The 141,609-nt window shown below is 34.4% G+C and overlaps 1 pseudogene; it reads right to left on the reverse strand.

Moving 5' to 3' along the window:
* Positions 1–44,378: 44,378 nt before the first annotated feature.
* LOC120199926 lies at positions 44,379–120,034 on the reverse strand (annotated as a pseudogene).
* Between the last annotated feature and the right edge of the window lie 21,575 nt (positions 120,035–141,609).

A 141,609-nucleotide genomic window follows, 5' to 3' on the forward strand; every position in this document is an offset into this window, starting at 1 on the left:
TAATATATATTAGTAAGGATAATATACTAGTCACCTTATAAGATCAGAAAGACTTGATTAAAAGTTGACATGTACACTTTTTTAAAAAAAGACTCTATTTTGAACTTAAAACCAATTAAACCATATCTCTAATACCATTAAATGTAACACCCCTAACCCGTACCCGACCTGGATACGAATATGAGGTGTCATAGTGAATTTTCAAAACATAGATTATTCATAAATAAGAACAATTTAAACTTTTATTCGTATTAACAATGTGAATCCCTTCAATTCAAACTAATTGATGAACTTCTATTCATACTTCCATACAACTTGAATAATTTACATAACTACAAAAATATCAGAGCATTTCAAATTAAATGTGTAGTATATGCTAACATTTTACAAACTTTCAAAATAAAACCTACATTCAATTTGTCCTGATCTGATCTTCACGGGAGTATGCTATCCTCAACACTTCAACCTTCAGATTTGTTCAAACCTATGCCTGAGGAAAACACATGCTAAGTCGATGACTTAGCGAGGCAAAAACTAAAGAGTACTAAACTTTATAGAAACATTTCATAAAGAGTTATAAATTATTTTCCATAAAAGAAGGTATACTATTGAGAACTCTAGGTAATTGAGTACATTGAGGTTGTGTACTAATGCTGTCACCACATCTCGTAATTTGCACTGAAGTGCCAGATAATTGTCCCGAAATACCACATAGAACCCTCGACTCTTGGCATGCCAACTATACCTCTAATCCTCATACATATACCTTGGGCTTTTAACCACATAATTATTTGTCATTCATTATTTGAAGTATCTCTTATTTACATATGCACTTTCACATTGGTCCTTTTCGAATATACATGTTCAAAGGTCACATTTCCATAATCATATACAAATAATCATAAAACATAGCTTACATAATATAATTTGAATAAAACATTGTAAAATATGACATTAAAGAATTTTGAAGGTTTTCGATCGAAAACACTGAGGTTGGCTTATCGCAAGCCTTGGAGCAAGCTCAAAATGAGAGATTTGTGGAGAAAAAGACACAATGGAATAAGAGAGCTGGTAATTCGTCAAGTCCATCGCATGCGAAGAAAAGTCTAGGCTCGAGTTTTCGACCTCAAACTAGATCAGAGTCAGTGGAATCCTCTGGTAGAGGATCAAATCTAGGAAGAGTCAGACATACACATTCAGTGGAGTCAGGAGTGGAAAAACCAAGTCATTGTCAGTGTAACACCCCTAACCTGTACCCGACCCGGTTACGAATATGAGGTGTCACATTGGCTTTTCAAAAAATAGATTATTCATAAATAAGAACAATTTAAATTTTTATTCGTACTAATAATATGAATCCCTTCAATTCAAAATAATTGATGAACTTCTATTCATACTGTTAACTTCCTAAAAAGGCCACTTTTAAAGCCTTTTTCACTTAAGTTATTGTTCGTTTAAAAGCTCATTTTAGTTATTTTAGGATCATGTAGTTGCATATAGTTGCATTTGTGGTGGTTGTGCTATTTTATTTCTTAATGATTCTATTTGAGGGAAAGGTGCAGTTTGTCTATGGTGTGCAGGGAATAGCAAGGAAAAGGATTCTTTGGGAAGTAATGCCGCGGCATCACACGTTGCTAAAGCATATTGAAATGCCTTGGCATTTCCAGTGCAGAAAAAGACAAAAAGATATTTCTGCATCAGGACAGCTGGCACTGGACATCTGTCTCTGCACGTGAAGGACTGCTGTAACCGCCTGCCAGAGCTGCCAATTGACCACTACCACTTGGAGGATAAGATTTATTCACAAAATGTGATTATAGGGGTATGAGGGGTATTTTGCACCCAACAAACTCATCATTACCCCTAGATATTTTATTTATTATATATGACACCTCATGGGAGAGAGAGGAGAGGACGAAGATCACACTCAAGCAGAGAAAAAATCACATTTTTATTTTCTTTTCCTTTCTTCTTCCTTGGGATATTCCTCCATTGATAAAGATCCAAGGAGTGGCAAGCTAGGCGCCGAAAGGAGCTAGCAAGCTAGGTGGTTCGTGGTGGCCGAGAGGAGACCTCCAGTGGCGCGTCGAAGGCTTCTTCTCATTTCCCTTTTTGCTGCTATTTTTATATTATTTTTTGGGTTGTTGGAACGAATTTTCATGACTTTGTGTTTGGATATTTCGAACCCCACCATGAACTAACTTATTTGGTGGTGGTTGGTTGAAGGGTTGTTTGAACTTATTTTCATAGTATATTAGTATATTTTGGTTCTTTATTTGCTTTGCTTATGAATGCTTCACCATCTAGGCTTGTAAGAGGCATGGAAATGTCCATCTCTTAGATGAAGGATAGGTATTCGGAAGAATCCTAAACTAAAAATACTTGTAAGTATTCGGAAGAAACGCAAGATAAGATCCTCATAAGCAATGGGTTATGGTATTTGCAAGGGGATTTGAACCGGCCTAGGAATTATAACTTAATCCCTTAGATCTCGGAGAGACTAGGATATGATTTCAATGACTAAAAAGGGTCTTTATCAATAGGGTAGGCTGTCCAACATCGTTGAGTGAGAGCAGATGCCTGGCCTCCTATTCTGTTAGGTTCTTTTGAACACCTTAGGAAAGCCCTTTCGAGTAAGTAAAGACAAGATAGCTTAAATATACTTGAGAAATAAGTTTAGCAACCTTAGACCAATCCTTACCATTCATTTCATTGGAAGCTTGTCACTTAAGGATTATTTTCTTCTTATTTTATTTATCTTTTTAGTTACTGTTTTACCATTTCTCATTGCCTTGACATTCACCATACTCAATATTAAACATTCATCATTGCCACTGCATTTCCATTTGCACCATCACACCATCAATCCGCATCCACCAACACATATCCATTGCCGTGACATTTGTATATATCAAGACTAACTATACTTAGATAATTTAGTGCGTTGCTTTGGTTAGGCTTTCGTAATTTCACCCAATCCCTGTGGAGGCGATACTCACTCATCATTATATTACTTGAGCGATTGTGTATACTTGCACATTATTTGCATATATTTTATAGTACTCACAACACGCGAACAAGTTTTTGGCGCCGTTGCCGGGGATTGGCAGCCTGAAGTTATTTAGTTTTGCTAGAGCATTTTATTTTATTTTGTTTTTCATTTTTATTTTTGTATAGTTTACTTGATATTTTTGGTTTATTTTTCAGGTTTATTTAGTGTATGCCTAGAAGAAATTCTGAAGAGCCTTTGGAACCAATAGAACCTGAGATTGAAAGACTCTTTAGAAGAGGAAGACGTGCTCAAGGAAATATGTATCAGATTGGAAACCAAGACATTGGTCAAGATGACGGAAATCAGAATGCCGCAGTATTAAACAATGCTGAACCTGCTATCAGGCCTCGTATTATTCGAGATCATTTAAATCCGATGCTGGATGATGTGAATCCTGGGATTGTGGCACCCGAAATTCAAGCTGCACATTTCGAGCTGAAACCAGTCATGTTCAACATGTTGAATTCCATTGGGCAGTTTGGGGGTATGCCAACTGAAGATGCCAGGCAGTACATTCGCAATTTTCTGGAAGTTTGTGATTTTTTCCGCCAAGAAGGAGTGCATGAGGATTTTCTGAAATTAAAGCTTTTTTCGTATTCATTGCGTGACCGAGCAAGGGCTTGGTTGAGTGGTGTACCAACCGGTTCGATGGAATCATGGGCCGATCTTTGCAAGAGTTTCTTATTGAGGTACAACCCACCGAATATGAATACGTAGCTAAGGAATGAAATATCATCTTTTCGCCAGGGCGACGACGAATCCATGTATGAGTGTTGGGATCGTTACAAGAGTTTGCTTCGAAAGTGTTCAAATCATGGTTTTCATGATTGGACTCAAGTAGTCATGTTCTATAATGGAGTCAATGCACCCACGAGGATGTTACTGGATGCCTCGGCAAATGGGACATTGCTGGATAAATCACCTACGGAGGCGTTTCTATCTTGGACAGATATCTAACAATGATTATCAATTTCCTTCCTCAAGACTTGGGAGTGGGAGGAGAGCACCTGGAGCATTCGAGTTAGAAGCCAAAGATTCGGTCTGTCCGCTCAACTCTCCGCTATTACTAATATGTTAAAGAACTTACAATGTTCCACTGATGTGAAGGAAGTGAAAACAACTAGTCTGGCAGTCTGTTATGCCAAGGCAATCATCACGAGAGCGAATGCCCAACCAACCATGAGTCCATCACTTTGTTGGTAATACAATCGAGGCAGTAACAATCCTTACTTAAACACTTATAATGCTGGATGGCGTCAGCATCCTAATTTTTCATGGGGAAATCAAGGAGCCCATAATGCTAATCAACCTACTAGGCAGCAGAATCACAATGAGCCTCAAAGTTACCAAAATTCTATGCCATGGCATAATACTAACAAAGGAGCTTCATCTTCAGCGAGCATAAGTTCCTTAGAATCTACAATTCAAGAATTCATATCTACTACGAAGACAATGCTGCAAGACCATTCTACTTCAATTAAGAATCAAGGAGCTTTACTTCATAGTCAAGGCGCCTTACTTCAAAGCTATAGCTCGTCTCTGAGAGCTTTGGAAGGTCAAGTTGGTCAGATTGCTACGGCATTACAAGAGCGTCAGCAAGGACGTTTGCCAAGTGATACTGAAGTCACTAAAGGGCCTGGAAAAGAGCACTACAATGTGTTAACTCTTAGGAGTGGAACATAAATCAATCGACAAGTCAAGGACAGTGGGCCACAACATGATGATTCTAATCCCACTACTGAAGCTGAATTACAAGATGATAGAGTTTCTGAGAAGGACAAGGAGGAGGATTCTGCCAAGGTACCAGATTCTGATGCCAAGGTAAAAGAAAATTCTATTCCTACAGCTAAGGAAGCTAGACCTCCCCCACCCTTCCCGCAAAGATTGAAGAAGCACAATGATGAAGTTCAGTTCAAGAAGTTCGTAGACATTCTTGATCAGCTTCATATCAATATACCTCTCTTGGAAGCTGTTGAACAGATGTCGTTGTATGCCAAATTTTTGAAGGACATCTGTACCAAGAAGAGGAAAGTAGAGACTGTTGCCACGGCAACAGAATTTTGTTCTTCATTGAGTAAGTTGCCACCAAAGAGAAATGATCCGGGCAGCTTCATTATTCCTTGTTCAATTGGAGCTAATTTCGTTGGAAAGGCTTTATGTGATCTTGGTTCAAGTGTCAACTTAATGCCGAAATCGATATTCTTGAAGCTTGGCATAGGAGATGCAAGACCCACCTCAGTTATTTTACAACTTGCCGACAAATCCCATGTTAAACCTGAAGGGAGAGTCGAGGATGTCATAGTAAGGGTGGACAAGTTTGTGTTTCCAGTCGACTTCTTAATTCTGGACTGCGAAGTTGATGCCAAGGCACCAATCATTCTGGGAAGACCTTTTCTAGCCACTGGACGTATCTTGATAGACTGTGAAAAAGGTGAACTCACCATGAGAGTGGCTGATCATACTGTCAATGTTTTTAGAACGCTCAAATATGTTGATGACAATGAAGAATGCCAAGGCATTTCTGAATTGAACTCAGTGATTGAAGAAGAGACTGAACATCTTTGCCAGAACAACTTCATTCAACTAGCAGGAAATGAATATTGGGGTGGATGATGAAAGCTTAGTGGAGTCCGACGACTTTCCAATTTTGGAGGAGCAATCTAGCTTAGTACAAGTTAGATCAGGTATGAATTTTTGAACCTCTGAATTTTGATGAATTCATTTCTCCTAAGCCTTCATTATTGCATGCACCCAATCTAGAGCTTAAGACTTTGCCAGGGCATCTTAAATATGTTTACTTAGGTAGCAATGAGACTTTACCGGTGATTATTTCCGCTAACCTTACTGCTAACCAAGAGCAAAGTTTGTTAAGTGTTTTGATGCAGCATAAGAAAGCAATTGGTTGGACTATGGCCGATTTGAAAGGCATTAGTCCCACGATCTGCATGCACAAGATTCTGCTAGAAGATTACCACGGCAATTCAATTGAACCACAAAGAAGACTCAACCCTATTATAAAGCAAGTGCTGATGAAAGAAATTCTGAAATGGCTTGATGCTGGAGTGATCTACCCTATCTCCAATAGCTCATGGGTGAGCCCTGTCCAATGTGTTCCGAAGAAAGGAGGCACGACGGTGGTTACGAATGAGGATAATGAGCTATTTACCCACTCGCACTGTGACCGGATGGAGGATATGCATGGACTATCGAAAACTCAACAAAGCTACGAAGAAGGACCACTTTCCTCTACCTTTCATCGACCAAATGTTGGATCGATTGGCCGGTAAAGCATTCTATTGCTTTTTGGATGGGTACTCGGGGTACAATCAAATTGCCATCGCACCAGAGGACCAGGAGAAGACTACATTTACTTGTCCCTATGGCACTTTTGCCTTTAGAAGGATGCCTTTTGGACTCTGTAATGCCCCGGCAACGTTTCAGCGCTGTATGCAAGCTATATTTTCAGATATGGTTGAGGATTTTCTGGAGATCTTCATGGACGATTTTTCTGTTTGTGGGGATGATTTTGAACGATGCCTCGACAATTTAGCAAAAGTTCTCAAGAGATGCGAGGAGGCTGAGTTGGTCTTAAACTGGGAAAAATGTCACTTCATGGTGACTGAAGGCATTGTATTAGGCCATAAAATTTCACACAAGGGTATTGAGGTAGACAAGGCAAAAATTGAAGTGATTGAAAAGTTGCCACCACCAACTTTAGTCAAGGGAATAAGAAGTTTTCTTGGACATGCTGGATTCTATAGAAGGTTTATCAAAGACTTCTCCAAGATTTCTAAGCCCTTGTGCACATTGCTTCAACAAAACCAACCCTTTGTGTTTGACGAATTATGCCTCGGCGCATTTACTGAGCTGAAACGACAACTGATCTCAGCACCCATTGTAGTCCCTCCCGACTGGACATCACCATTTGAGCTGATGTGTGATGCAAGCGACTATGCCGTAGGAGCTGTTTTGGGGCAACGCCGAGTTAAAATTTTTCATGTTATTTATTACTCTATCCACACTTTAAATGAAGCACAATTGAACTACACCACCACTGAGAAAGAATTACTTGCCGTGGTATTTGCTTTTGATAAATTTAGACCTTACCTAATAGGCACTAAAGTTATTGTTCACACTGATCATTCGGCTATAAAATACTTAGTGAACAAAAAGGATGCCAAGCCTAGACTTATTAGGTGGATCTTACTTTTGCAAGAATTTGACTTAGAGGTGGTAGATAGAAAAGGAACTGAAAATCAAGTTGCTGATCACTTATCTAGGCTAGAGAACAATTCTGAATGCCATGACACTGTAGATATCCAAGAGGAATTTCCTGATGAGAAAATTTTATATACCGCGGCAATCCCGTGGTACACTGACCTTGTTAATTTTCTTGTTAGTGGAATTGTGCCTTTTGATTTGAATAGTCAGGCTAAAAAGAAGTTCAAGCATGATGCAAGTCACTATTTTTGGGATGAGCCATATCTGTTCAAACATTGTGCCGATCAGCTCATTAGACGATGTGTACCTGAAGAGGAGCAAAGTGATATTTTGTACCATTGTCATTCGGCCCCAAGTGGAGGCCATTTTGGTGGAGCAAGGACTGCTGCTAAGGTCCTGCAATCAGGCTTTTACTGGCCAACTTTGTTTAGAGATGCCCAAGCATTTTACAAAGGATGTGATCGATGCCAACGGAATGGAAACATCTCCAGACGACATGAGATGCCGCTGCAAAATATTTTGGAGATGGAGCTGTTTGATGTATGGGGCATCGAATTCATGGGACCATTCCCATCTTTTGAAGGAAAATTATATATATTGCTTGCTGTGGATTATGTGTCCAAGTGGGTGGAAGCAATAGCAACATCAAGGAATGACTCCAAGACCGTACTGAAGTTTTTGCACAAGTATATTTTCACTCGATTTGGAGTACCTCGTGCTATCATCAGTGATTAAGGAACCCATTTTGATAACAAGTTGATTGCCAAGGCATTGCTGAGATATGGAGTTCGACACAAGATTGCCACGGTATATCACCCGCAGACAAATGGCCAAGCTGAGATATCTAATCGAGAGATCAAGCAGATTTTAGAGAAAGTGGTGAACCCAAAGCGAAAAGATTGGTCGCCAAAGTTGGATGAAGCACTTTGGGCGTACAGAACAACATTCAAAACTCCTTTGGGGATGTCACCCTTCAAGTTAGTGTATGGTAAAGCTTGTCATCTCCCGGTTGAGTTTGAACATAAAGCTTATTGGGCTATCAAGCGATTGAATTTCGATGCTCAACTAGCTGGGGAGCAGAGATTATTAGAACTTAATGAAATGGAAGAGTTTAGAGCACAAGCATATGAGAATGCTCGGATATACAAGGAGAAAACCAAGAAGTGGCATGATCAAAAACTGATGCCACGAAATTTTCATGTGGGGCAACAAGTCTTGCTTTACAACTCCAGACTTAAACTCTTTCCTGGGAAGCTAAAATCTCGATGGTCAGGGCCATTTGAGGTGCATTATGTCTATTCCCATGGAGCTGTTGACATCAAGAGAATAGACAATGGGAAAATCTTCAAGGTCAATGGCCAGCGTCTGAAAGCCTACAATGGAATTCCACCACCGCACAACAAGGACGTGTTACGGCTGCACGATACTGAAGCGTGCCCAGAGGAGAACCAAAAATTCGATGCCTCAACATTGAATTTGTGTCTGTGCATAAATAAAATTTAACATTCAAGTTTTTTCTTTAGTTTTATTTTATTTTATTTTGTAATTAATTTTTGATCTGATTTGTAGGGACCACACTACTGCAAACCGTACAAGGAGCGGTTACCAAAGGGAGGAAAGGACAAAGCATTAATTGGAGAGATATTCTTTTGATTTGTTTCTTTTTATTTAATTTAATTTCTGACATTTACTTTTCTCTTTCCACAGTTTTTGTCCCATCATCATCATTGCTTTTTGGCAGTTTTTCCTTCCCCATACACGCACAACCCCCACCCACTAATTTCTCTCTTAACCGTCCTATCACCCCTTTTCCTTCTTAAATTTTTAACTTTTTCTTTTATCTTTCATTATTAATTTTTCTCTTTCATTTTAACTTTTACCTTTTCTCTTTTCTTTCATTTATCTTCTTTCTTTGTTATTTCTCCATAGCCGAAATACATCCAAGTTTTTAAAGCTTTCAAAAGCTTCTTCCTTTTTCATTTTTCTTACTTCAAAAACACTGAAAATGGTGCGCTCAAGACCAGCTCCAACCGACACGACCGCTTGGCAACAGTTTGAGAACGATGAGGCTAAGGCTCGTTTCCAAAACTTCAAGAACCGAAAACTCTTTTTTGAGTTAGGATTTATTTTTACCGAGGAAACCGATGGTGGTTTTGGACCCGATGTTATGGACATCGTGACGCCGCTCAAATGGCAGAAGTTTGCCCGTCATCCTGGTTCGGTGAACGCCTCATTAGTTAAGGAGTTCTATGCAAACATTTCCAAGCCCAATCAACACTCCATCTTCGTTCGAGGTAAGCAAATCCGTTTTACATCCACTGCTATTAATCGTTATTTTCATTTGCAGGATGTTGTGGATAACCATGCCACGTTCGAAGAGGAAGCAGATAGCAACACATACGATGGGATCTTGGAGGACCTTTGTCTCGAAAACACTGAGTGGAATGGTCGCCAGACGAGTATATACTCGGTCAACCGGGAACATCTTCAGCCGCACGCAAAGCTATGGAATCACTTTCTCAAGCATAAACTAATGCCCACCTCCCACAACACTACGGTATCACTTTCACGCTTATTGCTTTTGCATTCTATAATGGTATCCCGTTCGATCGATGTGGGTCATATCATTGTTCAGCAAGTTCACGACTGTTTGGGTAAAAAGGCAAGTGCTTTGGTGTTTCCTAATTTAATTACCGCTTTATGTCATAAGAAAAAGGTTGAGGAAAATGCTTTTAATGAAATTTTACCTGGATTATCGGGCATCACTAGGGATAGACTTCCACTGTTGTTGGGAATTGAAAATCCCAAGTCTAACGACCCTGTTCATGAGCAATCTGCAGGTGCTACAGAATCGAATGCCAAGGCAAGGTTACTTGATCTCGAGGAAGCTGTGACGCAGACTCAAGCTCAACTGCATGCTTTACACGGTGACATCCGTAACTTCTTTGGATATGTGAAGCATAGAGATGCTGTGGTGGAATCATTCTTTCAAGAAATCATTCCCCACGGACAACGGAATTTTCCTGGATTCCCAGACGAAATTCTACCGGTATTCAATGCCGAGGCATCTCCAGAGCCTGAGCACGATGCACCTGATCCTTCTGCTGATGACCCTACTCCTGATACACACCGATTCAAGACTCCTGAATATCCGCCCACTATCCCTGTCGAAGAAACACCCAGCCCCGTCCCAGTACCCAATCCTTCTCCTGCACAACGTAGTGGTCGCCGCACCAAGACCACGGCTGGACGCATTGCGCACTATTACTCCAATTATTCCGAGTCCAGCCCACCACCTATCCGAAAGCGCACCCGACGAGGAGCTGCTAGCACCTCCAAAGCACCACCATTACGTAAACATTGAGGTACCTCTTTTGCATCCATTTTCATTTAGTTGCATTTCATTGCATAACATATAGTTTATAGATAGTTTAGTTCTCTTTAAAGCATTGAGGATAATGTTTCCCTTAAGTTTGGGGGAGGTATTGTTCTTGGTAGGTCATATGCATGATAGCATTAGCATATTATTATGCATGGCATCAGTAAATGGTAGGACAGTTAGATAAAATGTTTTGAGGATACCCGATGATGATAATTTTGTTAGGCTAGAATCTGAATGTAAATGACTGTTGAGAATGATAGAACTCACTCTAGGGCTTGATGCTTGGTAAAAACTATTGACACGATTTGTATGTTCTCTATACTTAGAAAATTTAGGAAATTTTTATGAAGGAACTTTAGTTAGCCTTGGCATTGAAATATAGTATGGTGTTTAAAAGAAAAATCAAAAACAAACTCCCTTAGAAATGAAACTGTGAATAAATATTTAAGCATAGCTGTAGAGGGACACTCCACTTTGCCGTGGCATTTCCTGGAACTTTCTTTAATAAATGGAAGCCTTGTGCATATGAGTGAATGAAAGAAGTCACAGGATGACTCTACTTAACTAGCTCGGGGATAGAAGGTATGCTCCCTTTCATCTAGAGTGTGGGAGAGTAGGTGTGATGAGCTGACTCCCTTCGTAACAGTTAAAAAAAATCAAAGAAAAGGGAGTAAAAATGTGCTTAATGATAAGTAAAAGCCTTGACAAAAACTAGGGGACTTGATTAGAAATTGTCTAAATTCTCTAAGTATAGATTGGATACAATCACGCACACACACTACCACAAAGGATTTTGACCTAGGGAAAAGTACTTGAATTCTTGAAAAGTCTAGCATGTTGAAGCCTATCGTTCTGAGGGTTGAAATTCAATTTTGTCCTACTATTTTACTATCGAACTTTTCCATGACATTATGCTTATGTAACTGCTATCCATTGCTTGAGGACAAGCAATAGCTTAAGTTTGGGGGTGTGTTAACTTCCTAAAAAGGCCACTTTTAAAGCCTTTTTCACTTAAGTTATTGTTTGTTTAAAAGCTCATTTTAGTCATTTTAGGATCATGTAGTTTCATATAGTTGCATTTGTGGTGGTTGTGCTATTTTATTTCTTAATGATGCTGTTTGAGGGAAAGGTGCAGTTTGTCTATGGTGTGCAGGGAATAGCAAGGAAAAGAATTCTTTGGGAAGTAATACCGCGGCATCACACGTTGCTAAAGCAGATTGAAATGCCTTGGCATTTCCGGCGCAGAAAAAGACAAAAATATATTTCTCCATCAGGACAACTGGCACTGGACAACTGTCTCTGCACGTGAAGGACTGCTGTAACCGCCTGCCAGAGCTGCCAATGGACCACTGCCACTTGGAGGATAAGATTCATGCACAAAATGTGATTCTAGGGGTATGAGGGGTATTTTGCACCTAACAAACTCATCATTACCCCTAGATATTTTATTTATTATATATGACACCTCATGGGAGAGAGAGGAGAGGACGAAGATCACACGCAAGCAGAGAAAAAATCACATTTTTATTTTCTTTTCCTTTCTTCTTCCTTGGGATATTCCTCTATTGATAAAGCTCCAAGGAGTGGCAAGCTAGGCGCCGAAAGGAGCTAGCAAGCTAGGTGGTTCATGGTGGCCGAGAGGAGACCTCAGGTGGCGCGTTGAAGGCTTCTTCTCACTTCCCTTTTTGCTGTTATTTTTATATTATTTTGTGGGTTGTTGGAACAAATTTTCATGACTTTGTGTTTGGATATTTCGAACCCCACCATGAACTAACTTATTTGGTGGTGGTTGGTTGAAGGGTTGTTTGAACTTTATTTTCAATAGTATATTTAAGTATATTTTGGTTCTTTATTTGCTTTGCTTATGAATGCTTCACCATCTAGGCTTGTAAGAGGCATGGAAATGTCCATCTCTTAGATGAAGGATATGTATTCGGAAGAATCCTAAACTAAAAATACTTGTTAGTATTCGGAAGAAACGCAAGATAAGATCCTCATAAGCAATGGGTTATGGTATTTTCAAGGGGCTTTGAACCGGCCTAGGAATATTATAACTTAATCCCTTAGATCTCGGAAGAGACTAGGATAGGATTTCAATGACTAAAAAGGGTGTCTTTATCAATAGGGTAGGCTGTCCAACATTGTTGAGTGAGAGCAGATGCCTTGGCATCCTATTCTGTTAGGTTCTTTTGAACACCTTAGGAAAGCTCTGTCGAGTAAGTAAACACAAGATAGCTTAAATATACTTGAGAAATAAGTTTAGTAACCTTAGACCAATCCTTACCATTCAATTCATTGGAAGCTTGTCACGTGAGGATTATTTTCTTCTTATTTTATTTATCTTTTTAGTTACTGTTTTTACCATTTCTCATTGCCTTGACGTTTCACCATACTCAATATTAAACATCCATCATTGCCACTGCATTTCCATTTGCTACACCATCACACCATCAATCCGCATCCACCAACATACACATATCCATTGCCGTGACATTTGTATATATCAAGACTAACTATACTTAGATAATTTAGTGCGTTGCTTTGGTTAGGCTTTCGTAATTTCACCCAATCCCTGTGGAGACGATACTCACTCATCATTATATTACTTGAGCGATTGTGTATACTTGCACATTATTTGCGTATATTTTATAGTACTCACAACACGCGAACAAGTTTTTGGCGCCGTTGCCGGGGATTGGCAGCCTGAAGTTATTTAGTTTTGCTAGAGCATTTTATTTTGTTTTGCATTTTTATTTTTGTATAGTTTACTTGATATTTTTGTTTTATTTTTCAGGTTTATTTAGTGTATGCCTAGAAGAAATTCTGAAGAGCCTTTGGAACCAATAGAACCTGAGATTGAAAGACTCTTTAGAAGAAGAAGACGTGCTCAAGGAAATATGTATCAGATTGGAAACCAAGGCATTGGTCAAGATGACGGAAATCAGAATGCCGCGGTATTAAACAATGCTGAACCTGCTATCAGGCCTCGTGTTATTCGAGATCATTTAAATCCGATGCTGGATGATCTGAATCCTGGGATTGTGGCACTCGAAATTCAAGCTGCACATTTCGAGCTGAAACCAGTCATGTTTAACATGTTGAATTCCATTGGGCAGTTTGGGGGTATGCCAACTGAAGATGCCAGGCATCACATTCGCAATTTTCTGGAAGTTTGTGATTCTTTCTGCCAAGAAGGAGTGCATGAGGATTTTCTGAAATTAAAGCTTTTTCCGTATTCATTGCGTGACCGAGCAAGGGCTTGGTTGAGTGGTGTACCAGCCTGTTCGATGGAATCATGGGCCGATCTTTGCAAGAGTTTCTTATTGAGGTACAACCCACCGAATATGAATATGCAGCTAAGGAATGAAATATCATCTTTGATTCTTCTTTCTTCTTCATTTTCTTCTTCAACGTGAAGAGCTCAAGCTAAGGTGAGTTTAATTTCTCTTGATTAATCCTTCAACTTCAAGCATGGTTTTAATTATGGAAGCTTTAAGAAAGATTATAGATGGAAAAAGAGGTGTAGAAACTCAAAGGATTGTAAGTTAATGGAGATTAAAGGTTAGAAACCATTGAATGAAATATTGGATTAGAGGTCATAATAAGAATTAGAAGTTGGATTTGACTTGTTATCAGCTAATTAAGAAGTATAAGGTGATAGAATTAAAGTTAGAACATGTTGGTATTTTAGTAAGATTCTTGAATATCATGTAAAAGATAGGATTTGGAGTTTAAGGAAGTGATTATGGAGTAGAAACGAGTTTAATTATGTGTATGAAAGTTAGGAATATTAATGGAAGTGAAGTATGAGGTATGGAGCTAGAAATGAAGGAATTTCCGAGTTCAAAAATGATTTCTAGGCTAGGGGGAATCGGTACCCATTCAAAGGGGTACCGATACCCTCTCAAATGAGAAGAATTCCAGAATTAGACCATACCTAATAGGCACTAAAGTTATTGTTCACACAGATCATTCGGCTATAAAATACTTAGTGAACAAAAATGATGCCAAGCTTAGACTTATTAGGTGGATCTTACTTTTGCAAGAATTTGACTTAGAGGTGGTAGATAGAAAACGAACTGAAAATCAAATTGCTGATCACTTATCTAGGCTAGAGAACAATTTTGAATGCCATGACACTGTAGATATTCAAGAGGAATTTCCTGTTGACAAAATTTTATATGCCACGACAATCCCGTGGTACGTTGACCTTGTTAATTTTCTTGTTAGTGGAATATTGCCTTTTGATTTAGATAGTCAGGCTAAAAAGAAGTTCAAGCATGATGCAAGGCACTATTTTTAGGATGAGCCATATTTGTTCAAGCATTGTGCCGATCAGCTCAATAGACGATGTGTACCTGAAGAATAATAACGTGACATTTTTTACTATTGTTATTCAGCCCCATGTGGAGGCCATTTTGGTAGAGCAAGGAATGCTGCTAAGGTCCTGCAATCAGGCTTTTACTGGCCAACTCTGTTTAAAGATGCTCAAGCATTTTACAAAGCTTGTGATCGATGTCAGCAGACTGGAAACATATCCAGATGTCATGAAATGCCACTGCAAAATATTCTGGAAATAGAGTTGTTTGATTTGTGGGACATCGATTTCATGTGACCATTCCCATCTTCTGGAGGAAATCTATATATCTTGCTTGTTGTGGATTATGTATCAAAGTGGGTGGAAGCAATAGCAACATCAAGGAATGACTTTAAAACCGTACTCAAATTTTTGCACAAGTATATTTTCACTCGGTTTGGAGTACCTCATGCTATTATTAGTGATGAAGGAATTCACTTTGATAACAAGTTGATTGCCAAGGCATTGAATAGATATAAAGTTCGACATAAGATTTCCACGGCATATCAGCCACAGACGAATGGCCAAGCAGAGATATCCAATAGAGATATCAAGCAAATTTTAGAGAAAGTAGTAAACCCAAGACATAAGGATTGGTCGCCAAAGTTTGATGAAGCACTTTGGGCTTATAGAACATCGCTCAAGACTCCCTTGGGGATGTCACCATTCAAGCTAGTGTATGGGAAAGCTTGTCATCACCCGGTTGAACTTGAACATAAAGCATATTGGGCCATCAAGCAATTGAATTTTGATGCTCAACTAGCTGGGGAGTAGAGATTACTGGAACATAATGAAATGGAAGAGTTTAGAGCACAAGCATATGAGAATGCTCGGATATACGAGGAGAAAACCAAGAAGTGGCATGACTAGAAACTGATGCCACAACATTTTCATGTGGGCCAACAAGTCTTGCTCTATAACTCCAGAATTTAACTTTTTTCTGGGAAGCTCAAATCTCGATGGTCAGGAGCATTTGAAGTGCATTATGTCTACCCCCATGTAGCGGTTGACATCAAGAATATAGATGTAACATCTGCAATACCGGGTCAGTGACTAAATTGTAAAGTTTTAGAATTTGGTGACTAAAGTAGAAGAATGAAATAGTTCAATGATTTATTTTGAAATATTTCCTAAAAGATGTTAGTAATTATAAGGTGAATTGAAGGGCAAGGAAAATATTTAAATATGATTATATATTTAACACATGGAAGGGAAGAGGAAACAAAGCGGTTTCCAGAATTCTCTTCATCTTTCTTCTTCCTTCACGCGTAAAAAACCAAGAGCCAAAGGTGAGTTTTCTGATTATTGAGTTTTTAGTTAAATTTAAGATTGAGTTTTGATTATTAGATGATAACTAAGCTTAAGGAAAGCTTACGTTATCTTAAAATCAAAGTATGATGGAGTTAAGAGGGATTAAAGATTTGAATTTCTTGGATGAAATCTTGGAATAGAGTCCTTAACTAGAATTGAAAGTTAAATTTGACTTGTCATCAATCTAATTAAGAGATATGAAGTAATAAAATTGGATTTGGAACATGTTAGAAATTGAGTATGATTCTTTAATTACATATGGAGAATAGGATTTTGATGTTAAAGAGGTGATTAATGAATAAAAATGAGTTTGAATATGAGTATGTAAGTTAAGAATAAGAAAGAGGAGGATGTATGAAGAAATTAAGCTGAAAAGAGTGAATTTTCGGGTATAAATTGGATTTCTGGGCTAGTGTGCATCGGTACACATTCATCATGCACTGATGCATCAAGGGTAAATTTCCAGAAATTGTTCAGTGTGTATCGATGCACAGGAAGTGCATCGATGCAACCCTTAAAATGGAAACATCGAATACAATTAATGCATCGATGCATAAGGAGTGCATCGATGCACATGTTAAGGGATGCATCGATACACTGTAGAATGCATCGATGTACTTCAAGGGGAAATTGAAATAGACATTTCTTTTGGTCTAAGAAATGATAGATTAGAGTGTATCAATTAAATACTGATATGTATCAATGTATGATTATGTAGATATCGAACATGAACAAGTTCAGAAAGATTATCAAGTTAAGATTCGATCGAAAGAGAGGAAATCATAAAAGTGGATTGGAACTTAGTGATGCCAAGGTGAGTGCATCTTATTAGATTGTGCATATTATTATATGGAAATTAGACTTGTGATAAGTAGGTTTCCAATATTTTATATGTTTGCATGAATAGAAGCATGATTAAGTTTGTATTATGTGTATATGCTTTGTTCATATTATATGTTAAGAGGTCTGAATTTATATGATATGGGTTATATGGAAACGAAATATGTAACTATATGTGAACCTTATGAGTTGTATGAATATGTGAAATAAGTTATAAGGTCACGAATCATGTATAATAGTAAATGTTGTATGTGATAACCATAGAAAGAAAATAAGTTAAGTGATCATGAACATGTAAATATATGTTTAGATGAAGATATAATAGCAAAACATAAATTACATGAGTCAAGTTTATGGAAACTATTATAATTTACTTATAGTATTAAATGAATAGTGAGATAAACCAACTAGTATTGATTTATATGACAATATGAAAATAGAATATCAATTAGGAGATCTGTACATAAATAATGATAATCATATGAGAGATAAGCTGTATGAGAAAGATTGATGTGCTTAAATGAGCTATGATATAGAAATTACATGGTAATGATCTATGAAGTCATAGGAAAAAAGTTATAAGAGTAATGTAAACTTGAATTAAGAGAATATAAGAAATTTGTATATAAATGAATTTATATAAGTGATATATGTTGGTATGCTAGAATATATGTTATAGGATCTATGTAAGCATAAGAGAGCAAAATATAAGCTAGGGGTTATGAATATAAATGATGATATGATTATGTACAATAAATTAGGAAATTATGATCTAGGTGTTTATATGTCTATAAAAGATATAAGAACAATATATAAGCTACGAAATAGGAATTGTGGGATTTTAATGCTATATAACATTATCTATGTGATTAAGTACAAATGTGATATCCATATATGACAATGATTTGTGAAATTGTATGAAAATGTGATATAATCTACGAGATAATAAATCATGTGAATTATATGGAAGTGATTTGTGTGTACATGTCTGATATGTCTTACATGATATATATGATTTCACAAGAAATGACATGAGCTATGTGATTACATGATTATAAGAGATCATACATGTCATACGATATAAGTGTTATGAATGTGTGAATATGAAATGACATAGATAATAATGCCCATGTTATGTGTCATGAGAGCTAGGGGTATAGTTGGTATGCCAAGAGTCGAGGGTCTACGCGGTCCTTCGGGACATATATATATTCCTTGGAACATGTGTGATGTCTTTTGAGACACATACTTGATCCTTTTTATATGTATATGATTCTTGAGGAATTTTCTACGTGGCCCTTAGGGACATTTTATATGGCACTTCGGTGCAATTCTATGCGGTACTTCGGTACAATTCTACGTGGCACTTATGTGCATTTATACGAGCTGTGGTGACAACATTTGTACATAACCTCTATAGACTCACATATCTATAGTTCTCATATGTGTACATGGGCTAATAAAGAAATAACAACAAACATTTTACATGTGACTTGTATTCTTTTGTGCTATGCATTGTATTATATGATTTATATGATGGTATGTGGATTGCATGATTAAATGAGTCAAATGTGGGTTAAAATACTAGGTATAAGAGGATATGTACGAAGTGAGATAAATAATAATGATCTTGATAATGAAATGAGGCTAATGATGGAAATGATGAGTATATGTGTGTATATATGTTCTTCCATGTAATGATATATTGCATATGTGTTATAGGGATTTGTTATATGAATAAGGGCTTGAGTTATAGCAGTAATAGTTCATGCATGATTACAAGTTATAGTTTACATTATATGTTTAATTGCCTCAATAAGTCATAGACTTAGCGTGTGATTGTTTCACACGTAGGTTACAGAAGCGAGAAGAGAAGCGAAGAAGAGCAAGACAGGTCAGCATTTCCCTTACAAAATTTCAGATCAGAAAATAGATGATTTAAATATGTTTGGTTAATTTGAATATATTTGGCATGTACTAAGTGATTGAGTTGAATATGCTCTGATCAATTTTGGTTATTTTGGTCAATTTATGTAGATAAATCGCTTTTATTTCAATGGAAGTTTTAAATTTTCTTTGAATTTTGTCCAGAGTCAAAGTTTGAAAAGTCAATGTGACACCTCAGATTCGTATCCGGGTCGGGTACAGGGTGGGGGTGTTACAATAGATGGGATGTTCTTCAAAGTTAATGGCCAGCGTCTGAAAGCCTATAATGGAGTTCCACCACCGCACAACAAGGTAGTTTTGCATCTACACGATGTTGAAGAGTGCCCATAGGAAAACCAAATTTCGATGCCACGGCATTGAAGTTGTTATTGTGCAGAAATAAAAATTTAAAATTTAATCTTTTCCTTATTTTAATTTTTTTTTCTTATTTTATTTTGTAAATAATTTTTGATTTGATTTTTAGGGACCACAGTGCTACAAACCGTGCAGGGAGCGGTTACCAAAGGGAGGAAAGGACAACACATTAAATGGGGAAGATATTCTTTTGATTTGTTTCTTTTTAATTTATTTAATTTCTAATTTTTTACTTTTCTCTCTCCACAGTTTTGTCCGATCATCATCATTACTTTTAACAGGTTATTTTTCCTTCACCATACACGCATTAACCCCCTATCCACTCATTTCTTTTAACCATCCTATCACCCATTTCCCTCTCAAATATTTTTTAACTTTTTATTCTCTCTTTCATTATTAACTTTTTCTCTTTTATTTTTAACTTTTTACTTTTTCTCTCTCATTTCTTTATTTTCTTCCTTCATTTTCCCCCATAGCCAAAAATCCTTCAAGCTTTTAACACCATCAAAGCTTCTTTCTTTTTCATTTTTCTTGCTTCACTACCACTGAAAATGGTGCGTACAAGACCGGCCATAACCGAGGCTTCCACTTTGCAACAGTTCGAAAATGATGAAGCCAAGGCACGATTTTAAAATTTCAAGAACCGAAAACACTTCTTTGAGTTATGTTTTATTTTTACCGATGAAGTCGATGGTGGCTTTGGACCGGACGTGATAGACATTGTTACTCCACTCAAATGGAAGAAGTTTGCAAGGTATCCGGGTTCGGTTAATGCCTCGTTGGTTAAGGAGTTTTACGCCAACATCTCCAAGACGAACCCACACTCCATTTTCGTGCGAGGTAAACAGATTCGATTTACACCCTCTGCGATTAATATGTATTTTCATTTGCAGGATGTGGAGGACCGATATGCCACGTTCGAAAATGATGTCGATAGCACCACCTATGATGGGATTTTGGAGGACTTGTGCTTCGCAAACACTGAGTGGAATGGTCGCCAAACCAATCGATATTCGGTCAACCGTGAGCGCCTTCAACCGTGTGCCAAGTTATGGAACCATGTCCTCAAACACAAGCTCATGCATACATCTCACAATACGACAGTATTACTTTCTCATTTAATGCTTTTACACTCGATCATGGTATCTCGTCCTATTGATGTTGGTCGAATCATTGTTCATCAAGTTCATGAGTGTTTGGGTAAAAAGACAAGTGCTTTAGTGTTCCCTAATTTAATTACTGCTTTATGTCGTAAGAAAAAGGTTGAAGAGAATACTTTTGATGAAATTTTACCTGGAATTTCGGGCATAACTAGGGCTAAATTACCACTGTTATTGGGGATTGAAAATCTAAAGTCTAAGGACCCTGCTCATGAGCAATCTACAGGTACAGAACAATCAAATGCTGAGGCAAGGTTGCTTGCTCTCGAGGAAGTTGTGATGCATATTCAGACTCACCTGCATGCTTTACATGGTGACATCCGTAATTTCTTTGGATATGTGAAGCATAGAGATGTTGTGGTGGAAATGATGTTTCAAGAAATTCTTCCCCAAGTTCAACATAATTTCTCTGGCTTTCCGGATGAAATTCTACCGTCATTCAATACCGAGGCATCTCCCGAGCCCAAGCAAGATACAACTGACCCTCCAATTGATGAACCGACTCCTGATCTACACCTTTCCGAGACCCCTGAATATCCACCTATTATCCCTGTTGAATAAACACCCAGTCTCATTCCTGCACCCAGTCTTGTTCCTGCACTTGATCCTTCTCCTACACCACGTAGTGGCCGACACACCAAAACTACGACTGGACGCATCAACATTGCGAGTCATGACTCCAGTTCTTCATAGTCCAGCCCAACACCACTACACAAGCGCACCAGACGAGGAGCTGCTAGTAGCTCCAAGGCAACACCACCACGCAAACCCTGAGGTACCTCACTTGCATTTATTTTCATTTATTTTTCATTTCATTGCATGTCATATAGTTTTTATTTCGTTTTGTTCTCTTTAAGCATTGAGGATAATCTTCCCTTAAGTTTTGGGGAGGTAGTGTTCTCGGTAGAGCATATGCATGATAGCATTAGCATAGTATTATGCCATGGCATCAGTAAATGGTAGGATAGTTAGATAGAATGTTTTGAGGATACCCGATGATGATGAATTTATTAGGCTAGAAATTGAATGTAAATGACTGTTGAGAATGATAAAACTCATTCTAGGGCTTGATGCTTTGTGAATTTTTTTTATAGATTTTATGTTCTTTATACTTAGAAAATTTAGAAAATTTTTATGAAGCAACCTATTGTACTTGAATGAAAAATGAAAAAAAACTCCCTTATATATGAAATTATGAATAAATGCTTAGGCATAACTGTAGATGGATATTCCTCTAAGTCGTGGCATTGCCTGGAACTCTCTTTAATAAATGGCAGCCTCTCGTATATGAGTGAATGAAAGTAGTCACGGGATGACTCTACTTAACTAGCTCGGGGTGGAAGGTATGCTCCCTTTCACCTAGAGTGTGGAAGAGTAGGCGTGATGGGTTGACTCCCTTCGTAGCAGCATCTCTAAAAAAAGTTCAGAAAAAAGGGAGTAAAAATGTGCTTAATGAATAAATAAATGCCTTAGCAAAAACTAGGGCACTTGAGAGTAGAAATTATCTAAATTTGCTAGGTATAGATTGGATGCAATCACGCACACACACTACCACAAAGAATCTTGACCTAGGGAAAAGTACTTGACTTCTAGATATGTCTAGCATGTTGAAGCCTATTGTTCTGAGGGTTGAAATTCAATTTTTTCCTACTATCTTATTGTTGAAAATTGCCATGACATTTTGCTTATGTAACTGCTATCCATTGCTTTAGGACAAGTAATAGCTTAAGTTTGGGGGTATGCCTAAAAATGCTACTTTTAAGGCATTTTCACTTAAGTTATTGTTTGTTTAAGAGATCATTTTAGTCATTTTAGGATCATGTAGTTGCATTTAGTTACATTTGTGGTGATATTACTATTTTATCTCTTAAAGGTGCTATTTGAGAGAAATGTGTAGTTGTTTGTGGTGTGCAGGGAATAACAGACAAAAGGATTCTTTAGGAAGTAATGCCGCGACATCACAAGTTGCTGAAGCAGATTGAAATGCCTTGGCATTTCTAGAGCAGAAAATGAAAAAATAGATACAACTGTACGAGGATAGCTGACTCTGCACGTGAAATGATGGTTGTAACCGCTTGCTAGAGGACCACTACCACCTGGAGGATAAGGTTCACACATATGGTGTGATTCTAGGGGTATGAGGGGTATTTTGCACCCAACAACCTCATCATTACCCCTAGATATTTTTATTATATATGGCACCTAACAAGGGAAAGAAGGAGACACAATAGAGGGAAGCATACGCAGAGCAGAAAAATCTCATTTTTATTTTCCTTTTCCCTTCTTCTTCCTTGGGTGTTCCTCCATTGATAAATCTCCAAGGAGTGGCGAGCTAGGTGTTCTAGAGGAGCTAGCGAGCCAAGGTGGTTCGTGGTGGCCGAGGAGACCTTCGGTGGCGCACGTTAAAGGCTTCTTCTCACTTCCCTTTGCTGTTATTTTTATATTATTTTTGGGTTGTTGGAACGAATATTTTATGGATTATTCTATGGATATTTCAAACCCCACCATGAACTAACTTATTTGGTGGTGGTTGTTTTAACTTTATTTTAATGGTAGATTTTTGTTTATCTTGGGTATTTGCTTGCTTTTCTTATGAATACTTCACCATCTAGGCTTGTAAGAAACATGAGAGTGTCTGTTTCTTAGATGAAGATTAAGTGTTCGAGAGAAACCTAAGCTAAAAATACTTGTTGTATTCGAGAGAAACACAAGACAAGATCTAGCATACACATTTTCATTACCGTGACATTGTATATATTAACACTAACTATACATAGATAGAATAGTGCTTTGCTTTGGTTAGACTTTTGTAATTTCACCCAATCCCTGTGGAGACGATACTCACTCATCACTTTATTACTTGAGCGATTGTGTATACTTGCACATTATTTGCGTATAATTTCATAGTACTCACAACACACAACAATGTCGAAGAGTCTCTAGAGCTTGTTTTAAGTGTGGAGAGGTAGGACATTTTATTCAGGACTACCCATTTATGATCAGAGAAAATGCTCAAACAGAAAGATCCACTGCTGCACCTATGAGAGGTAGAGGTCGAGGTCGAGGAAGAAATCAATCTGAGTCGACCGCTCAACCTGAAGTGCGCTCCACTACTCGAGTGTATAATATAAAGACCAGTGAAGATTGTGATGATCCTGAAATCATTGCAGGTACTTTTCAGATAGTTGGTAAACCTGTTATAGTTCTGATTGATCATGGATCGAATTATTCTTATGTTAGTAGTAAACTGGTGAAAGGCTTGAGAATTCAATTAGAACCTATTCGTAGCGAGGTGATTATGACTAATCCGTTAGGACATAGTGCTCGAGTGAGATAAATCTGTCGAGGGTGTCCTATATAGATTCAGGGAATTGAATTACCTACTAATCTAATGAAATTACCCTTTGACAAGTTCAGGTTATCCTAAGAATAGATTGGCTTTATCTTTACCTCGCTAATATGAATTCTCGACTTAAACGAGTTGTGTTGAGAAGTCTCGATGGATTGGAAATTAGTGTGGTCAGCGAGATAATCAATCCCTTAGCTAATGTTATATCGATGATGTTAGCTCATAAGTTAATGCTACAAGGATGTTTAGCTTATATCTCCAATGTGATCGATACTAGAGCTAAGGAAAGAAAGTTTGAAGATATTCTGATGGTCCGAGAGTTTCCAGAAGTACTTCCTGAAGAATTACCTAGACTACCTGCAGATAGAGAAGTTGAGTTTCAAATTGAAGTGATGGTAGGTACATCACCGATTTCAATGGATCTTATAGAATAACCCCTTTGTATTTATTATCGACAACTTAACAAGGTGACCATAAACAACAAGTATCATCTCCCAAGAATCGATGATTTATTTGATCAACTCCAAGGACTTGCGGTGTTTTCTGAAATTGATTTAAACTTCGGTTATCATCAGTTGAAGATACAAGAAAAAGATGTTCCAAAAACGGCGTTTAGAACTCGGTATGTCCATTAATAATTTGTAGTAATGCCATTTGGGTTAACTAACGCGCCTGCAGCTTTTATGGACCTTATGAATAGAGTTTTCCAACCGTACCTTGATCAGTTCGTGGTCATTTTTATTGATCACATTTTAGTGTATTCGAAGACAATGGAGGAACATGATACACATCTTCGTGTGATTCTTCAAACATTAAAAGACAAGAAGCTTTATGCTAAGTTCTCTAAGTATGAATTTTGACTAACTGATGTGGCATTCCTTGGACACGTAGTTTCTTCAGAAGGAATAAAGATAGATCCTCAGAAGTTAAAAGTTGATTTAGAATGGGAAATTCTGAAGAATGTGTTAGAAGTTCGGAGTTTCCTAGGTCTCGTAGGTTATTATCGAATGTTTGTCAAGAACTTTACGATGATATCTCTACCTTTGACCAAGTTATTAAGAAAATATGTATATTTTTATTGGACCCCTATTTTTCAAAAGAGTTTTGAAGCATTGAAGAAAGTTTTGACAGAAGCTCTGGTGTTAGTGCAGTCGAAATCGAACAAGGATTTTACGATTTTTAGTGACACTTTCCATAATTTTCTGGGATGTGTATTAATGCAAGATGAAAAGGTAGTCGCCTATGATTTAAGCCAACTTAAGCCCCATGAGAAGAACTATTTGACACATGATCTTGAATTGACAATGATGGTCTTTGCATGGAAAATTTGGCACCCTATTTATATGGTGAGCATTGTTACATTTTCACAGATCACAAAAGTTTAACGTATTTGTTGATGCAAAAGAAGCTTAATTTGAGACAAAGAAGATGGATTGAGTTACTTAAGGACTATAATGTGATTATAGATTATTATCCTGGGAAAGCCAATGTAGTAGCAGATGCTCTTAGTCGGAGGACTTTTTTCGCTTTGCGTAGGTTGGATGCCCAAATTGTATTAAAGGATAATGGTACGCTAGTGGCAAAGTTAAAGTTAAATCCGTTATAGTTAGAATGGATTCAGGAGTTGCAAAAGAATGATGATAAATGTTTAACTTGGTTTGAGCAAATTGAAAAAAGGTGGAATCAAGGACTTTGAAGTAAAGTCTAATGGGTGTTTATACTTTAAAAATAGAGTTTGTGTTCCTGATGTTAACGAGTTGAAAAGATATATACTTTATGAAGCTCATTGTAGTATATTAACTATGCACCCAAGAAGGAACAAGATGTGTCAATATTTGAAAGAGCGTTTTTTGTGGCCAGGCATGAAAAGAGATATTTCAGAGTTTGTGTCAAAGTGTCTTAATTGCCAACAAGTAAAAGCTGAGCATCAGGTGCCTTCAGGATTATTGTAACCGATTTCCATTCCTCAGTGGAAATAGGAAAGAGTTACGATGAATTTCGTAATAGGATTTCCATTGTCCCAAATAAAAAGGATTCAATTTGGGTAATTGTGGATTGACTCACAGAAACTGCACATTTCTTTCCTATATGAACATATTATTCAATGGAAAAGTATGTTGAATTATACATCAAAAAGATAGTTCGACTACATGGTGTACCAATTTCGATAGTTTCTGATAGAGATCCGAGATTTTGGAAGTCTTTGTAAGGAGCTTTGGGCATCCAATTGAATTTTAGCACTGCTTTTCATCCTCAAACCAATGGCCAATCAGAGAAGACAATTCAGATTGTGGAAGATATGTTGAGAGCATTCTTGATTTTCGTGCATCGTGGGAAAAATATTTGCCACTTGCAGAATTTGCATATAGTAATAGCTATTAATCAAGCATTAAAATGGTATCATATGTAGCATTGTATGGAATGAAGTGCCAAACACCTCTTAATTGGTATGAATTAAAGGATCGAGAAGTTCATGGTCCTGATTTGATTAGAGAAGTGGAAGATAAAGTTCAGGCTATTCAGTAGAATCTTAAACTGGCTTCAGACAGACAAACGTCTTACGGAGATTTGAAGAGGAAAAAAATTGAATTTCAAGTAAATGACAAAGTTTTCCTAAAAGTATCACCTTGGAAGAAAGTACTTCATTTTGGGCGTAAAGGAAAGCTCAGTCCTAGGTTCATTGGACCCTATGAATTTTTGAAAAGAGTTGGACCAGTGGCATATCAGTTAACTTTGCTACCAGTGATGGAAAAGGTCTACAATGTCTTCCATATGTCTATTCTTCAGAGATATCATTCAGATCCTGCACACATTATAACTCCAGACGAGATAGAAGTTAAATCTGACCTATCCACTAGTTAAAGTTCTCTGGAGAAATCATAAAGTGGAACAAGCTACTTGGGAACATGAATAAGATATGAGAAGGTAATATCCTCACCTTTTTGTGCAATGAAAATTCGAGGACGAATTTTCTTAAGTGGGGGAGATTTGTAACACCCCAAATATCGGGTCAATGACCAAAAAGGTAAGAAATTAAATTTATTGGTTAAATTTGATTAAGTTGAAAAGTTCAATGATTAATTTTAAAAATTATGTTTAGGGCTTATTGGCAAACATGGATGATTGAAAAGGAAAAGAGGTATTTTGGTTGAAATGAATTAAAAATTCATTTATAAAGAGATATTTAATATGTGGGTTTTGGGATAAGAAGAGATATCTGGAAGCTTAATATTTTTCTTGTTCTTTCTCTTCCCGTTAGCTCCATTTCAAAGGTGAGTTTATTTCAAGTTGTTTGTTTCTTGAATTTTTAAGTTGGTTCTCGTTCTTTGGGTTATATATAAGCTTAAGAGAAGTTTTAGGTGGATTAAAATTAATAGATAATTGAGTTAGTGATGGATTTGAAAAATGGGTTTTTGAGGGATATGTTGATAGGGATGTGTTTTTGGATTTCTATTGTTAAATTTGACTTGTCAATGGTATAAAGAAGGAGTTAGAAAGTTTAGAAATGATTAAGAGCATGATTGAAAATATGGTATGATTTTGAGATGCAAGTGTTCTAGGATTTTTGATGTTTAGGAGAAGTAAATGGAGAAAAGTTGGTTTTGATGAATGAAGTTGAGTTTAAAGGCTTAAAATGAGATAAAAGTAGGAGATTTAGGTAAGTTTTGGTTAAATTTTGAAATGAAAATGATAATTTATGGGCATGGGTATCGGTACTGGAAGAACAATACCGATACTACAAGGCAAAATTAGTTTGAGTTCGAGGATCAGTATCGATACTGATTGAAGGAGGTATCGATATTGAAGTGGGGGTATCGATACCATGGGTAGGGTATTGATACCATTATCAAATTAAAATTCCAGAATACCGAAATGGTATCGGTACCGAAGTGGGTATCAATACCATAGAGGGGAAGTATTGATACTGTAGTGGGAGTATCGATACTAATGAGATTGAAATGATAAACTAAGTGTTTATTTCATCTTAATTTATTATGATTGGTTATAATTGATTTGAAGTTCGATATTAATTTTCAATTGTTCCTGTGTAGAAGTTAAACAAAGTCAAATTCCAGACACTTCGAAGTTATACGTTTTTGACCAAAAGTGATAAGGATTCGCTTAGGACTTCAGTGAGGCAAAGGTGAGTGCAACTCATTCATTTTATAATAGATTCGAGGGCGACTTATGATAAGCCAACCTTAGAGTTTTTGATCGAAAACCTTTCAATTTCTTTTATGTTATATTTTTACAATTTTCATTCATGTTATATTATTTAAGCTATGTTTTGATGGTTATGTGTACATGATTATGCGAATGTGATATGTGAACACGCGTATACGAAATTACTCGATTTGAAAGTACTTATGTGATCATGATATACTTTGAATAATGGAATGACAAATAATTATGTGATTAAAAGGCCAAGGTATATGTAGGAGGATTAGAGGTATAGTTGTCACGCCAAGAGTCGAGGGTTCTATGTGGTCCTTCAGGAAAAAACTATGTGGTCCTTTCGGATAAAATTATGTGGTTATTCGGGACAAATATGTGGCACTTCGGTGCAAATTATGCGAGCTATGGTGACATCATTAGTGCACAACCTCTGTAACACCCCCAACCCGTATCCGACCCGGATACGAGTCCGAAGTGTCACATTGACTTTTCAAATATTTATTCGTATAAAATAGTGAGTAATTTAAAAACTTTGATAACATTTAACTTATTCAAAACGTTTACAAAATATATCAGAGTTCATACAATTTATATCTTTAGACTACATGCCAACTACACTCTATAAACAGTATATATATTTTCTGATCCGACATTTGGTAAGGAGAACTGACCTGTCTTGCTCCGCATTACTCTTTACTCTTCTCGAAACCTACGTGTGAAACAATCACACGCTAAGTCGAAGACTTAGTGAGGCATAACAACTTATAATGCACTTTATAACATATATCAATACATGCATATTCTGTTCTATCATGTTATACCAATACCATGCATTCTTTGTATCCTATAAACTCATATCAGATTAATTACAGTAAATACATACATACACATAATTCATCATTAACAGTTTATCATGTAGTCACATACTTTTATGGTTAACCTTTTCAATCAAACACTATACACACACAACATCATATCACAAATCAAATACATATATCACATACATTGTTCTCATATCACCAATATCCATACCTGTAAGCATATTACTTTAACATTCATGAATTTGTATTAATGAGTTTCTTGGCCCATGATATCATATTGAGAACCTAAGGTATCTGAGTATTGTGAGGTTGTGCACTATGCTGTCACCACAGCTCGTATAAATGCACCGAAGTGCCGCGTAGAATTGCACCGTAGTGCCATATAATGATGTCCATAAGGACCACATAGAATTCCTTAAGAATCATATACATATGCTAGGGATCATATATGTGTCTCACCAGACTTCACACATGTTCCAAAGAATATATATATATCCCGAAGGACCGCGTAGAATATTGTCCCGAAGGACCGCGTAGAATATTGTCCCGAAGGACCGCGTAGACCCTCTACTCTTGGCATGCCAACTATACCCCTAGCTCTCAAGACACATAACATGGGCATTTTCTTTTATACTTATCATTTCACATAAACTTGTAATTCACTTCCCATATCACGTATCACATAGCTTCGTTTCATATTATCACATAGTCACATAGTTCACTTACACGTAGATCATTTTCATATCATTCTCATGTCACATATATCATGTTTTCATATAATTTCTATCATTTCTCACCCAATCACATTTATTCATGTAAACATACTTATCATATCTTGTTCACATAAGATCATATATGCTACATAAAACACATAGAACACTTCCTCCTAGCTTATATCAATTTTCAGAGTTCTTTCATATTACCTGATGACATATATCATATAGATATATAATAACGGATATCATATTATCTACCTTATGCTCTATTTCTTTGTATTCCCATAGATTATAAATTATGCTGTATTTCTAAACATATATCATTTAATAGAATTTTTATTTAGGTACTAATTTAATCTCTTTACTTAATTCAATTTCATATATTCATTATAATCTTTTCATATAGCTCTATTATACTAATTCTCATAATAAATCACACCACTAAGTACTTGCCCAACTCATGTTTCCATTATGCATATACTGTTACCCATGTTTACCTAGTTCATATCAATTCTTATAAACTCACTTTCATCATATTTTCCTATTATTACATATTTTATCTCATAACCATGTATCCACATAGTCTTATATTTCATTATCATATTACATATACTTGTTCTCCTATGACCCTTAATAAACATATATTTCTATTTCCCTACATCTCTCGACTTATCTTCTATATTCCTATAATTTCATAACTTATTTTATATCATTTTCCCTTTTTATTCACATGAACCATCTATTTATTTAGTTCAATTTCTCATGACTTCCACAATACTCTTTAATAAAACTTTGTAGCTCTTCACTATAATACATAAACCATAGTTTCCTTTAATTTATCAATCTTCCCTATATTACTTATGTATCCTTATTTATGCCCTCGAATTCATACTATTCTCTTAGAGTCTCCTAATATTTCTCGTATAATTACTTATACCATATCATATAACTTATACTTTATTATCTTATTCTCTCATATTCATTTCATTTCTTATGACTCTATCATATAACTTATCTCATGTTCTTCCATTATTACATATTAAAGTCTTACATACATCATATAGCATATACAAAGCATATCATTATCTTTAGTCATGCATACATACAATCAATGTAATACAGATAATCACATATAATTATAACCACACATAATCATGTCCATGACTTCATGCATATTACTCTAGGAAATAGACTCATCGCAAGTCTTATTTCCATTAAACACTACATATCACTAGTATGCACTCACCTGGGCCTCGTTGTTTGAATCAATCCTAATCCTTAGTTTGTTCCGGAACAAGCTTTCATTCTATATCTACATAATAATACATTAATACTTATCAGTATACTGATTGATATATTCGAAACTATCACTCCTTAGTCTCAAAGAAAAGCTAATTTCATCTTTTAATGAAGGTATGCATCGATGCACTACACCATGCATCGATGCATAAATCCTATTCGATGTTTGTATTTAATGGAGATGCATCGATGCACTCCTTATGCATCGATGCATAAATCCCATTCGATGTTTTCTATTTAAATTCATGCATCGATGCACTGCATGTGCATCGATGCACCTTAAACAATTTCTGGTATTTATCATCGATGCATCGGTGCACAATGAATGTGCATCGATACACATTGCCCAGAACTGACATTTTAGCACGTAAATCATTAACTCTTCCCTTAATTCTTTTATTTTAAGCCCCTCTTATGACATTAAACTCAACTACTATAACTTGAACCAACTTATATCCATGTAAATCATCTTTAACCTCAAAATCCTATCTTCTTTATGAGATTCAAGAATCATACCAAATTTTCTATATGATATAAATCCAATTCTATCACTCCAAATCTCTTAATTTAACCATTGACAAGTCAAATTTAACTTCCAATCTAAGAAATGAACTTTATTCCAAGATTTCATTTATAAACTCTAAATCTTTAATCTCTCATAACTCCACCATCCTTTGCTTTTAAGATGATTTAAGCTTTCCTTAAGCTTAGTTATCATCTAATAATTAAAACCTAACCTTAAAATCAACAATTCAATTATAAACAAAGAAACTTACCTTTGGATCTTGGCTTCCACGTGAAGAAGAAGAAGAAAGGAGAAGAGAACTCTGGAGAACTCTCTCCCTTTCCACGTGCCTTTATCCTTACCAATCCCATTTTTTTATTCATTTCTTGGTCAATTGACCCTTTTGCCCTTTATTTCCTTTACTAATTACTAAATAAACTTCATCATATATATCCAATAATCATTGAACTATTTCATTCTTATACTTTAGTCACCAAATTCTGAAACTTTACAATTTGGTCACTAACCCGGTATTGCGGATGTTACAAATCTCCCCTCCTTTTAAGAAAATTCGTCCTCGAATTTTCACTGGACATTTTGATAGAAACATATCTTCTAAAGTTCTCATGTTGCTTCATTTAATTAATCTTTCTTGTCATCATCAGAAACTTACTTTTCAATCCTTTAACTTTTCAATTACCTTTTTCCTTTTTAACATCATAAATTCATCTCTAAATACTTTATAATAACCAAATTCATTTTCCATCATCATTTAACCAAGAATACGACCTTAAATCTTCTTAAATACGATTCAACCTACACTTTAAAGAATCTTTTTCACATCACCTTGCACACTTGTTTTATTTCTATATAAAAATTGTCATCTGTACTTCCATATTTATCGTATCTGATCCTTTAAATCAATCCCTTTCATTTCTTTATTCCTTATCCTTATACATAAATCATATATTTCCTTTCATATTCACATACTTTTGTCTTATCACTTATACTCATCTTTATGTACCAATCTTCATTGCATTCTCATTACTCTGATAACCCATTTCTTATACATAACTTCATTCTTTATCATTTCTTATACTTGTATTTTCCTTCCTAAAGGTTACATGCAAATACTTATCTCTGTTTCTACATCATAGTTATCTGCTCAGAATATACAACTATATTCAAATTCACATCCTAATCAATTAACTCCACTTTATCTTTCCTCTAATCTTATAACTTTAGTACCTTTACTCTGACAGCTAGATAATAACTTTTGTTCAATCTAGGACACAAGCCCTATTATACCAATCATATACATCCTTTCCAATCTCAATTATCTCAACATTCGCTTACTCAACTTATCAATTTCACATCTATTCTCATACATCCTGAAATTTCTTTTGCTCAAACTCAACATTCTGACTTCCTGTGTCCTATAATCTGATCATCGATATACACATTCTCAAACTCTTCTTATCCATCCTCAGCTTTACTTAAATATACAAATTCTTACTTCCTTTTCCTTTACTATACCACATTACTATGATCCAAATATGCAACTATATCCAGATCCATTGCTGATCTGGTTATCATATCCTGACAATATCTTATAATCTTATAATTCCAGTACATTTTTATCACATACTCTAGTTAGCCAATGCTAACTCTTTCCATCTTAACTGCAAACCCTTATCATAAACATACTCTTGTTTATGCGCAATACTATCACTTCGTTTCAAACTCATAAGCTCTGACTTTATACATCTTATACACTTGTCACTGATGCACTTATCCTTGAGTTCTTCTATACGTACTCATCAGATCCTTAGATCTTTTTAACATTCTTATGGTGACACATGTTCACCATATTCTATCTTATCCACATAATAACAAAACTACTATATATCGTGTTTCCGATTCCAAACGATGAAAACTTTCTATCATTATTCAGATATGATTTCAGCTTTCTGAAATCAACTTTTGATCTTACTAGGCATTTCCTGAGGTGTCCGCTCTTCTCCCTGCCTGGCCAGGGCAGGTGAATTGCTATCACAATCAGGAATATCGCATCTTATTTCACTTCGAAATTACTATAATCATACTTATATTAGAACGTAGCAATCTAATTCTATTAGCAAGACAACACACTCCTTACACTATCAGATCAGAAATGTTTCACCGTATGTTGGCATGTACACATTTTATGACACTTTAAACTTCGGTTTATGCCGAGAATCGACTAAACCATAGCTCTGATACCATTAAATGTAACACCCCAACCCGTATCCGACCTGGATACGAGTCTGAAGTGTCACATTGACTTTTCAAACATTTATTCGTATAAAATAGTGAGTAATTTAAAAACTTTGATAACATTTAACTTATTCAAAACGTTTACAAAATATATCAGAGTTCATACAATTTATATCTTTAGACTACATGTCAACTACACTCTATAAACATTACATATATTTTCTGATCCGACATTTGGTAAGGAGAATTGACCTGTCTTGCTCCGCATTACTCTTTACTCTTCTCGAAACTACGTGTGAAACAATCACACGCTAAGTCGAAGACTTAGTGAGGCATAACAACTTATAATTCACTTTATAACATATATCAATACATGCATATTCTGTTCTATCATGTTATACCAATACCATGCATTCTTTGTATCCTATAAACTCATATCAGATTAATTACAGTAAATACATACATACACATAATTCATCATTAACAGTTTATCATGTAGTCACATACTTTTATGGTTAACCTTTTCAATCAAACACTATACACACACAACATCATATCACAAATCATATACATATATCACATACATTGTTCTCATATCACCAATATCCATACCTGTAAGCATATTACTTTAACATTCATGAATTTGTATTAATGAGTTTCTTGGCCCATGATATCATATTGAGAACCTAAGGTATCTGAGTATTGTGAGGTTGTGCACTATGCTGTCACCACAGCTCGTATAAATGCACCGAAGTGCCGCGTAGAATTGCACCGTAGTGCCATATAATGATGTCCATAAGGACCACATAGAATTCCTTAAGAATCATATACATATGCTAGGGATCATATATGTGTCTCACCAGACTTCACATATGTTCCAAAGAATATATATATATCCCGAAGGACAGCATAGAATATTGTCCCGAAGGACCGCATAGAATATTCTCCCGAAGGACCGCGTAGACCCTCTACTCTTGGCATGCCAACTATACCCCTAGCTCTCAAGACACATAACATGGGCATTTTCTTTTATACTTATCATTTCACATAAACTTGTAATTCACTTCCCATATCACGTATCACATAGCTTCGTTTCATATTATCACATAGTCACATAGTTCACTTACACGTAGATCATTTTCATATCATTCTCATGTCACATATATCATGTTTTCATATAATTTCTATCATTTCTCACCCAATCATATTTATTCATGTAAACATACTTATCATATCTTGTTCACATAAGATCATATATGCTACATATAACACATAGAACACTTCCTCCAAGCTTATATCAATTTTCAGAGTTCTTTCATATTACCTGATGACATATATCATATAGATATATAATAACGGATATCATATTATCTACCTTATGCTCTATTTCTTTGTATTCCCATAGATTATAAATTATGCTGTATTTCTAAACATATATCATTTAATAGTATTTTTATTTAGGTACTAATTTAATCTCTTTGCTTAATTCAATTTCATATATTCATTATAATCTTTTCATATAGCTCTATTATACTAATTCTCATAATAAATCATACCACTAAGTACTTGTCCAACTCATGTTTCCATTATGCATATATTGTTACCCATGTTTACCTAGTTCATATAAATTCTTATAAACTCACTTTCATCATATTTTCCTATTATTACATATTTTATCTCATAACCATGTATCCACATAGTCTTATATTTCATTATCATATTACATATACTTGTTCTCCTATGACCCTTAATAAACATATATTTCTATTTCCCTACATCTCTCAACTTATCTTCTATATTCCTATAATTTCATAACTTATTTTATATCATTTTCCCTTTTTATTCACATGAACCATCTATTTATTTAGTTCAATTTCTCATGACTTCCACAATACTCTTTAATAAAACTTTGTAGCTCTTCACTATAATACATAAACCATAGTTTCCTTTAATTTATCAATCTTCCCTATATTACTTATGTATCCTTATTTATGCCCTTGAATTCATACTATTCTCTTAGAGTCTCATAATATTTCTCGTATAATTACTTATACCATATCATATAACTTATACTTTATTATCTTATTCTCTCATATTCATTTCATTTCTTATGACTCTATCATATAACTTAACTCATGTTCTTCCATTATTACATATTAAAGTCTTACATACATCATATAGCATATACAAAGCATATCATTATCTTTAGTCATGCATACATACAATCAATGTAATACAGATAATCACATATAATTATAACCACACATAATCATGTCCATGACTTCATGCATATTACTCTAGGAAATAGACTCATCGCAAGTCTTATTTCCATTAAACACTACATATCACTAGTATGCACTCACCTGGGCCTCGTTGTTTGAATCAATCCTAATCCTTAGTTTGTTTCGGAACAAGCTTTCATTCTATATCTACATAATAATACATTAATACTTATCAGTATACTGATTGATATATTCGAAACTATCACTCCTTAGTCTCAAAGAAAAGCCAATTTCATCTTTTAATGAAGGTATGCATCGATGCACTACACCATGCATCGATGCATAAATCCTATTCGATGTTTGTATTTAATGGAGATGCATCGATGCACTCCTTATGCATCGATGCATAAATCCCATTCGATGTTTTCTATTTAAATTCATGCATCGATGCACTGCATGTGCATCGATGCACCTTAAACAATTTCTGGTATTTATCATCGATGCATCGGTGCACAATGAATGTGCATCGATGCACATTGCCCAGAACTGACATTTTAGCACGTAAATCATTAACTCTTCCCTTAATTCTTCTATTTTAAGCCCCTCTTATGACATTAAACTCAACTACTATAACTTGAACCAACTTATATCCATGTAAATCATCTTTAACCTCAAAATCCTATCTTCTTTATGAGATTCAAGAATCATACCAAATTTTCTATATGATATAAAATCCAATTCTATCACTCTAAATCTCTTAATTTAACCATTGACAAGTCAAATTTAACTTCCAATCTAAGAAATGAACTTTATTCCAAGATTTCATTTGTAAACTCTAAATCTTTAATCTCTCCTAACTCCACCATCCTTTGCTTTTAAGATTATTTAAGCTTTCCTTAAGCTTAGTTATCATCTAATAATTAAAACCTAACCTTAAAATCAACAATTCAATTATAAACAAAGAAATTTACCTTTGGCTCTTGGCTTCCACGTGAAGAAGAAGAAGAAAGGAGAAGAGAACTCTGGAGAACTCTCTCCCTTTCCACGTGCCTTTATCCTTACCAATCCCATTTTTTTATTCATTTCTTGGTCAATTGACCCTTTTACCCTTTATTTCCTTTACTAATTACTAAATAACCTTCATCATATATATCCAATAATCATTGAACTATTTCATTCTTATACTTTAGTCACCAAATTCTGAAACTTTACAATTTGGTCACTAACCCGGTATTGCGGATGTTACAACCTCAATGTACTCAAATACTTAGAGTTCTCAGTAATATACATTGGGTCATTAAAAACAAAGTTATATGAATAAAATAATTAATAATAATTTTTGTTTAAAAAGTTTTTATGACTCGTATTTACCTCATTAAGTCAACGATTTAGCGTGTGATTATTTCACTCGTAGGTTTGAAGAAATCAGAGGATTGAGGTTAGGAGATGACATCATACTCCCGTAAAGATCAGTTCAGAACAATTTTAAATTTAGGTTTCTTGTAAACTGTAAAATGTTGGCATGTACTACAAGTTAAATTGAAACACTATGTTCTATTTTGTAAACTTATACTTTTGTATTTATGTAAATTATTAAATGTTTAATTAAATATTAATGTGAGTTTTATTATTTGTTTTAAATTAAGGGTTCCATCATTTTTAATACAAATAAAGTTGAAAATTTCCCTTTTTTTATATAAGTCAATGTTTTGTAAAGTCAATGTGACATCTCGGATTCGTGTCCGAGTCGGGTACGAGTTAGGTTGTTACAAGAGCATTTTATTTCATAATGAGACTTTGGAAAATACTTCCTCTACTATCTTAAATTCAATATCTTTCCTCTCAATATCCGAGTAGGATTTTTACTTGTCAAAAGCCATCATAATATTATCTTGTATGATCTTCACTTTGTCCTCAGTATCCTTAACTAAGTCAGGGCCAATTATTTGACGATCACAAAATTCAAATCAATTTAGAGGAGTTCAACACATCATACCATATAAAGTATCATACAAAACAATCTTGATACTCAAGTGATAGCTATTGTTGCATGTGAACTTAGCTAAAGGCAAGTATTTTTCCAATAAGCCCTCAAACTCTACTATATAAGCACAAAGCATGTCTTCTAAGTTTTGATAGTTCTCTCGGATTCTTCGTTAGTCTTAGGATGAAATAAGATGTGATGTGATCCCGGCTATGCGCCTTACATTATTTTCAGCAATCTCCTTGAGACCGTTTGATCGAGGAAAGTTGTTTACATTCGAGAAGCTTCTAGAACTTATTCGAGCTTAATCTGGGAATTCCAAGCCAAGTTTATATTTTCAAAAGCCTTTTTCAATCCAAAAGAAGAACCCCCACCATCATACTCAATGATGGAATGTGAAGAATGAACAACCAAGTTTAAGGGAGGATTTCATCCTTTTACTTTGGCATAAATTTGCATTAAAATATAAAAGTTTGCATAATATTCATTGCGTTTAATAAGTGTGTTGTTCATTTAAGCATGCATTGCATTTAAAGTATCTAGTTTATTTAGGGAAGTAGTTCAGTTATGCATATTTAGATCATTTAGTAAGCTACTTCATTCATGAATCTAGTTCATTGAATAATGTTAGGTCATTAATCAAACTAACTCTTAATTATCCCATGCATATTTACATGTTATGATTGAATAAAGTTTATCTTTGTGTTTAGGTGGAAGAGGGAACCTGAACAGTCTCAACAGATGCAAGAATATCAGTCATAATGTATTCTAATTATGGATGATATACAGACATTTTTTTTCCATAAACCAATTGGACATTATTCATCTATCTCTTATATTTCCAATGCCTTTTGAATCACCTCAATCCGATATCGGGAGCTTGAGATATGATTGAATTACCAAAGAAAGTGTAGGCTGGAATTTTCATTAAGGGAATTTCACGCATGGATGATTTGGATGAGTTTGGGCCAAGGAAGAGTCCTTTCATCTTCTACCAAGAGACAAACAATTGAAGGCTATCTTAGTGCTTCTATTCAAATTAATGCAAGGATTAATTCTTTTCATCTTTTCAAGGTTGTTCATATTGTTGGAGAGACAATGCATTCAATCCTTCATAATTCACTTAAGTCTTACTTATCATTCTTTGAAGGCTATTCATATGCTACTAAGGAATAAGCAACGAAGGCTGATTTTATTTCATTTAATCGCCAAATTAAGTGATAAAATCAACAAGGAATTTGAAGAGACAAGATGGTTTGGACATGTAGGATGTCCACATTTATCCTATGACTTCATTTATCCCTTTTCTTCAATTTACAAGCAAAGCAAGGCAGCCCAAGAGTCACCCCTCCTTTTTTGGAAGAATTTAAGGCTAGAATTATCTCAAATTAAAGCTTAATTCATCCATTTTCAATCTACATGGCCAACCATCAAAGGATAAGAAAAATGACAAGTCATTTAATTGAATTAAATTGCATTTAGGTGATTGTTTTATTTTAATTGTAAAAACTCTTCATATGGTTCCTATCAACGCTATAAATAGGCACCTCCATGGCATTTGTACTTAGAACTTTTTGCATAATAAACACTTTGAAAGGTTACTATCATTTTAGTTCTTGGATTAGAACTCTATTGGTTTCTTATTAGTCTTGAAGCCTTTCTCTATTTTATTTTTTATATTGTTGGTTCCTAGCTCACCTATAGCTAGTGGTTCACGTTCCACCCTCTATCACTTCGATTTCATCTTTGTATATTATTGGTTCCTAGCTCCATATAGCTAGCGGGTCACAATCCATACTTTTTTATTTCACCATTCATCTCACACGCCATAACATCTTTTACCTTCACCAAACTTACATTCTTTCCACACTATAAATTATTATCACCACTACACTTTCCCCACTTTCCTTCATTTCATTAAGCCACAACAACCATCACTCCTCCATCACCTTTCAAACCACTTTATCATAACCTACAACCTTTCATTTTCAATTTACTTATATCAATTTCTTTCTTGTAACATTGTTTGTGCATTTTCAGTCTTCGATCAAAGCACTGTGAAGTTCTTACTAGAATCACGATCGGGCAACTTCATATATGACTTGAAACACATAATCGAGTTCATATATCAAGATGTTAAAATTTAATCATGTCTCCAAAACATCATGTAAAGATTCCCAAAACCTCAAGATAAATCTCGAATCCTGATCTAAAATAATGGCGATCGACACATCATGAAGTCGTACTACTTCTCAAATATAGAATTTCACATACCTCTCCATAGAATAGTTTGTCTTAACCGGAATAAAATGAGGTGTCTTGATTAATCGATCCACCACTACCCACGCGATATCCTTTTTACTTTGAGTTAATAGAAGTTTTGTCGCAAAGTTCACCATGATTCTCTCCCACTTTAATTATGAAATAAAGATTAGTTGTAGTAATCTGAAAAGCACTTAATGCTTCACTTTCACTTGTTGACATGTCAAACATTTGACAATGAATTCTATCATTTCCCTTTTCATTCCCAACCACCAAAATCGGTTCTTTACATCTTGATAATTTTTATTATCTCCAAAATACATAACGAGTGGATTATGTCCGCGAATTGTGATTACTATATATGATCGCAAAAATATGTGAAAGTATACACAATCGAACAAGTAATACAGTGATGAGTGAGTATCGTATCCACAGGGATTGGAGGAAATCTATAAGCTGAATTACAACAATTTACTTTTTCACCTAAGTATATTTAGTGATGTTATTTACAAATGAGAATGATGTGGCAAGATGAAATGGATGTTGTGGAAATGGATTGATGGTAATATAGTAGTAAATGGAGATGTCGTGGCTAATTATATTGTGTTCGGTGCAAACAAATGAAAATGTAAAGGCAAAGCAAAATGCAACTGTTGGATTTGATTATAAAGACTTTAGACTCCTCTCACGATAAGCTATTATAGGAATGAATGATAGGAATCACTTAAGAAATTTAAGTCTACTTCTTATAATGGTCTTACTTCTATGCCTTATCTGCCCATGGACAGAGTTTACAAAGAGTGCCATATGCTATCTCTAGTTAAGGGACTTGATAGGTTGAAGAAGCTATGGAAAACCTATTGGCGTTAGCTAATGCAGGGATCCTATTTGTCTAGATAACAGGATATGTCACGACAATACCTTTTAGAAGAAACATTAACATCTAACCTCTCGATCACGCACTACTCCTTTTAGTCGACTGAAATCCTAGATTTATCTCTAAGGGTGGATTATGCCTAGTTACTATGTAGAGCTCCTTACTTGTGTGGTTCCTCCCTAGTTTCTCTCGAACACTAAGGATGTACTACTTACTCTCGAACACTATGTAATATGCTAAGGAATGGCTACTCTCATAGCTCCTACAACCTTAAGGCATTAAACATCATAAACAAAACATATAACAACATTTAAAAACAACCATTCATTAAAGTAAATCTTAAATATCCAAAATGAACTCCACCAAATAAGACTAGTTCATGGTGGGGTTCGAATGTTTCAAGCACAAAGAAATAAGTTAATTCATTCCTTACAACCCAAATGATAAAAATAAAAGCAAAGAGCAAAGGGAATGAGGAAAAGCCTTCGATGTGCACTGTCGGAGCTTCCCTCGGCCACCACGAACTATCCCAGCGAGCTACCTCCTCTCGGACGCCTAGTTCGCCACTCCCTCTACCTAGTCAATGGAGGAATGCAATGGCGAACAAGATAGGTGGAGAAAGGAGAGACCTTTTTCCTCCAAAATTTTATGGCTTAAGGTAGCGTTTGTAAAGTCTCCTTTTCATGGTGGATTCATCTCCTATTTATAGGGGATAATAAACCTAGGAATTTGTGTTGAAATTCCTAGGATACCCCAAACATGCTTCATTCACGTGAGGGTGAATAGAGGTGGCAGCGGTCCCCTCTAGGCAGCTAGCTGAGTACCGGACAAGATCAGGCTACAACAGGTCGTGGTCCAGTAGAATCAGCTGCAGTAGGTCATAGTCCAGTAGGGTCATCTGCAGCAGTGTGTGGTCCCCTCCAGGCAGATGTCTCCTCTTGGGTAGAGGTCACGTGAAGGTAGGGACAGTTGGCTTTGAAAAATATCTTCTTTCATTTTGTTTGCTCTCGAAATGCCAACCGAATCGGCATTTGCATTCTGCTCAGTAGTCTCATCATGTCATGACACTTTCCTTTTTCTTTTCCTTGCTCCCAAATCTTGTACATCACCAAACAAGCACCTTCCTCATAACGCAACACCGATTACAAAATAAAATACTGCGACAAACGTAATTCCACTACATGCAACTATATGCTCCTAAATGCATCTATATGATCCTACATGAGCTCTTAGACAATCAATAACTTAAGTGAAAATGTCCCAAATATGATCTTTTTACGGAGTTATCAGACTACAATGAACTTCTTGTAGAGTCTCCCGCTACAAGTCAATAATATTGAGAATACAAATTCTTCTACGATAATATAAGCACCCATCAAACTTTAATCCTGAAATCTTTACTCTTATTAAACTTGACTTTTCCTTCATATGTATTTTTCATGACTTAACTGAAGTTCTTTAATTCGACATAACAAGTAGGTTTGATTTGCAGCTCATTTATCAAATCACCATCATCACTCAAGGACAATTGCACATTCATATCTCTTAAAATATATAATGCCTTTTGACAAAAAGTGTCAACTGCTACATTAACTTTTTGGGGATGATAGTCAATCAAAAATATCATAGTCCTCCAAGAATTTGACTCATCTTCTTTGATGCAAATTATACTTCAAGTTCTTGTGATCTATGAAGATGTAACATCTCTCTCCATATAATTAACGACATCATATTTTAAGCGCAAACACAATCGTAGCTTGCTCAAGATCATGGATTGAATAATTCCTCTCATAAGTCTTTACTTGTCGAGATGTGTAAGTCACTACTTTGCCTTCTTGCATCAACACACAATTTAACTCATTAAGATATACATCACGAAACAAAGTGTAATCCATTTTGTATTCGATTTGAACTAATATCAGAGCCTCTAACAAAATATTCTTCAATTAATCGATACTTGTCTACATTTTTCAATCCAAATAAATGGAAAGTATTTCCTTAGCAACTTGGTGATTGACAGTGCAGTCATTGAAACTCATTTCACAAATTGATAGTAATAACTGATGAGTCCTAAAAAGCTTCGAACCACATATACATTCTTCATAGTCTTCCACTCCACGATTGTTTTGATATTTTTTGGGTTCATAAGAATTCCTTCGACTGAAGCCGCATAACCTAGAAGGAAATCTCACTTAACCATAAATAACACTTGAAAATTTGACCAAAAAACTCCTCACTAAGAATCTGCAACACAATTCATATGTGCTTGTTGTGATCCTCAACAGTCTTCGAGTACACAAAAATGTCATCAATAAAGACGATCACAAATTGATCAAGATACAATTGAAACACTCGATTCATGATATCCATGACTATCAGAGCATTAATCAATCCAAAAGGTACGACTACGAACTCAAAATAACCATAACACATTTTGAATATAGAGTCGTGAAGATGGGTGCAACAACTGACAATGGCACATAAAGTACGCGCGTAGGGTTTTCAACCAACGGATTCTAAGGCTCCTTCCGCAAAGACCTTTTGGGTTCCAATGGTGTGGGCGATGTTAACAAGAACTCAAGCTAAATTGGTAAATGGTAAGTACCATATCTTCTACATTTAAGATTTTTGAGGAAAAAACTGATAAAAAAATCACCATTAAATTTGGTTTTGGGCTCTATGCCATGTCAATTTTGAGAAATTGAAAAATTATGAGAAAATTATAACCTTAATTGCTTATTCACTCTAAACTATTTAAGGGAACTCTAAACTTCTACACTGGAAAAATCTCTAATAATTAGCTAAATTCCTAAAAAAAAGAAAAAAAGCTTAAAACATATATCAATATTAAATAACCCTCGGCTCGGAATAATATAGTTATGCTATAAAACTATTTTTTCAAAATTAAATTGCAGAACTATTTCTTTATAGACTCAATGCATCAGCTTACATGCGCATACACAAAAATGCATCCATAAGCTTTAAAACAGTCATTGCTGGCATAAGAAGAGAGAGTTAATTATGTTAGAGATCTTGATTCTCTGTTTCAGCATGCAATTCATACATTTGATGCGGAACATAATGTTCTTCCTCATTCTAGTTTCTCAATCTATTACTGCAAACCTCAATGTTATTGGGATTCAATAGTGAATCGTCAAAACAATTTGAGCAGTAATCAACCGTGGATATCCAAACTTCTCTTCGTTTTAAACACTACCATGCAGCTTAGAGTCGCAATGGAAAGACATGGCATGCAGTAATAGAGAAAAAGGATACTTATCGTCCTTTTAATCTTTGATGCTTCCCCAAAAGTTTAACATGTTGTCGGTGACATCAAGAGGGGAATCATCGGCACATATATTGTCCAAAGTATGAGTCAACCAAGCCAAAACTTCTACTGCAGCATCCCTCTCAGCAAATTGTTTATTTTTCATAGGCTTTCCCACAAACTGCATTCCTTTGAATTCCACTAGAGCTCTGTACTCATTTGTATTTAGATTGTAACATCCCGAAATCCGGGTCAGACATTAAAATGAGAATTTTTGAAATTTAGGGATCAATTTAGAAAAATTAAAAAGTTCAAGGATTTAAATAAGAATATTTTAGTATTGGATAAAAGGGTAAATATGAAAGGATTATAAGGGTATTATGGTCATTTAGCTTGGAGGATATTTTTATCTCCCTTATTTAGGGAGATAACACGTGGGGATGGGGAGAGTTATCTAGAAAGCTTATTTTGTTTTTCTTCCTTCTTCACGTTGGCTTCCATTTTTTAATGGTAAGTTTGATTTTAGCTGTTGATTTCTTGAATTTTTAAGTTGAATTTAAGTCTTTGGGGGTTATATAAGCTTAAAACATTAAGAAGAGAAAAATAGAATGAAAATTTGATTGGTTTAGAAATGAATTCTTGATATATAGAGGTTTTTGAAGTTTTATTGATTAATTTGAATTATCATCAACTTAATTAAGAGAGATAAAGTGTTAGAATTGGATTTAGAAAATTTTGCAAAGTTGGTGTGATTCTTGAATGCCATATAAAGGATAAGATTTTGAGTTTAAAAAAGAGATTATTGAGTATATATGAGTGTAAGTATGTGTATGAAAGTTAGGGATATAAAAGAAGGTGAAATATGAAGTGTTAAGCTGAAAATGAAGTGATTTTCATGCTCAAAATATAATTTATGGACTATGTGTATCGGTACACATTCAATGGGTACCGATGCACTCTCAAATGAAATATAAATATCGAATGCAATAAGTGCATCGATACATAAGGAGTGCATCGATACACCTCCTTAAGATGAAAACATCGAATGTAATTTATGTACCGATGCATAAGTAGTGAATCGATACACACGTTAAGGGAAGCATCGATACACTGTAGAGTGAACCGATACACTTCAATAGGAAATGGAATAAATATTCCTTTCAGTCTAAGAAATGATAGATTAAAGTATATCAATTGGATACTGATAAGTATCAATACATGATTGTGTAAACATCGATCGAAAGCAAAGTTTGGATAGGTCGGCAGAGTAAGATTCGCAAGAAAGAATAAGAGCTTGGTAGTGTTCATTGTGACCAGGTGAGTACATGATATTAAGTGTACGTTATATTAGGGAATTAAGACTTGCGATAAGTCAAATTATGATATTATGTGATTGAGTACTGAAGTATAAACATGTAGTGATATAGTGCTAGATATATTGTATATGAGTAAATGCATATGTCTAATTGTCGAATACATCTTTATATGTGAACTATGTAAATGCATGTAGGTGTGATAATAGGTTATGTGATAATAATAGATAAGATATATGATAAAATATATATGAAAGTGATGTAACTCATATGTGTTTCTATTAGAATGTACATGATATGTTATGTATATTAAATGATTGATGTGAATACATGTTAGTGTAATAAGCTAGATTAATTGTTATACTTGAATGAAGGGGTTGTATAAGAACCTGTATATGTATGAATATATGTTGAGATAAAAATCATGACTATGAGCTATGTGGAAAAGAATACAAGAAAAAGTGAAAAGCTATATGATAAGTGATAAGAAGATATGAAACTCCAAGTGAGTATTACACGATATATGTGATAAGAAGCCTTCAGTTTATATGTGTATATGATATGAATATGTGAAAATGTGAAAATATAATAATAAAGCCCATGTTATGTGTATGTGAGCTAGGGGTATAGTTGGCATGCCAAGAGTTGAGGGTTTTACGTGGTCATTTAGGACATGTGATATGTGTTATCAGTGGTCCTTCAGGACGTAGTGGTCCTTCAGAACATAAGTGGCCATTCGGGACATAGTGGTCCTTCGGGACATAGTGATCATACGAGACAAATTCTACGCTCCCCTAGTGGGAATTATACGAGCTGTGGTGACAGTATAGTGCACAACCTGTACGTACTCACATACCTTAAGTTCTCAGAAGTGTGCATGGGCTTTAAAAAGAATAAATATGTGATATAATGATATGTGTGTTTCTCATGAAATGGTATATATGATATATGACATGTATAAGTGATAAGTTAGGATCATATGATAATAATGATCACTAGTGTATATGTAATTGTGATATGAGGTGCAATGTGTTTGGGTATGATATGTTCATGTTAAATATATACTTTTTATATGATATGATAGTATTAATTGTTTATGCATTGACATGAGTAGAGTAATATTACATGGTTTTCATGTCTAAGTCTATGACTTAGACTGTAAGTGTCTTACACGTAGGTGTGGATAAGTCAGAAGATCAAGCTTCGGATCAGCAGAACATCATATCTCCGCTCAAAGTTCATATCAGAAATATTTGTAAAGTATGTTCTGTTATGTAAATTAGTATGTTGGCATGTAAATCAAGTTATTATGAATGTACGCTCTGATGTAGTTTGAGAATGTTTTAAACTTGTTTATGTTAAATATTAACTTTATAGAAAGGAAGTTTTAGATTTTTTTTATAGTTTTTATAAAAGTACATGCTTTGACTAGTCAATGTGACACCTCAGATTCGTATCCGGGTTAGATACGGGTTTGGGTTATTACATTTAATGGTAACAGAACTAAGGTTTAGCCGATTCTAGGCTTAAAATGAAGTCAAAAGTATTTTGAAAAGGTATACATGCCAACATAAAGTGAAAGTTTCTAATCTAATAGTCATGAGTATGTTGTCTTCTAATAAAGTTATATGGTTATGTAATATATGTTTGATCATGAGAGACCTCGTAGTGAAAGGAGAAGTAATAGACCTGAGGGTAGTAGTAATTCACCTGCCCTGGCCAGGCATGGTGAAGAGCGAACACCTCCAGGGGTACCAGTGAGAGATCAAGGGTTATTTTTTGGGACGTTAAACGCTGTTTTGTCGCATTTTCAACCCTCTGCGCCCTCAGCTCCTCGAATGAATATAACTAAGGAATTGAAAGGTTTAGGAGCACCTGAGTTTAAGGGTGAAGCTGAGGAAGATCGGGTTACTGCGGATCTTTGGTTGAATGATGTCAAGATTATGTCGGATGGACTCCACTGTTCTGACATGGAGATATTAGATGGAATAGTTTCGTTGTTACGGGGAAAAGCTAGAATATGGTGGACAAATGTCACTATGAGATTAAGAAGTGATCAAGTGATCTAGTTATTCTTCTTGGAAGAATTTAATCGTAAGTATATTGGTGACCAATATATTAGACAGATGAAGCAAGAATTTATGAATTTGAAGCAAAGGAATTATTCAGTATATGAATATGAATGTGAGTTTAATAAGTTAAGTCGTTTTGCTGCTGAGCTTATTTCGACTGAGAATGATGTGTGTGATTGGTTTGTGGAGAGTTTGCACCCTAAGCTAAGAGAGTTGTTGATAGCCTTGAATTTTTCATCGTTTCAAGAAGTGGTTAATCGAGCTAAAGCTCTAGAGAGAGCTCAGAATGAAAGATTTAAAGAACAAAAAGTTCAAAAGTCCAAAAGAATGGGTTATTCGTCAAGTTCCTCGCCATCAAAGAAAAATAGAGAATGGGATTCTCCAACTCAGGATATGTTGGAATCAGATGCTTCTATTGATAGATGATCAAATCTCAACCAAGTCAGGCAATGTTCATATTATGGAAAGAATCATACAAGAGTTTGTAAAGTGATCTTAGGAGCTTGTTTTAGATGTGGGGATGTTGAACATTTTATTCGAGATTGTCCACTTATGATTGAGGAGACGATAAAGAGAAAGATCTAATGTGGTATCTGAAAGAAATAGAGGTAGAGGTCATAGAAGAATCGATCGGAGTCATTCACTCAGCATGAGATGCAACCAACTGCACAAGTTTATAATATAATAATAGATGAGGATGTTGAGGATCCAAAGATTCTTGCATGTAAATCTCAATATTATGGTAAAGTAGTTGGTTTTAATAGAGTTGAGAATGATTGAAAGATTTGATTTGATTTGAAGCAATAAGTAATGAATTATTAAGAATTAATAGAAGATTGTAAGGGTATTATGGTAATTTAACTTGCAGGATATTTTTATCTCCCTTATTTAGGGAGATAACATGTGGGGATGGGGAGAGTTATCTGGAAAGCTTATTTCTTTTTCTTCCTTCTTCACGTTGGCTTCCATTTTTAAAGGTAAGTTTGATTTTAGCTGTTGATTTCTTGAATTTTTGAGTTGGATTTGAGTCTTTGGGGGTTATATAAGCTTAAGGAAAGCTTATATAAGCTTAAAACATTAAGAAGATAGAATTAGAAAGAAAATTTGATTAAGGGTTTAGAAATGAATTCTTGATATATAGTGGTTTTGAAGTTTTATTGATGAATTTGACTTGTCATCAACTTATTTAAGAGAGATAATGTGTTAGAATTGGATTTAGAACAAGTTGCAAAGTTGGTGTGATTCTTGAATGCCATATAAAGGATAGAATTTTGAGTTTAAAGAAGTGATTATTGAGTAGAAATGAGTGTAAGTATGTGTATAAAAGTTAGGAATATAAAAGGAGGTGAAATATGAAGTGTTGAGCTGAAAATGAAGTGATTTTCATGCTCAAAATGTAATTTTTGGACTGTGTGTATCGGTACACATTCAATGGGTACCGATGCACTCTCAAACGAAATATAAATAGCGAATGCAATAAGTGCATCGATACATAGGGAGTGCATTGATACACCCCCTTAAGATAAAACATCGAATGTAATTTATGTGTCGATGCATAGGTAGTGCATCGATATACACGTTAAGGGATGCATCGATACACTTAAATGAGAAATGAAATAAATCTTTCTTTCAGTCTAAGAAATGATAGATTAAAGTATATCAATTGGATACTGATAAGTATCAATACATGATTGTGTAGACATCGATCGAAAGCAAAGTTCGGATAGGTCGTCAGAGTAAGACTCGCAAGAAAGAATAAGAGCTTGGTAGTGTTCATTGTGACGAGGTAAGTACATGATATTAAGTGTACGTTATATTAGGGAATTAAGACTTGTGATGAGTCAAATTCTGATATTATGTGATATGAGTACTGAAGTATAAACATGTAGTGATATGGTGCTAGATGTATTGTATATGAGTAAATGCATATGTCTAATTGTCAAATGCATCTTTATATGTGAACAATGTAAATGCATATAGGTGTGATAATAGGCTATGTGATAATAATAGATAAAATATATGATAAAATATATGTGAAAGTGATGTGACTCATATGTGTTTCTATTAGAATGTACATGATATGTTATGTATATTAAATGATTGATGTGAATACATGTTAGCGTAATAAGCTAGATTAAATGTTATACTTGAATGAGTGGTTGTATAAGAACCTGTATATGTGTAAATATATGTTATGAGATAAGAATCATGACTATGAGCTATGTGGAAAAGAATACAAGAAAAAGTAAAAAGTTATGTGATATGTGATAAGAAGATATGAAACTCCAAGTGAGTATTACACGATATATGTGATAAAAAGCCTTGAGTTTATATATGTATATGATATGAATATGTGAAAATGTGATAATGTGATAATATAATAATAATGCCCATGTTATGTGCATGAGAGCTAGGGTTATAGTTGGCATGCCAAGAGTCGATGGTTCTACGTGGTCATTCGGGACATATGTGATATGTGTTATAAGTAGTCCTACGAGACAAGTTCTACACGCCCCTAGTGATAATTATACGAGTTGTGGTGACAACATAGTGCACAACCTCTATGTACTCACATACCTTAAGTTCTCAGAAGTGTGGATGGGCTTTAAAAACAATAAATATGTGATATGATGATATGTGTGTTTCTCATGAAATCATATATGTGATATATGACATGTATAAGTGATAAGTTAGGATCATATGATAATAATGATCACCAGTGTATATGTAATTGTGATATGAGGTGCAATGTGTTTGGGTAGGATATGTTCATGTTAAATATATGCTTTTTATATGATATGATAGTATTAATTGTTTATGCATTGACATGAGTAGAGTAATATTACATGGTTTTCATGTCTCACTAAGTCTATGACTCAGCGTGTAAGTGTCTTACACGTAGGTGTGGATAAGTCAGAAGATCAAGCTTCGGATCAACAGAACAGCATATCTCCGCTCAAAGTTCTGATCAGAAATATTTGTAAAGTATGTTCTGTTATGTAAATTAGTATGTTGGAATGTAAATCAAATTATTATGAATGTACGCTCTGATGGAGTTTGAGAATGTTTTAAACTTGTTTATGTAAAATATTAACTTTATAGAAATGAAGTTTTAGATTTTTTTATAGTTTTTATAAAAGTACATACTTTGACTAGTCAATGTGACACCTCGGATTCGTATCCCGATCGGATACGGGTTGGGGTTGTTACATAGATGCTTTGTCTTGTACTTTGGAGGTAAGTACCCAGCCCTCATCAACAAAGTTTGTAGCAAACTCTTTGGATTTGTTCCATCCTTTGTGAGTCTGCTGTTGTCGGCGGAATCCTTTGGTTTCCTGCTTGTGCGGCAAAAAACAAACCTCCCTTCACATAGATCTCTAGACACTAGTTCTTGAACAGAAAGTATAAAGTACTTCCCTTCCCAGTGAATATCAATGCTAGGATCTCGAAGCTGCATATAGCAAGGCAATTTATCATTTGAAACACGATAGATAAGCAGCAAAATACAAAAGCCAATACATAAAACCATGTTACTCAAACGTGTTTGTCAATTATGAGTGATTTCATTTTTTAAAAAGTTTTTTATATTTGGAGAATCCTTAAAGGGTCGTATCTCTATACCCATGTCCATATATATGTCCGTATATACGTCAAACATGAAAATAACAATTAACAAAACCGGACTCTACTAAGATGCTACAGTATAAATCACCTTAGCATTAACCTTTTTTTATAAGAAGAGGAGGCCTCGTTAAAAACCCCCTTCATGAGTAACGGAACACCTAGTGAAATTCCTTAATCAGCGGAAGGAGGAAAAGAGTGCCTAAAATATTATTGATTAAAAAGTATTACAAAGAGTAGACTACTTCCAAGAATAACCCCTTACAATTGAAAGCCCAAAAAACAAAGAGAAAGAACCACCCAAGCTAAAACTCCCTAATTTAGCCAATACCAGATTTAGCTAAACCGTCAGCCTCTATATTAGCTGTCCTAGCCACCCAAAGAATAAGACTCTCATGAACTCTTAACCTATCAACAATATCCTTAACAATAGTAACAAACAGAAGTGGACATTTATCTATATTCTTAACCCACTCCACAGACATCTTGCTATCACTTTCAATAATTAACCGTAGCTTTAACCTTGAACTAAATAAATTCCACTAATGCTAAATTTGAACTCATCCCGAAAGCCAGCAACTGGAATTAACATCTATTTACAATTCTTGTTTTTGGTACATTGATCATTAAACTCTCACACACAATGCGCGCATCTCAAACCCATAACGTGGGTTTTGGGTGAGTGCCCTTTTGGCCACTTGGCCTGACTTTGGGGCTCAACATGTATTTACAATTGTGACTACATGAAACCTTGAATTCAGTTCAGGAATGTGAAGAAAGAAATTAGAAGAAAAAAAATGTGGTTTTATGATTAAAAAACCAGCCGAATACAAGAATTCTTTTTTTGCCATTTTCAATAACTATTCAGATATTTTTCACAGAAGGGATAGATTTGCTATAATCAACAGAATAATGAATTAACAATTCAGTAGCGCCACAAAAAAAAGTACATAGAGATTTGACATGCAAATGGAAGCAGTACATATTATACTAGTAAAATAAATGTGGTAAAGACATCGAAGAGAAAGAATCAACTTTCCAAATATTTATTTTAAAATCTGTGCTGGAAAATCTAGTTTGTTAACAGATGTTGACACTTAAATTACAATACCAACTTTCAATGGACCAGCACCAATCAATTAATTATTTCGCTTATAAAATATGGCACTATGGATCATAAAAAGCAAACAACACCACCTCTATAAAGCGCACAATATGGGAAGTGCATCAATTCTTTTTGGCATGTAAAACCATATTTACATAATGCACAAAAAGATGCATTTTCACAGATTCTATTCATACTCCACTCTTAATTTCTCAGATAAATGGGTTAACCAGAAAAGCCACTTTAAAAGTACCCAAATACTGTTGATTGGTAAGACAAGACCACAATGCTGACACAAGACATCTTTTAATTTCTAAGAATGTAAAAGAATGCATCAGAAGTGTTGCAGATAAAAGTATTCTTTCACCTTCTTTTGAATAAGTCTATCAAGTTGTTCTTTGAGCTTCAAATAGCAGTCTGCCAAGCAAGAATCCATTAAGAAATCAATATATCCTTGCAACATTTTCAAATGCCCAGCCTGGGAAACATTTAAGATATTAGCTAGAAATTGTGAACAATTGTTTAGGTAGAAAAATTATATGTACTCTTCAAAATGAAATCACCTGTGCCGCATGGCTTAGAGCACCGCCAAAGAGCATCAGTATAGAATCAGATACACCAGTGGAGTCACGTATGAAAACTGTATTTGACCTTTATTTTTTCACCAAAAACTAGCCATGTGTAAGGAATCGTCTGGTATCATGAATTTACAGAATTCTGAAACAAAAATCAATATCAAATAATTGCAGTGGAACTTGGAATTTAAGTTCCAACAAGAGAGAGAGAAAGAGAGAGAGAAAGAGAGAAAGAGAGAGAGAGAGTAAATTAGAAAATCCTGTTATAATGATTTTAGGGTTTCATAGTCCAGGCACTTCCAAGTGAAGTTGAGGATCAATCAGAAATTACTAAGAGCATATGAAAGCATGAGAGGGAGAGAAGCAACTCTTTTGCTAAAAGTTCCTTCTGAAGATTATCATGCAAACTAAAGCCCTAAAGCACCGCCTTCTTTTTTGATAACTTGAAATAACATTAAACATGAAACTACAAGAGCATGTACTCCTGGGGTAAATAAACTGTACAACAATATCCAGCCCGAGATTCACCTTTTTATTGCATTATTACTAACCATAATTGAAGATTAGGGCCAACTGACCCATAAATTTGAATCCATGTGTGATGAACTATTTGTGATGAACTATGTTACTCGAACTTAAGGCAAGTATTGCATAGGGTATGCTCAAATTTAAGGTTTATTACATATTTAAAAGGTCGGGATTAAACTAAATTAATAATTCAAAATAATTTCTAAAACTAAGCAATATAAAGGCCTCACATGGATTTCCAAAAAAGCTATTACTTCGTGCCAAACTTCTAAAAGTTGGCCCTTGTTACTTATATTTTCTGCAAAAGCTTTTAATCTATCTGGGACAGTAAAGTCTAGATTTCTTGACTGCTTCGTGTTAGTGTACAGATTTATAAACCAGAAAAAGTGTTAAAAGAATGGAAAAAAACATAATTTTTTGTTTTAATTTGCAACTGGTGTCTCACTTGATGAAGTAAAAGGCTACCAAAAGTTATTATACAGGCAGCAAAATAATGAAATATATTTCTTAATCTGCTTCTGGTAAAGAAAAAGGCAATCCCAATACAAGACCTTCATTTGCCTTGATTCCAGAAAAAAATAGAAAATAAAAAATGCAGATATGGATTATTGAATTTTTGTGTTTCATAGAAAAGGATGGATTTCCAAAGAAGCATGGTATAAGCTTGATTTTCATATGGAAAAAACATATTGTCTTAGTAGTTTCTCTAATAAAACTTGGCCATCGTTCATTGTTTTAAAAGACATTGATGTCTCTCTGTGCTGCACATAAGGCACAAAATGGAAAATGTTATCTCATAATCAATAAGTATTGAAGCTGCATTTATAGATTGTAACGAAGTCTCACCACTACAGATGCTATTCCAGGAAAGAGTCCAGAGCATATGACAGCACGAACTAGAGACTGATTATGACTTAATTTATTGTTCAAAGCTGCATCTGCATCTACCAAGCCAGCTTCTCTTAGATTGAAACCAAACTGTTTACTAAGAGAATGAATAGCCTGAAGAGTTTGTGCAGACAGGAAGTTTCTCCAACAATACTCATATGCTGATCCTTCTCTTTCTGCATCCTTCCAGCCTTCATAAGCACGGACAAGAGCCATGTGATCACTGTAGTCTTTTGCAGAAAATCTGGACTTTGCTGTCCCAGCTAACTAAAAAATAAAATGGATCATGAGTTAAAGAAATCTAGACTTTGCTGTCCCAGATAGATTAAAAATGTTTAAGATGGCAGAACATGTCGATAATACGAGCAATGATCTATAAAAATCAACAGCCTAAATGCCAAATAATCAATTCAGCAATTGCTATCTCATAGAAAATAATAATAATAATAATAATATTATGAGAATTATTAGGAACAAGTTTATTATTATTAGGAGATTCTATTTATTAGTATTTTATATTCGCAGCAGACTTTTCTTAGTAAGTTGCTTGCTTAGTAAGTCATTTATTCAAACAAGGTATATAACTTCTATCTAAAGAGGCTGATTTGCATCAATAAAGTTTAAGTCAGAATTTTAAAAGAAAACTCTTCGAGATTTAAGATTCTCTTTAATGAGTCTAACGTCTAGAATTCCCTTCGACGAGTCCTGTTTTACAAGTTTCCCCCCCACAGTTTTTTTTTTGGAACCTTTGGACTCCTGATATTTACTTCTGTTATCATTCACCCTAAATAGTTAACATCCGTTAGGAAAAGAAACTGTCCAATCAGAGCATGCCACATGACACTTCTTACTAAAAAAGTGCATGACTTCAATAAAGAAAAGGTAAATATTTCAAGTCATTTAAGTTCTCTTTTGTTCAGTTTAATCTCTCAAAATGTTGATTTATCCAATTTAATTCTTTATGACATACAAATGAATTCATCACTAAAAGTCAGTCCTATCCTTCAATACTCCATCAAACTTAAGTGAGTGCAAATGTCATAAAATTTCTTCATAAGCAAACAATTTACTATTACCACTTCAATAAAATTACTCATATTTCATGCATTATTTAGTTTAATTTCTTTCATAAGCAAAAATGAAAATGACATGATAAATATTTCATGATTTATTAAGGAATTAAATCCTTACAATACTAACTTATATATACCCTTCTTTTTCTATCAATAATTTAACGAAAACATAAAAATTATGTCCTGCAAACTTGCATGCCATATACTATAATGGAAGAAGCAGAAGAAGAAGAAGCAATGGTTATCAAGGTGTCATTGTTGGAAATAAAACACTCACACAAACAACTTTTATTGAAACTCAAACAAATATTACAAGAGCACTCTCACTCAAAAACATGAACTACAACTCACTCTTATAAGACTTTGCTTCTTCACTCACTTAGAAGCTCTTAATTTTCTTGATGCTTAAAACTAAAATGGGGAGGGGTATTTATACTACCCAAGAACAATCCTACACCACACAAATAAACTAATTTAAACCATTAAAGTCTACAAATACCTAACTCTCACCTAACTAAATTAATGTAAGCAATGACATCATTACTTAAATGATGTAAGCAATGACATCTTTACTTAAATGATATAAGCAATGACATCAATTTAGTTTGGGTTTGGGTTTAGGCTCCCATAATGGATCAAGTTTTATCCAACACCCCCCTTAAACTTGATCTCGTGACCCCTAGTAGGTTCCGTAATCTTATGACGTCTTTATTTTTCAGTGGCTTGGTAAAAATATCGGCAACTTGATCTTGTGACTTCACGTATTCAACTTCCACATTGTTTCTTGCAACACACTCCCTTATATAGTGATAGCGAATGTCGATATGCTTGCTTCGATCATGGAATACTGGATTCTTTGATAAGGCAATGGCTGATTTGTTGTCGACACAAACCTTGGTAGGCTCTTCTTGTATCAAACCTATCTCCTTCAATAGATTTCTAAGCCAAATTGCATGACAAACACATGAGGTAGCAGCAACATATTCCGCTTCACAAGTGGACAATGTGACAATCGGTTGTTTCTTTGACATCCATGTGAACGCAATATCTCCCATGAAAAATGCGAATCCAGTAATGCTTCTTCGATTATCTATGTCTCCACCCCAATCACTGTCGCTATATCCAACAAGCTTGTAATAATTAGAAACTGAATAGAACAAGCCAAAGTCAATTGTACCTTTCAGATAGTGAAGAATTCTCTCTGCGGCTTTAAAATGGGTGGTTGTTGGAGATTCCATATAGCGACTAACCAATCCAATTGCATGAAGAATATCGGGTCTCGTGCAAGTTAGATAGCGTAGACTTCCTATCAAACTTTTGAAGAATGTTGGATCTACACTTTCGCCTTCTTCATGTTTGGTCATCTTGATCCCGTATTCTGCCGGTGTGCTTATTGGCTTACAGTTCTCCATCTTGAACTTCTTCAGTATCTCCTTTGCATAGCGTTCCTATGAAATGAAAATTCCATCCTTTTGTTGCTTAACTTCAATGCCAAGGTAGTACGCCATGAGCCCCATGTCTGTCATCTCGAATTCTTTCATCATCACATCCTTGAATTCATTAAACATGCTTGGGTTACTTCCAGTGAAGATCAAATCGTCCACGTAGAGGCACACGATCAAAATATCTCCATCTTTGATCTTGATATATAGAGCATGCTCGTAAGGACATTTGTTGAAGCCATTCTCTTGGAAGTACTTGTCGATTCGGCTATTCCATGCCCTTGGTGCTTGTTTTAGCCCGTAAAGAGCCTTCTTCAACACCAACACCTTGTCTTCGTCCCCTTTGACTTCATAGCCTGATGGTTGCTGAATGTAAACTTCCTCTTCAAGAACTCCATTTAGGAAGGCAGACTTTACATCCATCTGTTGTATCTTCCACTTATTTTGAGCTGCCAAAGAAATGATTAGTCTGATAGTCTCCAATCGAGCAACAGGAGCAAATACCTCATCATAGTCAATTCTAGCCTTTTGACTATAGCCTTTAGCAACTAGCCTCGCCTTGTGCCTTTCAATCTCTCCTTTGGCGTTTTGCTTTGTTTTGTACACCCATTTGACACCTATCGCCTTATGTCCCTTGGGAAGTAAGGTAAGTTCCCATGTGTCATTCTTCTCGATGGCCTTGATTTCTTCGTCCATCGCATCTCTCCATTTCTTTTCTTGTACCGCTTCTTGAAAGCTCACTGGTTCACAATCGGCAAACAGACAAAATAATGTAAGATTATCTTGTCGTTCAGTTACCTCATAGAGATCTCTAAGGCTTCTTGTGCGTTGCACAACTCTTTCACTTTGACTCCCACTTGACGATGATGAAGGTGATGAGTCTCCTTGAGTGGTTGATGTTGGTGAAGTGGGTGGAGTTACAAGCTCTTGTTGAGATTCATCTAGTTGCTCCCTCATTGTCTGCTCATCTTCTTCAAACTGAGGAAAGAAATTGAAGTCATCTGTATGAGAGTTAAAATCCCATTCTCTTTCTTCGTTGAAGACCACATCTCGACTAATCACAAACTTCTTATTGTCTGGATTGTACAACTTGTAGCCCTTCGAATTAGCATCATAGCCGATGAAGATAAAACTCTCGCTTTTATCATCAAGCTTCGTTCTTCTCTTGTCTGGTACGTGAACATGGGCTATACTTCCAAAGGTTCTCAAGTGGGAAATGCCAGGCTTTCTTCCACTCCATGCCTCTTGCGGTGTCTTTCCCCATACACTTCTTGTTGGAGATCGATTTGACAAGTAGACTGCACACGATACTGCTTCCGCCCAAAATTCTTTGGGTAGTTTCTTGCTTTTGAGCATGCTTCGTGCCATGTCGAGGATTGTTCTATTCTTTCTTTCTGCCACACCATTTTGCTGGGGGGATCAAGGAACTGTCATTGGTTGACGAATTCCATTTGCTTCACAAAACTCTTGAAACTCCTTGGAAGTAAATTCTCCACCTCGGTCGGATCTCATGGATTTGATCTTTCTACCGCTTTCTCTTTCCACTGCTGCTTTGAACTTCTTGAAGACTTCGAAAACTTCTGACTTCTGTTTCAAGAAATATACCCAGGTTTTTCTTGAAAAATCATCAATGAAGAAAAGAAAATAGTTACTATTACCGAGAGAGCTCGGCTTGATCGGTCCACACACATCGGTATGGATGAGCTCGAGTGGCTTCTTGGCTCTTATCTCTGACTCCTTTGGAAAGCTTTTCCTGAATTTTTTCCCAGCTAGACACCCTTCACAAAGCTGATCAGGATGGTTGATGCGAGGTAGTCCCTTCACCATCTCCTTCTTAGATAGAAGCTCTAGACCTCCAAAATTGAGATGCCCAAATCGAAGATGCCAAAGCCATGATGCATCTTTATAGCAAGCTTTCAGGCACTTTGCAACATCATTTTGTATGTTGATCAATAACATTCTATTCTTTGACATTGGCACTTTAGCAATGAAGTTATTCTTATCATCTTTTATAGAAAGATTATAATTATTCATATGAATATCATAACCTTTCTCTACCAGTTGCCCTAAACTTAAGATGTTACTTTTCATATTGGGCACATAGTAGACATTTGAAATAAATTAATGTCTCCCATCTTTCAAACGGATAAGAATGTTACCTCTCCCTTTCACTGCTATTGTGGAATCATCTCCAAACGAAACATTTCCGCTTACTGACTCGTCTAGCTCCACGAACATGTCTTTCCTTCCACACATGTGATTGCTTGCACCACTGTCAAGATACCAGGAATTTGCTTGGCCACCATCAGTTTCCTTTCGTTCTAGAAGAAGAGTTTCTTTTCCATCTGTCTTTTCCTCCACGTAGTTAGCCTTCTCCTCAATTTTGTTGTTGGGAGCTCTACATTCTGAAGTATAATGCCCAAACTTTTGACAATTATAACATCGAACTTGAGATTTGTCACACCTTGAGTTCGGATTGATTCTTCCATTGCCTCGTGTTGAGCTTTCTCCTTTCTCATAGTTGTTGTTGGAATTATTGCTGTTGTAATTTCAACCTCGTCCATGACCTCGACTTCCACCTCGTCCATGGCCTCTACCTATGCCTTGGCCACGTTGGTTTCTATCATTGCGTTGGCTTTCATGCATATCTTTGAGTTGTAGCTTGAGGAGTTGCTCAGTAAACTCATGCTTCTTCTTATGCTTCTCTTCATATGCTTGTAATGATCCTTGGAGTTGCTCGATCGTTATTTCTTCCAAGTCTTTAGTTTTTTCAATCGTCACGACGATGTGCTCAAATTTGGGATCCAACGAACGGAGTATCTTCTCTATTACCCTCACATCGTCTAACTTTTCACCACTTCTTTTTAATTGATTAGAAACAGCTACTACTCTTGAGAAATAATCAGAAATAGACTCAGATGCTTTCATGTTTAAGGATTCGAATTCACCTCTTAATGTTTGGAGACGAACCTTCTTCACTTGCTCGGATCCTTGCTAGAGCTTGCACTTGAAATATTTTCAAAACCTTCATCATCTAATGCTTGATAGATGAGGTAGAGAGCCTTCTTGTCTCTCTTTCTTGAATCCTTCAAAGTTGTCTTTTGATCTGGTGTAAGAGTAGCAAAAGCATCATCATCCGCAGGCTCGTTATAGCCTTTCTCTATGATATCCCACACATCTTGTGATCCAAGAAGTGCCTTCATTTTGATACTCTAATTATTGTAGTTGTTGTTGTTGAGTGTCGGAACTTGGAATGGTGCCATACCATTTGCCATATCTCTCAATATAATGAGATTTTGTAAAATCTAATTGCACGGATGAATCCGAAACGCTGAAAAAAAACATTTGGAGGGACTTGGACAACTCATTCAAGGGCTCCAACTCGGATGACTCTGCTCAACTCGGTGAGTCAACTCGATTTTCTGGCAGCAGTCTTCCGGCGGTGCATGGCGGTGCGTCAGAACTCAGATTGAGAAAATTCTGGCTGCGTCGGATTCCTCTCGTCGAGACCTTCGATCTTTCCAACTCGCTCTGATGCCACTTTGTTGGAAATAAAACACTCACACAAACAACTTTTATTGAAACTCAAACAAATATTACAAGAGCACTCTCACTCAAAAACATGAACTACAACTCACTCTTATAAGACTTTGCTTCTTCACTCACTTAGAAGCTCTTAATTTTCTTGATGCTTAAAACTAAAATGGGGAGGGGTATTTATACTACTCAAGAACAATCCTACACCAACACAAATAAACTAATTTAAACCATTAAAGTCTACAAATACCTAACTCTCACCTAACTAAATTAATGTAAGCAATGACATCATTACTTAAATGATGTAAGCAATGACATCTTTACTTAAATGATGTAAGCAATGACATTAATTTAGTTTGGGTTTGGGTTTAGGCTCCCATAATGGATCAAGTTTATGATCCAACAGTCATTTCTCTGCCCTCAATGTGATTTGCATGTAGAAAGAAAGAAAGGATAACATTTAAGAAAGGAGTGGAAATCATTAGCAGTTTTGATATACAATTTTCCTAGAAGCATATGATAGTATCGAAACAGTTCAGGTCTCTGTCTTACTTCTCAACACATAATCCATTGAAAGATAAGAAATCTAAAGAACGTGATTCGATATGCCAAACGGATTTTATTCGCTTACATCCTTCTTGTCTTGAGGCAACAGAAAAGGATCCTTGACACTAAGTCCAGACACTATCGTTAATACAGGATCAAAGCAACGGAAGATAGCACCCATGATCAGCATTTTCCCTAGCTGGATTATTACTCTCATGCCTTCTTCAATCAACAACCTTGTCCTACCAAATTCAAGTGTGGAAGATATCCATGTGTGATTAACTATTTGTGATGAACTATGTTACTCGAACTTAAGGCAAGTATTGCATAGGGTATGCTCATATTTAAGGTTTATTACATATTTAAAAGGTCGGGATTAAACTAAATTAATAATTCAAAATAATTTCTAAAACTAAGCAATATAAAGGCCTCACGTGGATTTCCAAAAAAAGCTATTACTTCGTGCCAAACTTCTAAAAGTTGGCCCTTGTTACTTATATTTTCTGCAAAAGCTTTTAATCTATCTGGGACAGTAAAGTCTAGATTTCTTGATTGCTTCGTGTAAGTGTACAGATTTATAAACCAGAAAAAGTGTTAAAAGAATGGAAAAAAACATAATTTTTTGTTTTAATTTGCAACTGGTGTCTCACTTGATGAAGTAAAAGGCTACCAAAAGTTATTATACAGGCAGCGAAAGAATGAAATATATTTCTTAATCTGCTTCTGGTAAAGAAAAAGGCAATCCCAGTACAAGACCTTCATTTGCCTTGATTCCAGAAAAAAAATAGAAAATAAAAAATGCAGATATGGATTATTGAATTTTTGTGTTTCATAGAAAAGGATGGATTTCCAAAGAAGCATGGTATAAGCTTGATTTTCATATGGAAAAAACATATTGTCTTAGTAGTTTCTCTAATAAAACTTGGCCATCGTCCATTGTTTTAAAAGACATTGATGTCTCTCTGTGCTGCACATAAGGCACAAAATGGAAAATGTTATCTCATAATCAATAAGTATTGAAGCTGCATTTATAGATTGTAACGAAGTCTCACCACTACAGATGCTATTCCAGGAAAGAGTCCAGAGCATATGACAGCACGAACTAGAGACTGATTATGACTTAATTTATTGTTCAAAGCTGCATCTGCATCTACCAAGCCAGCTTCTCTTAGAATGAAACCAAACTCTTTACTAAGAGAATGAATAGCCTGAAGAGTTTGTGCAAACAGGAAGTTTCTCCAACAATACTCATATGCTGATCCTTCTCTTTCTGCATCCTTCCAGCCTTCATAAGCACGGACAAGAGCCATGTGATCACTGTAGTCTTTTGCAGAAAATCTGGACTTTGTTGTCCCAGCTAACTAAAAAATAAAATGGATCATGAGTTAAAGAAATCTAGACTTTGCTGTCCCAGATAGATTAAAAATGTTTAAGATGGCAGAACATGTCGATAATACGAGCAATGATCTATAAAAATCAACAGCCTAAATGCCAAATGATCAAATCAGCAATTGCTATCTCATAGAAAATAATAATAATAATAATATTATGAGAATTATTAGGAACAAGTTTATTATTATTAGGAGATTCTATTTATTAGTATTTTATATTCGCAGCAGACTTTTCTTAGTAAGTTGCTTGCTTAGTAAGTCATTTATTCAAACAAGGTATATAACTTCTATCTAAAGAGGCTGATTTTCATCAATAAAGTTTAAGTCAGAATTTTAAAAGAAAACTCTTCGAGATTTAAGATTCTCTTTAATGAGTCTAACGTCTAGAATTCCCTTCGACGAGTCCTGTTTTACAAGTTGCCCCCCCACAGTTTTTTTTTTGGAACCTTTGGACTCCTGATGTTTACTTCTGTTATCATTCACCCTAAATAGTTAACATCCGTTAGGAAAAGAAACTGTCCAATCAGAACATGTCACATTACACTTCTTACTAAAAAAGTGCATGACTTCAATAAAGAAAAGGTAAATATTTCAAGTCATTTAAGTTCTCTTTTGTTCAGTTTAATCTCTCAAAATGTTGATTTATCCAATTTAATTCTTTATGACATACAAATGAATTCATCACTAAAAGTCAGTCCTATCCTTCAATACTCCATCAAACTTAAGTGAGTGCAAATGTCATAAAACTTCTTCATAAGCAAACAATTTACTATTACCACTTCAATAAAATTACTCATATTTCATGCATTATCAGTTTAATTTCTTTCATAAGCAAAAAAGAAAATGACATGATAAATATTTCATGATTTATTAAGGAATTAAATCCTTACAATACTAACTTATATATATCCTTCTCTTTTCTATCAATAATTTAACGAAAACATAAAAATTATGTCCTGCAAACTTGCATGCCATATACTATAATGGAAGAAGCAGAAGAACAAGCAATGGCTATCAAGGTGTCATTTCTCTGCCCTCAATGTGATTTGCATGTGGAGAGAAAGAAAGGATAACATTTAAGAAAGGAGTGGAAATCATTAGCAGTTTTGATATACAATTTTCCTAGAAGCATATGATAGTATCGAAACAGTTCAGGTCTATGTCTTACTTCTCAACACATAATCCTTTGAAAGATAAGAAATCTAAAGAACGTGATTCGATATGCCAAACGGATTTTTTTCGCTTACATCCTTCTTGTCTTGAGGCAACAAAAAAGGATCCTTGACACTAAGCCCAGACACTATCGTTAATACAGGATCAAAGCAACGGAAGATAGCACCCATGATCAGCATTTTCCCTAGCTGGATTATTACTCTCATGCTTTCTTCAATCAACAACCTTGTCCTACCAAATTCAAGTGTGGAAGATATACATAAAGTAAAACTAGTAAAAGCTTAAAATAGTACTTACAGCCAATAGTTTTGGCGCTTGCAATGCTGTCGACAAGAATCCACCAATACTTTCAACCTGCAAACATTTTATTAGCAAGCAGAGAGAATTCAAAGGAGTTCTCAAAAGTTCAGGAAGTTGATACTCAGAGAAAGCTGTTGGGACCGTCGGTGCACCCCATGGCGCAGTGGAAACAAAACTCGACGGTATCACCAGCGATCCAAGTACGAAAAACTGAAATCGGGAGGAAGAGATGCGAATACTTACAACGGGTTCCTTGAAAAATAGCAAGGACAACAGTGAATACTGGTGGTGTAGATCGGTTCGAATCGTAAGCCTCCACTAAATCATGTCTCGACCTGTACTCAGTTCACCTGATTGAGAGCAATAATTTTCTTCCCAAAACCATTTTGAGAGAAAAACGGCTGAAAGTTTTGTGTGTGTGTTCTAAAACGGCTGTTAGACCTAACACACCCTTTTATAGCCAAGTTACCCTAATCATATTAGGGTTTTATTATTTCAAATTAATTAAATCTATATGTAATTAATTAGAATTTAATAATCCTTTTATATCCAAGTTACCCTAATCATATTAGGGATTTTATTATTTCAAATTAATTAAATCTATATTTAATTAATTGAAATTAAATATTCAGGATTTTTAAAACATATATTTAATTAACTCTAGATATATATTTTAGTAACGTACAACAAATTGTACATCTTTGCTCATTTCAATCCTAGGGTGTGACCCTATAGGTTCTTGTAACGTTAACATTAATTATTAAAACAATTCTAATATTACATACAATGAGTGACATCTAGCAATATATCATTGTCACCTAAGTTACAAGAAAATATGATTCGACATATCATCTTGGTGATTAACTCTTTTATGTATTACATCCTTATGTCCTTTATATCTAGAATAGGCACAAGTCTTGGAATAGTCACACTTGTATAGCCCATATATTGTTTCTTGATATCTAGAGTAGACTTTAATTAACAAATAGTTTATGATATCTCATATCAACTTATTCGAGCATGGTCATGCGTTTCTAGTCTTACTCAATCAAGTGGTCTGTGATATATTTCCTATTATGTAGGAAGGACAAATCCTATCTTAATCATACACACCCACTACATATATTGAGATATAATCAATAACAGTCTTTATAGAGAAACTAGTTATGGAGCTTGTTTAGCTGCATCAAAACATACAACAATATATGTTGAGATAGTATTGATCTCAAGTCTGAGGATCATACATATAGTCATCACCATGAGCAGTGTTATGACTATCACATAATAATCCAAGACATATGCTCATGGTGGGTCAATCCAATACATTGTTCTCTAACAATATAATCATGTATCAATTTTGACATGTCTATGTCAATGACAACTCGTTGTCATCAATCAATAACATGTTAGTCTTAAGAGTATTATTATTGTCCACGCCCATAATAAAACTTGACTAGGGATCTTTTAATAATAACAATTATGTCATTATATGGACTTTATTATCTTCCAGTTTATGTTAAACACATATATATAACTGAAAATAATAGCGGCAATGTCTTTATTCAATAAAATCGGTAAATAAAAGTATTATTACAATCATCATATTATTGGTCTTTGGGCATACTCTAACAATCGCCCACTAGCACTAAGACCAATCACTCATATATCTAATACCGAGTGACTCAGTGTGATGATCATGCCTCTGCTGTGTAAGAGGCTTCGTCAAGGGATCAGAAATATTGTAATCCATGTGTACTCTGCATATGTCCACATCTCCTCAATCAATGATCTCTTGAATGAGATGAAAGCGCCTAAGAATATGTTTGGATCGTTGATGAGATCTGGGTTCCTTTCCTTGTGCAATGGCTCCATTATTGTCATAATGGAGTTCTACAACATCTGATATGTTGGGAACAACCCCTAATTCCGATATGAACTCCTTGATCCAAACAACCTCTTTTGTTGCTTCACTGGATGCAATGTATTCAGCCTCTGTTGTAGAATCAGCTACTGTGTCTTGCTTCAAACTTTTCCAGCTCACAACACATCCATTAAGATAAAACACAAAACCCGATTGCGATCGGGAGTCATCCTTGTCAGTTTTGAAGCTGGCATCAATATAACCTTTTTATACTAAGCTCTTCCTCCCCTCCATAGATAAGAAATTTATCCTTAGTTCTTCTTAAGTACTTAAGGATATTTTTAACCTCAACCCAGTGATTTTCACCAAGGTTTTCTTGATATCGACTAGTCATGCTTAGAGCATACGATACATCTGGTCGAGTACATATCATGACATACATTATAGAACCAATAGCCGAAGCATATGAAATCTTATTCATCCGTTATCTTTCTAGTGGAGTTGAAGGACACATTTCTTTAGAAAGAGAAATGTCATGTCTCATAGGCAAAAATCCTTTCTTGGATTCTTCCATACTGAACATTTTCAGCACTTTGTCTATATATGTACTTTGACTCAGACCTAGAAGTCGTCTTGATTTATCTCTATAGATCTTAACTCCTAATATATACACTGCCTCACTCAAATCTTTCATAGAAAAACAACTACTTAACCAAGTCTTAACAGACTGTAAAGTAGGTATATCATTTCCTATGATGAGTATGTCGTCTACATACAAGATTAGGAAAGAGACAATGCTCCAACTAGCCTTCTTATAAACACAAGGCTCATCTTCATTTTTGATAAAACCAAACTCTTTGATTGCATCATTAAAACGAAGATTCCAGATTCGAGAAGCTTGTTTTAGTCCATAAATAGACCTCTGTAGCTTACAAACATTTCTAGTATTTCCTGGAAAGACAAAACCTTATGGTTGTGTCATATACATATCCTCTTCAAGTTTTCCATTAAGTAAGGTGGTTTTGACGTCCATTTGCCAGATTTCATAATCATGGAATGCAGCTATTGCAAGCAAGATCCGGATGGACTTAAACATAGCTATAGGGGAGAATGTTTCGTCATAGTCTACACCATGAACTTGTCGAAAACCTTTAGCGACTAGTCGCCCCTTGTATGTTTGTACATTACCATCTATGTCGGTTTTCTTCTTGAAAACCCATTTACACCCTATAGGTTTGACCCCTTCAGGTGGTTCAACCAAAGTCCATACTTGGTTTATTGACATGTAGTCCATCTCAGATCTCATGGCTTCAAGCCATTTCTCATAGTCTGGGCTAGACACTGCCTCTTGATAAGTCTTGGGCTCATCTTGATCCATAAGAAGAACATCTCCATGTGTCATAATGAGAAATCCTAATCTTTCAGGTGGATGATGTTCTCTATTGGATCTACGCAGTGGTTGTGTTTCTAAATCTGTAGAATGCTCCTCAACAACTTGTGAAACATGCTCAACTTCAAGTTCATTTATCTGTTGCTCTTGAACTTCTCCAAGTTCAATATTTCTACCCTTCCCTTTCTTTGAGATAAATTCTCTTTCGAGAAAAACTCTTGTTCGAGCAACAAACACTTTATTCTTAATAGGGTTAAAGAAATAATATCCCTTAGTTTCTTTAGGATATCCAATAAATATACACTTATGAGATTTAGGTTCAAGCTTTGTAGACATCTGATGTTTTACATAAGCTTCACAACCCTAAATCTTAATAAAAGACATACTAGGATGTTTCCCAGTCCATATCTCGTATGGTGTCTTTTGAACCGATTTAGATGGAACACGATTTAGTGTGAAAGCGAATGTTTCAAGTGCATGTCCCTAAAAAAAGTTGAAAGATCACTATGACTCATCATCGATTGAACCATGTCTAACAGTGTTCGATTTCTTCTTTCAAAAAATCCATTCCACTGTGGTGTACCAGGTGGTGTAAGCTGTGAGAGAATCCCACATTCTTTTAGGAGTTCATCAGACTCTATGCTTAAGTATTCTCCACCTCGATCTGATCGAAGTGCCTTAATGCTCTTGCCTAGTTGATTTTGTACTTCATTTTTAAATTCCTTAAACTTTTCAAGGGCTTCAGATTTCTGGCGTAAAAGATAAATATACCCATACCGACTGAAGTCATCGGTAAAAGTAATGAAGTAATGGAATCCACCTCTGGCTTGTGTATTCATTGGTCCATATACATCACTATATATCAACCCCAATAAATCACTTGCTCGCTCGCCTTTACTATTAAAAGGAGCTTTAGTCATTTTTCCCAACAAGCAATATTCACATACATCATATTGTTCGAAAACAAATGAATCTAAGAATCCATCTTTATGGAGTTTTGATATGTGTTTCTCACTTATATGGCCTAAACGACAATGCAAAAAATAAGTTTGTTTCGAGTCATTTGTTTTTGATCTCTTAGTATTTATGTTATAAATGGTGTTTTCTTGATCCAAAATATAGAGACCATTAATCAATTGTGTCGAACTATAAAAAACACTATTGAGATAAAAAGAACAACAATTATTCTTAATATTAATCTCAAAACCAATCTTGTCCAAACAAGAAATAGAAATAATGTTCTTAGTTAAACTAGGCACATAATAACAATCCTTTAAATTTAAATCAAGTCCACTAGGCAATGATAAAACATATGTCCCTATAGATAATGCATCAACCCTTGCTCCATTTCCCACTTGTAGGTCCACGTCTTCATTAGCCAGATTCTTTCTCTTTTGCAGTCCTTGTATATAAGTACAAATATGAGAACCACAACCGGTATATAATACCCAAGAAGTAGATGTTGACAAATTAACATCATTAACATAAATACCTGAAACAAACGTTCTGTTTGCTTTTGCCTTCTTGACCTCTTCAAGGTAAACATGCAGTTTCTCTTCCAGTGTCTGATCTTATCGCAATGGAAACATTTTCCTTCTTTGCTAACTCCCCCTTTGGGTTTCAATGCATTTTCCATTTTGGTTTGGCCTTACCATTTCCCTTAGACTTTGCCACTACCTTTTTCTTACCATTTCCTTTGTCCTTGTGGACCATCAGAATAGGAATAGGTCCAACCTTTTTCATGTTACTTTCAGCAGTTTGTAACATGCCAAGTAACTGTGGCAAAGTCTTGTTAATTTCATTCATGTTGAAATTAAGGACAAATTGGCTAAAGCTATATGGCAACGATTGCAGGATAACATCGGTAGCCAATTCATCTTTGAGAGGAAATCCCAACTTTTCCAACGTTTGGATATAACCCATCATCTTGATGACATGAGCTCCTACAGGAGTTCCCTCTGTCCTTTTGCATTGAAATAGAGCTTTAGAGGTGTCATATCTCTCTTGACGTGCTTTCCCTTCATATATTTCTTTGAGATTTTGAATCATCTCATATGCAACCATGTCCTCATGTTGTTTCTGAAGCTCAGGAGTCATGGTGGCAAGCATTAGACATCCAACATCTAACATATCATCCATATGTTTCTTGAATTTGTCTTTGTTAGCTTTTGAAGCATTAGCTGTCGGTTCATCAGGAACATGTTCCTCAATGACATATTCCTTCATTTCCTATTTGAGAACAATTCTCAAATTACGAAACCAGTCAAGGAAGTTTATGCCATTAAGTTTATCCTTCTCAAGGAGTGACCGCAATGATAAAGTGTTGTTTGCCATTAAATCTACAACAATGGAAATATTAAAGTAAGTAAATTTGCCGAATTAAAATTTATAAATAAGACTTTATTTACAAATTAATCCCCTTATTTTATTCAAAATTAAAAACCCTCTTTGTTTTAATTTTGAAAAAATTCAATGAAAATATTTCTAGTGGGTGAGGATCCATAATACATCAATTTCCTAAATCAGCTTTGGCTTTTCTTTTAGGATAGTGATTATTTAGGTAAGTAACACTTGACTAGTTACACCTCATATAACTCCTCATTTTGGTGAACAACTTTTGTTCAAGTCATCTCATGACTTATCCAAATATTTAACTTCTAGGTTTCTAATCCTATTAGAATAACCTAGCTAAGTTATTATCAATATTTCAACCGATGAATATCACTTGCTTATTCTTCGTATTTAACCAAGATAGATTTATGTGCCAATGCTTTGGAAAAGCACACACAATATCGATCAAAGCCTTAACGAGGGTAAATATTGGACGGTTAAGTTAACTTAGATTATAAAGAGGGATTTGCATAATTATCTCATCATTGTTCGTTTTAATATTATGCCCTTATTGATCTCATCAATATTTATTCTTATTTTATCATTTGATGCATTGCATACATAACAAATATAGCAATAAATCTGATGAAATGGTTATAACCCAAAACAATGACTAAGGTGGCCTATCCCAAGCCAATGGGAGAACCAAGAACCCTAAAGCCTAAGACTGCTCTCTAGGCATCTTCTTGCCATTCTTCTGCTCCTTGTGAATCTTCATAGGTTTATAGTTTTAAAAGAAACTAGTTTTACATACGAGAGAGTAAGATGAGAAGAGAAATACAAAAGAGATATAGAAAGGGACGGTTCGCAGACCGTATTTCAAATTAAACCATTATAAAGTGAACAAGGGCTATAACCATGCATGTCAAACACCGTGCAAAACAAACATATCATATATATATATATACACGTTCTTATGCATTTGTTAAAAAAAATTAATATGGGCCGTCAATTTGTACCACGACGGCTGGTGGGATTTTTTGAAAAACATTACTTTTGTTTCCATGGAAAAACTTCACGAATTGATAACAATTATCAACAGAAATGTGCTTTTGGGATTTTCAATCCCGAAGGTTTTCTGCATAGGAACAACCATTATTCCACTTCCAAACATGATCTGCTATCGCACTCCCACAGATCATCCAGCAACAAATCGATTGAAAAACATATTAACAAATTAACATATTAATCTTTGCGATTATCGATTCGAACAATAATATCAACATATTTACCGAAATTGATAAAACTATAACATACATCTTATACATATCGCATCAACAAAAAAATTAACCCAAATTCAGATCGTACAAGTGGCTCTGATGCCACTGTTGGGACCGTCGACGTACCCCATGGCGCAGCGAAAATAAAACTCGACGGTCTCACAAGCGATCCAAGTACGAAAAACTGAAATCGGGAGGAAGTGATGTGAATACTTACAGCGGGTTCCTTGAAAAACAACAAAGATAACAGTGAATACTGGTGGTGTAGATCGGTTCGAATCGTAAGCTTCCACTAAATCACGTCTCGACCTCTACTCAGTTCACCCGATTGAGAGTAATAATTTTCTTCCCCAAAACTGTTTTGATAGAAAAACGGCTGAAGGTTTTGTGTGTGTGTTCTAAAACGACTGCTAGACCTAACACACCCTTTTATAGCCAAGTTACCCTAATCATATTAGGGTTTTATTATTTCAAATTAATTAAATCTATATTTAATTAATTGGAATTTAATAATCCTTTTATATCCAAGTTACCCTATTATAATTTTATTATTTCAAATTAATTAAATATATATTTAATTAACTGAAATTAAATATTCGGGATTTTTAAAACAAATATTTAATTAACTCTAGATATATATTTTAGTAACGTACAATAAATTGTGCATCTTTTCTAGTTTCAATCCTAGGGTGTGACCCTGTAGGTTCTTGTAACGTTAACAGTAATTATTAGAACAATTCTAATATTACATACAATGAGTGACATCTAGCAATATATCATTGTCATATAAGTTACAAGAAAATATGTTTCGACATATCATCTTGGTGATTAACTCTTTTATGTATTACATCCTTATGTCCTTTATATCTAGAATAGGCACAAGTCTTGGAATAGTCACACTTGTATAGCCCATCTATTGTTTCTTGATATCTAGAGTAGACTTTAATTAACGAATAGTTTATGATATCTCATATCAACTTATTCGAGCATGACCATGCATTTCTAGTCTTACTCAATCAAGTGGCCTGTGATATATTTCCTATTAAGTAGGAAGGACAAATCCTATCTTAATCATACACACCCACTACATATATTGAGATATATTCAAGAGCAACCAGTTACGGAGCTTGTTTAGCTGCATCAAAACATACAACAATATATGTTGAGATAGTATTGATCTCAAGTCTGAGGATCATACATATAGTCATCACCATGAGCAATGTTATGACTGTCACATAATAATCCAAGACATATGCTCATGGTGGGTCAATCCAATACATTATTCTCTAACAATATAATCATGTATCAATTTTGACATGTCTTTGTCAATGACAACTCGTTATCATCAATCAATAATATGTTAGTCTTAAGCGTATTATTATTGTCCATGCCCATAATAATACTTGACTAGGGATCTTTTAATAATAATAATTATGTCATTATATGGACTTTATTATCTCCCAGTTTATGTTAAACACATATATATAACTGAAAATAATAGCGGTAATGCCTTTATTCAATAATATCGGTAAATAAAAGTATTATTACAATCATCATATGATTGGTCTTTGGGCATACTCTAACAATCTCCCACTAGCACTAAGACCAACCACTCATATATCTAATACCGAGTGACTTAGTGTGACGATCATGCCTCTGCTGTGTAAGAGGCTTCGTCAAGGGATCAACAATGTTGTCATTCATGTGTACTCTACAAAAGCTTCATATACACATATGGGATACAGATGGTAGCATTCGCCTATCCGCACACGACCAGCTCTACCCCTTCTCTGCACCACCAAAATATCACTCAACCATCAGTCACAACAAGATAAATAGGCAAGCTAGACACAATTGTCTCTAAAATTGTCTAACGGTTGACCAAGTCCAAGAAAAACTAGACCATACTCTCAGGCAAGAAAAAACAAGCATATCTTGAAGAATGCATACGCACACATGTACAAATAGGAAATTGAAAAATTCAGATTGCTAACCTTCTGTAACAATTGACCCAACAACAGAGTCAAAATTCTATAATAAAGGTATACATGTACAGAGTATAAACATAAAAGGATAATCAAAATGATATAAACCTAGTTTAAAAGGATTCTTACTTGCCGTGTTGATGCTTGAGATATCCATGAAGGCAGCAAACATGGTGTATTATTCAGACCATCATATGTGGTCTCTTTTACTTTTCCATAATCTACCACAAAAACTATATCATTGATTGTAATGCTTGCCTCTGCCATATTTGCAGCAATAACGATTTTACGTATATTAGGGGGTGGTTTCTCGAATATTAGCTTCTGCAGAAAATAACAAAAGACAATGAAATAGAGTTGTGTAAGAGCATAGTTTTCATCTATTTTATATAGGTTAATAAACTTTATTTGATGGTAACTTTGCTTTCAGACAGCTCAGTAAAGTATGTTAAGTATCTGAGATAACAAATTCGAGTTTGTTATGTACTCAACCCCTCCAAAATTTTGCTAAAAGGAATTAAATTATTACATTGATTTATAGCACCCATGAATAATTTTACAGAACCCAGGTTTGGTGATTGGTAGCTACTTAGCTGCAAATTTAGTTCCCCAAAGACCCTGGATTAAAATTTAAGATCTCATGATTTTAAGTTAAGGAATGCATAGCTAATTAAATTTCTCCTTCCACGATGTGACTACTTGCTATGCTTTAGTGTCCAATTTTGTATTATACAAATCACCTCATTTAATTTTTCTTTGCAAAAACTAAATGTTCAACACCCATTAACTAAAAGTTACATTTTTTTATAAGAATAAGGCCTCAATAAAAAAACCCCTTCATAACCATCAAGCTTCGAAGAAATCAACAGCCATTGGAATGAGGAAAAAAGTGCCCAAAATTTTATTACTAACACAAGGAGTACATCCAAGAGAAGATCATTTTAAATACGAAAGTTCACCATTAAGACACCCAAAGCACTCACCCACCTCACCCAACAAAAACACCCCTCACTAACTGTAGGAATTATAAAAATGAGATGTCAATCCCTTAAGTTAAGAGATTCTATAATTATTCTTTGTTTTTCAATCCCTTATTTCATGGGATTACATCTCCTAGGATTAATATCTTTTCTAACTTAGAGTTTCCTAGTTTAGAGGCATAATTTGTATATAAATATGTAATATGTTCTATTGAATGAATAAATGAATAAAAATAACAGAGATTTACTATGTTTTCTACATGGTATCAGGTTAGAACGATCAATCCGATTTTCGCTTCTCTTTAAATCAATTCCTGTTCAACTCTATTTTTTTCATGGCTAATCCGAATCCCTCAGCATCTGAAATCACTTCCCAGACCAGCCCCTCTCAATCTGATTTTCAGAGCAGTAGAGGAAAAATAGCCTCTAGTGTAAACATTGTAAGAAACCAGGCCATATGATAGATCAATTTTGGAAGCTGCACGGAAAACCAACCGATTGGCAGCCCACATGGTCCAGGTTTCAAAAGGAGGCCCATATTATCTCTCAAGATGATTCCTTAAGCAGTTTTAGCAAAAAACAGATAGAGGAGCTGCAACAGATTTTGAGCAGTATGACAGCCAAGCCTACCAATATGACTTATACTACTACTAATGGAAATAATCCATATGTTTCCTCGGAACAATGGATAATAGACTCGGGTGCATCAGATCATATAACAGGAAATATTGATCTCTTGGAGGAATATAGTGAAAGCAGCTTACCAGCTTCTATCAAAATAGCAGATGGCTCTCTCAGTACAGTCAAAGGAGTGGTTTTGTTACATTAAACAAAAATCTACTACTTCATAATGTCCTCTATAATCCTAGACTTGCATGCAATTTGTTGTCAGTCAGCAAATTAATTACAGATTCTGGTTGTAATGTTGTGTTTGGTACTGGTGGTTGCATTTTTCAAGCACAGGGCTCGAAGAGGGTGATTGACAGTGCTAGGCTGGGCAAAGGATTGTACACCCTTGGAGGTAAAGCATTTCATAATCATGTCTTATCCAGTGCTCTTAGGAAACCAATTTTATCTTCTAATCTCAATTCCAATAAAATTATGTTATGGCACTCTAGATTAGGTCATCCTATTTTTTTCTATTTTTCCAAAATGTTACCGAACTTATTTATAAATAAAGATCCATCTTTGTTTTCCTGTGAAATTTGTCAAATAGCCAAACACACCATAAAACCATATATTGCGGCCAAATTTGAACCAACAACACCTTTTTCTATCATTCATAGTGATATTTGGGGCCCTTCTCCTATCAAAAGTATTTTTGGGTATAAGTGGTTTGTGTCTTTTATAGATGATTACTCTAGGACAATATGGGTATTCTTAATGAGAGAAAAGTCTGAGGTTGAGTTTCTCTTTAAAAGTTTTTATCAAAAAGTTGAAACCCAATTTGACACAAAAATCAAAATTCTAAGGAGTGACAATGGGAGTGAGTATTTGAATAAAACCCTTGGGTATTTCTTTAAGGAAAAAGGCATTGTTCACCTTACTTCTTGTGTCAACACACCTCAACAAAACGAGTTATCAGAAAGGAAAAATAGACATCTTCTAGATGTTACTAGGTCTCTTATGTTTGTTGCTAATACTCCTAAGTAACTTTGGGGGAAGCTCTTCTTACAGCCACTTACCTCAACAATAGAATGCCCAATAAGACTTTAGATTTCAAAATTCCTACTAAGGTTCTGTTTCATCATTATCCCCATTTCAAACATTTAAACAAGTCTTTCTCCTAGGTTTTTGGGTGTACAGCATTTGTTCATATCCATAACATAGGGAAATTAGATCCTAGGTCCATAACGTGTATGTTCTTGGGCTATTCTTTGAGTCAAAAGGGTTACAAGTGTTACTCACCTTCCACAAAAAAGATCTTTGTCTCCTTTGATGTTACAGTTTTTTGAAAACCAACCTTATTTTTCAGGAACAGAAATTCAGGGGGAGAGTTGCAAGGAATTTTAGCATGTTCAAACCGATATTTCTTTACAACCTATCCTTTCTTTACCTATTACTGTCTCTCCAAAGCTGGCTAGTACTATCCCAATTCCTAGTGAGGGTGATGGGAATAACCTAAATAACTCTGATGAATTACCTTCCTCTTTATCTCAGCACTCTAGTCCGTACAAAACACCTTCCACCACTACAAAAAATGCTCCTAACACTGAAACCATAACTCCCCAACTGAAACAACTTAGTGTTTACTCAAGAAAAAGGAAAGATGTTGCTTAAGAAATCACTCAGCCTAACATTTACCAAGAACCAGATTCGGATCCTGTTGCAACTAAAACAGAAGGTAATGATGGTTACCAAGAGGCTACTTGTAACACCCATAACCCGTATAATTATACCTATATAGATTATGAATGCCACCCGAATTCTCAAAAATCATTTCCTTTTCAAAAGCGATTTAAAAGTTATTTTCTTAAAATGGTAAATGATATTATAAAAATTTCATATCATATAAATCATGTTTCGTTGTAACCAATTTAATTCAAATGATTTTTTTATATATATAGTGAACAGTACCCATGAACAGTGAATAGTAATAGTGAACATAACCCGTGAACAGTGGGGGAATCGATTCCCTGTAGGGGGAATCATTACCCCAAAATCATTATGGAAATTTTATCAAACGTGGTTACTGTTCATTACTATTCACTGATTCAGTAAGCTACAGTACTTCCGAAAATACATATAAATTCAATAAAATTCCATTTTGTTTCCAAATTTGTTTAACAAAAACAAATAAAACATTTATAATTACATGCCACTAATAAAATTAACATTACAACTTAGGATGTCTTACTGATATTGAAATATACTTCTCGATCTTTGATGACGCTATAAATTCTTTATTCCATTACTGGCTTTTTACCTACGCGTGAAAATCATCACACGCTAAGTATATACTTAGTGAGACAATTAAAACAATAAACAGTGCAATACAATTCATGCATGAATTTAAATTTCAAATCAAATGCCATAAAACCATGCTAATAACATATCCAATATTTTACCATGATTAAAAATATCATAACTGAATATAAAAAATATTCTTTCCAATATACTTGCCATTCATTCCATAAACTCGTAAGCTTATTTGCATAACTTACCATTTATTAACCAATAAACCATAAACCATAGACAATAGCCCAATATACAACCCTAAGGACCCTGGGTACACGAGTCAAATATAAGCACCGTAGTGCTAATCCGTATGACACATAAGGTCGTGTCCACCATAATCCATATGACACATAAGGTCGTGTCCAAAATAATATGTATGATACATAAGGTCGTGTCCACCATCTGTACTAAGTATCCTTAAGTACAGTCCCGTATGCCACATAAGGTCGTACCCACCATATACACTAGGTATCCTTTAGTGTATCCCGTACGCAACCTGCTGCTGGACTCTATGGCATGTCAACTATACCCTGTCCCTCAATAACTAACTTGGGCATACAGTCTATTTTATTTGATCCATCCATGGCAAAGTATATTATCAAAATTTCACATTGGGTAGTTCATACCCGAAATAATATTCATGGTAAAATATCACAATTTTCATAATCAATGCATTATATTTTCAACCTTTGACATTTTTTAAAATATGTCAAATATATGGTAAATAACATAAATATCATGTCAACATAAACAAGGTCGACTTATCGCAAGTCTTCCTGATGATGTATAAAACATCCATGTATAATGTCATGCATGTATTGCACTCACCATGACACTTTATAATTTTCAAAATATATGAGCCTCACTATTGTCCACCATAAGCCCTTTTTATATTCGATTTGCTTCGATTACAATTCAATAACAATCTGTATAAATCACCATCATAACGATTTCATATGTTAGTATTGTACTAACATAAACACATTCCAAAATAACTCCAAAATATATTTGATACTCATTATCTATCAAAATACTCAACAACCCATCAATTTTCCATATTCAAATAACTCGTACTACCTTTAAAGAATCAATATTATGTATTAATATACACACTGGAATTCAATTTCCTTTATTTCTTCGAAAACTATACTCGAATACAAATCTAACCATATAAATAACTCCTTCGAATTCATTCTGTACAATTTATGGTGAATTTTCAAAGTTGTCCAACATAATCTGTTTTGCAGAATCTGCTGTCCAATTTTTCTGACCTCTCCTTGGTTAAAAATCCATATCTTTTTGTATATACCTTGAAATTGATCACCGTTTGTTTTAAATGAAACTAGATCAATATATGAACACAATACATAAAATAACCTCGAAATTATTTTTATATAATTTCTAGTGAATTTTTGAACCTACTGCCAGATTCAAAATCCAAACAGTTTTCTTTAACTTTATTCTTAGGTTCTTCATCAATTCTTACAACCAATTCTTTAAAATCACTTAACTCTTCAAAACCCATAAAACACAAAAATCAGCATCCCCTTCATAAACCCAAGATGAACTTGAACATGAACCCTATTAATATTCATGTCAAAACATAGAGAATTGAACGTAGAATATTTTTCCTAATCACACCTAAGTGTAATTCTCAACAAGGTTGCTTCAAAATTGAAAACAAGAATACCTACCTTGCAAGCTTGGAGATGTCGGTCTTGGATGAAGAGGAAGCTGAAATTCCTCTTCCATGATTGATATTTTATGATATAATAGTCTAACACATGCTTAATAATATATCATAATGGAATTTTTTATTCAACACCATAGGAAATTCTATTTTTTCCCTTAATGAATCTCCATAATCACCATAAAACCAAGCCATCTGATTCTTATCATATTACAAAGTCAAATATAAATTAATTTGACTTTGACCTACGAAAATGCCATGAAATCGTCAAAACTTGCGTTTTAGTCACTAAATTCCACTATTTCGATTAAAACTGAAAAATTGCACATTTCCAAACCAAATTTCTCTTATCCAAAATATAAAAATATAATATTTCCAACCATTTTATAACATCCCTCAAATTTTTGTAACATTCCAATTCAATCCGTATTTCCGATTCCTTATCGTACTTTAACACTTTCTAGTTTTTTCTTTACTAAAAATTCCAAATCCAAAAATATGATCTCTATAAAACCCCACTCTCAAGAGTAAACCATTTATTTATGGAATAAAATTCTTTTTAGGAAATTATCACTTAATTCCCTAAACTCTTTCCCAATTTTCTACTTTGACCATCAAACTTTCAAAAATTTTCATTTTGGTCATTGTCTAAATTTTTTTTGTATTACAATTCTCCCCTCCTTAAGAAAATTCGTCCTTGAATTTTAAAACTTTCTATAAAAACACTAACTCCTCTTTTTCCCTTGAAAATTCATAACTCCCTTTTGGTATTGCCAACTTCTTGAATTACGATTTTTCTTTTTTTACTTTGGGAATTTCTTGAAGATCATGAAATCATTAGATTTTGTACCTGATCAATTCAATTCTTCAACCTGTTATGAAAATATCTACACATTTTCATATCTTTCTCTCTTTCCCAATTAACATCCTTGACATTATGATTTTTCTAAATCACTTTGACTAAAGAAATCATCTTGTTATACAGTTCTTTGATTTCTCGAGCTAATATCCGAACTGGTTCTTCTTTATAAGTCAAATCTGGTCGGAACTTAATTTCCTCTGATGCAATGACATGTGAAAGTTCTATTCGATACTTTCTAAGCATCGACACATGAAAAACATTGTGTACTTTGTCCAACTCTGGATCTCAATTACCTCCATAATTAATCTTAACTGATAAGCCATCAGTCTAACTCTTTTTAATATCCCATAAAGTCCAATGAATCTTTGATTTAGTTTTCCTTTGCATTCTGGACGCAAAATCATTTTTCAAGATGATACCTTAAGAAAAACTTTATCACCTTCATAGAATTCAATCTCCTTTCACTTTCAGCCTTCATAAGACTTTTGCCGATCAAATTCCATGTTGAGATTTCTTGAATTATCTTTACTTTATCCTCAACATCTTTCATTAAATCTGAGCCAACAAGATTTCGATCTTTTAACTCGAACCAATTTAATGGTTTTCGACATCTTCTCCCATATAAAGCTTCATACGGATCCATCTTGTTACTCAATTGATAACTATTATTGTAGGAAAATTCTATTAAAAGTAAATACTTTTCTTTTCTCATGATTTCTTGAAATCAATCACACATGCATTCTGCATATCTTTTAATATCTGAATAGTACTTTCTGACTTACCATCCGTCTGTGGATAAAAGTTGTACTGAAATTCAATCAAGTGCCCAAAACTTTATGCAATTATTTCCAAAATCTTTAAGTAATACCTTGGATCTCTGTCCGATATAATGGATACTGATACCCTTGTATTTGAACAATCTCCTTGATATACAGCCTGTATATTTATCCAATGCATAGTTAATTTGCTCTGAAATGAAATGTGCCGATTTAGTTAACCGGACACTATCATCCAAGTGGAATCCTTTTTATTTGATGTCAAAGGTTGTCCAATAACAAAATCCATAGTGACTCTTTATTATTTCCACTCTGGAATATAAATCAATTGCAACAATTACGAAAACACTTTATGCTCATCTTTTATATGTTGACATGTCAAATATGTAGCAACAAACTCAGTAATGTTTCTTTTCATACCTGGCCACCAAAATGACTCTTTACATCCGAATACATTTTTTCCGACTTGTATGCATAGTCAGTGAACAATAATATACCTGAGAAAGAATATATTTCTTCAATTCATCATTATGAGGAATACAAATTCTTCCTTGATAAAATAGACACCCATCATAGTTTACTTCAAAGTCTTCAGTCTCATTTTTTTCCATAAGTGAAATTTTTTTAAGCATCTCTCATCATACAAATAATGACGCCAAATCTTTAGAGCAAAAACGACCGCTGCTAACTCAAGATCATGAGTAGGATAATTCCACTCATGCATTTTTCATTGTCTATAAACATAGGCTACCTCCTTACCTTTTTTCATAAGTACACAACCCAAACCATTATGAGATGTATCAATTTTCACCACAAGCTCTTTGTCCGATTCCGGTTGTATCAACACTGGTGCTTCCGTTAAAATATTCTTTAAAGCTTTTAAAACTCTCTTGACATTTCTCAGTCCAAGCAAATGAAACATCCTTTCTCAAGAGCTTGGTCAAAGGAGAAGCAACCATCGAAAAGTTTTCTTTATAAACCTTCGATAATAACCAACAAGTTCCAAAAATTTGGACCTTTGAACATTCTTTGGAGGTTTCTACTCCAATATTACTTAAACTTTATTTGGATCAACTCTTATGCCTTCTGCCGAGACAACATAACCAAGAAAAGCAATTTCTAATAGCCAAAACTCACACTTTGACATTTTGACATATAACTTTTTATCCTTAAGTATCTCGAGCACAATACAAGATAAGCATCATGCTCTATCTTTGTATTCGAGTATACCCGAATGTCATCAATACAGATCACCTCAAATTAATCCAAGTAAAAATTGAAATACTCGATTCATCAAGTCTATGAATATTGCCAGAGCATTTTTCAAACCAAACAGCATTACTACTAACTCGTAGTGTCTATACCATATTATGAAAACTATCTTTAGAACATCTTCCTCTTTAAAATTTTACTGTTGTTATCCCATTCGAATATCAATTTTAGAAACATTACTGCTCCTTTTAAGCTGACAAAACAAGTTATCAATCCTCAAAATAGGATATTTGTTCCTGATAGTTACTTTGTTTAACTATAGATAATTTATGCATATCCATTTTTTTATAAACAATAACGGTTTACCCTAAGGTAAAAATACTCGGTCTAATGCATCCTCAATCTATCAATTCTTGCAATTGGTTCTTATTCTCTTAACTCAATCGTAACTATTTAATATGAACTCATAGATACATGATTAATGCCTTGATAACCATTAATATTGAATTCCACCTCTCAATCTGGAGGTAACCCATAATAGTAAATCTAAAAAGAAACAATATGGAAATTCCCAAGTTATGGAAATATAATAATATCTTACTTCAGATACTTAAGTATCTATCACTTTAGCTAGAAAACTATACATCCTTTTTACATCATCTTAATCGTAACCATTGCTGATATCACATTAGTGATGATTTCACTTTTTCATCAATCATTAAAATTCTTAATTTCTCAGCATTTTTCTAAATTATTCGCTTCTTGCGACCATTTACCCAACCTTAATGCAGAGACAACCAACTTATGATCAAAATGATCTAAAACTCGTTAATTATAATCCCATCGGATTCATCAACAACATAAACTCCTGAATCTTTATCGAACATTTACTATTTTTCCGACTAACACTTGTATCATGACCGTGACCTATGGGTCTTCCCCATAAAAATACTTTTTATCCCATTGAATTGAATATCTCTACTTTGGAATTCCTTATTTCCTTCTTAAGGAAATCTGTATAACTTATCCAGATCCATAGAAATTATTCTTGAATAATTAAAACATTTTCCATCTCCAATGAAAGTCTAAATGTCAACTTCATTCAATAAGAAAACTTGATAAATTTGTAGCAATAACTTCATAATAGTTAATGCTAAAATCACACTACCAAGCAAATTTACTCTTTTTTCTTATCATTACAAATTTGACACTTTTCAAGTTCTTTCGAATCCATCTCAATCTAAACAATAATTCATTGTAACATGGAATGTTAGACAATCCATTTTCGCATATTTACCTTCACATAATAACTCTATCTACTTTTATGGACTTGATATCTATTCTCAATCCAACTCATAACCATTTAATTCACTAATAATTCAATTTTCTTTAAACTTTTAGCAAAAATCATATTTACCTCTTACTCAATTCCTCTTACTCAAATCAATAATGATTTAAACAATTTAATGCTTAGCTTAAATATTTCTCACTTATTTAAGCTTACCTAGAGAACATCAGAATCATCACCAGATTCAGAAATCCCCTCTGGATCCTTATCCGATTCAACTTTGCTTGTAAGTCGTTCAAACTTTTTAATTGATTCTTCCCATTTAGAAACTTCGTTGAAAGTTGGGCATTTCTTCCATAAACTGGAGGAAAATCCCTAACAACATCCACCCTTCAAAGGTGTTTTACATAATTCATGTCGGGTCCCTTTTTTATCGATTTCAATCTCGACATTCTTTTCAACAATTTCGACTTTATTACCTTTATCTTTAATTCCAACATCTGAACATAATCAGAATCATCATACTTTAGTATAGAGTAACTTTACTGCCTATAAACATCATCACAGTATATATACAACTATCAGTAACTTTTGACATCCTAGTGGCATGTATACATTTTTTTAACTCAAAATAACCTCGGTTTAGTCCTAGAATCGTCTAAACATGTAGCTCTGATGCCAATAAATGTAACACCCATAACCCGTATAATTATACCTATACAGATTATGAATGTCGGCCGAATTCTCGAAAATCATTTCCTTTTCAAAAGCGATTTAAAATTTATTTTCATAAAATGGTAAATGATATTATAAAAATTTCATATAATATAAATCATGTTTTATTGTAACCAATTTAATTCAAAAGATTGTTTTTATATATAGTGAACAGTACTCGTGAACATTGAACAGTAATAGTGAACAATACCTGTGAACAGTGGGGGAATCGGTTCCCTGTAGGAGGGAATCAGTACCTCAAAATTATTTTGTAAATTTTATCAAACGTGGTTACTGTTCATTACTATTCACTGCTACAGTAAGCTACAGTACTTCCGAAAATACATATAAATTCAATAAAATTCTCTATTTTTTCCAAATTTGTTTAACAAAACAAATAAAACATTTATAATTACATGCCACTAATAAAATTAACATTACAACTTCGGATGTCTTACTGATATTGAAATATATTTCTCGATCTTTGATGACGTTATAAACTCTTTATTCCATTATTGGCTTTTTACCTACGCGTGAAACTCATCACACGCTAAGTATATACTTAGTGAGGCAATTAAAACAATAAACAGTGCAATACAATTTATGCTTGAATTTCAAATTCAAATCAAATGCCATAAAACCATTCTAATAGCATATCCAATATTTTACCATGATCAAAATATCATAACTGAATATAAAAAATATTCTTTCCAATATACTTGCCATTCATTCCATAAACTCGTAAGCTTATTTGCATAACTTACCATTTATTAACCAATAAACCATAAACCATAGACAATAGCCCAATATACAACCCTGAGGACCCTAGGTACACGAGTCAAATATAAGCACCGTAGTGCTAATCCGTATGACACATAAGGTCGTGTCCACCATAATCTGTATGACACATAAGGTCGTGTCCACCATCTGTACTAAGTATCCTTAAGTATAGTCTCGTATGGCACATAAGGTCGTACCCACCATATACACTAGGTATCCTTTAGTGTATCTCGTATTATCAAAATTTCACATTGGGCAGTTCATACCCGAAATAATATTCATGGTAAAATATCACAATTTTCATAATCAATGCATTATATTTTCAACCTTTGACATTTTTTAAAATATGTCAAATATATGGTAAATGACATAAATATCATGTCAACATAAACAAGGTCGACTTATCGCAAGTCTTCCTGATGATGTATAAAACATCCATGTATAATGTAATGCATGTATTGCACTCACCTTGACACTTTATAATTTTCAAAATATATGAGCCTCACTATTGTCCACCATAAGCCCTTTTTATATTTGATTTGCTTCGATTACAATTCAATCACAATCTGTATAAATCACAATTCATAACGATTTCATATGTTAGTATTGTACTAACATAAACACATTCCAAAATAACTACAAAATATATTTGATACTCATTATCTATCAAAATACTCAACAGCCCATCAATTTTCCATATTCAAACAACTTGTACTACCTTTAAAGAATCAATATTCTGCATTAATATACGAACTGGAATTCAACTCCGTTTATTCCGTTGAAAACTAGACTCGAATATGAATTTATCCATATAAATAACTCCTTATAATTCATTGTGTACAATTTATAGTGAATTTTCAAAGTTGACCAACAAAATCTGTTTTGCAGAATCTGCTGTCCGATTTTTCTTACCTCTCCTTGGTTCAAAATCCATAACTTTTTGTATACACCTTGAAATTGATTCCCGTTTGTTTTAAACGAAACTAGATCAATATATGAATACAATACATAAAAATAACCTCGAAATTATTTTTATATAATTTCTGGTGAATTTTCGAACCTACTGCCAGATTCAAAATCCAAACTGTTTTCTTTAACTTCATTCTTAAGTTCTTCATCAATTCTTTCAACCAATTCTTTAAAATCACTTAACACTTCAAAACCCATAAAACAAAAAAATCAACATCCCTTCATCAACTCAAGATGAACTTGAACATGAACCCTATTAATATTCATGTCAAAACGTAGAATATTTTTCCTAATCACACCTAAGTGTAATTCTCAACAAGATTGCTTCAAAATTGAAAACAAGAATACCTACCTTGCAAGCTTGGAGATGTCGGTCTTGGATGAAGAAGAAGCTGAAATTCCTCTTCCATGATTGATATTTTATGATATAATAGTCTAACACATGCTTAATAATATATCATAATGGAATTTTTTTATTCAACACCATAGGAAATTCCATTTTTGCCCTTAATGAATCTCCATAATCACCATAACTCAAGCCATCTGATTCTTATCATATTACAAAGTCAAATATAAATTAATTTGACTTTGACCTACGAAAATGCCATGAAATTTCAAAAATTGTTTTTTAGTCACTAAATTCCACTGTTTCGATTAAATCTGAAAAATTACACATTTCCAAAATAAATTTCTCTGATCAAAAATATAAAAATAATATTTCCAACCATTTTATAATATCCCTCAAATTTTTGTAACATTCTAATTCGATCCGTATTTCCGATTCCTTATCGTACTTTAACCCTTTCTAGTTTTTTCTTTACTAAAAATTCCAAATCCAAAAATATGATCTCTATAAAACCCCACTCTCAAGAGTAAACCATCTATTTATGGAATAAAATTCTTTTTTAGGAAATTATCACTTAATTCCCTAAACTTTTTCCCAATTTTCTACTTTGACCATCAAACTTTCAAAATTTTCATTTTGGTCATTGTCTAAATTTTTGGGATATTACACTACTACTGTTGATCTTGATGACTTTCCTATTGCTATTAGGAAGGGGGAAAAGAAAATGCACTGCTCATCCCATAAATAAGTATGTTGCATATGGAAAATTACAGTCTAATTTCAGGGCCTTCACTGCCAGCATTAATAGTGTGAAAATCCCAAGAAATGTGACAGAAGCATTTCAATCTCCTGAGTGGAAAAAGGCTGTGGAAGAGGAGATAAAAGCGTTGCAAAAGAATAAGACATGGAGTTTAACAGATTTTCCAGAAGGGAAGAGAGTTGTTGGGTGCAGGTGGATATTCACAGTCAAATATCATTCGGATGGGAGCGTGGAAAGATACAAGGCAAGGCTGGTTGCTAAAGGTTTTTCTCAGTCCTATGGCATCGACTACCAGGAGACTTTTGCACCGGTTGCAAAATTGAATACCATCAGAATATTGTTATCAGTAGCTGTTAACATGGACTGAAAATTGCATCAGCTGGAAATAAAGAATTCTTTTCTAAATGGGAACCGTGAAGAAGAGGTATACATGGAGGTCCCCCCCGGATTAGAAGGAAAGGTCACTAAGAAAACTGTGTGCAAGCTTAATAAATCCTTATATGGCTTAAAACAGTCTCCCATGGCTTGGTTTGATCGATTTGCTAAGGTATGACACAGAATAATTTCAAACAAAGCCAAGCGGATCACACATTATTCAGAAAAATTACACCGAGTGGTAAGATAACCCTCCTAATTGTCTATGTAGATGATATGATTATAACTGACAGTGATATAGAAGAAATAGAAAAGCTAAAGATGAATCTTGCAAAGGAGTTTGAAACCAAGGATTTAGGGAGTATAAGGTATTTCTTGGGTATGGAAGTTGCAAGGTCCGAGGAAGGGCTGGTCATAAACCAACGTAAGTATGTTTTGGATCTTCTTGCAGAAATTGGGATGCTCGAATGCAAACCAGTTGAAACTCCAATGGAGCCAGGCTTGAAATTTTGCAAGGAAAGGACTGGAAATCCAGTAAACAAGGAAACCTACCAATGGTTAGTTGGGAAGTTGATCTATCTTTCATTGGCCAGGCTTGATATTGCATACTCAGTGGGCATTGTCAGCCAACATATGAGTGATCCTCGAGAAGAACATTTGGAAGCTGTTAACAGAATTATAAGGTTCTTGAAGTTTACCCCAGGAGCAGGACTTATATTTAGAAAAAATAAGACAGAATAGTGAAGGTTTATACGGATACAAGCTGGGGAGGTGAATTAACTGATAGAAGGTCAGTTAGTGGCTACTGTACCTACGTTTGGGGTAATTTGGTGACTTGGAGAAGTAAGAAACAAGTTGTTTTCTCTCGAAGTAGTGTCGAGTCAGAGTTTAGAGCGATAGCTCTCGGAATATGTGAAGGAATGTGGATTAAAAGACTGCTCACAGAACTGGACTTAGATGACAAGAATAATTTTGAGATTTTTAGTGATAGTCAATCAGCTATGAGTATAGCAAAAAACCCAGTGCATCATGGTAGAACGAAACACATTGAGATAAACAAACATTTTATTTACGAGAAGGTCAACAATGGAGTTGCAAAACTGCAGTACATTCTGACGAAGAAACAACTGGCATATATCTTCACCAAAGCCCTTCACGAGTGACTTTTAATGAACTGTCATTCAAACTGGGTATATATAACATATAAACACCAGTTTGAGGGGGAGTGTAGGAATTATAGAAATGAGCTGTCAATCCCTTAAGTTAAGAGATTATGTAATTATTCTTTGTTTTTCAATCCCTTATTTCAAGGGATTACATCTCCTAGGATTAGTATCTTTCCTAACTTAGAGTTTCCTAGTGTAGAGGCATAATTTGTATATAAATATGTAATATGTTCTACTAAATGAATAAATGAATAAAAATAACAGACTTACTTTGTTTTCTACACTAACTTATGCCCGACTTAGCTAAACTATCTGTTTCCCAGTTAGAACATCTCTGAACATGCCTAATAATCACATTGTACTCCACCACTCTCTTGGCAATTTCCTTTACCAAATGAACATAAACAACCGGACTAGCCTCCGGATTGTTAATCCACTTCAACGGAATAGAAGAATCACTTTCTAAAATAAGACTCCCCTTATCACTCCACTCTGAATCCAAAAACAAACTTAAACCAGCTTGAATTGCTTTAAGCTCGGCAAGGATCGGTGGGCCTGGTCCGGACGCTCCCGAGAAATACCCCAACTGCTTATTATTAGCATCCCTAAGCAGGCCACCAATACCACTGCACCTCCAATCGCAACTTACAGCCCCATCCACATTCACTTTAAAAGATCCCGGAGGAGGGGGACACCACTGTGACTTAGGGGAAACTTTCTTCATAGGAAAACGTTGTTACTGAGCTTGAATTTTATTTGAAATTCTTATGTTTTAATGTGAAATGTGAATGCAATTTTGTTTAGTGTGATAATGCCTTTATTTTTGTTTAGTATGATAAATTACATCCAAAACTTCAGGTAATTCACGAACAAAAATAAATCTACCTGTTCAGATGTTGCCATAGATCCATGGCATGTTAGAAGCAAAACCCTGTTAGGATCCCCCAAAAGGGGATTAGCTTTAAGTTGATCCCTCAAAGAACTGTTATCTTCCCAACCAGTCATAAATACTAGCACAGCACCTGGTCTTTCCTTTCGGCATATATGGCATAGAACTGCCTCAATAAGATTAAATCCTATGCAATCGGGCATCCAACATGCAAGAGAATCACGTGCTCTTGAACTATAATTCTCAAAGCTTGATTTGTTCAGAGCATCCTGCAGAAATACGAGAAAGAACAAAACATTCAAAGTTATAATCTGAATTTTGGTATTTAATTTTAGCTTTAGAGGTTTTCAATCAAAATAAGTTCTAGTGTTAAAAATATGTCAGGAGCACATAATAAATTAAGGGATTAATTATGTTGACTAGTATTTGGTAAAACTATTTTAGGAGTAATTATGTTGATTGTTGTCAATAAACATAATTTAGGAATAATTATTGCATTTTAATAATAATGATCATTATTAGGGACAGATGTCATGCTTAGCGATAGTTTCCTATTTTTAGGAGTTTATCAAATACAAATAGACTTTTTCAACCACCAAAATTTATTGAAAAGAATAAAGATTTTTCTCTCTAAAGTTCTTTCTCGTTATGTTATTAACAAAATACTTTCTCCAAAATTTCTCTTTTTCAGCATGGAATCAAAGAAGCAAGTTCTACAACTACTTGAAAAGGAAAAAAGGTTAACAAAACCTCCCACAAATCAGCCATGGCAAGCAGCAAAGAAAACTCTATTTCAGAGGTAACAACTTACCTGAGAACCTTAATAGTACAAAAAAAGTAATTATGAGTTTCTCTAAGGTGGCTGGCACAAGTTCAACTATATGGAAGGAAATGCCACCGTGTTTCAAAAGTGCTTAGTCAATGTCATAATAATGTAAAGGTACGTATTGTTGATGGGTCTCTCTCTAAGGTAGCTGACACAAGTTCAATTATTATCTCCAAGGATATAAACCTTGATTTGGTATTGTTTGTGCTCAAACTTGATTGCACTAAGCTATCTTAAGATTACTAGAAAACCCAAGTGTCACTAAATTCCCACCAAACAAGTGTGAATTTCAAGTCTCGCACTCGGAGACGACAATTGCATGTAGATTGTAGTCATGTAAATAGTTTATTTACTATTAATTAATGTATGTCAGTAATAGTCAGTAGTTAAGATGTCACCAAAGGAAGCAACTTGATGAATTTTTATACCTCCCAACAAGTCATCACTCTGGGATTGAAACTCAACCCTGCCAGCCCCGACAAAAGAAAAACGCAAATCAGATGGATAAAAAATGCAAATAAGATGGACAACATCCAGTTGTGCCTACTTCAAACTAAACTACCCCAGAGTTGTGGACCGAAGTTCCTCCTCTAACTTAGCCATCATACATTTTCTTAAATAAAGTATACGAGAGCCCGCTAAGGAATTGCAATATAGAGTTTACTTTGCACTAGAGCAGATCAGGAGCTAATAAAAAGCAGGATAATAGTTTTTTATGCATCAAGGAATTAAAGATTCTAGAACATCATCCCTTTTGACATTGAAATCAAGATGGCAGTTTCAAATAATCGCCAAGAGAGATTCAATTTTCACAAAAAATAAAGAAAATATCATTGTATTAATCAATGGGACAGATGCCAACAATCCTACGAATTTTGGATTGCTTAAAAGTTAAAATCAAACATCATATTATTAGCAGCAAATTATTTTGAATTATTCCAAACATTACAAGAGCAGTAATCTGGTTTTTCCTTTTCCGTGGAGCAAGTTGCTTCTGTATTTTCCACATTTTCTCTTGGCCATAATCATCAATTTGATTGAAAGAAGTTAACTTATATCCAGTAAGTTCCAACACATCTTCCAGGAAATGTGCCTGGACTGGATACGTAAAACCCTGAGTATATATATTAATGAAATTAGACATGCAGAAAGAAGAATCGGGGTAAAAGGATCTCATTAAATCCCATCAGAGTGCAATTAATCCAGCCCAATATATATATATATATATATATATAACAATTTGAAATCACATAAATAGACCCAAGAATGCCTAAACTCTTACTTCCCACTGAAAAAGAGCTGATATATATGATAAAGCAAAACTAATTATTATTCAGATACATGAAACCCCCAGCTCGCATATTCTGTGAGCATATTAACAGAGACACCACAAATCATACACAAAGATCAATTCAACTTCTAACTTACCGGAATGTGAATTTTAGGCGCCCCACTAAAATAATTGGAGAAAAGCTCAACATTCAATGTGGCAATCATTAAAATTAACCTCAAATCTCAACGGCGTGGAAGAAGATCCTTCAACACAATAAGTAGGAAATCTGGAACACAAAAATGTCAAAAAAAAAACATATAAATATCAAGAATCACATTAGACTGTTTTTCAAGAGCCTGAAGATATAAAATGGAGTTTCATAGGATGGCACCTTCATTCATTCCTCGCTCATGTATTTCATCAACAAAAACATGAGTTATACCATTCAAGTTCAGGTCACTTAGCAGCCGCCGGAGTAAAATGCCACTGGTACAGAAAATCAAATGGGTATTTTTCCCTTTCATACCCTCTAATCGAACTTTATAACCAACCTACCAAAAAATATCTACTGAAGTATGGAAGCAAAAATAAAGCAGCTTTCAAAATTAAAATTATTGCGAGCCAAGAATTTTATAATATTTTCCGAATGTACTTGCATATTGAAAAAGATTAGACTTACCGTTTCCCCAAGTGGCGCTCCTCTTTCTGCAGACACTCTTTCTGCAACTGCCATAGCAGATATTCTTCGAGGTTGTGTGCAAATTATGTTACAAAATACTCCACGACCAGTTTCTATTTCTGACTCCAATATGTATTGTGGAAGTTGAGTGGTCTTGCCACATCCAGTCTCCCCTGATATCACTATGACCTACAATTGTCGAAAACAATTAAAAATGGTAATAGAAGCACGGGCATAAATTAACTCCAAAGAAAATCGGAATGCACTAATATTTTAGTAAATTTGATGCAGGGTTGAATATTCATTTATACACCAAAGATGTTCTAAATTCATCAATAGTATGTTAAATATTAAAGATGTATCAAGCTATAACAAGTAACTAGAAATCTGTTAGTTGCAATGCTGATTAACACACAAGGAAAAGTACCTTGTGGGTAAGAGGATCACGTGTTAGTGAGAGAAGCTCCAACTTCTCTCTAACCCAAGCGAATTCAAAATTCAAATTTCACTAGCCAGGCCTTTTTGAAAATTTTTTATCCACCATCATCTAGCCGTTGTCCACCGCCACCTTCCGCCGTCAACAGTCTGCCAGTCGCTGTCCACCACCACATTCCGACCACCGTTTGCTGCCGTTTTCTTCAGAGAAGTTCGTATGTTCTCAGGGAGTTCGACTTCAACCTTCGTTCTTAAAGAATATCAAGAAATCGGACCAGATCTACCCTTGAAATCATTTTCCCCTCGGAGCCGATCCTATTTTCTCTGGCCGGCGGTGAACGTCCCCGACAGTCCCAGAAGAAGCGCCAGGTAATTCCGTCCAAAACCGAACTGGTGTTTTGCTGAACGGAGCTGCCGTTTGCCGTTGATATTTCGATTTCAACCACCGATTCACACTGCTTCCCGTCGACCGTGGTCGTCACAGTCTGGTCCTCCGCCAATTCTCTCTGCTTCCCGCCAATAGTGGTCGTCACAACCTCACCACCGGACTCAGCTTCTTCTAGCGACCTAACCCCCCATCCTAGGGTCGAGATTCGATTTCTTCTCACCATTATTTTCCAGTGAACTGGTTCAACGAGTTGTTACCCTATTCTTCAATCTTTCAATTTTTTCCATTAAATCCTTATTCCAGCTACCTAGTTCTCTTCATGGAACCCTTTCACCAGTCCAGTCTAGGCGAACTCGTGGGTTCGCTACAACAGACGCAGCAGGTTCAGCCACTACGAAACCCACTAGTACACCCGCTGGACACATCGATGTAACCTCTTGTTCCCACTCCGACAAGGAAAATCGTGAGAGGGAGAACGTAAAGGAGAGAACAAAGCTCCGGAAACAGAATAGGCGAGCTTTCACCAGACGTTTGCTGGCCGGAGTGAGGTAGTACGGTAATTTCCACCTCTCCTTGCGTTCTAATATGAACGATGTACTTGCCGCATTGACTTGTGAGGCAGGTTGGACAGTTGAGGCCGATGGCACTACCTATAGACACTCGCTTTCGCCCCAAAATCAGCAAAATTTAAGAGTATATTCAGCGAGGTCAGGTGAAAATCCTTTATCAACCGGGCGTCTGAAAAATTGTTGTCAAAGCTACTTCAAACTGTCAACCACATGTTAGGACTGATGACAATGGAATGTCTTCCTCTCAAGGTAGGAAATAAAGGTCGAGAAGAATTCTATAGTTCAGGCAACACCAGCTCTTCCTATCGTTGTTATTGATCATGATGGAACCAAGGAGAGCACCACGAAAGGTTACTGCTATGAAAAGTTTTCTAAAGTAATGAGAAGGAGAAGAAATGAGTTTCAAAATTGGTCGAAGGATGGACATCCAAGAATCGAAAATGGGATCATAAATGGTTGTTCCACGATTTTTATCGAAAACCTTCCAGAGATGATCCATTGGAAGAGACTTGGGTCTATTTTTGGCACTCATGGTCAAGTTATTGATGCCTTCATTCCTAAAAAATAAACTTGTTTTGGGTTTATTCGCTATGCAAAAATAGAAGAAGCTAGGATAGCGATATAAAAGATGAATGGTAATTATATTTATGGCAGTAAAGTCAGAGTCTCTTTGGCTAAATATAAACCCCGACAGTTGATCACAGTAAGTTTGGGAGGGAAGATATTTCGAGGAATAAACCTTTAGAAGTTGAGGGCATAGTGGACGAAGATAAACTACAAGTGTTGAGCAACTGTCTTGTGGGGTGGTGCAAGAAGTTTATAAAAATTGGTAATCTTGCTAACCAAATACAAGCCAAAGGATTAGCATGGTTCACGCTAATGAGAGCTGCTGGAAATGTAGTTCTCATGGTTTTTGAAGACACTGATGCTTTGAGAAGCATGAAGGAACATAAGTTAGAGACGCTTGCAGAATGGTTTTCCAGAGTGGAAACTTGGTCAGAGAGCCTAGTGGTGGAGTGCCGGCGTGTGTGGTTAGTTTGCGAAGGTATCCCTTTTCACGCTTGGAATTGAGATACTTTCAAAAACATTGCAACTAAGTGGGGCAAGTTAATAGCAATAGACAATAGTTGTGAATTTCCTTCGTCCTTTGATAGGGCTAAAATTCAATTACTCACAAAAGCTCAAGAGAGAATTGATGAGTTGTTGGAGTTGAAGGTCGGTGATAATTTATTCAATGTCTTGGTGCATGAAGTTGATCCTTACTTCAAACCTAATTCTTAGGTCCCTGAAGATTGTGATATTTCATTAGAACTTGCTCCTCCTATTGGATTGTGATTGTTCGGTAGTTGTATCTGGAGGTGTTTTTTAGTTTGGGGTTGTAATCGTTGGTTTTTATTTTGCTATGTTATCTTATATCTTGTGGTGTATTTTAGAAATAGGGTTATTGTCTTAGGGACTTTTTGTTTGAAGATGTAAGATTTCTAGGTGATATGGTTTATAATGGTGTATATTCCCGTATGAGGGATCGGTGTTACCACATGTACTTGGTCTACTATTTAATAAAATATAAGGCACTCTTTTCTTCCTTCCTATGTTCTTCAACATACTTCGAAGTATGTGAAAGAATACGAAGGGAGTTTTTAATGAGACCTCTAACTTCTATAAAAAAGAGAGGTACCTTGTGTGTAATTCATGATGTATTAGAATAAAAGAAAAAAAATGCTAAAAGAATTACAACCAATAACCAAGAAGAAAAAAATAATACATGCAACAGTCATTCCCAAATTGTTCTCTAACCAGCCAAATAGACACATACACCGATAAAGGTTCTTACCAGGATAAACTTCTCCCTTTGATTCTCATGATATTATATCCTACTATATTCAAGTTTCTTATTGTTTCAGAGACTCCTAATGAATTAAGTGGCTTCAATTTCTAGTACATATCAATTTGCTAATACAAATCAGAATCAATATTAATGAAGTACTAGGGTATGGCCTGCACCATGGCATAGTTGCTTACATTTTGATGCAACAAGGAAAAGTTTGGGATAAGCAAAATTTTGGAGTTGTGAAGGAATAAAAGTGGTCAATTCATTTCATACAGGCTCAACAGAAATACAAAGCCATAAACTATGAAATCCAAACAGCCCAAGAAAGCAAGTATCATTGCCAGATGTCAAGCACAAAACTAGCTGAAATATTTTTTAAAATATTAGTACAGAAAAGAGTATCTGCTATAATACTACTTGAAGATACTATTTTTTCTCTATTTTCTATTATTATTATTTATTATTATTTTATATATTATTATTATTATTATTATTTTATTTATTATTATTAAAATTATTATTACAAACAGGCCAAGTCCGGCCCAACCCAGTGACCCAAATACGGTGGCCCAGACCTAAAGGCCCAAATGTGTAACCCTAAACTCGTTTAGGGTTTGTATCTCAGCCCCAGCCGCCATCAGCTATTCACCGTTGGATCTGGCATGATCCAACGGTCCATACGCGTCCAGATGACACCAACAGCAAACCCTAGGGTTATGATACCCTAGGGCCACGAAGTCGGCCGCCTCTCTGACACCTCCATCAACCGCTGCCACGCTTCAACAGAAACATCCAGAGGAAGCAAGGAACGCCGTCCACATTTCAACCATGGGGAGAGTCACCACCTACAGTTTGGTGACTCACCGAACTCCACCCTTGGGACCAGTCCGAAGCAAGCTCCGTGGTGGCCTATAAAGCCACCACCAAACCTGCAAAGAAGGAGGAGGCAACCAACAGAGAGCAACAAAAAAAATGAAAACAAAAACAGAAAACAAAGAAAGAAGAAAGAAACTTACCCTTGGAGCCTTGACCATCGCCGGAAGCAATAAACATCACCGAAGAACAGAAAATACCGAAGGTATTTTCATAGATCAACTCCGATTAAAAGTCTTTTTTGGGAAACAAAGGTCGGAATCGACCTTGGGGAAATTAGGGCTATATTTTAGTGTAAAAAACAATTTCCCGGCCACCGTAGGCGGTGGCCGGCAGCGGGGTTAACGCCGGCGAACGGCTGCCGGCCGATGCCATTCTCTCTGTTTTAGAGAGAAGCGAGAGAGTTTTAAACTCTCTCAGAGAAGAGAGAGAGAGAGTGAAAGTGAGAAATGAGAGCTGGCCCTTCGGGCCAACCGGTTAGGGACTTAAATAGCCCTCCCCAAACGACGCCATTTTAGGGAGGGGTCTGTCTGTAATTAATTAAAAGTTAAACCCTTTCCGCAGCCATCCTAATTTATAATCCTTACATTTTAGTCACTAAATCAATTTATAATCCTTTTAATTCGGTTCTTTAATTTTAATTTTATTTATTTTAGTCCTTTATATTAAATAATATATTTAGAATAAATAATATATTTAGTCCTTTAATTTTAATAATTAATTTTTTAAACCCCGAACAATATATTTCAATTTATTTTAATTTGATATATGATTTTTATATAATTTTAGTTTAGTCACTAAATTAATAAATAAGAAGAATAGCATGTTTAGTCACTCAAATTTTAAATAATTATGAATTAGGTATTTAATTCTATTAAGTTACAATTTAGTCACTAATTTCAATTTTTATTTATTTTAAATATATAGTTTTAATTTTGTTTATTATATGTTAATTTTATATGTTTACTTTTAATTATTATTACCATTATTATTATTATTTAGCCATAAATATATATATATTTATAATATTTATTTTATTAAAATCTTATTACTATTAACTTATTTTAATCCTGTTTTAATATTTATTTATTTTTCAATATTAAGAAAGGACAGTCTTAAAACAACTAGATGTTTATTTTCTGATATTTTTAAATAAATAAATTTTATAAATTATATAATTAATTGTTTTAATTATTTATTTTTTAATATCGAAGAAAAGAGCTGTCTCAAGATACCTAGAAGTTCTTTTCTGATATTTCTAAATAAATATTTTATTTATAAATATATAAATTAATATTTTTTATAATTATAATTTTGAAATAATTATTTATAAATTAAATATATTTTGAATTTTTAAATTTCTAATAATAGAGACAATTTATAATTAAAAAGTACCAATTTTGGACGTTGTAGGGGTGCTAATCCTTCCCTAAATGTAACCGATCACGAATCCCTTTTTATTTCTAAAAGGAATGAATTTTTGGTTAAAACACAGATCAATTTATCTTTTAACTGATGTTTTCTTAAAAAACTCTTTTAAAAGATATTTTTTTAGGTATTCGACCTACCTGACCCAAAAGGCCGATGGTGACTCCCAAATTATTTTAAACCATTTATTCACATCACTTCTCCCTCCAAATAAATATTTCGTGCCCGGACGAAAACCGGTTACGACAGCTTGGCGACTCCGCTGGGGACCGTCAGGCTTTTAAAAAGAAATTATAAATTGTCTCTATTAATTATAAATTAAAAATTCATAAATTTAATTTATAATTCTTTCTTTTCAATTTTTTATATACTTATTATTTTTATAGTATTTATATTAATATTTCATTTTACTTGCAAGTATTTTATTTCATTATTTATTTTTCTGTCAGAGGTTTGAACATTTCTCCTCACACACAACACTTGCATTGCATAACATAAAGCTCTATAATTGAGTTTGTCCCTTTTAATTGGGAGTGAAAGCGACGTCTTCGTGAGAATTTATTCTCCATGTCAGACCTAGCAAGTAACTTTCGGGGTTTATATGCTCTATGTCTTCGTGAGAATTTATTCTCCGTGTCAGGCATAGAGAAGTGTATCCCCTCGAATTGAACTCGATCCAATTTAGTCTGTGATGGACTAGGATTGAGGGTTAACAGCCTAAGGGGGCACTAACAAGGACAATTCGGGTACCTTTATTCTTAGATTTGAAACCCTGCATATAATAAATCCTAGAAACTCTTCCGATCTGAAGCCATGCCAAAATTTTGTCCAAAATAGGTGTACACACAGGAGAAATGAATTTTAACTTTTCATTTTAATTTATTTATTTATTTTCTTACTAAATAAATTGCATGTGAATTTAAATTATTTAAAATATGAAGAAAGCATGTTTAAATAAGGATATTTAGGTAGACATTATTACTAAATTGTTTTTTTCTTTATTATGTAAACTAATTCATTTCTTTTTGTGTGTTCTTTATTTCTTCTGTTTGCATAGCATCATACAGGATAAAAGGCATTGATCCTCATGTTAATTGTCTCATTGGAAATCCTTCATCCATGGAAAAAAAGTGTTCAAATCAAATAGTTCTAAACTCAGAAGTAAGACAGTGGGCTGAAGACTTACAAAGATAAGGAGGAGACAGTCTGCAGAATGACTATGTATCTGACTTAGCCAGTTATGCTCCAGTTTCGCTAAAAAGAAATGATATGCAAGATTTGCGAGGCATTTGGGAGAGTTGGGACTCAAACAAAAAGTTGCAGTTTTATCAGACTTACGGAGACATCCCATATTTGCTCTATGTCGAAGTTGATGATGACTTACTTTGAGCCCTAATTCAATTCTAGAATCCAAGGTACAATTGCTTCACTCTCAATAAGGAGGACTTGGTTCCTACTATTGAAGAGTACACAACTTTGCTATATATAGAAGGGGATTTGGAGAATCGAATTTATTCAAGGTCAATTAAAACTCAACCTTTTCGAGTTAAATTAGCAAAGATTGCTGGAGTAAGAGAGGAATGGGTGGTATCCCGTACAAAACAAAAGGGCGAAAGCGAGGGCGAAAGCGAAGGCATTGCTTGGACCATCATTAAAGAACTTATTCAGAGTCATCCAGACACTAAAGTACGATTCGATCTCTTTGCTCTGGGTATGTATGGTATGGTCATCTTCCCAAAAGTATTGGGATATATTGAAGCTGCAGTAGTAGATTTGTTTGAGCAGCTACCAAAAAAGATTAATCATGCTTCTGCAATTCTAGCAGAGACTTTCAGATCGTTAAACGCTTGTAGAAAGCTAGGAGGTGGACGATTCTTAGGGTGTACCCAATTGTTATATGTCTGGATTCGTAGCTATTTTTGGAGGACAGAAAAGGTTTCATACCGGCGCTTTAATACAGATTACTCACCATTGAAAGAATTTCTGGAGCAAGAATGGCCGAAAGAAATTAAGAAAGATATGTGGATTAATGTCTTTCGAAATCTGCAAAGTAATGACATTGTTTGGCGAGCCCCGTGGCAAATCCAAAGGGAATTCTTTTACAAATGTGGTGATTACAACTGGATAATGCTGCTCGGATTCTGGGGAGGAATTGGATATGCACCACTTCTGGTCATAAGACAATATGAAGGTCGTCAATTTGTACCTGTCACTGCTGGATTACATTCATCTGAGTTTGCATTCCACAGCAAAAAATATAAAAGAAATATCATGGAAGCCTTTACAGCTTGGAAAACAACTTTTTGTATCTGAGCTAAAGCAGCAAAAGAAATGCTAACTCATGATTATGAGGAATGGAGATCTATCAGGAAAAATGAAAATATCCCTCTACCAGACCAAGCTGAGGATATCTCTATGGAAGATCGCATTAAGGTGGTTCCATCAGAGATTGAAATCCTGAGAGCTGAGTTTGAAGAAGAAAGAGAAGATTGGTCAAGAGAATTAGAGCAAATGAGACAAGATAAAGCTATGTTGGGTGTTGACATTGACTTTCATTCATCACAATGTGCAATGTTGAGAGAAAACAAAGAAAAAGTTGATGGTGAATTCAGAGCATTAAAGAAAAATTACCAGGAGTTATATAAATCTCGGAAAGCATCAGGACCGAGCCGATCAACAATACAGATGACCAGAGAATTAAACATCGAGAAAAGTCGAGTTGAAGATCTGAAAGGAAAGAATAGCCGTCTACTTAAAAGCCTTGAGAAAGGAAAGCAAAAATGGAAGATTTTGAGGTTGACAGAAGAGAGCGAATTATAAAACACAAAGCTGAACATCGCGAGATCATGAATGAAATGCAAAGAGAAAGGGATCGAGCCAAAGATTTAGAAGAGATGAAGAGTGACATTCTTGATAAATTTGAGTGTGAGAAAAATATCATGTTCAAGGGATTTGAATCTGAAATGAACCATCTGATTGCCGAACTTGAAGTCAGGGGCCAAAGGATTGAAGAGTTCAATGTTGAAAAAGAAAAATGGGAGCTGGAAAGAAAGAATTTCAACACCAAACTTGAGGTAGAGCAAGAACTGGCCAGCAATTGGATGAAAAGAGGCAGAAACAATAATGTTCAAATCCAGAAGCGTAATCAAAGAATGTAAGAAGCATGAACAAAACTTGAAGAATATCTGGATCAGTCTAGAAATAAAAACTCAGAGTTTAATGCTTACATTTTGCAACTTGAAGAGTCATTATTTCAAGAAAAGGTTCGTCTAGGACCTAGTGATCTCAAAGAAAGTAATGAGGAAAGTGCTTCACTGCGAAGACGCATTAGAGATCTTGAAAAAACTCTGCACAATTGTCAAGTCAGAATCACTGAGTTAGAGCAAACTCTCGAAGGAACTAATGAACAATGGTAAAAATCAACTGATTTCTATGTAGAAAGAAGTGAAGAAAGAAGTAATATGGTATTCGAGGCCATGGTACAAATGAGCGAAGTTGCTAGATATGTTGGGGAACTAGCTGTTGAAGCAAAAATAATTGAGCATCACGTTGATCCAGTTTCTAAATTCGGAAAGAAGGTGTCATGGCTAATGAAAGAAATTATAGAGCTTAATAGGAAAGCTACGCCTTATCTGTAGTTATGAACTATTATAAAGAAACTTTTGTATGCCGATGAAAGTTGTTCTATGACAGTTAACTTTTTGGGATCAATACCTTTTGCATACATGCATTCTGCATACATTCATTATTCATTGCATTATTTTCTTTATGTATAATTTTTATTATTAAGATAATATTCATTAATTAAAATTTGAAAAAATAATATCAAAAGATTTTTCAATCGCAGTTATTCTGGCCAAAAGAGAAATACAACATCACTACGGTACTAGACAAGCTACTAAGAGAATTATGGAGGATAAAATACAACGTATTGAGGAACAACATAATAAAGAACAAGCAGAAATGAGAATGAAGCTAGAGAAAATTGAAGCCAGTATTGCGAACTCACAAGACAGCATGATGCAGAAAATAGAAGAAATGTTTAAAAGGCAGGCTATCATTGGAAAAATGCATGAAAATCCTGTATCTTTCGACCAAGAACCTATGTATCCTCTAGGTTTCCCACCAGAACCAATTTATCACTCTGGTACTACACCTATACAAATCAATGCTCGCACATCAGCATTTCAAGAATCCAAACTACATGAAAATCGACAAGTGGATCCTGCATCTTCAAGCAAAAATCCACTTATATCATATGTGAAAATAGGGGATTTTAATGATGAGCATCTAATCCCATATTTGAATGAGCTGAATAAGAAAGAAAAATTAAATGAAGAATTGACCAGACAGATCAAGAGCTTAGAAGAACGAATGAAATCCGTGGAAATAACTGAATCATTCTATGGGTTTGACGCTAGTGAGTTGAGTTTGGTTCCAGACCTAATCCTCCCCATCAAGTTTAAAGTTCCCGAATTTGATAGATATGATGGTACCACATGCCCTTTATCCCACATTACTATGTTTTGTCGTAGAATGACGGGATATGTGAAAGACGAGAAATTGTTAATTCACTGCTTTCAAGATAGTTTGACAGGACCAGCCTTAAAATGGTATACTCAATTTACCAAAGCCAACATTAGATCTTGGAAAGATCTGGCTAAAGCATTCCTAGAGCAGTACTGCCACGTAACAGACATGGTCCCTGATAGATGGACTCTCCAAAATTTGGAGAAAAAGAATAACGAAACGTTCAGACAGTATGCTCAGAGATGGCGTGACACAGCAGCCCAAGTTCAACCACCTCTGTCAGAAAAAGAGGCCACAGTAATATTTGTCCATACATTGAAAGCTCCTTATTTAAATCATCTAATGGGGAATGCAACCATAAAATTTGCAGATTTGGTCATTTCTGGAGAACTCATTGAAAATGACTTGAAAAGTGGAAAAATTGAATCAAATGAGGGGTCTAGTTCCAAAAGACCTATGTACCGAAAAAAAGAGAATGAAGTCAACAATGCAAACTCTTACAACAAGGATTCATCGAAAAGTGTTACAATAACCCAGCCAAGGGTTAAGAAAGAAGAAACAAACACTAATCGAGCAGAGTCCAGAGGAACTCGAAAGGAAAATGAAAGGTTGTCTTTTATACCTTTACCAGTACCCTATGCTGAGATCTAAGATTCGCTGTTAAAAGGAGATGTCATACGACCCTATCCTTTGGTTCCTATGCAACCACCATTCCCTCCATGGTATGATGTAAAGGCACACTGTGTTTACCATGAAGGAATTACGGGTCATTCTATTGAAAAAAGTTTGGCATTCAAAAGGGTGGTTTAAAATTTGATCAACGCTGGAAAGTTGGAATTCAATTCACCATCTACATCAAATCATCCGCTGCCAAATCATGGAGATAAAAACGTGAATACAATTCAGGAAGAGAACAGAAAGAAAGCAAAAACTGACATTTCTGAAATTAAATCTCCTTTTGTTTGGATATTTCAACAACTCTCCTTATCCAGTATAATTCCACAAGAATTCAGGCCAAAGCATAATGAAGGCAAGAATTATTGTGAATATCATCAAGAGAAGGGGCATGAAATTCAACTATGTCCTGAGTTTAGGGATTTGGTGCAAAAATTGATGAATAACAGAGAGATAGAATTCTTTGAAGAAGAACTAGGGAAAAGAGAAGATGATGTTTGCTCATCAGAAGATTCTAAACCTAATCAGAGAACAAGTGATCCTGTGATCATTAATGTGAAATCATCTACAGTGATTCCTGCACCAACAAAGCCGAAAGTAGTTATCACAACTCCTGTACCATTTCCATACAAGGATACCCGCAGGGTACCTTGGAATTATACTACCAATGTTTCAATGGTAGGAGGATCTGTTTCTTTGGAAAACCAAAAGAGAAAATACAGAATCTGGATTCGATGTCTGAAGCAGTGAGTGAAGTCGGATTCTTTACAAGAAGTGGGAGATGTTACTCTCCCGAAACACCCAATGCATCAGAACAGGTGAAAGCAAAAGGAAAAGCCATGGTAATACCCCAAAAGGTATTTGATGATGAATCCCCTCCAGTATTCAATGAGCCTGTAACAGAAAAACAAGCGCAAGAATTTTTGAAATTCCTGAAACATAGTGAGTATAGTGTGGTTGAACAACTACATAAACAACAAGCGAAAATTTCTATTCTTGATCTATTGATGAATTCAGAAGCACACAGAAATGCTTTGATGAGAATGCTTAATCAAACCTTTATCCCTGAAGATATATCCCTCAATAAACTTGACAGAATTGTGGGACATATAGCCGCTGACAATTACATAACGTTCACGAATGATGAAATACCTGAAGGCGGAATGGGGTCAGTAAAAGCTTTGAATATTACTACACATTGTCATGGTCATGTTTTGCCAGGAGTATTAATTGACAATAGATCCTCTCTTAACTTGATGCCTCTAGTCACACTTCAAAGAATGTCTGTGGATAAATCACACATGAAAAGTTATCAGAATTTAGTGCGAGCTTTTGATGGCACTCAAAAAGAGGTGCTTGGGAAAATGGAAATACCGTTGTTAATCGGACCAGTCGTGTATAATATTGACTTTGTGGTGATGGACATCCACCCTACATATAATTGTTTATTAGGGAGGCCATGGATTCATTCTGCAGGAGCCGTTCCTTCTTCATTACATCAGAAATTTAAATTCGTTGTTGATGGACAACTAATATGCGTAGGACCTGAAGAAGAAATCATTGCGTCTATAACAAGTGATGTTCCATATATTGAAACCAATGACGATGCTCTCGAATGTTCTTTCCGAGCTCTTGAATTTGTCAATGCAACCTTTATTGCAAAAGGAAGCAAAATTCCATATCCTAGATTATCTGATTGCACCAAGATGACTGTACGATAGACTTTAGGCATCAGAGCTAAAACTGGGAAAGGTTTATGAAAGAATCTTCAAGGAAGTTCAGTTCCTGTAAGTATGAAAATGAAGAAAGATCGTTTTGGGCTTGGATTTAAGCCCAATTTTCAGCAAAAGAACAAAGAGATGAAAAGAATGTGTGAAGATAGAAAGGTAAGGTTGAAAGGAGAAGAAATCCTTTGGGAACACATGTTTTTCCCACAGTTGAAGACCACATTCAGATCAAGGGGAACAATTAATGTAGAACAACAGCTTTTTGAGGCCTTTAAAGAAGAAAAGTTGACGAAAGATCAAAGCATAGTTGAAGAAGCTATGAATGGATTATTTATCAACATGATCATGAATGACAACAAGACTGGCAAATACTTGGATAGGATTCGCCCATGATTTCCTGGAGAAACACTCAACAATTGGACCACTGAAGACCTTCCTGTAGTTTTTAATATTAACACAAAGTAATATTCAGAACTAATCTTTATGTTTAGCCCAAAAGTATGAAAACTTTTTGTTATCTTGTAAAGGAAATTATGTTAAGTTCACCTAATATTAAATATAAGAAATTTTTCTTTAAAATTTTCAGATGGCAATCATTCTTTACATTTTCTTACATTTTTACATTTATTTATTTCATAAATTTACTATATTCTTTCGGAAATATGTCCGACTTAAATTTTCAGGTGTCACAATGTTAATAGCATGTTTATTCCTAAATTTAATCGAGAGATAAATTTAGAGCAGCCCATATGTCTGGAGGAAATCAATGAGTGTGAGGATGAACTGGAATGTGATGTTCCTACTGAATTATTAAGACTGATAGAAAAAGAAGATAAACAAATTTTACCTCACAAAGAAGAGATTGAGACTGTGAATCTGGGAACAGATGAAGAAATGAAAGAGGTGAAAATTGGTACTACTCTGACAATCCAGATAAAATAAGAATTGATAAATCTCCTTCAAGAGTTCAAAGATATCTTCGCCTGGTCTTATCAAGATATGTCTGGTTTGAGTACAGATATAGTGATACAAAAGCTTCCAATCAATCCAGAATATAAACCGGTCCAACAAAAGCTCAGGCGAATGAGGCCAGAAATATTGTTACAGATCAAAGAGGAAGTGATGAAACAGATTAATGCAGGTTTCCTACAGGCAACCAAATACCCATAATGGGTAGCCAACATTGTTCTAGTACCAAAGAAAAATGGGAAAGTTCGAATGTGTGTGGATTACAGAGATCTCAACAAAGCTAGTCCGAAAGATAGCTTTCCATTACCCCACATAGACACCTTGGTGGACAATACTGCAGGACACGCATGGTTTTCATTCATGGATGGCTTTTCAGGATATAATCAGATAAAAATGAATCCTGAAGACATGGAAAAAACAACATTTGTAACCATGTGGGGCACATTCTGCTATAAAGTAATGCCATTTGGATTGAAAAATGCAGGGGCAACGTATCAAAGAGCCATGGTAACTTTGTTTCAAGACATGATGCACAAAGAGATTGAAGTATATGTAGATGACATGATTGCCAAATCCCGAACTGAAGAAAAACATATTCAAAATTTGAGAAAGCTTTTCCATAGATTGAGGAAGTATCAATTAAAGCTCAACCCCGCTAAATGCACTTTTGGAGTAACTTCCGGGAAGCTTTTGGGATTTTTGGTCAGCAAAAAAGGAATCGAGATTGATCTAGATAAAGTGAAAGCAATTCAAGATCTTCCACCACCCAATACAAAAAAAGAAGTTCGAGGCTTTTTGGGAAGATTAAATTATATATCTTGGTTCATTTCTCAATTAACTGACAAATGTGATCCAGTGTTCAAATTACTTCGAAAGAACAATCCTGAAGTCTGGAATGATGAATGTCAAGAAAGTTTGGATATTATTAAGAAATATTTATCCAATGCCCCAATTTTAGTAACACCAATGCCTGATAGACCGTTAATTCTCTACTTGACAGTCTTTGAAAATTCGATGGGATGTGTACTGAGACAGTTTGATGAATCTGGAAGAAAAGAAAAAGCCATTTATTATCTGAGCAAGAAATTTACTGATTGTGAAATTCGATATCTACCAATACAAAAATTATGTTATGCCTTGGTGTGGGCTACTTGAAGACTCAGACAATATATGTTATATCATACTACTTGGTTGATATCCAAACTTGATCCTTTGAAATTCTTAATGGAATCACCAGCTTTGACAAGCAGAATGGCTAGATGGAAGATGTTATTATCCGAGTTTGATATTGTATATGTCAACCAAAAAGCGATAAAAGGAAGTATCATAGCTGATTTTCTGGCCAGTCGTGTATCGAATGATTATCAGCCTTTGAGTTTTAATTTTCCAGATGAAGGTTTTTTGTGCATATCCATGAATGAAGAAGTCGGAACAAATGATGCATCTTGGAAGCTTTACTTTGATGGAGCATCCAACGCCCTGGGACGAGGAATCGGGGCAATGTTAATTTCTCCATAAAATATTTATTATCCCTTTACAAGTAGACTGGAGTTCTTTTGCACCAATAACATGGCGGAATATGAAGCTTGTGTCATGGGATTGAAAGTAGCCATAGAAAGAAAAATTCAATGTCTCAAGATATATGGAGATTCATCGTTAGTGGTGTATCAATTACGAGGTGAATGGGAAACAAAAGATCCCAAATTATTGGAATATTGAAATTTTACCCTCGAATTAGTGAAAGAATTTGAGAGAGTCACCTTCAATTATCTCCCTCGAGAAGAAAATCAAATGGAAGATGCTTTGGCTACATTAGCTGATATGTTTCAAGCAACTAAGAAAGTTGATATGATGCCAATCAAAATGCAAGTATATGAAATTCCTGCACATTGTTATAGTTTGGAAGAAGAGGTAGATGGTAAACCATGGTATTATGATATCCTGCAATATATCAAAAATCAAAGTTATCCACAAAATACATATGAAATTGATAAAAGAACCATGAGAAGAATGGTTGCTGGATATTTTCTTGATGGTGAGACTATGCATAGAAGAAGTAATGATCAAATGCTATTGAGATGTTTAAATACCAGCGAAGCCAGAAGCATCATTGAGGAAGTACACAGTGGAATATGTGGAACACATGCAAATGGTCTTTCCATGGCTAGAAAAATAATGAGATATGGATATTATTGGGCTACCATGCACACAGATTGCATTGATTATGCAAGGAAATGCCATAAAGGCCAGATATTTGCAGATAAGATTCATGTACCCCCATCTCCTTTACATGTAATGACAGCACCCTGGCCATTTTCTATGTGGGGAATAGATGTCATTGGGGCAATCACACCAAAAGCATCGAATGGACATTGCTTCATCCTTGTGGCAATTGATTATTTTACCAAGTGGGTTGAAGCTGCTTCGTATGCCAATATTAAGAGGTCCACAGTCTGCAAATTCATAAAGAAAGAAATAATTTGCCGGTATGGCCTACCAGAAAGGATCATTACAGATAATGCTCTGAACCTGAACAACAAAATGATGACCGAACTTTGTACACAATTTAAGATCAAACATGCAAACTCAGTGGCATATCGTCCAAAGATGAATGGGGCAGTTGAGGCAGCAAATAAGAACATCAAGAGAATCATTACAAAGACCACTGAAACTTACAAAGATTGGCACGAGAAGTTACCTTTTGCTTTATATGCATACCGAACTACTGTTCGAACATCTACTGGGGCAACGCCTTTTTCTTTAGTCTACGGGATGGAAGCAGTCTTACCAATTGAAGTTGAGATTCCATCGCTTCGAATTTTGAGAGAAACAAAATTGGGTGAATCTAAATGGATCCAAGCAAGATTTGATCAATTGAACCTTATTGAGGAGAAAATATTGAAAGCTATTTGCCATGGACAGATGTATCAGAAACGGATGATGAAGTCTCATGACAAGAAAGTATATCCAAGAGAATTCCAAGAGGGTGATCTAGTACTAAAAAAGATCTTGCCTATACATAAAGATTTTCGTGGGAAATGGATGCCTAATTGGGAAGGGCCATGCGTTGTAAAAAAGGCCTTTTCTGGAGGAGCGTTGATCTTGGCAGAAATGGATGGAAAAATTCTTAGAAATCCAATAAAATCGGATTCTATCAAGAAATATTATGCTTGAAGAAAATATGGAAAAAAAAGAAAGAAAAAAAAAAGAAAAGAAAAAAGAAGAAAAAAGAGAAGAAGAAAAAAAAAGAGAAAAAAGGGGGTCAAGATGAAAACCCGCAAAGGGCATCTTGTAACCAAATGAAGGATTTGAGTTGAAAACCTGAATGGGCGGCTCAAATGCATATTGATATTAGGCATCTGGCAATTGAACCCTCTTAAGATTTTGATAGTTTGGGAGGAACTTCACATCTACAAGCATTCTGACAACGTTTGAGATCTTCCAGACAAAAGCTTACATCAGTACTCTAAATTGTGTCAATTTGATTAATTTAGAAATACTTATGCTAATAATTTGTTGAGTCATTTGAATTTTTATCATGAATACAATTCTATCTATTTATTAATAAATTCTAAAGTTTATTTCCTCTAAAATTATTTTATTTGAGATTTATTTTCGAAAATTCAACTTATTCTTTTATTTTGTAAATGTATTAACATAATTATGAAATAAGTTAAAGATTTCTGAATATCACTTTATGCTAATACTTTTAAAGGCATGGAATACAAAGTAAACAAATTATCACCATCATAGAGTTATTTGGAAGTGGAACAAGAAGAAATCTGTTCTCAATTGGCAGATTATGAATATAGCCCCTTTTCAGTGTAGCAGCATGAAAATGCTTCGAATCTACAAATTCTGGCTCTACATTGAATAAGTACTGTGATATTACAGTCCAAACATTAACTGGAGCAAGTGCCACATTATCATGGTAGAAATAAGGAGGCCCAATAACATCTTCTGGAAGTGTTCTTTGAGTTATCTGATCTGGTTTTGGTATAAACCCCAAAACCAATCATTAGATTTAAAAGATGAATTTGCTCATAGTAGAAATAAGGAGGCCCAATAGCATCTTCTGGAAGTGTTCTTTGAGTTATCTGATCTGGTTCGGTAAGAATTCCAAAACCAATCATTGGATTAGGAAGATGAACTGCATGATTATCTTCATCAAGAAGCTTCTTTCCAAGCTACCTATGCTTCTTCTTTTCTAAGAAAATCATAGCCCAAGTTTCGCCTTTTCTTGTAATCGGGATCATTGCATAATGGCTTCATATCTTTTACCAGAAGAAGTGTGTCAGTAGCCTTAACCGTTTGAGCAGCACATATAAAATTTGTCAACTCTGCAATTGATGAATCAGGATTATATCTCTATGACTATTGAAGACATAGCATTTGAGTATCCCATTTTCAAGTATAACAGTTTACTCTCCTCATCAGAATCAGAATTCATGATTTTCTCGGTATCAAAAGAACTATCAATATCTGTGAAATCATATTGAGAGATCACTTCATAATTAGATGAGTAGTTATCAGAATCAACATGTTACATGAGTACAAACTTTTCAAGAGCCTGTGACATTGAGTTTTGTTCTCAAGGGGTTTTGTGACATTATATCTACGTCTACATTTTTCAAAGATGATAGATTCTCCGATTTGAAGAAGAAAGATTTATTGGATTTCATACAACTGAAGAAATACTAAGTTCACCAATTTGAAATAAAATAAAAATAAACTTAACATTCATACATCATATTTAGGCATTTGCAAAAATAGGTGCATTTTCATTCATTTTATCCATGTTGAATTTTGACAGGAATTTCAAAGATTTTAGCAAAGATTTAAATCCATTATTCAATGGATCAACAGTACCAGAGAAAGTTCATAATGAGAAGAACTCATCTGAAGAAGGAAGAAGAAGTTCATAATGAGAAGAATTTGTTCAACCTTTTGTTCGAATTCATCATTCGATGGATCAAATTTTCCAGAAAGTTCATAATGAGAAGAACTTATCTGAAAAGGAAGAAGAAATTCATAATGAGAAGAATTTGTTCAACCTTTTGCATAATTCTATCACAGAAGGAGATAGATCAGCATCAGCTTTTCCAGAGAAAGTTCATAATGAGAAGAACTCATCTGAAGAAGGAAGAAGAAGTTCATAATGAGAAGAATTTGTTCAACCTTTTGTTTGAATTCATCATTTGATGGATCAACATTGCCAGGTAGAGTTCATAATGAGAAGAACTCGTCATCTGAAGAAGAAGAAATTCATAATGAGAAGAATTTGTACAACCTTTTGCATAATTCTATCACAGAAGGAGATAGATCAGCATCAGCTTTTCCAGAGAAAGTTCATAATGAGAAGAACTCATCTGAAGAAGGAAGAAGAAGTTCATAATGAGAAGAATTTGTTCAACCTTTTGTTTGAATTCATCATTTGATGGATCAACATTGCCAGGTAGAGTTCATAATGAGAAGAACTCGTCATCTGAAGAAGAAGAAATTCATAATGAGAAGAATTTGTTCAACCTTTTGCATAATTCTATCACAGAAGGAGATAGATCAGCATCAGCTTTTCCAGAAAAAGTTCATAATGAGAAGAACTCATCTGAAAAAGAAGAAGTTCACAATGAGAAGAGCTTGTTCAACCTTTTGCATAATTCTATCACAGAAGGAGATAGATCAGCATCAACTTTTCCAGAGAAAGTTCATAATAAGAAGAACTCATTTGAAGAAGAAAGAAGAAATTCATAATGAGAAGAACTTATTCAACCTTTTGAATGACTCTATCACAGAAGGAAATAGGTCAACATCAACTTTTCCAGGGAAAGTTCATAATAAGAAGAACTCATCTGAAGAAGGAAGAAGGAAGAAGAATTTTATAATAAGAAGAACTTGTTCAACCCTTTTCCAAATTACAACACAGAAGAAGATATTACCATCCCCAGCGGAAAGTTCATAATGAGAAGAACTTATCTGAAGAAAGAGAAGAATTTATTCAACATCTCCATATTAATCAAGTAAATTCAAATGGATAAAAAATATTATTATCTTTTCATCTTTGCTCTATTCTTGTTAACACGAGAATGAGCAAAGAGGGGCAGCTGAAGATACTATTTTTTTCTCCATTTTCTATTATTATTATTTATTATTATTATTTTATATATTATTATTATTATTATTATTATTTATTATTATTAAAATTATTATTATAAACAGGCCAAGTCCGGCCCAACCCAATGACCCAAATACGGTGGCCCAGACCTAAAGGCCCAAATGTGTAACCCTAAACCTATTTAGGGTTTATATCTCAGCCGCCATCAGCTATCCACCGTTGGATCTGGCATGATCCAACAGTTCATATGTGTCCAGATGATACCAACAACAAACCCTAGGGTTATGATACCCTAGGGCCACGACGTCGCCCGCCTCTCTGACACCTCCATTAACCGCTGCCACGCTTCAACAGAAACATCCAGAGGAAGCAAGGAACGTCGTCCACGTTTCAACCATGGGGTGAGTCACCACCTATGGTTTGGTGACTCACCGAACTCTACCCTTGGGACCAGTCCGAAGCAAGCTCCGTGGTGGCCTATAAAGCCACCACCGAACCTGCAAAGAAGGAGGAGGCAACCAACAGAGAGCAACAAAAAAAAAAAACAAAAACAGAAAACAAAGAAAGAAGAAAGAAACTTACCCTTAGAGCCTTGACCATCGCCGGAAGCACTAAACATCGCCGGAGAACAGAAAATACCGAAGGTATTTTCATAGATCTACTCCGATTAAAAGTCTTTTTGGGGAAACAAAGGTCGGAATCGACCTTGGGGAAATTAGGGCTATATTTTAGTGTAAAAAAAAATTTCCCAGCCACCGAAGGTGGTGGCCGGTGGCGGGGTTAACGCCGGCGAACGGCTGCCGGCCGGTGCTATTCTCTCTATTTTAGAGAGAAGCGAGAGAGTTTTAAACTCTCTTAGAGAAGAGAGAGAGAGTGAAAGTGAGAAATGAGAGTTGGCCCTTCGGGCCAGCCGGTTAGGGACTTAAATAGCCCTCCCCAAACAACGCTGTTTTGGGGAGGGGTCTGTCTATAATTAATTAAAAGTTAAACCCTTTTCGCAGCCATCCTAATTTGTAATCCTTACATTTTAGTCACTAAATCAATTTATAATCCTTTTAATTCGGTTCTTTAATTTTAATTTTATTTATTTTAGTACTTTATATTAAATAATATATTTAGGATAAATAACATATTTAGTCCTTTAATTTTAATAATTAATTTTTTAAACCCCGAACAACATATTTCAATTTATTTTAATTTGATATATGATTTTTATATAATTTTAGTTTAGTCACTAAATTAATAAATAAGAAGAATAGCATATTTAGTCACTCAAATTTTAAATAATTATGAATTAGGTATTTAATTCTATTAAGTTACAATTTAGTCACTAATTTCAATTTTTATTTATTTTAAATATATAGTTTTAATTTTTTTTATTATATGTTAATTTTATATGTTTACTTTTAATTATTATTACCATTATTATTATTATTTAGCCATAAATATATATATATTTATAATATTTATTTTATTAAAATCTTATTACTATTAACTTATTTTAATCCTGTTTTAATATTTATTTATTTTTCAATATTAAGAAAGGACAGTCTTAAAACAACTGGATGTTCATTTTCTGATATTTTTAAATAAATAAATTTTATAAATTATATATTAATTGTTTTAATTATTTTTTTTAATATCGAAGAAAAGAGCTGTCTTAAGATACCTAGAAGTCCTTTTCTGATATTTCTAAATAAATATTTTATTTATAAATATATAAATTAATATTTTTTATAATTATAATTTTGAAATAATTAATTATAAATTAAATATATTTTTAATTTTTAAATTTCTAATAATATAGACAATTTATAATTAAAAAGTACCAATTTTGGACGTTGTAGGGGTGCTAATCCTTCCCTAAATGTAACCGATCACGAATCCCTTTTTTATTTCTAAAAAGAATGAATTTTTGGTTAAAACGCAGATCAGTTTATCTTTTAACTGATGTTTTCTTAAAAAACTCTTTTAAAAGATAATTTTTTAGGTATTCGACCTACCTGACCCAAAAGGCCGATGGCGACTCCCAAATTATTTTAAACCATTTATTCACATCACTTTTCCCTCCAAATAAATATTTCGTGCCCGGACGAAAACCGGTTACGACACTACTAATAATACAATCAACACACACACAGAGAGAAAGAAAAATATGTATAATAAATCAGATGGTTGAAGAGGACCAAACCAAACAAATGCAAAGAAATTAAAACCAGAAACTACTCAAGACAGAAAAGAAAGCAAGGACATCTCTCAGCAAGAGTGTAGTCTGTTTCATTGGATATGCTTAATTGAAAATGAGCACATGCTCAAACCTGATTACGTGCAATTGCTTGAAGAAGCCTTTCTTTTTCCTTGAATGCAGGCAGAGATTTCCGAAATTCCATCATCTTCTTGCCTTCAGGAGATTCCTAAAAATGGTAAGGACAATTCTGATTAAAAAGACACATAAGGTGGTTTTTTTTTCACGTTTTACCACTTTTCAGAAAGTACATGATACAATGTAATGCTTGCAATTAAAGAAAAAACATCACTCCACCCCCAACCAAAAGAAAACAAAGGAGCGCTTTTTATCTTAGAGGAAGCAATCAAAAACAACTAGGCGTGTAATTGACCCAGAAATGAAGAATATGAACCTAGAGGTGGCACCCATAAATTCTGAGCTTGAAGTCAATACCATGTTACTTGTGATTTAGCTTAAAGTAAATGCACTAGGAAAATCCAAGAAAACTAGAAAGCAACATACAGAAAATTGCATCTGATTTGGACTATTCCACTTCAACACAAATTGATATACATTCGATTTGATCCTTAGATGGAGATCAACAAAAGACAATTTGTAAAATAACACCACTCATCTAACATAGTTTTACCCACTAATCACATACAACCCATCTTTAGCCTACAATGATAAATAGCAGATAATATATTAAGCAGGTCAATTTTGTGTTATTGTGAACTGCGTAATTGTTGGTTGTCGATGATAAGAATTAAAGATTTAAATTATTGTAAATATTATTTGTTAACATTTTAGGATAAAATCTAACTCTTATCTCTTAAGTAGTTTAAATAACTCTTGTATCTTATCTCTTATCTATTAGATAGGATAGGGTTTTGTTTAAAGTAATTGTATTTGTATTAGAACTCTCTGTAAATTTGTCTATATAAGCATATTTACAATTTTATTCTAATCAATGAAAACACAGTGAATTCAATTGATCATTGTACAAAATACTTTCCTCAGTTTTCTACATGGTATCAGTTTAGGTTAGACAATCCTTTACACCCTAGTCATATGACTACTCAAACAACATCCGAGACCAGTTTCGGAGTAACAATTAATGTCTCCGAGTCTGGTTCTTACCAAGCATTATTGTTTCATCTTCTATCTCCACCACAATTTCGACTGCTGCTATTAGTAATGGCTTGGGAACATGGATTGTTGACTTTGGGGCATCCAATCATACAACAGGACACATTATCCTGCTTCAAAACTTTACAAAGTCATTTTCTCATTCTCATGTCAAGACAACAAATGGCTCCTTATCATCTCCTTCCAAACATTCTTTCAACAACCCCATCAGACCAAAATTTCCCCAAAATTCCTTAAAGTAACCAAGTCCCACTTCAGAGAAAGGAACTTAGTGTTTACATAAGGAGGCAAAAGTCCATATCAGAGGCCATCATACAACCTGGAATTTACCGAGAGTTGGACTTGAGTCCAATTGCCTCTAAGGAAGGAAGTGGGGTTAATTCATCATATCCTACTGAAATTTTTATTCCTTTTGTGAATGATATTGACTTACCTATTGCTCAGATGAAAGGGGTAAGGAAATGCACAAACCGTCCTATACAAAGGTTTGTTGCATATTCGAATTTAATGACTTCTTTTAAAGCATTTACAGCCATATTGGATAAATTTAGATTCCTAAAACAGTGGAGGAGGCCTTGAAGGATCGAGATGGATGAAGGATATTGAGGAAGAAATTATAGCACTAGAAAGCAACAAGACTTGGACCCTAACTGAGCTTCCACATGAAAACAAACCTGTTGGCTGTAAGTGGGTGTTTACTGTGAAGTATAATTCAGATGGCAGTGTTGAGAGATTCAAGGCTAGGCTGGTGGCTAAGGGTGTAATACCCCAAATATCGGATCAGTAATTATAGTGAAAGGATTTAAAATTTGGTGGGTTAATTTAAATAAATTGAAAAGTACATGGATTGCTCCATGAAATTATGTTTATGACTTATTTTTAAGAATGGAAGAATGGAGGGGCATTATGGTCCTTTGTAAGAGGAATAAGAGGATAAGTCCGAAAATAGTTCTCTACTCTTCTTCTTCCTCTTCTCTTCCCCGTACCCTTCATACCTAAGGTAAGAATTCTTCAAGTTGGTTTTTCCTTTCGTTTATGGGTTGGTTTTGAAAGCTTAAGTGATATAAAGGCTTAAGGAAAGTTCAAGGATGATTAAAACTAAAAGATTAGTGATTTATTAGAGATTTAATAAAATGGGGTTTTAAGTGATTTGATGAAATCTGACCAGTTATTGGAGTTTAAAAGCATATTTGACTTATCAAAGAAGTAAATAAGAGATTGGGAGCCTTAGAAGTGTTTAATAACATGTTTAAAAATTTGATGTGATTCTTAGTTTTGAGTGTTCTTTGGAGATTTTGGATATTATAACGAGATTTATGGATGTAAGTTAGTTTGGATAAGTGATAATGAGTTTAATGGTATGGTTGGAGATAAGAGTAAAAGATTTAGGTGAAATTTGTGTAAAATTTGAAGTAAAAGAGGTAAAATCTGGGTAAGAGTATCGGTACTGGAAGAACACTACTGATACTATAAGGTTAAATTAGAGGATTTGGATGAACAGTATCGATACCGATTTAAAGAAGTATCGATACTAAGGTGTAGGTATCTATACCAAGAGAAAGGTATCGATATCGTAATCAAAAATGAAATTCCAGAATACTAGAATGATATCGATACTGAAGTGGGTATCAGTACCATAGAAGAGAAGTATTGATATTGTAAGGGGTACCGATACTATTCAGTCTGAAATGTTAAGTTAGGATAAATTTTAATAGAATTCGAAAATAATACTACTTTTGAGTATTATTATTTTGTATAAATGTTAGAAAGTATACTAACATTTGTATCGTATCTGTGATTATGGATGTCTAAATCGTAATTAAGCTCCTGAGTCAAGCAAGAAAAAGGGCAAGGATAAAATTGCTGAATAGTTGGACATCATTAAGGCATAATAGTGAGGCACACCAGGTGAGTGCATTTTATGTACTTATATGAGATGAGGATGACTTGCGATGAGTCAACCTCGAATGTTTTGATAAAAGTATGTTTTACATTAATTTTTGATATCTTTTCATAATGGTTATGGAAATGATTGTACGAATAAATTTTAGAGTATGAACTGCTCTAAAATGAATGGATGAACTTTTTTATGGATTAACAGTTATTGATGTTTCAAAAATAAATGTTTAATATGTGAATTGGACTTAAAGGCCCATTGTATGTGCATTGAGAGTCATAAGTGCATTTCGATATACATTTGTATATGATGGTTATCGATCGATTTTGTTTACTGCATATGTTGCATTTTAGTATCAGTACTTTGTGTACTTTCGGCACTAGATGTGCAACCATGGTATTCATAATGAGTTTGTGAATTACCATTTCGACATACATTTGTGAGTAAATGTTATCGATCGATTTTGTTTAATGCATATGTTGCATTCGTATCGGTACTATATGTACTTTCGGCACTATGTGTGCATCCATAGAATTCATAATAAGTTTGTGAATTTCCATTTCGGCACTTAGGTGCAATGCACGTACATTGCATTCTCATTCAACATACATTGGGCAAATAAAAGGATAATTTGAAAAGATACTGAATTGTAGGTATACTAGGCACTAAATATTGTTTTGCAAGTTATGGGAATGAAACTTGGTTTACCAAGCCAGTTATGTATTAATGTGAATTATACGATTTAAATTCGTACTTGATATTTTATGATATACTTATGTAAAGGTTACACCTCATTAATATTATCATGCCTCACTAAGTGCATACTTAGCGTGTGTTGGTATCATCAATCCAAGGTTGCCTCATCAGTAACTGTATGACAAATATGTCTACTTTTGATATTATTAGATGGCATGTAATATACTTATGAAAATGCTCTGGAATGGATTTGACTTATAATGATTGTAATATTTAATATGTTATGACTTTAAGACTATTATACATATTAAAGTTAACCAATGTTTTATTATTATTATATTAAAATGTTTTATTTATAGAAACAAAATTTCATGAGTTTATTAATAAGGAAATGTTTTTAAAAGTCTTGTGACACCTGAGACTTGTGTACGGAAACGTATACGGGAAAATGGGTGTTACAAAGGGCTTTAGTCAGTCCTATGGCATTGACTACCAAGAGACATTTGCTCTAGTAACCAAGCTTAATACAATTAGGTTTATGCTCAGCTTAGCTGTAAATAAAGACCAGGAACTACATCAACTACATATCAAGAATGCATTCTTGAATGGAAATCTAGAGGAAGAAGTGTACATGAGAGTGCCTCCAGGAATGGAAGTAAACACAATAACTCAGGTGGTGTGCAAGCTAGAGAAGTCCTTTTATGGCTTGAAACAATCTCCTAGGGCTTGGTTTGAGAGGTTCACCAAATTCATGGTTAATAATGGTTATAAACAATGTCAGACAAATCATACATTGTTTGTAATGGTGACTACAGGGAAGAAGAAAGCCATCCTCATAGTTTATGTAGATGATATCATCATCACTAGAGATGATTGTGCTGAAATTAATAATCTGAAGAAATTGTTGGCTAGTGAATTTGAAACCAAAGATCTAGGAAATCTAAGATACTTCTTAGGAATGGAAGTTGTGAGATCAAAGGCTAGTATTATCATTAACCAGAGAAAATATAATTTAGACTTATTGTCTAAAACAAGAATATTGGGATGTAAGCCAACAGAGACACCAATGGAAGGCAATCTAAATTTGAGAAGAGAAGAGATGGTAAGTGCAGTAAACAAGGAGCAATACCAAATATTGGTAGGTAAATTGATTTACCTTTCTCTCATCAGACCGGATATTGCCTTCTCGGTAAGCATAGTAAGCCAGTATATGACAGATCCGAGAGAAGAACATTTGGAGGCATTAAACAGGATTCTAAGGTATCTAAAAATGACCCCCGGTCATGGTCTAATTTTCAGAAAAATAAAAGACAGATCAATGAAAATTTTCACTGACTCAAGTTGGGCTGGGGAGCTGACAGATAGAAGGTCTACTAGTGGTTATTGTTCTTTGGTTTGGGGCAATTTAGTCACCTGGAGAAACAAGAAATAATCGGTTGTGGCCAGAAATAGTGCAGAAGCCGAGTATAGGGCCCTTACACTTGGAATTTGTGAAGGTATATGGTTGAAAAGATTGTTGGTTGAATTAGAGATAAGTCAGAACAATAAGTTTGAGATACTTTGTGATAGTCAATATGCAATTAGTATAGTTAAAAATCTAGTTCACCATGGCAGAACTAAGCATGTGGAGATTGATCGACATTTCATCTCAGAAAAAGTTAATTCTGGGGTAGTAAAGCTGAACTTTGTTTCTACTAAAAATCAACTAGTTGATGTCCTCACCAAAGCACTACCAAGAGTTATCTTTGATGAAATCATATTCAAGCTGGGAATCTACAATGTATACTCACTATCTTGAGGGGAATGTTGGTTGTAGATGATAAGGATTAAAGATTTAAATTATTGTAAATATTATCTGTTAACAGTTTAGGATAAAATCCAACTCTTATCTCTTAAGTAGTTTAAATAACTCTTGTATCTTATCTCGTATCTATTAGATAGGATAGGGTTTTGTTTAAAGTAATTGTATTTGTATTAGAACTCTATGTAAATTAGTCTATTTAAGCAAACTTATAGTTTTATTCTAATCAATGAAAAACACAGTGAATTCAATTGATCACTATACAAAATACTTTCCTTAGTTCTCTACAGTAATTTGCGAGAGCAAGACTATAGTTTACTATCCACCAGAAAAAATAAAGATACAAACAATGATATTAAATTTGCAAATAAGCACTCAATGAGCAATAATACAAGAGGAGACAGATAGGGAATCATTAGTAGGGAGATCAATGAGTAGGAAACATAGGATTACCATTGTACTCATCAAATAATCACTTGTAATAGAACCATGAAGATCAATATTATGTCATTAATACTAGATTACATATGCAGTTTACTAATAAATACAACATCACAAGCAGATAAAAGCTTGATTTGGGAACGGGTCAAAAAAACAAAACTGAATATGCTTTTATCCAAAGGAAAAAGGTAGAAAACCATGCAAGCATATCATAGAGAGAAAAAAAAAGGCAAGAAAACAAATGTCACAAATGTTGCCCAAGTAACAAAGTAAAATTGACAACAAATCAAAAGCATTTAAGGAGAAGAAGTTAATACAGTCATGCCCCCAAATCTCTTGCAGATGCATAAAGGAAGAAATTTAAAAAGTTTCATACCTGCCAAGCTCTTTGCATATTACATAGCCGCAAACTCCTCATTTGAAGAACCGTTTCCATAATAGAATTATCCAGGAATGAATCTGGGTTCTCATGTGAGTTAGCATATTCAACCTGGGAATTAGCATCATCTGAATTCTCTCTGACCTTCCCAGAATGTAACTGCAGTCGATCGAGATACTCTTACAGTAAACCCTCAACTCTCCTCTGCAAGCCTAATGGTACAACAACCTGGAAAAAAGCCATCAAAAATTTGGTTCTCCTTTCAGTCAAGAATTACTTTTAAGCTACAATGAACTTGAAAACTTGACAATCACTCCCGAGTTTGTTACCTCACGTTGTGGCCGTTTATCATCCAAATCTGGCCTATAGTTAGGGAGTGGTACTTTGCTTGAAACAACCACTTTTCCATACATTTCACTGATGTATAAACAAGAAGGGAAATAAACCCGAATAATCAGGCAGAAATCCCATCATTATCATAACAAGCACATATAAATATTCAAAATTATATTCCCAAATACATCAAATATTGTTCTAAGCATATAAAGGTGGTATATACTTGTAAAGTCCCATCCTTTTAGCAAGGTTGGAAATTTGTTCATAATCTCTTATGTCTCTTTTATCTCTATTTACAATTTCTTGGTCGTTTTCATTATGCAACAGCATGCTGAGTTTCCATTTCCATTCATTAATGTTGGCAACCGAAGATGACAACTAATAACATCAATAAATTGCAATCATAGTTATCAATTAGCTTTCAAACAGTCTATTTTTCAATTTCCATATAAATTAAGTTAAAAAAGACACAATTCAAGAAGTATAGGGAAAAAGAAATAAGGAAGAAAGCCTTATGGCTCTCGAAATCACACTCGTATTCATCATCTAAGAACTGCTCTACGGCGTTCCTGCATAAATGATGTCGTACAGGGATATAAAACCTAGAAGAAGAATTTAGGAGTATGAAAGGGAGTGAACCAAACAAGGTGGAGGTTCTAGCGTTCTTGAAATTGAATCTCAAAAGCAAACATTTTAGCTTTGGATTTTGCAATATAAGAAGCAGAGCATTTGAATTCATAAGAATAAGAAATTCAATGTATATATCAAATCAACATAAGAAAATGGATTAAGGTTTTTACTTTCTAGGGTTTTGGGAATCAATTTTGTTTGATGGATAGAATAAGAAGACCTTGGAGGTCTTCTACGGAAGCTGCTCTCAACCTGGCGTTGGGGGCAACCTACTATCCTACCTCCCCTCACCTCATTACATATGGGAATAGGGTCAACTAAATAAAAAAATTTAAAATATTATATTTTTCTATCAAAAGAATATTAAAATATATTTATTTTATTTTAATTACTCAAAGTTATTCATGTTAAAAGAATAATATTTCTTAAAACTTGATAACACTCATGTACATTTATTTATATTCGGATCTTTTAAGGGGAATAAGATTCTGCTTTACTAGAAAATATATCAAATTTCATAAATTTTAAAAAAATATATTAATTTAATCTTTGGATTTTAGATGAAATATTAATTCAATTTATTTTAAATAAAAATCAAGTTTATGAAAAATATCAATTTAATTTCAAAATTTGAACATTAGATCTAAATTTTTTAATTCATTTTTTAATCTTGCAATACAAATTTGATATCTTTTTACTAGAAAATAAATCAAATTTTACAAATCTAATATATAACCTTTGATTTTTTTTAATTGAACAGGGACTAGAACATGAAGTCTAAAACTGGGTTACAACTTCTGCTTGCACTATGGCATTTTTTGAGTGAGAAAGTCCACGACTTCCATCGAAGAGAGAGCATAATGCATCAGGTCAAAATGTTGATCCAGAGTAAGTTTTACTAGTTATCCGCATTTTGTGAGTACTAAATATGGACGCAAAGTATGTGCAAGTATACACAATCGAACAAGTAATACAGTGATGAGTGAGTATCGTCTCCATAGGGATTGGAGGAAATTTATAAGTTTAATCACAACAAAGAACTACTTTATCTAAGTATAGTTAGTGTGATGGTATGTACCAATGGGAATGCTGAGATAAAATGAAATGTATGTTGGTGGGGATAGAATGATAGCGTGTTGTGAAAACAAATGGAGATGTCGTGGCAAAATGGATGGAAATGTCTTGGCAAAATAAAATGAGTATAGTGAAATCAAATGAAAATGCAAAGGCAAAATAAAATGTAAACAGTGGACTTGAATAAAATGACTTGATAATCCTCACATAACAAGCTACTATGGGGATGAATGACAGGAGTCACTTAGGAAACTTAAGTCTATTTTCTCAAGATGATCTTACTTCTATGCCTTACTTTCCCGACAAAGTTTACAAAAGTATCATATGTTATCTCTAGTTAAGGGACTCGACAGGTTTAGAATGCTATGGCAATACCTCTCGGCTTTAGCAGGTGCAGGGATCCTATTGGTTCAAATTAACAGAATATGTCACGACAATACCACTTAGTACCAGCACTAGCATCTAACCTCTCAACCGAGCACTACTCCTTTTAGTCGATTGAAATCCTAGCCTTATGTCTAAGGGTGGATTAGGTCTAGTTACTATCTAGAACTCATTGCTTATATGAATCCTCCTTAGTTTCTCCCAAACACTAAAGATATGTTACTTAGTCATTCTCTCGAACACTAAGCATTCTCCTAAGGAATGACTACGCTGATAGCTCCTACAATCTTAAGGCATTAAGCATTACAAGCAAAATAAATAAGAACATAAAGAAAAATATCCATCCATTAAAGAAAAAGCTTAAACATCCATAGTGAACTCCCACCAAATAAAACAAGTTCATGGTGGGGTTCGAATATTCCAAGCAATAAGGCATGAAAATAATTCATTCCATACAACCCAAATATGATAAGTGATAAAAACAACAAAGGGATGGAGGAAATGTAATACCCCAAACTTTGGGCCAGTTACTGAAATGTAAGGACTTAAAATTTGGTGGTTTATTTTGAATAAATTTAAAAGTTCAAGGACTAATTTTGGAATTTATGTCTAGGACTTATTATCAAAAATGGAAGAGTGGAAGGGCAAAGAGGTCATTTAGCATGAATGAATTTAAAATTCATTTTTAAAGGTTATTTAAGCATGTGGGAAATAAGGAAAGAAATAAATGAAACATCTGGAAGCTTTGGCTTTCTCTTCTTCCTCTCTACCGTAAGCTTCTCATTTCTAAGTAAAAATTGAATTGAAACTAAGAGATAGATGAATTAATGGTGAATTACTAAGATGGGGTTTTAAGGGAATTATTAGAAAATGATGAATATTTGGATTCTAAAGGAATATTTGACTTGTCAAGGGTTTTAATAAGATGTTATAAGTGTTAGAAAGGATTGAGAACATGTTTGAAAAATTGGTATGATTTTAGTTTCAAGAGTTATATGGAGAAATTAGGGTGTAAAAGGGGTAAGTTAATGATAATAAGCGTAAATGAGTTTTAAGGCATGAATGGAGTTTAAAGTAGGAGATTTAAGTGAAGTTGGATAAATTTTCGAAGTTAAATAGATGAATTCTGGGTAAGGGTATTGGTACTGGAAGAACAATATTGATACTATAAGGTTAAAATTAAAGGAAAGAATATGAATAGGATGAACAATATCGATATTGATTGAAGTAGTATAATTGAAAAAGGAATTCCAGAATGTTAAAATGGTATCGGTACTGAAGTGGGTATCGGTACAATATGAGAGAAGTATCGGTACTGTGGGTAGAGTACCGATACTATTCAGTCGAAAATGTTTATTAAGTATTTCATTTTGCTTAAATAAAAGTTAATGTGTTAGATGTTAATTGTGTTCTGGTATTCATATGGGCCATGCTATGTGTAGATTTGATTGAAAGAAAATCCGGAACAAAGGGACGTACCAAGAGAAAGTGAAAGAGAGGAGTTGTTTAAGGCTTAAGTGAGGCAAAGGTGAGTGCATTCTTACTTACTTTGTATAAAATTTGAGGATAACTTGCAATGAGCCAACCTCATATGTTTATGAACCAAATGAATTGTATTATGTGATGATTTTATCTAAACGGTATTTTAAAAGTATTGTTTCGATTTCATTGTTATGAATATATATATATATATATATATATATATATTATATGAAATATTACAAGTATATGATTTAGGTGAATATTTTTCATGAGAACAATTGAGGATTTGAATAATGCTATATTAAGCAATATAAGTATAGGTTCTATGCGAAGAAATGATAAGTTTAGTAAGGTTAAATGAAATGTATAAATAATTGTTCTATGTGAATAAATAATAAATTCAGGCAATGCTACGTGAAATAATATGAGTATATGTTATAGATGAATATGTTATACGTGAAAAATGATATATGTGAATATGAAATATGCAAATGTGTTCTATGTGAAAATGTCTATGTGAGCAAGTATTAAGTAACTAAAGTTTATATGAATAAAAGACACTTGAATAATAAATGTGAAATAATTATATGTTAAAGCCCAAATTATATTTTATGAGAATTAGGGGTATAGTTGGCATGCCAAGAGTCAAGGGTTCTATGTATTCCTTCGGGACAAAACTATGTGGTCCTTCGGGACAAATTCTATGTGGCACTTTGGTGCAAATTATGTGAGCAGTGGTGACTGCATTAGTGCACAACCTCAATGTACTCACATGCCTTGATTTCTCAGCAATATACGTTGGGCTAATAAAAAAACTTGATATAATTTGAACAATGAGTAACAATATAAAAATGTTAATGAAATGTCTATTGGTTTTATACAAAATGTTTCAAAGAATGGTATAAGCATGTATCAAAGGTATATAAATTAATCAATGAGTAATGGTTTTTGTTATATGTTATGAACAGTATGTTGTCATAGTTCATGATTCTTTTATATACATTAACGTAATTATTTTATTATGTTATTATAATCAGTATTGCCTCACTAAGTCATAGACTTAGCATGTGATTGTTTTCACACGTAGGTTCAGAGACATCAACATAGTAAGCAAGGACGGGACAACATAGCTCTGAAGGATATCATATCAGAGTAAACTAAATAATATGTGATTTGGTTGTTGGCATGTACAAAAATGTGTAAGTCATAGATACTCTGATATGTTTGTAACTATGTTTTGTAAAGCTTTTTTTCCTTGTAAAGTTTTCATTGCATTTTAAATGAGTCAAAGTGTTTTAAAAGTCAATGTGACACCTCAGAGTCGTATCCGGGTCGGGTATGGGTTGGGGGTGTAACATTTATTTGTATCAGAGCTTAGGTTGAGTCATGTTTTTGAAAATAGATCGGTCGGTCGACTGTCGAAAGTGTTTGGTTTGTAAATGCCAACGAAATAAAAATTATCTCTGATATGATAAAGTATGTTGTCCTTGCTAGTATAGTTAATTGATTATAGTTTAATAGATGTAAGACTAAGAGGTCTTCTGAAGTGAAACGGGAAATAGAGTTGATAAGAGAAGTAGTAACTCCAAAAAGAGAATATCAGACGCCTTAGGTAGTATTTTCCGGACGTTTGACTCAATTATGAAGTGTTTCCAATCATCTACTTCCCGCATTATTAGAATAAATGTTGTTATAGAGTTAAAAAGGTTTGGGAGTACCCGAGTTTAAGGATTGAGCTGGGGAAGGTCCTGTTTCTGTGGATTTTTGATTAAATGACAAGAAAATTATATTGGAGAGCCTCCATTGTTTTGAAATGAAAAAGTTGGATGGAGTAGTTTCACTGCTAAGAGGTCAAGTATGGGTATAATAGATTAAGTGTGATAAAAAGGGTGAACATGTTCCCTTTTGAGATTTTTGGAAGTAATTATTATAAATATATTGATATAGGGTTGTTAAGAAAAGAGATTTAATGGACTAAGTGTGTCATCTAGGAAGCATTAGTGTTATTGTGAAAAGAAAGATGAGTTATAAATTATGGATGGATTATCATCCATTAAGTAATTAACAAAGAATAATAAGTATCATCTTTTGGGGATTTATAATATTTTGATCAGTTAAAAGGGTTAGTGATGTGCTAAATTTTCTTTAGGTTGGAAAAAAGAATGTTCTGCCATCGGGTAAAGAGTAAATTGAAACGAGACTATAGTTCACTCAATTGGAAAAAACAAGAATATCAAATTAGAGTAATGGTTAAATGTTTAGGGCCACAAAGGAAATGATAAATACCATATAAGTCATTATCAAGGATTTATAAAAAATTTGGTTGCATATTAGATATTGCCATTGTTAAGCCCGAATAGATTGCTTGAGGTAAAGTAAGGACATGAAGTAGAATCTTGATTAAGGGTTTAAACTTTCTGAAATAAGTTAAAGGTGAAATGGTAGAAAATATAATAGATGTAAGAGTCATGATTGAGTGGAAGTTGAAAAAGTTATTTTTGAATTAGAAATCTTTTGGAATTCTCTGATTATTTAAAAGATTCATAGTGAAACTTTCAAAGACCTCTTCTTATTAAGTAACTGATTAGTAATTGAGGCCATAGTTATTTAGATTAGTAAGAAACAAGGAAATACAAGGTATGTCTTATTAATTGGAAATTTGTAGTAGGAAAAAGTAAGTCGGACAAATAAGTGCAATGTAACAAAGGACATTGAAAATGATTCCAAAATAGTACAGAAAAAATAAGTGAGTGTCGTTCAAGATAAGAGAAACTTATTTTGAAAAATTAAATAAGGAGATATTAATGGTTAATTGATAAGAAGTTAGGTTTAAATGTAAATTTTTTGAACTGGATTAGAAGATCCATTAAAAATTATGCAATTTGAAGTAGAATAAGTATTTTAAATGGTTAGATAAGTATTTGAATCTAGTCGTTGATGAATCAAGCAAAGAACATATAAGTATAAGAAATGATAAAGAATAAGGTTTTGTGCAAGTAATGTGGATTATCAAAGTTATGAAGGTACAATAAAATAGGTAATCAACCATGAGTATAAGTGGTAAGATTATGCTTCTCATACCGATATGAGAGGAGTAATGGAGCATGAAGAAAACAGATGACCTATGTTGCAAGGAGGTTTCGATTTATAAAGGAATTAAGAGATAATGAATTTAAGTGATTTAGTTTAAAGGATCAAGTATGACAAGGAGTATAATAAGGTGTATATTATTAGTTTGGTATGGAAGTAAGCAATTTTAAATTCTAAGTGAAAATAAGAAAGAGTTGTTATGAACTTTGTAACAGGTTTGTTTTTTAGACTAAATTTGGATGTTTATGAAGAGATTGATTAAGTTAGCATCTTTTATTTTAGCGAGGTGAATATTCTATGGATAAGAACGTGTGGTTATATTAAAACATTGTTTTATTTCATAAAGTATATGTTCCAATCATATCTGATGGAGTTAATAGATCAGAAGAAAATTTCTTGATAAGTTAACTAAGTATGATGTGAATTTGTATAAGGTTGTATTTCTTGGCCATGTAGAAGTTGTAACACTCATCTCCCATATACCTTTTCGTACACGAAATATAGATGTCACATTGCTTTTGAAATAGTTATTTTGAAAACCTGAATTTTTTTTATAAAACTTTCTAATTAAACTAGTACAAAATATACATTAACTTAATTACATAATAGAAGTACCATTCAAATATTCTTCAGAGCATTTTTACTAAATATGTTACATTTCAACTAAATACATCAAAAAGTAGACATGTGACATATTGTTACTGAAAAGATGATTCTTGCCTCGATGTCCGAAAAATCTCCTTACTCCACTGGAAGTAAAACCTACGCTTAAAATTAACACACACTAAGAAAATTCTTAGCGAGGCATAATAATCATAAGTAAAATTCTAAACACAATTTATTTTATTACAATTCACATTTCAAGGGATTCCTTCGATTCATTAAACACTATATGGTTTACATTGGTAATGCTAATATCGTCATTTCTCAATCATTACTATAATCTATATGGTTTACATACCTATTATAATTATAAAAATCCACCTCCTTATTATAAATTTCTTATGTCTATACACATATTTCCTATACGGAAATCCATACACTTAGTATGAATCTCTTAACTTTTTACACACAAAGTGTCCAATACGGAAATTCATACACTTAGTATGAATTTCTTAACTTTTTGCACACAAACTACCCAATACGGAAATTCATACACTTAGCATGAATTTCTTAACTTTTTGCACACAAAGTGCCCAATACGAAAATTAATACACTTAGTATGAATTTCTTAACTTTTTGCACACAAAGTGCCCAATACGGAAATGCATACACTTAGTATGAATTTCTTAATTTTTTGCACACAAAGTGCCCAATATGAAAATTCATACACTTAGTATGAATTTCTTAACTTTTTTCACAAAAAGTGCCTAATACTGAAATTTAAACACTTAGTGTGAATTTCTTAACTTTTTGCACACTTAGTGCCATTTGGTAATCACCATAAATATATCAATAATTCCTATAACTAGGACTATAACAGTATATATGTACATAATTAAATGCACTCACCAAGCTTGCCTTGCTTTGATATCCAAAAATGTAAAGATGATTACTCCGGGACTTAGCCTTTGCCTCTTGCTTTACTCGAGTCGGGAATTTGATTTCGATCTATTCCATATTCATTAAATATATGTATAATATTAATTTTTAGTATATTTCCTAACAATTATACTTAAACATTTATCAAAGGTACCTATTATTAAATTTTCTACATTAATATCAGCATATCTTAAAATTTTTGGCTCCTCAGTATCGATACAGTATCGATACCCCTACCATGGTATCGATACTACCATACTATGGTGCCGATGCCCTACTATGGTATTGATACCATTTTTGCATTTTGTTTTGAATGGTATCGATACCTTCCCTATGGTATCGATACTCCCCTTCGGTACTACTCAACTAATTCATCCCATTTTAGCCTATAGTATCGGTATTGTTCTATCAGTATGGATACATGTGCTCAGATTTTCCAGTTTTTAACCCGAGACACACCCAAATTTGGTCAATTTTCCTCATTTTTACCCCTAACAATACTATGTAACTCTTATCTACTTATCCATACTAACTTTCTTTCATTTAGATACTTAAAACATCTAGTATCCCTCAAGAGCATTTGATTCTAAGAATCACACCAAAATTTCTAACTTGTTTTTAAACTCATCCAATGCTTCTAATCTTTCATTTACCTCATTGACAAGTCAATTCTACCAATAAACATCAATAAACACTCATATATTAACATATCATTCTAAAACCCATTTTCTATAATCTCATTTATTTTCCTTATCACATTGTTTTAATCTTATCTAAACCTTCCTTAAGCTTCCATCATATACAAGGCTTCAATAACCAACCAAAAATGAAAGGATAAACTAACAATTTAAAAACTCACATTTGAGCTAGGGAGGAGAGTTATCCCCGAGAGAGAATAAGAAGAAAAGGGTTGACCTAATAAAATCCCCTTTTCTTAGTTCTTACTTTAATACACTATAAGGAAATGAATTTTTAATTCATTTAATTCTAAATGACCAACATGTCCTTTTCATCCTCCATTACTAAAATTTAATCTAAACTACTCTTCCCAAATCATTCTCATCTTTTATCAATTAATCAAATAGATTCTCAAATTTTAAATCCTTTCAATACAATCCTTAATTCAACTTGTAGGGTGTTACAATTCTCCCCTTAAGAAAATTCGTCCTCAAATTTAAAGAAGTATCTGAAGCAGAGAGATGTGGAAACTGCTTTTTCATATCCTTTTCTCTCTCCCATGTAGCCTATTCAACCTTATGATTATGCCAAAACACTTTAACCAATGGGATCCTTTTGTTACGCATTTCCTTGGTTTCCTTAGCTAAGATCCCCACTAGTTCCTCCTCATAATATAAATCTGGTATGATCTCTATTTTCTCAGGCGTGATAATATGAGATGGATATGATTTGTACCTTCTAAGCATTGATACGTGAAAAACATTATGGATCTTGTCCATATTCAGAGGCAAAGCTAACTGATAGGCCACGGGTCCAACCCTTTTTAATATTTCATACGATCCAATAAATCTCGGGCTCAGCTTTCCTTTTCGCCCAAAACGTAATACCTTCTTCCAAGTATCGATATGCATATTCTTTTTCTTTTCTTTTCAAATCTGCATAGGACTTCTGGCGATATGAGGCTATATTTAGATTGCTCGGGATAATTTTCACTTTATCCTCCACATCTTTCATCAAATCCGGGCCGACCAAGTCTCGATCTTTTAGTTCAAACCAATTTAATGGTGTTCTACATTTTCTCCCATACAGAGATTTATACGGGGCCGTCTTAATACTTGATTGATAACTATCATTATAGTTATATTCCGCTGAAGACAAATACTTATCCCAAGATCCTTTAAATTCAATTACACATGCCCTTAGCATATCTTCCAATATCTGAATAGTTCATTTTTATTGTCCATCTATTTGCGGATGAAAAGCTGTACTGAAGTTCTATCGAGTACCTAATGAATCATGTAAAGACTTCCAAAACCTTGAGGTAAACCTTCGATCTCTATCGGATACTATCGATATCGACAATCCATGCAATGTAACTATCTCTTTTATAGATTACTCGAACCGGGATAAAATGAGTCGTATTGATCAAACTTCCTACTATTATCCATATAGGGTCCTTTTTACCCGGTGACAACGGTATACCCAAAACAAAATCCATTGTGACTCGCTCCCACTTCCACTTAGAAATGGAAATCAGCTGTAATAACCCTGATGTCACTTGATGTTCATCTTTCACTTGCTGACATGCCAAACATTTAGTAACAAACTCTATTACATATATTTTCATGCCAGGCCACCAATAACGACTCTTCAAGTCTTGATGCATCTTATTCCCACATGGTGCATAGTCAAAGGGCTATAATGGGTTTCGTAAAAAATATCATTCTTCAAATCATCATCATCGGGAATGCAAAGCATTCCACGGTAATATAAACATCCATTATCCCTTATTTCAAAATCTTTGATCTCTTCTTTTTCAACCTACGCCAATCTCATCAATCATTTCTAATCTCGACCTTGCAGTTCCTTTATACAATCCAAAAGCATCGGTTTTAACTTTAATTCGGTAATCAAAGTAGTATATTCTTTCAAAGACATACTTGTGTCTAAAGCCCTTAAAGCTGCAAAAGTCTTTCAACTGAGTGCATCCGCTACCACATTAGCCTTTCCCGGATGATAGTCAATAACCAAATCATAATCTTTCAAGAGCTCAATCCATCTTCTTTGCCTTAACTTCAGCTCTTTTTGAGTCAACAAATACTTTAGACTTTTATGATCTGTGTAAACATGGCAACGCTCACCGTACAAATAATGGCGCCAGATTTTTAAAGCAAACACCACTGCGACCAATTCTAAATCAAGCATCGGGTAATTTTTCTCGTGATTCTTCAATTGTCTTGAGGCGTAAGCCACAACTTTCCCTTATTGCATCAGCACACATCCTAACCCACTATGGGATGTATCACTGTAAACGACATATTGTTTACGTCTAAAGCCTCAGTTATAGTTCTCTTTAGCATTTCAAAACTTTCTTGACACTTTTCTGTCCAAATAAAACGCATATCCTTTCACAACATCTTAGTTAACGGCAGAGCTAACATTGAAAAGTTCTTCATGAATCGCCTATAATAACTAGTAAGCCTCAAGAAACTTTAAACTTCCGTAATATTCTTTAGGGATTGCTAATCTACTATGGCTTGAATCTCCTTGGGATCCACTCTAATATCTTCTACCGAAACTATATGACCAAGGAAAAAAATCTCAGATAATCAAAATTTGCATTTGGACAATTTCACGTACAACTTCTTATCACAAAGTATCTGAAGGACCACTCGAATATGATCATCATGATCCTCATTTGAGTTGGAATATTCTAGGATATCATCTATAAACACTACCACGAACTGATCCAAAAGCGGTTAGAATACTTTGTTCATTAAATCCATAAATATCGTAGGAGCAATTTTCAATCCAAACAGCATTACACAAATACATAATTTCCGTACCGAGTATGAGAAGCCGTCTTGGAGATATCCTCCCTTTCGATCTGTAACTGATGGTACCCTGGCCTCAGATCTATCTTAGAGAACAATGTTGCACCTTTCAATTGATCAAACATGTCATCAATCCTCGGAAGAGTATACTTGTTCTTTATTGTTATCTTATTTAGTTGACGATAGTCAATACATAACCACATAGACCCGTCCTTCTTTTTCACAAATAGTACATGATCTCCCCAAGGAGAAACACTGGGTCTGATAAATCCTTTTTCGAGTAGTTCTTACAACTGAGCCTTTAATTCCCTTAACTCCGTTGGAGCCATCCGATACGGAGTCATAGAAATTGGTTCGGTACCCGGATAAACCTCAATTCTAAATTCTACTTTGCGATCTAGAGGTAAACCCGATAACTCTCTAGGAAAAACTTCTGGAAACTCCCTAACTGTGGGGATATCATGTAATCGCACTTCTGGCACTCGAGTGTCTATCATATTAGCAAGAAATGCTATGCATCCTTTCGACATCATTTTTGCGGTCATGGCTGATATCACATTGGACAGGGATTTTGCCTACTCACCTATCACCACATTTTCAGAGCCTTCCGTATCCTTAAGAAATAATCATTTTCGACAATAATCTACCCATCCATGTTGTGGAGATAACCAATCTATGCCCAAAATGATTTTAAATTCATCAAAGGGCAACCCCATCAAGTTTTCCAAAAACACAATCCCTTGAATCTTAATTGGACATTTTCTACACACCCATGCTACCCTTGCACTCTGACCCCTTGCACTCTAACCCATAGGGTTCACTGCTATCATTTCAGTAGAAATTGGTTCTAAAGGAATTCCTCTAGTTCTAACCAACTTTGTACTAATATATGAGTGTGTAGAACCAGGAACAACTAGAACAAAAATAGGCTCATCAAAAATATGAAATATACATGTTATGATCTCCAGATCATCCCTATCTTCACTTGTCTTTATATTATAAACTCGAGCCACACCCGAGTCTCTTATCTCTGGTTAGACCCATATTAGTCACCTGATCTTTCCCTTCCTCTACTTCTACTTGGTGCTGCGACTGATCTCTCCGATTATGCTGATCTATCTCCTGATTTCTTCGGGCAACTCCGAGCAAAGTGACCAGATTCACCAGAATGCAAACAAGCACCAAAAAGCAACCTACATACTCTCCTGTGTGACTTGCCACATGTCTGACATAGAGGTTTCTCTCCATGATCTCTACCCGAGCTAGCCGAATAAGAATTGGGCTACTTAGTTTTTTGTGAAACTGCAGAATAATCAGCTCTGTCAATGAATCGAGAACCTGAGCCCTTGCCCCTTTTTGCACAATGTGTAGATGAAGACGTTCTAATCATTTTTCTCATCTGAATACTCTATTCAGTTGCTAACTTCTCCTCTTAAGCTCTTTCAGTAGCCTTCACTCTATTAATCACTTCTTGCAGGCTAGGCTAATTTAAGGCCAACATCATCTATTTTAACTTTGGCCTCAGACCCTCAATAAACCAATCCCGTCGAGCTTTGTCATTAGGAACCACATCAGTAGCATAATGGCTAAGCTTGTTGTATTTGGCCTCATATTCATGCACCGCTTGGTCGCCTTGTTTTAAGTTCATAAATTTCAGCAGCATGGATCTCATAAATTGTTCCCCGATATACTTGTTCTTGAACTCATCTTTGAAAAATTGCCAACTCACTTGTTTCAGCGATGCATACATTGTCGTATTTGTCCACCACACCTGATTTGATCCTCAGAGTAATGATACCGCTCCGCCCAACTTTTAATGATCTGAAAATTGTAAACTTTCCAACATTGCCTTAACATCATTTAACTATAAATCTGCATCCATCAGACCTTCACTTTCTTCTCCCCTGAACTCAAGAGCTCCCAAACTTCTTAACTCATTTGGGATTAACATTAGCGGTACTGGAGGAGCAGGGGGAGATGGAGGAGGTTGAAACCTTGTCAAGATAACATCTATAGCTTGTATAAAAGCTCCGAACTCCAGAACAGGTATACCCTGAGGTGCTGGTGCGCTGGCGTTCTCTGACGGAATCAGATGTTCTCTATTTTCCTCATAACTTTCACTTCCCGATCCATCTCTACTTTCTCACCCAACCGCTCTTCTTGTTCGTAGATTCTAACATCTAGTACAACATTCACAAAATAGTACTTAAGTTAGTAAGGAGAGACATCTATCATATTTCTTTCTATACCCTATCAGTAACTTGACATCTTAGTGGCATGTAAACTCTTTTTACATCAAAATACACTCGATTTCGACCGAGAATCGGCTAAACCTGTAGCTCTGATACCAATAAATGTAACACTCATCTCTCGTATACCTTTTTATACACGGAATATAGATGCCACATTGCTTTTAAAATAGTTATTCTTTTGAAAACCTGAAATTTTTTTATAAAACATTCTAATTAGACTAGTACAAAATATGAATTAACCTAATTACATAATAGAAGTATCATTCAAATATTCTTCAGAGCATTTTTTTTAAATATGTTACATGCCAACAAAATACATCAAAACGTAGACACGTGTCATATTGTTACTAAAAAGGTAATCCTTGCTTTGATGTCCGAAAAATCTCCTTACTCCACTGGAAGTAAAACCTACGCGTGAAATTAACACATGCTAAGAAAATTCTTAGTGAGGCATAATAATAATCATAAGTAAAATTCTAAACACAATTTATTTTATTATAATTCACATTTCAAGGGATTCCTTCAATTCATTAAACACTCCATGGTTTACATTGCTAGTGCTATTACCGTCATTTCTCAACCATTACTATAATCTATATTGTTTGCATACCCATTACCAATATAAAAATCCACCTCCTTATTATAAATTTCTTATGTATATACACATATTTTCCATACGGAAATTCATACACTTAGTATGAATCTCTTAACTTTTTGCACACAAAGTGTCCAATACGGAAATTTGTACACTTAGTATGAATTTCTTAACTTTTTGCACACAAAGTGCCCAATACGGAATTTCATACATTTAGTATGAATTTCTTAACTTTTTGCACACAAAGTGCCCAATACGGAAATTCATACACTTAGTATGAATTTCTTAACTTTTTGCACACAAAACAGAAATCCATACACTTAGTATGAATTTCTTAACATTTTACACACAAATTGCCCAATACGGAAATTCATACACTTAGTATGAATTTCTTAACTTTTTACACACAAAGTGCCCAATACAAAAATTCATACACTTAGTATAAATTTCTTAACTTTTTGCACATTTAGTGCCATTTGGTAATCACCACACATACATCAATAATTCCTGCAACTAGGACTATCATAGCATATACGTACATAATTAAATGCACTCACCAGGCATGCCTTGCTTTGATATCCAAAATGTAAAGATGATTACTCCGGGACTTGGCCTTTGCCTCTTTCTTTACTCAACTCGGGAGCTTGATTTTGATCTATTCCATATTCATTAAATACATGTATAATATCAATTGTTAGTATATTTCCTAACAATTATACTTAAACATTTATCAAAGGTACCTATTATTAAATTTTCTACATCAATATCAGCATATCTTACAATTATTGGCTCCTCAGTATCGGTACCCCTACCACGGTATCGATACTACTATACTATGGTATTGATACACTACTATGGTAATGATACCATTTTTGTATTCTGTTTTGAATGGTATCGATACCTTCCCTATGGTATTGATACTCCCCTTTGGTATCGATACTAAATGAATCATTATCGATACTACTAAGCTAATTCATCCCATTTTAGCCTATAATCAGTACTGTTCTATCAGTACCGATACCTATGCCCAGATTTTCCAGTTTTCAACCTGAGACATACCTAAATTTGGTCAATTTTCCTCATGTTTACCCCTAAAAATACTACGTAACTCTTCTCTACCTATCCATACTAACTTTCCTTCATTTAGATACTTAAAACATCCAGTATCCCTTAAGAGCATTTGATTCTAAGAATCACACCAAAATTTCTAACTTGTTTTTAAACTCATCCAATGCTTCTAATCTTTTATTTACCTCATTGCCAAGTCAATTCTACCAATAAACATCAATAAACACTCATATATTAACATATCATTCTAAAACCCATTTTTTAAAATCTCCTTTATTTCCCTTATCTCATCCTTTTAATCCCATCTAAACCTTTCTTAAGCTTCCATAACATACAAGGATTCAATAACCAACCAAAAATGAAAGTATAAACTAACAATTTAAGAACTCACCTTTGAGCTAGCGGGGAGAGTTATCCCCGGGGAGAGGAGAAGAAGAAAAGAGTTGACCTAATAAAATCCCCTTTTCCTTTAATTCTTACTTTAATACACTATAAGGAAATGAATTTTTCATTCATTAATTATAAATGACCAACATGTCCTTTTCATCTTCCATTGCTACAATTTAGTCTAAACTACTCATCCCAAATCATTATCATCTTTTATCAATTAATCAAATAGATTCTCAAATTTAAATCCTTTTAATATAGTCCTTAATTCAACATTTGGGGCATTACAGAAGTATTCAAAGAGATAAGAATTTATATATATTAAGGAAGCTTGATATATAGTTTAATGATTATATTTCCTCTGATCAAGTTGTTAAAGATATGCATGTTATTTTTGGACGGTTTAGTACCAGGAAAATTGTGAGAGGATAAAAAGAATATTGAAATTAACTTCAAGGTTAGTATAAATAGAATTTGGAAAAGATTATGTGTATCATAATTAAGATGTGGGTTGTGCAAGAGTATATGTTTTGGTTTATGATATAAATTAATTAGAGAATTATGGAAGAAATCAATTGACTCACGATCTTGAGTTGATATTGATTGGGGTTACTGTGTTGATGGATCACCACTATCTAAATGGTGAATGACGTTATATCTATACGGATTTCTAAAAGTCAAAAGTAGGTGTAGAATCGAAAGAGTGTAAAGAAAAGAAATGGATTGAATTCTTTGGAGATTGAAGATGTGTTTACAAACTTCAAATATAAAATATTGTTGTGGTGGTTGTTATGACAAAGATAACATATATTTATATTTTGAGAGTTCTGAATATGCACTTGTCTTTAAAGATAGATAGTGTTTTTGATTGTATAATTAAATTAAAGCCTTGGTTGTTGGATCGATTTAAGGATCTTAAGAGAAAGATGAAAACTTCGTAGTAGTTAAGTATAGAATAGGTAGGAAAGGGAGAATTAAAGACTTAAACTCGGATGAATGTTTATATACCACAGAAAGAGTTATCATTAAGTTTGTTTTTAAATGATGGCATGCCATTAATTTTAAGAAATGTATTAAAATAGCTTCACCTGAAGTTTTTGTAAAATAAAATGTTGGACATCATTAAGTGGGTTCGAATTGAAAGATCGAGACTTAGTGTGACTAGATTTGATCAAAGAAATTGAAGAAAAAGTGAAGATTATTTAAGATAATCTTAAGATAGATAACGATCGACAAAAATCCTACACGGATTTGAAGTGAAAGGAAATTAAATTCTAAGACGATGCTAAAGTGTTTCTCAAAGTCTCATTGAGGAAGAATATTTTCTGTTTTGGATGCAAAGTATAGCTTATTCCTAGATTCATTAGACCTTATGTGATCTTATAAAGAGTTGGACCAGTAGTCTATCAGGGAGCGTTGTCACTAGAATAGAAAATATTCACAATGATTTTCATGTTTTGATACTTAAGAGATATTGATTAGATCATTCTCACATCATAACACCGAAAGAAATAGAAGTTTAATCTGATTTGACCTATAAAAAACAATTAGTACGGATTTTAGTATATGAAGTTAAAATAATTAAGAAATGGGATGATTTCGTTAGTAAGAGTGCTTTGGGTAATCACAAAGAGAAAGAGGTGGCATGAATGCGTGTAGAAGACATAAAGAGAAAAATTCCTCATCTCTTTGTACAGTGAAAATTCGAGGATGAATTTTCTTAAGGGGGAGAATTGTAATACCCAAAACTTCGGGCCTGTGACTAAAATGTAAGGATTTAAAATTTAGAGGTTTATTTTGAATAAATTTAAAAGTTCAAGGGCTAATTTTAGAATTTGTGTCTAGGACTTATTATCAAAAATGGAAAAGTGAAAAGGCAAAGAGCTCATTTAGTATAAATGAATTTAAAATTCATTTTTAAAGGTTATTTAAGCATGTGGGAAATAAAAAAAGAATGAAAGGAAAATTTTGGAAGCTTTGGCTTTCTCTTCTTCCTCTCCAACGTAAGCTTCGCATTTCTAAGGTAAGTAAATTGAAGTTGGTTAATTATTTCATTTTTGAATTGGTTTTGGTTCTTTGGGTAATATAGAAGATTAATAAAGCTTAAAGATGAGTTGAAACTAAGAGATGGACGAATTAATGGTGAATTAGTAAAATGAGTTTTTAAAGGAATTGTTAGAAAATGATGAATATTTGGATTCTAAAGGAATATTTGACTTTTCAAGGGTTTTAATGAGTTGTTAGAAGTGTTAGAAATGATTGAGAACATGTTTGAAAATTTGATATAATTTTAGTTTCAAGATTTCTATGGAGAAATTAGGGTGCAAAAGGGGTTTTAATGGATATAAGTTAGTGGTAATAAGTGTAAGTGAGTTTTAAGGGATGAATGGAGTTTAAAGTAGGAGATTTAAGTGAAGTTGGGTAAATTTTCGAAGTGAAACATATGAATTATAGGTAAGGGTATCGGTACTGGAAGAACAATAACGATACTATAAGGTTAAAATTAAAGGAAATAATATGAATACGATGAACAATATCGATATTGATTGAAGTAGTATCGATACTGATGTGGAGGTATCGATACCAAGAGGAATGTATCGATACTATAACTGAAAAAGGCATTCTAGAATGTTAAAATGGTATCGGTACAGAAGTAGGTATCGATACCATATGAGAGAAGTATCAGTATTGTGGGTAGAGTATCGATAATATTCAGTCGGAAATGTTTATTAAGCTTTTCATTTCGCTTAAATAAAATTTAGTGGGTTAGATGTTAATTAAGTTCCAGTATTCATATGTGTCATGCTATGTGTAGATTTGATTGAAAGCAAATGCGGAACAAAAGGACGTACCAAGATAAAGTGAAAGAGAGAATGAGTTGTTTAAGGCTTAAGTGAGACAAAGGTGAGTTCCTTCTTACTTACTTTGTATAAAATTTGAGGACGGCTTGCGATGAGCCAACCTTATATGTTTATGAACCAAATAAATGTGGGTAGAGTGTATTCTTACTTTGGGATAAATCTATGTGGTCATTCGGGACAAATTCTATGCGACACTTCGGTACAACTTATATGGGCAGTGGTGATTGAAGTAGTGCACAATCTCAATGTACTCACATACCTTGAGTTCTCAACAATATACGTTGGGCTAGTAAAACAAACTTGATATAATTTGAACAATGAGTAACAGTATAAAATTTTTAATGAAATGTCTATTAGTTTTATACGAAATGTTTCAAAGAATGGTATAAGCAGGTATCAAAGGTATATAAATTAATCAATAAGTAATGGTGTATGTTATATGTTATTAACAGTATGTTGTTATAGTAGTTCATGATTATTTTATATACATTAACATAATTGTTTTATTAAGTTATTATAATCAGTATTGTCTCACTAAATCATAGACTTAGCGTGTGATTGTTTTCACACGTAGGTTTAGAGAAATCAACATAGTAAGCAAGGGCAGGACATCATAGCTCTGAAGGATATCGGATCAGATTAAGCTAAATAATATGTGACTTGATTGTTAGCATGTACAAAAATGTGTAAGTCATAAATGCTCTGATATGTTTGTAACTATATTTTGTAAATGTTTATTTTCCTTGTAAAGTTTTCATTGCGTTTTAAATGAGTCAAAGTGTTTTAAAAGTCAATGTGACACTTTAATGTTGTATTCGGGTCGGGTACGGGTCAGAAGTGTTACAGGAAAAGCCTTCGACGTGCACTGTCGGAGCTACCCTCGGCCATCACGAACTAAATTAGCTTGCTAGCTCCTCTCGAATGTCTAGCTCGCCACTCCCTCTAGCTTGTTAATAGAGGAATGCAACGGTAAAAGTGAATGACAAAAAAAAGTGGAAACTTTTTCTTCCAGCCTCCTCTTTACTCTTTTTTCTCCAAATCATGTCTCTCAATTTTGTGGTCTCATTTTCTATTTATAGTGGAGAATAAACCTAAGGATTTGTGTCAAAAATCCCATGATACGCCAAGTTTGCTCCCTTCACATAAGGGGTGGTATAAAGGTGGCAGTGGTCCCCTCTTGGGTGGCTGGCAGTGGTCCCCTCTGGGAGACTAGCAACTGGGCGTACGTGCATACAAGATCAGCCGACCAAGGTGGAAGATGCTCCCTTCTAGGTATATGGCAACTGAAGACACGTGAAGATAAGGACAACTGGCTGAAAAATATCTTCATTTATCTTTTTCACTTCCGAAATGATGTTGGAGTTGGCATTTGCATTATGCTCAGCATTCCCAATTTGTCATAGAAATTCTCCTCACTCATCCTTGCTCCCAAATTTTGCACATCATCAAATAAAGCACATTCCCCATAACACCACCGTTTTCAAAATAAAATGCCACGACAAAATATATTACCACCATATGCAACTATATGCTCCTAAATGCATCTATATTATCCTATATGAGCTCTTAGACAGTCAATAACATAAGTGAAAAGGCCCTAAATATGGAATTTTTACGGAGTTATCACACCCCCAAACTTAATCTATTATTTGTCATGAACCAATGGATAGTAGTAAGCAAAATAAATATAACATGGCAAGTTCATGTTCAAGATAGTCATATGGGATATAATTTCAACCCTCATAATAGTTGGCTTCAACATGCTAGAATAATTTGAGAAATCAAGAATTATCCCCTAAGGCAAGATCCTTTGTATGTGCGTGCGTGATTGTATCAAGTCCATACTTAACAAATCTAGAAAATTTATAAGAAAGCTCTCTTGTTTTGCCACGACATTTACAAGTTTACTCCCACATTGTTTTTTTCTTCTTTTTAACATTTCTATGAGGGGAGTCAACTCATCACACCTACCGTTCTAGACTTGACAATGAGGTGGAGCAAACACTCAATTCCTTATCCTATTGGGCAGAGTTATCTCATGACTACTTGCATTCACTCACATAATATGGCTTCCATTTATTTAAATATAGTATCCAGACAATGCCATGGCATAGCGGAGTGTCCCTTTATAGTTATGCCAAAACATTTATTTTTAATTTCATTTTTTTCATTTTTAGAAACATGTGGGGTTTTCATCATTCAAGGTTATTGTTAAATGGCAAGACATGCAAGAGTTCTCTCATAAAAAAATTATAAGTTTCTTAAGCATGGAAAACATTCAATCATGTACCAAAACTTACAAAGAAACAAGTCCTAGAGTTGGTTATATCATCCTCAACACTCATGTACATTCAATTCTAGCCATAAAGAGTTCATCATCATCGTGCATCATTAATTTATTCCAAAGAACTAAATCGAACACTTACTAATGTCATGATATATTCATTATACTAATACTATCATGTAATGACTTGAGAACCCTAGCTCCCCCAAACTTGAGAGAAGCATTGTCCTCAATGCTAAATAAAAAAATAAGTAAAAACTAGACTACATGTACTGCAATGTAAGGTACCTTGACTATTTATGGTGATGGTGGTACTGTAAAAGTTGGTGGCTGGAGCTTAGTCTGTCGTCTCTCGGTTGCGAGCACTATATGGATTGGGTCAACATCATCTGGCTCATCCTCATTATCTGGCTGGGGAGCATCTGTTGATGCCGTGGCATCCGTAGAGGCACGTAATAGTGTATCAGGGGATATTGGAAGATCAAGAGCTACATGCGGAAGGAGCTCAATGAAGGTAGTTATCATATCTTCATCCCATCACTTGATGTAGGCAAACAAGGTCATCAGGTTGTTGTTCAGATTTGCCACTTAGTCCTGGATCCGCTTGGCCAAAAGTGTTGCAATATTTTGTGGTATTTGTGCTGACGGTTGGACATCATCAGCAATCTCATT

This window comes from Hibiscus syriacus, unplaced genomic scaffold (genome assembly GCF_006381635.1).
Source record: "Hibiscus syriacus cultivar Baekdansim isolate YM2019G1 unplaced genomic scaffold, ASM638163v2 tig00000340_pilon, whole genome shotgun sequence".
Classification (NCBI taxonomy): Eukaryota; Viridiplantae; Streptophyta; class Magnoliopsida; order Malvales; family Malvaceae; genus Hibiscus; species Hibiscus syriacus.